Raw genomic sequence first — 144,179 nt, forward strand, 5'->3', positions numbered from 1 at the left:
CTTTCAGTTAGTATAGTAGTTGTCCATGGGACTGGCGACTGTAATTTTTCCCAAATCTCAAATATCTAATTAACGCCAGTTAATTGTTAACGCAACGACCGTTATTTATTAACTTTACCCCTTTTCAAAATTAATTTCCACCAGTTGCATTTGCATTTTTCCTTTCTTTTAGATGTAACCCTTCTTCCCTCTTTACCGACTGATTAACTCCGGCGACTATTGCTTTTCCCAGATTTCTATTAGTTTCAAGCGGTTTAATTTTTCACTGTCCTTAAGGTCGATAAGTGAGGGGGATATCTCCATATGTTAATTGTTTTCTGTCGTTCCCGGATTCCACGACGACAATGGTGCATTTTTGGTGAAAAATGTCACTTTCATCACTCTAGGAGAAAAAGTACGTGTTATCACAACATTCAGTACGATTGTGGCACCGCAAAAACCGTTTTCCAACGTTACATGCCGGAAAACACGATGAACGACATTGTGGTTGGTGCATTATTCTATGGGATCTGATGCGATGAACTTGGTATTCAATACACGGACTTTAGAGCAACACTGAAGATGTTCGAACATACAAAGTGGAAAAACGGCTAGGATTAGAACAAATGAGTATGTAGCAATGCAATCTCTTGAAGACAAGAAGACATAGGATGCTAGTCCTCAACTCTGAAGATTGTAAGTGATAAAGTTACGAAATCATTTGACAATGTAGCACTACTGATAAAATGGATGTTAAAACAAACTACTTTTTTTAAACAAAGCTGCTTTTACTTTACTCACCTCCAACACGCACGAATAGATGTAGTAAACGCCCACTGATAGTTACAGAGGGGGCGAGGTGGCGCGGCGTGGTTATGGAAGAGAGCGTGGAGACATTCGCTTTCCCATCTCCCCACAATGCGCGAAACCACTGGTTTAAAAATGTTACTGTCGTAAAGCCATGTCCGAACAGCAATTAGCCGTAACGTGGTGGCGGTGATAAACACTCGTGATTATCAAAGCTAATGTGGAAACACTCGTTTATCCATCCTCGCACAAGGTGGCGAAACTAAATTTCTAGAGCCATAAAGGCCTTTCCTGAACAGCAGTTAGTCGGACGAACTGTGACGGTTGAAACTCTTGCTCGTATAAATCACGAATGTAAGCGTTCCCCCTATCGTTAAACTTCTTCTGCGACCTACAGCGATTATCCGAAATACTCGTGCGGACACTGTGATAGTGCAAGTGCACATGCAAACAATCGTTCCTGCCTCTCATTAACATTCTCTCACAAACTACAACGGTCGTAACGACGTCTGAGAACGAACCGCCCGCTTCATCCACACATAGCGCCGATGGGTCTCAGGAACGCAGCGAGCGCCAGCATCCTTGTCTTTTACACAACTACAAAATCGTTTTGGCACTTACTTTTTAGATGTACAAACGAAAAATTACGATCTATGTTTTACAGGTAAAACGGTCGAATATTTTCTATCGCAGATGAGGTATTCCGTATTTTGTACCCATTCTGAAACACATACCTATACACTGAGGCGACAAAAGAAATGAGATAGCAATATGCACATATACGCTAATGGCCATTAAAATTACTACACCACGAAGATGACGTGCTACAGATGCGAAATTTAATCGGCAGGAAGAAGATGCTGTGATATGCAAATGATTAGCTTTTCAGAGCATTCAGACAAGGTTGGTGCCGCTGGCGACACCTACAACGTGCTGACATCAGGAAAGATTCCAACCGATTTCTCATACACAATCAGCAGTTGCCGGCGTTGCCTGGTGAAACGTTGCTGTGATGCCTCATGTAAGGATCAGAAATGCGAACCATCATGTTTCCGACTTTCCTAAAGGTCGGATTGTAGCCTATCGCGATTGCGTTTTATCGTATCGCGACAGTGCTGCTCGCGTTGGTCGAGATCCAATTACTGTTAGCAGAATATGGAATCGGTGGGGGCGGGAGGGTAATACGGAATTTAATGATAATGGATTTTTATTACAGCTATTCAATGTAATTCTGTAAGATTTTTGTAATTTAATGTTGCTGTGTTTGCTGCTTCACGATTTAATCCAGAGGTTAGGTTCGAATCCTCCCTCGGGCATGGGTTGCGTGTTGTCCTTAGTGTCAGTTAGTTTAAGTTAGATACAGTAGTGGGTAAACTTAGGGACCTATGATGTCAGCAGTTTGGTCCCATAAGACCTTACCATAAATTTCCAATTCCCAGATTTAGGATGAGTTCTCGTAGGTATTTAAACTAGTATAAAATTGTATACTTGAGATATTTTGCCCTACTTTGTAAACGTGGGTTGCCCATTTAAGTATCTCTAAGTATCGAGGAGAACCTTCCATGTATTGTTTTTTTCCAAAAGAAATTTTTATTATGCCAGAGCCAAGATAGCAACTGAGGGCCAGCAACCCATTTTACACCACAGAGGACGAGGTTGTCTATGTCCAAGGCGTACCAAAAGCACCCTGATAAATACCAACTATTTACATACAAGATAATGGAAACAGACATTCCGAGCACTACTTCCTGCAGGGGAAGCTCGAGCCACAGCCTACAGGAAGTATCACTACGCCATATTTAGGGACTAGAACCAGCCCCGAATTTCAGTTCACTCTGGATGCCGACTTCGTGCACGTCGACCGCTGAATTGGACTCTCACTAGTGTATGTGTGTGTTACCACGAACCTTTGTGGAGAATTAGAACTGAACTTTTGTTGGCCTCAATGAGGAGACTTTTACTGGCATCGTTATTGTTACCTTTCGTTTGCTGTTCAGTCATCAACCTTGTGAACTTACATAAATAAAAGTTTTTTTTGTGAAAAATTCTGAATTGTCAGTCACGACAATTTTCAGTCCACTTTTAGCCGGTATTTCATGGAGTCTTTTGAGGGAATTTATCACCTCTTCTCTTATGTTTGAAGCCTCGCTGGACTGTCTGCATAAGCTAAACTTTGTAAACGAGTTTTAGTTTCTTGGAGTCTGTTAATGGTTGTTCGTTCCTTTTCATAGTACAAGATTTAACTGTGCGGGGGATAGTCTGTCTCCCTGTCGGACTCATGTCCAAAGCTTCAAACATTACACCTTGCAATCTAACTTTTGGGATGGTGTCATTTAATATTTGTTTAATCAATGTATTGTCCTTCCATGCACTTTAAACTCTTCTGGTGTACATCTGTAATTTGATCAGTTTTTTAAGCCCTCAAAGATGATTGCTGTTCTTGTAAGACCGTCTTCAAACTGAAAATTTGCTCCACACAGGATCTCCTTTTCCTAAAACCTGCTTGATACTCGCCAATTGAAAGGTCCGTTTCTGCTTCAAGATTTTTAAGTAAGATTTTTGAAAGAATTTTTAAGTAATCACTAACAAGGACATCACTCTGTAGTTATCACTTTAGTTTGATCCATTTATTCTGTAATCGGTGGATTATTCCACATTGTCTTTCTTTAGGTATTGTTGCCTCCAACCAAATACCTGAGGGACTGCTTGAGGCTTTTACCGCCTATTCTCCACTTTCTGTTATTATCATATCTTCTCCTCGAGCTTAATTGTTTTTAAGTTCCCATATTTCTTCTATTGTTGGAGGCGCTGATTCTACGTTTGGCACAGATTTTCCAAGTGTAAATTCGGCTACAGGAGGTACAGAGTTTAAAAGATCACAAAATACTGGTGTAGGAATATAATGAATATCCTTGAGACGGAGAAGTTGCTGTCCATGCATGAGCACGGCTTTAGAAAGCATCGCTCCTACGAAACGCAACTCGCCCTTTTTTCACATGATACCATGGATGATGGGTATCAGACGGATGCCATATTCCTTGGCTTCCGGAAAGCGTTTGACTCGGTGACCCACTGCAGGTCTCCTAACTAAGGTACGAGCATACTGGATTGGTTCCCAAGTATGTGAGTGGCTCGAAGACTTCTTAAGTAATAGAACCCAGTACGTTGTCCTCGGTAGTGAGTGTTCATTGGAGGTGAGGGTATCATCTGGAGTGCCCCAGGGAAGTGTGGTAGGTCCGCTGTTGTTTTCTATCTACATAAATTACCTTTAGGACAGGGTGGATACCAATGTGCGGCCGTTTGCTGATGATACTGTGGTGTACCGTAAGGTGTCGTCGTTGAGTGACTGTAGGAGGATACAAGATGACTTGGACAGGATTTGTGATTGGTGTACAGAATGGCAGCTAACTCTAGATATAGATAAATGGAAGTTAATACAGATGAATAGGAAAAAGAATCCTGTAATGTTTGAATACTCCATAAGTATTGTAGCGCTTGACACAGTCACATCGATTAAATATTTGGGCGTAACATTGCAGAGCAATATGAAGTGGGACAAGCATGTAATGGCAGTTGTGGGGAAGGCGGATGGTCGTCTTCGGTTCATTGGTAGAATTTTGTGAAGATCATCTGTAAAGGAGAGCGCTTATAGAACGCTGGTGCGACCTATTCTTGAGTCTGCTCGAGCGTTTGGGATCACTACTAGGTCGGATTGAGGGAGGACATAGTAGTAATTCAGAGGCTGGCTGCTAGGTTTGTTACTGGTGGATTTGATCGCCACGCGAGTGCTACGGAAATGCTTCAGGAACTCGTCTCTAGAGGAAAGGAGGCGTTCTTTTCGTGAATCGCTACTGAAGAAATTTAGAGAATCAGCATATGAGGTTGACTGCAGTACAATTTTACTGCCGCCAACTTCAATTTCGCAGAAAGACCACAGAGATAAGATAAGAGAGATTAGGGCTCGTATAGAGGCATATAGGCAGTCATTTTTCCCTCTTTCTGTTTGGGAGTGGAACAGGGAGGGAAGATACTAGTTGTGGTAGGCGGTACACTCCGACACGCATCGTATGGTGGATTGAAGAGTATGTATGTAGATGTAGGAGTAACGTGTTTGAGTAGTAATCAGATTGTTCTGAGTACAGGGTTTGAACATCGTCACTGCTTAAATTTTCAACAAAAATCATCAGCAATGGCGGCCGAAGACTTCTCGCATGGGAAGTCGCCCTCGTTCTAAAAATGGTTCAAATGGCTCTGAGCACCTTGGGACTTAACATCTATGGTCATCAGTCCCCTAGAACTTAGAACTACTTAAACCTAACTAACCTAAGGACATCACACAACACCCAGCGATCACGAGGCAGAGAAAATCCCTGACCACTCTGGGAATCGAACCCGGGTCCCCGGGCGTGGGAAGCGAGAACGCTACCGCACGACCACGAGATGCGGGCACCCTCGTTCTGCCAGCGTCCTTATCAAAGAGGGCGGAGGAGCGGACAGAGTTTCAGGGCACGCCCTTGCCATAGGGTTGGGAAAATGCCCCTAAATGGTGGAAGAATCAGCAGCGACCAATAGTACGAGTTCGCACAAGCAATAAAAATCACTGTACTAAGGACTCATACAGTAATGTCTCTCTACAGGAGATCTGCCTGTAACTGAAAAAGAGTTAATAATAACACTTTTCCAATTACAGACAGAGAGACATTGACAAAAGATTCCTCCACCCTGATCGCCGGGAGGAGACTAACAAGGGGGAGGTGAGAGAAAGATTGAATTACCAGCGGAAGGGTAACGTCCCACCAATTGGAGCGTGGAATATCAGAAGTTTGAACATGACAGGTAAGGTAGAAAATCTGGGAAGGGAAATTCTGAAGGTTAAGTCTAGATATGGTGAGTCAGCGCGTTGATATAGAAAGAATACAAGGATTCTTGGCCAGACAAATATAGCGTAACATCAACAGAAGTGGAAAATGGAGCAAGGGGGAGCATGTTGAAGTTTCTTGTCCAAAAAATATATCTGTAAAGTATCAGTTAATTATTTTTCTGTCTAGTCTGGTTTTATCATAATGAAGTTTTACGAATCGACCTATTTTGTAAGAATGTTTCTGAACGGTGGTGAATTCATGCCACTTTTGTGTGGTTTTATGGAAGTTCCGATCTTCCTAGGCTTTAATTCTTTGCTCTGTGGCCTTATCACATATATTATTCCACCATCCATGTTTACGTTTCTCTGAGAGTATACCAGTACGTTGGGATGGTTGTAAGAGAGTATCTTTAAGTCCTGAGCAGGTGGAAAACTCTTGGTTGAGGATGTTTGCACAAAAGATAATCCAATGTTTTTTTAAGAATTTCTGGTTGTGTTCTTAGATTTTTATTTATTCTTGATTTCTGTCTACTTGCCTACCATTTAATTTTAATAAATATGTGGGTATCAGAATCGAAGAACACTTTTTTACTTTTAATTTCAAAATTTTTTTTAATTTTTTGTTTGAGATAGCCATTTTCTCTATTTTAAATTCTCCAAGATAAGGTGTTGGCGATTTTAAAATTTTCTCTTCTTAGGCAATGCCAGAAAATCTGTTGACATCAGTTTCATTTGCAGAATTTTTATTAGTCCTTTGATGAGCAGGGTAAAATCTTGCATTTGTTCTGAATTTCTTTTCCCCGCCAGTTTGTGTCTGCCCTCCAAATTTTAATATGGTCATTGGTTAATACAAAAGCCTTGTTCCATAATTTTATTGATAACATTCCGAATGTGAAGTAAGATTCAGTATTAGATTTATTATATTTCTTTTGATTGTAAATCCAGTTCCAAAATGCAGTGGTGTGTTGTGTTCCTAGATTCCTCGATCACCTTCGTAAATTCTGTGATTTCCTGAAGCAAATTGGCATTCTTTTCTATATCTCGGTCCTTATTGTGTCTGGATTTAGATGTTTCTCTAGTATATCTGTCAGTTGCTTTAATTTCCCCGGTTTTAGAGGTGTGTTTGGGTTTTAGTACCTATGAATGTTTTTCCCTTGGATGAAGAGATTTGGGAAGCTCATGTACTTTCCCGCATGGTGTTCTCGGTCCTCCGGAATCTGATAACCGAGAAATTTAGTAGAGTCTGGGGTAGCTACTTTCTTTGTAGACGCATCTATCACGTTTAAGATAACGTGAGGATCAATTTTTTCCACCTTATTATTACAGCTGTGTTACTGAGCTTTAGAGGTTGCCTCACGCTGTTTTCTCATACTTTTTTACGGCTTCTCTATATGCTAAGCTTCCTGTTTTATTAGGGCCTAGGACTGGCAGTAGAAAGATATGTTAGAGGGCCAGCAGCAGCGTAATGCGAAAGAGGTGATTCATCCATGCTGCAGCACATGATCCGTGTAATTTGTCAAGAAAATGTCTTGACTTAATTGAGAAAACGGTGAAGATGCAAAACCTGAATCTATAGTATTTGCAAGATTGTGTCCTGTCATTCCGGATTCCTGAGGCAAATTGTTGCCGACCGATAGATCGATAATGCTTCCCTGTTCACTAATTGTTTCACTGTCTACACCATTATTTGCAGCCCGCTCCATTTCCCTATGCACAATTACCAAATTACTAGTTTGAACATTAGTTAATTCATTACACGGTGGCATTAACACACTGCTTTCGTCTTCACTGTCATTTCTCAGTTTACTTTGGAGCCTAGTATTACGTTTTTCACAGGCCATTATTGTCACAATACTTCACACAACACAGAAAAGCACAATATGAAGAACACAACAAGAAAACACATCAACATAACTTTGAAAATATTATCTCGTTAATTGCAAGCGCAGCTGCGAAATACTTGGTGGAAATCTACATGCATGCCACAACTGTTTTACTGTACAAGAATGAAAAACTACAACTACAAAGGAAATTCTCTCTACAATTACGCGCTAGCAATATACAATAGCTACACTAATTACACAAACTACAAGAAAAAATCAGAAGATTCCAGTGAGGTATCCTCGGCTAAGGGTCGACATATGAAACGTCCCCTTTGAACAATTATACATGACTGTGCTTAAACTGACACACAATATTTTTAGCGCAACGGAATAAGACTTTCAATAATCCCTACAAAAGAATGGCCCTGACTAACATTAAACAATACCTTCACAAATCACTTACCTCACAAAAATCTTCGTTACTCAAGCTACTGCAATACAGCGAGCGCCACTACTTACAAACGGATCAGCGTTAGAGCTGAGAGCACAAAAAAAGATACTTCATTTTCAAAGAGGATGACAAAGTGTATTGCGCTACACTTCCTACCCACCCTCCATGCCAGCACTACTGCAGAAACTTGCTGGGAGCATGTGTCAAGAGGATTTGCATCTCACTCGGGCAGCTCATATTGATGACGCAAACTTAAGCTCGTAACGAGGTAAGGTGTCTTCCCATATGAATTTTAGATTCAGAGAAGACACTCCGTGAAACCTTGTTACCAAATATAGCCACATTCTGCAGTAAACTTACTGGTAACGATATAACGAATGTGCTACGTATTTGGGACGAGTCAATGATTCTAATCTAAGGGGGTATAGTGAAGTATGCGTCCCTTCATATGAATACTAATGTACACTAACTTGCAGACGTCTCCAGACAATTCCGGACTGTAAGCAATGAGTTGGATTCTGCCTTCTGCTGTAACGCACCAGGGCTTTCACGGGACGCGATGTTGAAAACGACACGTTTCACATCAGAACTACAGTGACAGAAAAGAACACAGCATCGAGAAGGAGCACTGGACATAAACGAAAATTTGTAGGCGTGTTTTTAAATCTGAAACATGGTGCCTATTCCAATTTTGTGGTGCTAGTTGCGCAGGTATTAGGATCCAAATCAGATTTGATTTATATACACGTTGTAATGGTTGTGAAAGTTAGTTACCATTGAGATTTGACATGGTGAGTAGATGTTAGTCAAAAATACCTTTAAAGCGACGAAGACGCCATTATTTGCAACTGAGTTTGAATAAGGACATGTAATGCTCCTACGAGAAGCTGGATGTTCCTTCTGTGATATTGCTGAATGACTTGGCAGGGATGTAGGCACTGAACATTATTAATGGCAGTGATGGTAACGAGAACGTACGGTAGCAAGAAGATCGTGATCCGGACGCACACTTGGCACTACCGGGAGGGAAGACCATCACGTTTGGTGTATGGATCTGGCGCATCATACAGCATCTGCAGCAGCAATTTGAGCAGCAGCTGGCACCACAATCACACAACGAACTGTTATAAATAGGTTACTTCGAGGACAAATCCGAGCCAGATGCCTTGTAGCATGCACTTCACTGACTCCAAACAACCGCCACTTGCAACTTCAGTAGTGTCAAACGAGAGCTCATAAGAGGACAGGATGGAGATCTGTTGTGTTTCGTGATGAAACCTCGTTCGGCCTTTGTGCCAGTGATGGCTGTGTGTTGGTTAGAAGGAGGCCAGTTGGGGGCTGTCTCAGTGCCGGGCACACTGGACTTACACCAAGAGTTATGGTTTGGTGTGTGATTTCGTTTGACGACAGGAGAACTCTTGTGGTTATCCCACACACCCTAAATACAAATTTCTACGTTTGTCTGATGATTCGACCTATTGAGCTACTATTCATAAGCAGCATTGGTTCAAAAATGGTTCAAATGGCTCTGCGCACTATGCGAGTTAACTTCTGAGGTCATCAGTCCCCTAGAACTTAGAACTAATTAAACCTAACTAACCTAAGGACATCACACACGTCCATGCCCGAAGCAGGATTCGAACCTGCGGCCATAGCGGTCGCTCGGCTCCAGACTGTAGTGCCTAGAACCTCACGATTGCTCTGGAGGGCATAAACAGCATTCCAGGGGATGTTTTCAACCAGGATAACGCTCGCCAATACCGATATTGTAACCCAACATGCTCTGCACGATGTCGACGTTTGCCTTGGTCTGGTCACTCACCAAATCTGTCTCCAGTCAAACACATAAGGAACATCATCGGACGACAACCCCAGCGTCGTACACAAACAGCATTCACCGTCCCTGAATTGATCAACCAAGTGCAACAAGCATGGACGGCCTTCCGGCACCTGCATAAAACAATACATGCACATTTCCATGCTCACATTCAACATTCGAGGTCGTTAGTAGAGGAATGAGAGGAGTACTGGCCGACAGTGCATTATTGTCAGATGTATCCAAGATGGCGGCGATGATGTCATCCAAGATGGCGACCTGTAGACTTGGATACAGTGCTTGACGTCATTCAAGATGGCGGCTGTGACGTCAGCTAAACATATGAGTACCATTATGCAAGATGTCGGTTTTTGATGGGAAAGTGCCACACCCCCTGGTAGGAAGTTAGAATTTTGGCGTGAAATTGAATTAAGTGCTTCTACAGATCACCTGGTAGTCCCCCGCCCCCCTTTCCGACTTAAGGCATGATGGCTCGTTATCCTCTCGGAAAATGCGCGTCAGAATATTAAATTTGGAGAGAACTTTGCGCGAAGAGTTTACGCCTACGTCTAGGGCAAGTTATTACGATTTTGCCACGACTAGGCACTGCTAATGAGGTCATTCAATTGGAATTGAGTTTTTGCATCGAAATAGTCGAAGTTTTCTTCCTCATTTTACACATGGTGGGTATTCCTCTGCTCATCATTTGTGATCGGTGGCACTACACTTCGCTGGACATCACAAAATAATGAGATGCGAGTGCGGTCGATAGTAAAAATTATACTCATTTTTCTGATAAAACTAAATGAAAATGGGCTTTCTCTACTTCCATGGAAAGAGAACACTTATTATCATCGTGTATGTTTTGTTTTTCGTTTGTTTTTAATAGTTGCTTTGTTACAGCAGTCCAGTTGATGTTAAACAGTCCAGTGCAGAACGGCGGGAGACTTCCTTACTAGACCATTCCTCCCCCTTGGTTATAGCTGGAACTTTCTCTGGAATTTCGTTGTTGTACCAAAGGGCTCCTGTCATTCAGAGAACTACTTTTAACAGATTGCAAGAAAGAGTTGTTGATATTAAACAAAAGTGATTTCAATTGCTGAACGAGAGGAATATTGGAGGTGCTGAGGACCTGTCTAGTCTGTGACAGCTCGTCACAGCAGGTGCGCCCCGTATCATTAGGGGCGGCTGTGTCAGTATACTTTAGACACCCAAGATGCATTTGGGCCAACCGTCCTTTTATCTCCTACGGTTTAGTTAACTATACCCGCTTTGGTGTTGGTAAATTTGTTAAAATTTGTTGAATTTCTTTACATTTATCATCTACCTACAGAATTAGTGGCTTAGTGTGGTGTTACTACCACAACAGACTGAGATATCAGTTCTTGTTGTGCTGTCGGTATGGAAGGAGCGTGTGTTTAATTAGCGAGATGTTGGTGTCAGGGAGGGTAAGTTTTAACAGCTGTATTTCATGCACTCATTCATCCGAGGAGTGCATCCACAGCTCACTGCATGAAGAATGGAAGTGAGCATTAATGAGTGAACATATAAAGAGGACGAATACAGTCCTGCAAATAAATGCTTTGCATCGAGATGCATTACACAACGCATGGAAATGTCTGTCCCTCTGGAACTGTCTGTCGACGTTATTCCAGTCGGTAGGTGATAACGTAGATGATAGCAGAACGATTAAGGACTCGAGAATTGACGCTGACACAGCCAAGGTTGTTATTCGCAGTACAGCACTATCTCCTAGAATTTGCGCTGTTCCAAAGATAAATAACGAAAGTTATCCTTCGGGGCCAATAGTGAATGGGATCAATTCTCCTGCTTACAATCTGGCAAAGTATCTAGCCTGCAAATTACGACGCGTAGTTGGCAAGACGGACTCTTACAAAGGGAATTCGACGCACGGAATGCACACTGGGACACGGAGTATATCACAAGCCTACACATACAGACAGGTATCTGTACGCCCAATCCATCCACCACCCAGCTCAGGAGAATTCGTTCATCCGTTCTTTGGCAATCTGTGTGCAGCGCCTAAGTGATGCTCAAAACACAACACCTAAGGTTAAATGGCTACGCACAACGTTTCTAGCCAATGGCTTTAGCCATAAATCGACCCACACAGCCTTGTCGACGAACACAAGTAGGAAAGATAAGCAAGAAATAAACTGTAGCCAACAGTGCGCTTACCAGACGTGAAAAATGTTACTGACGCATTAGGCAAACACCTTCGCCGAGTTGGAGCAGAGCCTGTCTTCTATAATGGTCGCAGGATCCAGGACGTGCTGGCTCAAATGGTTCAAATGGTTCTGAGCACTATGGGACTTAACATCTGAGGTCACCACTCCCCTACAACTTAGAACTACTTAAACCTAACTAACCTAAGAAGACACCACACATCCATGCCCAAGGCACGATTCGAAACTACGACCGTAGCGGTCTCGCGATTCCAGAATGAAGTGCCTAGAACCGTTTGGCCACATCGGCCGGCCAGGACGTGCTGGGCTCCACAAAGGACAAGGTGGATGCATTACACACTACAGTGTGTACAAGGTGTAATGTGAATGTGGAGAGGCATACATCGGCGAGATTGGCAGGCCAATAGCAACGCACGTTCGGGAACACAAGCGCTACATTCGTCTAAGGCAACACAACAAATCTGCAGTGGCAGAACGTCAGCAAGACTGAGGAAGATAAATAAAAGTGATCGAAACTTTGGTGTTGGCCAAGCAGCCGGTTATGACGAAACGCAAAATCAGAGTGGCCATCGAAAAACTTAAACACCCTATTAACATGAAAAGAGAAGATATACTCAGGCTTGCCCCATCTTGGCTGTCAGCAATCAGATCCCGACCGACCGCAGTGTCAACACGAGGCACGAGCACTGCCAGCGAGTAACTGCCGCCGCGCGGCCGCCGTCCAGCATTTGGTAAACAGCAGCCAACTTCTCATTCGACGGTAGCCACCAACCATGGCACATAACACAAGAGCCAATAAACAACAGAGGTTACGTTCTCCCTCCACCGCAATAACCTATTAAAATAAAGTGCCCTCTCCTTATTCCTTACGTAACCAATGAAACGAACTGTCATTTTTAAATTATGACGTAATGACATGCGCAGTGAACAGTAACAACGAAATATAAGGAAACTGAATAGCCAGAACTCATCAGTAGACCCACAAGAAGGCCTCTGCAAATGTGGCCGAAACGTTAGTTTTTTTCTCGCAGCAATAGTTCTATATATTATACGCAGTACCATACTCATAAAACTTTTATGTCATGTTTTATTTATATTACACACTATAATATTAGTTCTTGGAACATGGAATGAATTCGATTTGATTTGGAGAAAAGAAGATTCTTTCACATTTTGCATTTTTAGTGTCACCATTTCCTACTTCGACTGCAGTCACTAACGTTCTTCATGAACTTGTCCATGTAGTAAAAACATTACTTTATTTAAGCCTATAACATACACATGTTTAATGTCTCTGTTGGCTAGTCATTTCTGTTTTCAAAACTTGCATTGCTATTTTAAAATGCTGGCGCACCGAGTGTTCATAGCTACAATTCAGGTGGGAGCTTTGCTCACTGGAGATTAGGTATGCCCCAGGTTATCAACTCGTGTGCGTCATGACAGTGCATCCCTCGGTGTCTGCAGACAGCACACATCACACGGGATAAAACTGTCATAAAGTCTCTACTACACCAACAGCAGGCAACCCGATGTCCAGTACCTTACTGGTGTGTACCACATCCCACTTGCAGCGAGCTGTGGTAGTTTTTTTAGTTTGTCTTATAGTTCACAACAGCGTGCTTCGACATAGCATTACCTCAGACGCTATCATTACTTTAGTAGTATTCAGTTCAATATATATCATACCACTTTTCACAGTTGTATGAGCCTTGTTTCTTAGAAACTGAGCTCACATCATCATAGTCCAATGGCTTAACATTTCTTAATCTACAGCATTTTATTCTCCACAATACCCAGGTGTGCTTAACATAATATTCCTAATTAACATATACACATACAAAAAGGTTGCATGACCCCAGTTCTCAGAACTCCTGAAGATAGACATTGACTGTGGATATTGAATCACAGACACTGTCCCTTTGACTGTTCAGAGTTGTCACTAAACTCGCCCAAAGATGTAAACAAACATACATGAGCTGCGGATATTAAACGACCGATCAGTTCCAGTCATTCCACCAGGAAGGAGGTAAGTGGCTCACGTTGTCTGTACTTCAACCATGCCTATACGGCCAGTATCACGGTTCAACTGCGTCCGCATTTTACTTTGTGCCGGGAATGGATCTCAACAAGGGAAGTGGCCAGGTGACTCAGAGTAAACCTAACCGATGTTGTTCGGACATGGACGAGATACAGAGAGACAGGAACTGTCGATGATATGCCTCGCTCATTCCACCCAAGGGCTACTGCTGCTGTGGATGTCGGCTATCTACAGATTATGGCTCGGAGGAACCCTGACAGCGACGCCACCATCTTGAGTAATACAGCTTGTGCAGCCACAGGACGTCATGGTACGACTCAAACTATGCGCAGTAGGCTGCACGATGCGCAACTTCATTCTTGTGGTCTATGCGAGGTCCACCTTTGCAACCACAACACCATGTAGTGTGTTACAGATGGGCGCAACAACATGACGAACAGACCACCCAGGATTGGAATCACGTTCTCGTCACCAATGAGAGCCGCATATCCCTTCAACCAGACAATCGTCGGAGACGTGTTTGGAGGCAACCCGGTCAGGCTGGACGCCTTACACACACTGTCCAGTGAGTACGGCAAGCTGGAGGTTCCCTGCTGTTTTGCGGTGGAATTATGTTGGGCTGGAGGTCATGGAAGGCACCGTAATGTCTGTACGATATGTGAATGCCATCCTCCAACCGATAGTGCAACCATATCAGTAGAATATAAGCGAAGCATTCGTCTTCATGGACGACAATTCGCGCCCCCATGTTGCACATCTTGTGAATGACTTCCTTCAGGATAACAGAAAACACCGATACATTCATACATCGAACTAAATATGTCCCTGAAAAGAAAAACATTACAGTAAATAAAAGAATACACTGCAATGTTGCAGAGCAAGCACACACTCTTCAGCACACAGGCAGTGGTGACTGAAAGTTTTCCACGAGAAATTACACGGTTATGGAATCTTTAATGTTTTCCAGTACATTTCATGGGAGCGTGTCTCGATTAATAATTGTGTATTAGGGTTTCCTTTAATTGATTGGTCGACTGCTCTGTTTTGGTGAAAAGAGCTATGTAGTATACTTGTTCATGTCCATAGGCTGCCTGTCATTAACAATTAGATTGCTATTATCTTCACTACTGGCAATTTCAGTCATTGCATCGTTCATGGCTACAGGGTATAATGGGTGATGACTGTCTTAATTGCATTAGTGAGTCCACATGAATAGTAGCTACGATATGTTCTTGTGAATAGTTGTGGTGAGTTGTCTGTGTTCTTTGTCACACACAAGAAATACGGAATAAAACTACTTATGTTTACTACATGGATGCAATCACTCTTGTGTCACTTGCAGATCATATTCTCAACACACATTTCAAACTTTGAGGTCATCATTACACATCATATTCATTGCTCATTGATGGGGTGTCAGCTTGTGTGGCTAATACAATGCTGAATATCATTATCGATTAGTGTAGACCCAACATAGCATCACTAGTGTCTGATCTTGGGCATTGCCCTTTGACTTTGTCGTCAGCTGCCAACGTGGGCATTCCAAGAAGAATTGGCAGACTGTGGTCTGTTGTCGCAGAGGCGAAGGCCATTGACTGCTAGACAACTGTGGTACATGCCGGTGCCCATTGTTCCCTGTGATCCGCCGTATACATGTAGCTGCCACGCACCACCACAGCTGGGTGCCCTAGAAAGCAGTGCGGCAGCTGCTGACACGTCAGCTGCTGGCGATAAGCAACGCACCCCCCCCCCCCCCCCCCTCCCCAGGTGAAGCTCAGCCTCGGACATCTACTTTCCTTTGCACCCAGCAGTGTGCGAAGTCTGCGCCTCCTGGCATATGGCAACTCAATAGTTGTCCCATAATCTTGTTCACACTCTGTCCTTCACGCTGATGTTTTGTCCTCAGTGTTACATAGTTGGATTAGCCACACAGAAATAAACTTCACTAAATAACCATGACACTTAGTATGTGTTACCTATCAGTAAAAATATTTACTGATTAGCCATACATATTACAAACAGAATAAATAAACGTTACCTAGTATCCATTATTCTTAACATGATTCAAGAAAAATACTTCATAAAACTAGTTGGTATTTCCACCATTGCGCTTACTTGTTTCTTTGACCAATTAAATAAAAGGAACAAACTCAATTTGACTAGCATCTGTGAGCAGAGTGGTGCTAAAAAATGTCTCGGTAATTATTCTAATACTAGAAGTGGTTGATGAATGTGTTAAGTGCATATGTAAAAGTTGTCATGCTGCTAATGTGTAATGTGTGCAGATCCATCTACCCCAGAGATTTCTGACAATATATATATTGCAACCCCCCTTTCACCTTGGCAATTAACATACGTATTGGCTCACCACCACACTGGGTATTGCACAGCAATATACACATTTGCAGACTCCCTTCCTTAGTAAGGAATCCTTCTCGTTCTCGTAATTAATTTCGTCTCATTCGTTCCTAGAGTTCACAGTGTATAATAAATTCTGCAATTGATGGGCAGTTACTCTAAAACATTCAACACAGACATACACAGCACATGGTGGGGTAAGGCAACTGAGTACAAAACATTCTGCAATGATTCTCAGTTCAAAACAAAATCTCTTGTAAATCTATGATAAACTGTAACATTAACTTTCCCTCTCTTCAGGCTGCATTATTCCTCACTTATTTGTTTCTTCTGTAGGCTGTATCTCTCATCTTACATGACATTTATAACAACTGTCCGTGAACAGTATAACAAGAACAAGCAAAAAAATCCTGCACCTTCAGTTTATCGGACGCACATAGCTGCACATAAAATGACGTTTCTGAACCCTAGCTCTCCTTCTTAATGCCCCGGTGCACCTCGCTGTTTGGTATCTCTTTTTAAAAAATGCGACCGGAAAATTAACGAAGTTCAGTGCTTCGAAGCTGCGCCTCAGTTCTTCCGTACTACCGGAAAATATGGCACGTTGCACTTCAAAACTGGCTCCTAGTAAGAACTCCGACATGCTAACGGTGCAGACAGGGCAAATTGATCCAGTACCTCATGCGATGTTCTCATCTTCATCACCTTCCAGTTCTCAAGTGTAGTCAATCCAAGCAATAATTTATCGAAATCTGACGACAGCTGGTTCTGTCCCGGTAGCAGTGATAGCCGCATATTGGCTAGAAGAAGGCCAGGGACTGCAACTAATCTGTCTCATGCTAGACACACTGGACCGACAGCTGGAGTTATGGTCTGTACTGCGACTTTGTATGACACCAGGATCACTCTCGTGGCTATCCTACACACCTTAACTGCAAAACTGGAGATTCGAACTGTTGTGCTGCCATTTATGAACGTCATTGTGGTTGGTGTTTCCCAGCAGGATAGCTCTCGCTCCCATACCGCTGTTGTAGTCCAACATGCTCTACAGAGTGTCGACGTGTTGCCTTCGCCTTCTGAACCACCGGATCTGTTTCCAGTGGGACGTTATCGGACAACTCCAGTGTCATCCACAGATGGCGTTAACCATCCCTGTATTGACCGACCAAGTGCAACAGGCATGAAACTACATGTCAGAAACTGACATCCGGCACCTGTACAACATAATGCATGCACGTTTGCATGCTTGCAACCAATATTCTGGAGGTTACACCCGTTATTAATGTACCAGCATTATACATTTGCAGTGGCTTCTCTCGTGTTTACATGAACCTCGGATCTTGTACTGTTAATCACTTAAATTGTTGTCTAGATAGATGTATTCCCAAAATTTCATTACTCTATATTAATTATTTTTTGGTGTTGCGATTTTTTTCTGTAAGAGTATACATGTCTCCCTGTTTCCAGTGTTTATTGTATATGTCCGTCTCTTTACTAGAGTATCATAGCCAGTGATTCGTCCTCATAGTCAGTGCGCAGTTCTCTGCCTTCTTCCCTGTCTCTTTCAATCCTCAGAACAGCTGGACTCCCTACGTCTGCATAATCTCTCGTGTCCCAAGGTTTTATCATACGTTCTCCTTTCACACATTCGGACTCGTCTCCACTCGAATCGTCATCCGTAAATCTGTATCTATCCATTCCCTCGTCTGTAAATCCTTCGAATGTTTTACTACCCTCTTCCAAGGTATAGCATCGTAAGTATCTGTTATTTTAGTCCTCGTCTTTTTGTACTCCTACTTATCGGAACTGCTTATCGCCCAAGCTTCACTTATGGACAACTCTCACGGACAGCCACGCGCATTAGGGCGCCCATTCCGGGATTCGGGGAGGTACGCCGGCACCGGATCTAATCAGCATGGTCGATTAACGGCTATGAACCGGCTAGCTTGGATATAGTTTCTAGGCGGACTCCCTCATCCGACTGTGTGTATACCGGGCTGGTATCCATCCTACTTCATTTATACGTTTCCCAAATATTTCTGTTGTGGCAGGAAGGGCGTCCGACCATATTGTACCACTAATATAGCCAAACCCAGATTAACATACCAACAGCAAGAAGAATCCGGGGTAAAGGTCAAGGATACGAAATTAAAAAAAAAAAGCTTTGCTTCTGTACAATGTATCCTCCAGACAAATACGAGTACCTTCAGAAAAGACATCTCAGCATCTAAATATTTAGCTTATGTTAACATCACGTCTAATTCAACTTCATTACATTAACGTTGTTTTACTTTTGTTAACGTTTATCTTATAACTTCTTTTCTATCCGTTTCGTTCAACTACTCATCCATGCCCCCTGCAGTCTAACAGAATTACAATGTCATCGTCAAAATTTGCTGTTTTCTTGATCTCTCATTCTTTTACCAAATTTTTTCATGATTTCCTTCACAACTTGCTCAATGTACAGATTAAATAACATTGTGGATAGGCTACTAGTCTTGTAACTCCCATTTCAACTACTGCTTCTCTAGTATGTCGTTCGCCGCGAGTAGTGGCAGGAGGTTTTGTGGCGCCATGCCGCGGACTGCGCGGTCCCTCCCGCCGGAGGTTCGAGTCCTCCATCAGGCATGGGCATGTGTGTTATTCTCAGCACTGTGGTACATGCCGGTAAAGTTAGTTTAAGTAGTGTCGAAGTCTAGGAAGCGATGACCTAAACAGTTTGGTCCCTTAGGAATTCACACACACATGAACATTTTCACGTCTTTCGACATTTATATCTGCTGTATCGTTTCTGTAAAAGATTTAGAAGACTTTTCTTTTACTGTATTTTACCCAAGCTACCATCAAGGATTTGAAAGAATGTATTCTTGTCAATTTTTCAAAATCTTTCTCTATATGTACAATTGTTAAAAATATAACTTGTAATTCTACAATCTATATTCTAAGATATACAGTGGGGTTGGTATTGGCAGACGTGTTCCCTCATTTCTCCAGTCTTCTACGGCGTCGGCTTCTACCAGTTTTCTAATTCTTCCGTAAATTATTTCTGTCACGATTTTGCAACCATCGCTTATTATACTGATGGTTACCTATTACTCACACCTGTCGCCATCATTCTTCTTAGTAACTGGAATTTTTACATTCTTACTGAAGTCTGAAGGTATTTCGCATTTCTCATTTATCGTACTCACCAGGTAGACTAGTTTTATTATGGTAAGTTATCCCAAGGATCAGAACAATTCTAAGAGAATTTTGTCTACTTCAGTGGTCTTGTTTCGACATTTGTCTTTGAGAGCTGCATCAAATTCTTCTCGCAGTATCATATCATCTATTTTAACTTTATTGACTTTCTCTTTCTTTTCTATAATACTGTTTTGAAGTTCATTTCCTTTAAATAGAACATCCTCCCTCCTTTCAGCTTTCTCTTCTTTGTCCCACACTGGTTTCCCATCTAAGTTTTTAATATTGAAACAGGTGTTTCTCCTCCTAGAATGGTCTCTTTAATTTTTCTAACCACGGCGTCTATTTTCCTGATAGTCATACACGCGTCCACAGTTCTGCATTTCTCCCCTAGACGCTCCTGCTATGCAGTATGGCACTTTCTGACAGTCTCATTTTTAAACATCTACGCTCCTTTTTGCCTGCTTACTTTTCCGAATTTTTAAAATTCTCTCGTTTACTCAACGTAATTCAGTATAGCTTGTCTTATCCAAGGAGTTCTATGGCGCCTTCTGTTTTTGCACAATCCTTCCTCGTCTGCCTTTACACTTCCCTGTATTAAAGTTACTCATTTGTCTTTCCACGGTTTTAGTCAATCGTTATATAAACCTCCTTTTGAAAATATCGACAGTTTTCCAACTTCTGCTTCTTGTAATTAAATCTCATTAATTTCCTGCCTCTCTGTAATGTCATAGTTCTGATCTACAGTTCATAGCTAATTAAATGAGCACAGTCCACACCTTCCTGTGGAAATGTTTCTCAGTTTCAAATTTATTATGAAATCTATGACCCGCCATTATTTAAACTACCTGAAACCTTCCATGTTCTTGATTCTTAAGCAATGTGCTAGCAATGCTTGATTTGTGCTGTGTGTCTCGTTCTGCTATGCGATTTCTCGTTTCACTTCTTTCCCAAATGTGAGGTACCCTATTCTTTTTCTTAACATTCTTTTTCCCACTGTTGATTGACAGTTTCCCATCACAACCTATTTTTATAACCCTTAAATATTCAAAATTTATTTTAATTCAAAATACATCCTTTAATCTGTTCATAATCCGCGAAGCTAGCAGGCATTTTAACTTGTACTACTGTATTGGGTTTTTGGCTTAGCATCTGCCTTGGCTACCATAATGCAGGCTGCATGCTTTTTACAGTAGTTCGTCCGCATTCCTGTTTTCGTATTTATTATTAGAACTAGTCCTGCATCAAATTTTGAATGCAATATTTATTACTTTCATCTAACCCCAAGTGTTAAAAAATTTGCAAATCACACTTAACAGCATCATAAATCTATGATATAGATAGCTACATGGAATATATAACTACTAGTCTATGTATAAGTACAATGTACTTTCATAGTTATTGCTGGAATTTTTTTTAGCATGTACGTAAAGTCTATAAGAACTACAACAGAAATAAGGAAAATAACCATTTGTACAGCTAAAGGTTTGCCAAAAACCGTATAAAGTCTGTTTAATTTAGCAGTATTAATATTTTCTTTACATACAACACTAGTCTAAAATTAGGTCTAGCAATTACATACGTATCTTCATATCAACGTTCCAAGCTAATTACTAGCATCTCATGTCTTATTTTTCGCGCATTCTGAATAATTTTTCCAAAGCAATTTTATTCTTACCTTTTAAAAATTACTTTTTAATCATTTTCTGCAGACAGTTTTCCCAGGATTAATATTAGTATGCATAACTTATTTTGAATAAACAGAAAATAATACTTTTATGATGAGAAAAGAACGTACATAGTGTTTAGATCTGAATAGTAATAATTCTGTTTTACTTTTTATCTCAAAGACTAAAAGGGAGGATCTTTATCATTATTGACGCTTGTTTTTCATTCTTCTCTTGTTACTTATTCTCATGGTCTCCGGAAATAATATATATGTTAGTCTTCATGAATAATAAGTAACGATAAATGAAATTCATTGTATTGTGCTTCTTTATTTTAATGCAAATATTATGTTTTAATAGCTAATCACATGGATCAAGCGGTGCCTTTTTGTGATCAAAATTAGCGGGATTGGTCATGATCCATTCAGCTGGCACTGTGCCCGCCCCACTGAGATAATTACTATTTATATTTATTACATAGAACACGCTTGCTTTATCTTGACGAAGTCTTATAGTTTTATTCTTCACGGTCTTAGAATGTTAATCTAGCCAGTTAATTCCAAAGAAGATACTTCGTGTCCTCATCAGCGTAAGAGAAGATCTTTTATCGTAAAAGATATACTTCTCTCTCTCTCTCTCACCGATGGGACGGACTTTCTTTGTGATGTGGAACCACGATTCGCTAATAAATCACTCTGACTCTGAACATTGGGTAAACTTCTAGGGTCAGGTCGTATGTAACGGACGTTACGGTAAGTGCCCTCATCTGTTGAGCTTAATGGAATCATAATATCTCTTGAATTCAGCTTAGTATGACATTTTTTAAACGAAGAAAGGTATGATGACTAGCGTTTTACGTTCCTTTGGTGGCGATGCCATGAGACACATCTATGCGGTAATGTTGCTGGAGACGAAATCCAGGATCGGATTGTGAAATTATAGGGAAGGAAGTCTGCCATAACCTTTTCAAAGCAGCCATCCTGGATTTGCGTCAAATGAGTATCGGTAAACAACGGGAAACCTAAATCTGGATAATCGAACGGGGATTTGAATCGTTGTCCTCGGAATACTAGTCCACCGTCTGATTACTACTTCAGTTAGAACAGTATCTTTCTGTAATATCAATAGTGAGAAACACTCTTTTAGTCCTAAAGAATGGAATCAATTATTCAAAACGACAGTCACAATCGCATTATTTATTTTGCCGCCAACCGGTTTCGACCAGCGATGAGGTCATCTTCAGGACAATTTACACTGTAAAGTTATAATGTTAGTAACTAATCATGTATGTAATCTACAAGCAGTTGGTCAAAGTTACATTAATAAATTTTTATAGCCATTTGGTCGCTCGCTGGAGTCGTCACCCTGCCTGTGCACGGTTGGTAACTGTGCATGGTTGGCTCTCTTCTCAAGCTTAAATAATGGCCAACAACACATGGGCAGGCGGTAACGCCCTGCACAGTGACCAACGGTAGTTACATGCTTAAGCAAGAAATCGTAAATTTTAAAGTTTGTTAAAGAAAAAACTTTAAAATTACATGTTTCATTACTGATATTATAACTTTACAGTGTAAATTGCCCAGAAGATGACCCCATCGCGGGTTGAAACAGGTTGGCGGCACAATAAGTGATGCGATTGTGACTGTCATTTCGAATAATTGATTATAAGTAAATTAATCGCTGTTTATCTCGATACAACTATGCTGTCCAAAAATCTACAGAATGGACATCGGTTCCTCTAAAATTCAGGACTTGCTGTGCTGCTACGTGGTGGCGCTGTTTTCTCTGTCCATAATCACAGATCAGAATGTTTTCTGGATACTGAAGGCCTGCTTTTGAAATACACAGCTGAGCCATAACATTATGACCATTGATTAACGCAAGATTAAATACCGCTTCGTGACATTGCGGGTACGTGACGCGGTAAGTAAATCATGTAAACAAAGCAGGGAACGGGGAACCATTCTAGCGACGATACAGGCCTCAAATGGGAAAACCCACTGACGTAAAAGATTTGGACAAAGGACGTATTGTTATGGCTTGACGTCTGGGAACGAATACGTTGTGATCGGCGAAGTGTTTGAAGGACGGTGAACACGAGCAAGAGACAAAGAGTTTTATGTCCACGCCTCATCACAGGAGATCAGAGTCTTGCCCACTCTGTAGAGCGGTATATGTGGCATTATGAGGCAGATCTCAAGAAGGACTACAATGCTGGTTCACATACAAGTGTTTTAGAGGACACTGTTCACCGCACATTGTTGAACGTGAGACTCTGCAGCAGATGACCCATATGTGTCCCCGTGTCGACCCAACGACATTGTCAACTACGACTGCAGTGGCCAATTGATCATCGAGTTTGCTCCGAAAACCAGTGGAAACGTGTCAGCTGGTCACATGAATCACATACCTTGCTGTACCAGGATACGCCGACATCCAGTCGAATGGCTGCTCCAGCGTGCATCTCGCCGTGGACGCGGGTCGGTGAGGACCGTCTTACGTTATAAGGACACTTACCTGACCTTCCATAAAACCTGTAGTAGTAATCGAAGGCGCCATGAAAGCTCTTGACTAAGTGAATATTATAATGGACCACCAGAATCCTGTCACGCTTGATTTCTTCCCCTACGGCTAGCGAAATAAATGTCCTTGCTACAAGGCAAGAATCGTGCCGCACTGGCTTGGCGAGAATGATAGTGAGCTCAGGTTGATGTCTTGGCCCCAAAATTTCCCATATTCGAGCTTTATGCAATATACCTGGGACGCTATCGGGCACCAGCTCGGCGCTCTCAAACCATTAGTCTGCAGTTTACGGCAATTACGTGACCTGTGCTTTGACATCAGGGGTACATACGTCCAAAAACCTACCAAGAACTTTTCTAATCCATGCCACGTAGAATCGCTGCTGTATTGGATTTCAAAAGAACACTAAGACGCTATTAATATGTGGTAATGATGTTGTGGCTCACCTGTGTGTAGTCCATGTCAGAATCATGTGACTCGCTGCATCAAAATTCTCCAACGTTTCTGAAAACACACGACTAAATTTAATGCCCATCCATACATCTCATTTACATTAAGATATGTTACACTGAAGATCCAAAGAAATTGGTCCACCTGCCTAATATCGGGTAGGGCAATAGCGAGCATGCAGAAGTGCCGCTAAACGACGTGGCATGGACTCAAATAATGTCTGAAGCAGGGCTGCAGGAAATTGACACCATGAATCCTGTAGGGCTGTCCATAAATCTGTAAGAGTACGAGAGCATGGGAATCTCTTCTGAACAGCACGTTGCAAGGCATCAGAGATATGCCCAATAATGTTCATTTCTGGGGAGTTTGGTGGCCAGCGGAAGTGTTTAAATCCACTCTGTAGCAATTCTGCATGTGTGGGGTGTCGCACTGTCCTGCTGGAATGGCCCAAGTGCGTCGATTGCGCAATGGACACGAATGGATGCAGGTGATCAGCAGGATTCTTACGTACGTTTCACCTGTCATAGTCCTATCTAGACGCATCAGGGTACCATATAACTTCAACCGCACGCGCCCCGCACCATTACAGAGCCTCCACCAGCTTAAACGATCCTCTGCTAACATCCAGGGTCCCTGGATTCATGAGGTTGTCTCTATACCCTTAAACGTCGATCCGCTCCATACAATCTGTAACGAGACTCGTCCGACCAGGCAACATGTTTCTAGTCAATAACAGCCCAATGTCGGTGTTGAAGGGCCCAGACGAGGAGTAAAACTTTGTGTCGTGCAGTCGTCAAGGGTTCGAAAGCTCATATCGATAATGTTTTCTTGAATGATCCGCACGCTGACACTTGATGGCCCAACGCTGAAACTTGCAGCAATTTGCGGAAGGCTTGCATTTCTGTCACTTTGAACGATTCTCTTCAGTCGCCGCTGGTCCCATTCTTGCAGGACCTTTCTCCGGTCCCAGCGATGTCGGAGATTTGCTGTTCGGCCGGATTCCTGATATTCTCGGCACACTCGTGAAATGATCGTACGGGAAAATCCCCACTTCATCGCTAGATGCCGTGTCTCATCGCTCGTGTGCCGACTGTAACACCACGTTCAAACTCACCTGACTCTTCATAACCTGCCATTGTAGTAGCAGTAACCGATCTGAAAACTGCGCCAAACACTTGTTTCCTATAGGCGTTGCCGAACGCAGCGCCGTATTCTGCCTGTTAACATTACTTTATATGTCAATACGCACGCCTATAACACTTCCTTTGAGGCTTGTGGCGACACACGGGTCCGACGTATACTACCGGACCGCGGCCGATTTAAAGGCTACCACCTAGCAAGAGCGGTCTCTGGCGGTGACACCACACCTCAAACTGGTTTTCGACTGATACGCCATCATCAGGTACCTTAGCGAAATAAGTAATAGGTATTATAAAATATCACACCAGTGGTAGGGACGGGGCATCGAGTGACATTATACTGAGTGGACTATCCGAAAATTACCTCGAGCAATTAAACAGAGAACCGACTGGACCTACTGATAACAAACAGACCCGAACTTTTCGACTCTGTAAGTGCAGAACAGGGAATCAGTGATCATAAGGCCGTTGCAGCATCCGTGCATATGGAAGTAATTACGAATATAAAAAGAGGGAAGAAGGTGTATCTGTTCTACAATGGATCGAAGGATGACCTATGCCATATCACATCTATAATCTAGGTTTAAATTAAGTTTCTGTTTATCAAGAGTAATAGAAGGCAGATTTCAGACTACCTAACAGATCAAAACGAAAATTTCTGTTCCGACACTGACAATGTTGAGTGTTTATAGAAAAAGTTCAAGGCAATCGTAAAATACGTTTTAGACAGGTACGTGGCGAGTAAAACTGTGAGTGACGGGAAAATCCCACCGTGGTTCAACAACAAAGTTAGAAAACTATTGTGAAAGCAGAGAGAGGTTCACTCCAAGTTTAAACGCATCCAAAACCTTGTAAGGCGTCAGGCAAATCCAACACCTTCCATGAAAACCCTGACATGATAAGAAATCCAGTAGTATGTCACATAGCTCCGAATAAATCGTGACATTAAATTAACCAAAGTAACACGAGTAACGAGTGAGCAAATGGAACACCACAGACTAACACAAGAATGCCTAAATGCATGTCAAACCTAACCACCGTGAGACACACGCAGTTCCGAGGGGCGAAACGAGAACAGAAGCCGCGAGCAGAACCGTGTTAAGCTAGAAGAGCCTACGTTAAGGGCCAGGCACCCACGTCTCCCGCTAACCGTCAGGACCACCCCCCAACCCATGTAAAAAGATGGAGCCCTCCAGAAGAATAGTATAGATCTTACGATAACACTAAAAGGGCCACACCAGCTGCTAGTTTTAGCATGAGACTTTTTCGCGTCTCTGATACATTGCAAACTTCAAAAACATTGCCCCACCACGAAAAGTGTAACGTTTCTCATTGTATAGACAGAATTTTTGTAGGCAGAGCTTAAGGTTAACATTGAGACCTTATTGGTCAGATGAAAACACAGCCAGATATTCTTTTTTAAACCAACTTCGGTGAATTGTAATAAGGAGAAGTTAGAAAGAGAGTTGCTTCTGAGATGGTGAGGTGAGCGGAGCTGTGCTGCGCGCCGCCCCTGGACGAACACCGACAAGGTAATAAACGCATGCGATGTTGCATCATTTTTGAGTGCATAAGGCTTCACTCAGAACTGCAGAAGTCCCATCTGTTACATCCCCTTTTTACATAATACTAGTGTCGATCGTCAATTGAAGCTCATGGTATTCACATTTGCTACGTAAGTTAAAATCTGAAACGGGATGATTTTTCTGTTATATAATTATTAGAAGCCACTTCAGCCACTGTAATTTACGACAAGTTAGATAAGTAATTAAAGATAATTGAGGGTCACTGTAGACCATTTTGATAGTTTTCTCTTTTGTGAAACTTAATTTAAACCTAGATTATAGATGTGATATGGCATAGGTCATCCTTCGATCCATTGTAGAACTTGGAAACCCATTCAGGGAACATTCGTTCACATTTTTGTTGAACGCAGTTGGTTTTTATCATCCTGTATTAAAACATTTCCTTTTATCAATAGTGCAATTTATAAACAATGTTTTGTGAGTAGAATAAAATATCCAAAGGTAAACTTAACTGGTCTTTCAACGTTATATTACCAGCTAAGTAAAAATAGGAAAGCCTTGAACCCCTTCCACTAAATTTAGTTAGTATTAAGATTCTTTTACATGGAGTGCAGTGCAGCTGACGCTGAAATCATGAAGTATTTGATTATATCATCGCTAGTCTGACTGAACTCTTCTGAACTCTGCATGTCATGTATGGTCTGGCGTCTCCTTACCAGCAACAGGTCCCAGGTTCAAACTAGTCAGTTCCCTAAAAAACACTCTCAGAGTGTCGTTGCGCGAAAGTGGTAGGAAGACACGACATAGCACAAACAGAAACCACGCAGAATGTTAGAACCTCTCAGACAAACAGAAGCTAAACGATGTCAAAGTTAGCCTCCTTACGCTATTCGTGAAGCGTTCAGTGAATTCGAAAGTAAAATTCTATGTACCGACTTGACAGAAAATGCTAGGAAGTTCTGGTCTTACGTTAAATCAGTAAGTGGCTCGAAACAGCATATCCAGACCCTCCAGGGTGATGATGGCATTGAAACAGAGGATGACACGCGTAAAGCTGAAATACTAAACACGTTTTTCCAAAGCTGTTTCACGGAGGAAGACCGCACTGCAGTTCCTTCTCTAAATCCTTGCACAAACGAAAAAAATGGCTGACATCGAAATAAGTGTCCAAGGAATAGAAAAGCAACTGGAATCACTCAACAGAGGAAAGTCCACTGGACCTGACGGGCTACCATTTCGATTCTACACAGAGTACGCGAAAGGACTTGCCCCCCTTCTAACAGCCGTGTACCGCAAGTCTCTAGAGGAACGGAAGGTTCCAAATGATTGTAAAAGAGCACAGGTAGTCCCAGTCTTCAAGAAGGTTCGTCGAGCAGATGCGCAAAACTGTAGACCTATATCTCTGACGTAGATCTGTTGCAGAATTTTAGAATATGTTTTTTGCTCGCGTATCATGTCGTTTTTGAAACCCACAATTTACTCTGTAGGAGTCAACATGGATTCCTGAAACAGCGATCGTGTGAGACCCAACTCGCTTTATTTGTTCATGAGACCCAGAAAATATTAGATACGAGCTCCCATGTAGATGCTATTTTCCTTGACTTCCAGAAGGCGTTCGATACAGTTCCGCACTGTCGCCTGATAAACAAAGTAAGAGCCTACGGAATATCAGACCAGCTGTGTGGCTAGATTGAAGAGTTTTTACCAAACAGAACACAGCCTGTTCTTATCAATGGAGAGACGTCTACAGACGTTAAAGTAACCATTGGAGTGCGACAGGGGAGTGTTATGGGACCATTGTATTTCACAATATATATAAATGACCTAGTAGATAGTGTCGGAAGTTCCATGCGGCTTTTCGCGGATGATGCTGTACTATACAGAGAAGTTGCAGCAATAGAAAATAGTAGTGAAATGCAGGAAGATGTGCAGCGGATAGGCAATTGGTGCAGGGAGTGGCAACTGACCCTTAACATAGACAAATGTAATGTATTGAGAATACATAGAAAGAAGGATCCTTCATTGTATGATTATATGATAGCGGAACACATACTGGTAGCAGTTACTTCTGTAAAATATCTGGGAGTATGCGTGCGGAACGATTTGAAGTGGAATGATCATATAAAATTAATTGTTGATAAGGTGGGTACCAGGTTGAGATTCATTGGGAGAGTCCTTACAAAATGTAGTCCATCAACAAAGGAGGTGACTTACAAAACACTCGTTCGACCTATACTTGAGTATTGCACATCAGTGTGGGATCCGTACCAGACCGGGTTGACGGAGGAGATAGAGAAGATCCAAAGAAGAGCTGCGCGTTTCGTCACAGGGTTATTTGGTAACCGTGATAGCGTTACGGAGATGTTTAGCAAACTCAAGTGGCAGACTCTGAAAGAGAGGCGCTGTGCATCGCGGTGTAGCTTGCTCGCTAGGTTTCGAGACGGTGCGTTTTTGGATGAGGTATCAAATATATTGCTTCCCCTAGTTATATCTCCCGAGGAGAGATTCGAGCGCGCACGGAGGCTTTCAGACAGTCGTTCTTCCCGCGAACCATACGAGACTGGAACAGAAAAGGGAGGTAATGACAGTGGCACGTAAAGTGCCCTCCGCCACACACCGTTGGGTGGCTTGCGGAGTATAAATGTAGATGTAGATGTAGATGCTGTGTGTGTTTTCCCCATAATGTGTTATATCGAGTTGGTGATGAACACTCCAGATATTGAAGGAACCCAATTTAATGGCGCATTTCTTCTGTACATACATTACTGCAATAGCTATAGTAAACATTGTTCTTCGGAATCACAGAAAAATGATCTTAATATTTTCCCATCTTTATCATCCTCTGCTTTAATTTTTTTCATACATTCATAATTAAAAATAAGCATTTTAGTTCGTTACATTCTGAAATACTGCTGTAGCTGTAAGATTAGGTCATTATTTTAAGTTACAACTGCCACATATGTGCTTCAAAACGCCAGTGAAATATCGATGTTACATGTGTTTCACAGCAGGTCCCTCGAAACGTTCGTTCCAGATGTAAGTAATCTCGGTACCTCGAAGTGTTTTTTAGCTGCAGAAGTTCCACAAGACGTTGAAATCAAGTATTACAGATTAGGATTAAAAGTGGCGTGACGATTACGCGTAACGTATCAAAATCATGCGATTCATTCAACACATGACTTTACAAATGAATTGATGACAGTAGTATAAAAAAAGGCGAGGAGATAGATGCCACGAATCGTGTGGGGTTGTGACGAGAATAGAGGGTGTTTATAAATGAATATCGGGGTTTTAACGCTTTATAATATTTATTACATAAAACTTACAGTTATAAATGATACGTCAAATGAAAGAGCAACGAAGTTTTACCAAGAACCTTGTAAAATGTGAGCACCATTTGTCACATGGCACACATCAAGTCTATAGCCGAGTTCTACCCAAACCTTTGCTTTGCATGGCCTCCACGTTCACCCGACCTAACGCCATGCCATTTTTTTTCCTTTGGGGATTCATCAAGGATCGTGTGTACGTGCCTCCGCTACCAGCAGACCTCCCCGTGTGACAGCTGGTACTCACATAGAATATTTATAAGGTTCTTGGTAAAACTGTTAGAGTTGCTCTTTCATTTGACATATAATTTATAAATGTAAGTTTAATGCAATAAATATTATAAAGCGTTAAAACCCCGATATTCTTTATAAACACCCTGTATTACAAATATGTTGTTGCTCCGTTGCTTATTTGTGATCACTCAAGGAACACATGTAAGAAATAAAACTGAAAAATTTCAAAACTGCACAATTTGTGTCGAGTTCATCAGGTCAGTGGAAAAGCACTTCATGTCTGCTCAACAAACGTCAATGGGACTTCCAAAAAGAGAGTATGATAACAGCATGGAGAAAACAGTTTTTTTGGTGTAAATCTTTAGTCCAAACTATCAAAAATCTGCCATCACTCAAGTCGGTAAAAACACGTAACGCTCGTTCATTTTCACACCTCACCCTATGTACTGGCCGAGCAGCGACGAATTAATTTTATAATAACAGGCTTATAGAGCAAGCGGGCTTGCAATGACTTCAGGTACTTACTCCTTCCTACTAACCGATTCTAGTCCCCGACTTTCTTCATACAGGTCAGGGTAATGCCATACAGGTACATTTCTCGGTATTTCCTCCTCGCACCTTCCCCAGTTGTGGAAATGAAGATAGCCGAAATTGTTAATGTTCTCTCATCGCAACTATGGCTGTATGAAATAATTAATTGAAAGGGATTTAAGTTCAACAACCTTAAGTGTCCATATGTAGCATCCGTGACTGAAATAGGAATGAGCCAATGAATACTATTGCGAAATATGCCACACACGGATGTACTTAACTTATCGCGTGAACTCTGCCGCTGTACACTAATCGGTATGAAGCACATGATGATTGTTAGATTCGATTATCTGCCAAGATAACAGTTCGCAGAGAGACGTGTAATGCTCAAGGAAGTTTGTAGAAGCAAGGACGGGCGGCGTAGTACATGAATTGCCCTTCGCCTCTTTTATGTACGGCGAAAAAACCCGTGGAGAACTCTGGCGGGTACGTTCTGCCTATTCTCGCTGCTTCGCTTGATCATGTAGATTCGGTGACACGATGAATGTGGGATACTCTCAACGTTTTCGTCACCTTGCTATTTCGGATCAACAGAATTGTCGGCACATCATGTTTTGCATACGCATTTAACGCTCAATGAGACAGAGTTTTCTTGACTTGACAGCTCTTATGAACTGTAAGAGTTTGTTGTGTAAGTTCAAGCTCTCGATGACATTACTGTTAACAAAGTGTTCCAAGGAAGACAGAACATGCTCATTCAACGTGGTTATGTGAAGTGAGGTACTCATAGGAATTTAACTCCGCACACACAGTTATTTTTCTTATTCGAGGACTTCGCTCCGACTTGGAGACAAGTTATTAATCCTGTTACGACACTATGACGGTAGTCACCTTACCATTCTCCGTTTACATTTATTGTATCGTGACATCTGGTCTAGAGTACGTTAAATACGACTATTCTTCAAAATTATCCAGATTTACAAGATACGAAAAAAAAACATTTTATTGTGCTATGGCGACGTTAAAGGATGAGAGTACTATTTATTAAAATGGTCAAATGAGGTATGTGTGTAGAACACAGAAAGAAGTGTACAATGACAGTTAGCAGCAAATATTTTCATTAGTTACTCATTTTTGTTTCTTGCAGTGTTACTTTCTGTAAGCTCCCATGTAGGTTTTATCTGTTCCCGGTTAATGATCCCCCGATCGGGAAAGTGTGAATCACAGATCACTTCAATAAAAAAACTCACCTCTTATTTCTTGCATTTCAACTGGGAAACAATCAAATTTTTTAGTGCCTTCTGGCATCTGACGTCAGCGTCATGGGCCCAGTTCCCACGAATCCCACTGTCTTAAGGAGTCGGTTTAGTAGTCAAGAATAACGTTGCTACCCCAACGTTTTCGGTATCTCTAGAGCTCAGCCCAAGACCTGTGGAATCTTTGTGCACTTTGAATCGTGTGTAGGATACTTGGATGACATGCTAGCTTTTCAGCTCATATACTCGAGAAAAGATTTGCACTAGAATAACGCCGCTTCTCGGAGCTGTTCACATTGACCATTTTTAGAACTGAATTCACAGTAAGCTAAAAGTAATTATTTTTGTGGGATACAATGTAGAGTGCACATTGATGACAAAATGTGCTTCTATGATGATGCTTTTTAAGATATTACACAAAGGAAATATTTATATTTAGAAGCAGAGGATGGTCCGGAACGCAGTACTAGGACAATGTGAAATGATCTCTTCAAGACACAAAATGACAACAAAAATCAATAACGTTTGGTTTTGTTATCTACAGAGAAGTTACGCAACAATGCAAGTGAAGTGTGAACTTGATCTCTGAAATAGTCTTGATAATGTGATTTTCAAAGTAGAGCTGTTGTGTATGTTTCATCCAAATTAGTAAATTCGAATGCTGTGCCAGTACAACTTCCTTTGTTTTACAACGTTTACCATTCATTTAAAGTAGCATGGTCTCCTGTTCAAAACCGGTAGCTACACACCAACAGTCACCTGTTACGTCCTTTATGGCAAACTGTCCATCCTATATAATAATCAACAACAACCTCTTTTGAATTTCCTATCCAACTGAAACTGTAATCCAAGGATTAGTCCTGTCATTGGCCATTTATCTCCTGTACGCTATCGTAAACGTCTCCTGCTTTTTACTCCTTAAATCTTTTGTATACAAATTTTAAATGACTTATCGAACGACTGATAAATTTGGTAGCAGCCATTCTAAGTCTGGATTTTTTAGTTGAATTACTTGATAAACAAAACTAAAAAAACTTGATGTATAGGCAATATTTATAAGACAAGCCAGCACCAGCTTCCACTGCCATTGTCTCTACCTCACCATTTACAACCTTTCTCTTCAGTTAACCAGTACACTAAAGCAACTCAGCCTAATCCTCGATGACAATCTCGGGTGGAAATCGCACCTGCTAATCACTCAGCATAGAATCCACAATAGAATAAAAGTTGTTATGCTCGAACATGGGGACTGCAGGCCCCGTCCAACACAATTCACACGTGCAAAACTTTAATCAAAGCAAACCTTTAGTTACTGCCTCCAAACCCTCAAACGCCACTCACTCCAGCTTGCCCTCCGTATCAATCTACCCTCCCCCCCCCCCCTCCACACACACACACACACACACACACACACACACACACACACACACACACTCGGATCCTGTATGATCTTAATTTCCCCTCTCTCATCTGTTTGTTATTTTTCCACAAGCCTGACACCAGTCATACTATCGCCTCGTCCCTGTCAACCACTACATTATGCTATGCTTTAACGTTCTTAGCCCCCCAATCTCTCACCTATTGACTTGCTGTATCCTACCCTGTGGAAACCTTAACCGTCCTTCCCTATCTGACAAAGAAGTCAAGGCAGTGATCGACCCATCCTTCCACGTCAAAGAATATAGCGCTCTACATTGACTTTACTGCTTTTTCCAAAAGCTTGGTTAGATGTCCTCCCCAAACCTCCTATCGCACATCGTCCCTTCAGCAACCCCCCTCACGTACTGCTGTAACGCAGTCAAGTAAAGTTTAGTGTTCTGTATACATCTGTGAAAACTATTAACAATTTTCTGTATTGTAAAGTTCAACAAAGCTTTACTTAAAATCTTTAATATACACTTCAAGCAACTGTTTCTGTGCTTTTAAAAACGTGTAGATTTTTTAAATTTTTCTGGGCGCTGTGTTTGTATATCTTACAAATGCTCCCAGCATAAGAGTGGAAATGTATGATTGTCTGACCACTCTTACAATGACAGGCGAGTGACTGAAATAACAGCAAAGGGAAACAAGGCACTGAAAGCAGAGGCAGTTTGTACATGTGTAGCAGCACATGTTACGAGATCCGCGATCTAGCAGCTCCGTACTACAACGAAATTTTTTGCAGAAGAATTAACTGTAACCAGATTTGAATTCAAAATAGCAACACAGTTTAGGATTATGTACGCTTGATTGTGTAGTATTTTTGGAACACTGGAAGTAACAAATCGTTACAATAAAATTGTACTTCGAACTTTTGAAGAATACAAGGAACGTATTTAATTTTACTAAAGCACGCTTAACGTATTGCAGATTGGTACAAGAGACTTATGTGTCTCACTATAGTCAGCTGTCGACAGTTACCATTTTGTTGGCAAAGATTAATTGTTTTAAATATTTGGTGTACACAAAACGACGAATGCCATTGAGCTGATCGTTCGGACGACCAGAATACCGCCAAGGCTTGGCAGATATTTACTTGAAACAAGTTTAGTGTCAATTTTGAGCACTTAGGGTTGCTTTAGCTATCCTGTTTCACATTTTTCGCTAATTACGAAATTAGGGAAAGTTTACCTTTACTATATGTTTCGTTACCATGCTTGCGCTCATTTCCGTAAAGTTTTCATGCATGGTTTAATGCTCAACATATTCCGATATGCCAGTGTACTCTTTCTCTCCCATAAATATATCACTGTTCGGTCTACAGTTTATCTCATTAACGACAGTGTAGGTCAGAATCAGTGTTAAAATGTCGGTTGAACCACCCATTCAGAGCCAAAAAAAAAAAAAAAAAAAACACTTAAATTTACGCGTTTTGAAGGATGAGCCTTCATCAGAACTGTTATACAAAAATCTCTAAAAGCGACGAACGTAGCATAAATAAAAAAAAATAAAATATGTGGTTACTTTACTTGCAAGCGTGCCTTGTTAATGTGTACACCCTTCACCACAGCAACTGACAAAATAGGATAAAGTGGAGTGCCGTATGTTGTTTTGAGTCAGCGTCACAATAACATTGATTTTGTGCATGGTCCGTACATGTCTATGATAACCACACACAGAAGAAAAAGAAAACATGGCGGCCACTGAGTGACGCGCGTTTCTTCGGCTCGCGAGTTTTTCCGCTCATTGAAGGTGTTACAGAGATGTGCGGCAGTCCACAACGTGTGCATCCGACTAAACAAGTGTTACTTGCCGTGGTGTATTGTTCTCCGTTGATTACCACAAGTGATAAGTGATAAGTGAATGAAAAATGGGAAGAGCACGAGTAAGCGGCAGCAGGCGAGGCTACAGGGGCGCAGGCAGCGCGGGCGCCCGGTCTCCGGCGGCAGGTGAGGCCCCGCTTCCCGACATCGGGGAGCTCGTCCGGTCCCAGGTGAGTGCGGCGCTGCACAGCAAAGACACGCTAGGCGTAATCGTCCAGTCCATCACGGACTCTGTGACAGCCGCGGTCATGGAAAAACTGCAAGAGTCTGTCGGGCGCAACAGCACCGAAATCCAGTCTCTTAGAAAGTCCCTGGCCGCACAAGAGAAAAAACCCGCCGACCTAGAAGCTAAACTGTCTGCTGCCACCGATGAAATTGAGCAGTATCAGCGAAGGAACAGCTTGCGCTTGTTCGGGGTAGCTGAAAACGATCGCGAAAACACCGACGACCTGGCCATTAGCCTCGTGCGTGAGAAACTTGGCGTGCACATCGACGTGGCCGATATTGACAGAAGCCACCGTGTTGGACGCAGGATACCAGGTGCCATGAAACCAAGGCCCATAATAATTAAATTTGTGTTTTACCGGAAAAGAGCTGAAGTGTTTGCTCAGAAAAGAAAACTCGCCAAGAGTGGGGTTACCCTGAGGGAAGATCTGACGCGCGAAAGACTAAAAGTTTTGAACGCTGCAATCACACAGTTTGGCCTTCAAAATGTATGGACCCAGGATGGCAGGATCGTAATCAAGACGGAAGGAGGGAGGAAAACGGTGACAAACATGTTCGAACTGAAAGACTGAGCGAAATCTCGCGAGACACAAAGTCTCATATTGTAATCTGTCTAATATAAGTTAATTTTTTATTCTTTCTTTTCATTTTTTTAGCTTAAATACTGCTCCGTTATTTCTATAAGTACCATAAGTACTCTATTTAAAATCAGTCAATTGTTTCACAAAAATATTGTTTCTTTATTTGTCTATTATAAGTGCTCATGTATATTCATATTGTCAGTCAACTGGGAATTAACATTCTCCATTAACAGGAATCTCCTTACAACCGCCTTTCTATATCTGTTATTTTCATCTTCGCCACTACCACTACTACTACTACTACTATCTTTTTCGTAACTGCTACTGCCACTTTCCATCTTTCTTTTCACTCCCTTCTTGGATACTTCCAGCGTGTTTTTCACCTTTAGTCCACAGACGGTTGAGTCAGTCACGACCTTGGACACACCTGTAAATATGTCTTGCCCCGCGAAATCCAGCTTTTGTCCCTCTTCCGGCCAGCAGGTAAACGGAGCGCGCTCGGTCCTACAGGCGGCCACAATGGGACGGACCGGTTCCGGCGGCGGGCTCTTTGTGGCCCACGCGAACGCGCAGTCGCTAACGGCTCACTTCGACGAGTTCTGTGACCTGTTCTGCCAATCGCTGTTCCACATTATCCTCGTCTCTGAAACTTGGTTGAAACCAAACATTTCTTCCGACGCTATCCGAATCGCTGGTTACTCTCTCCTAAGGGCAGATCGTGAAACACGACGCGGGGGTGGTGTGGGTGCCTATGTTCGCTCTGATCTGACACCTACTGTGCTATGCACATCGGATGCAAAGGGCGAAGGAGAAGCAGAGTTCTTGTTTTTCGAAATAAATACATCAAATCAGAAACTGCTAATTGGAGTAATCTATAAACCTCCAAACGTCGGTGCCATGTCCTCCTTTCAGTCTGCCCTGTCCTCACTCGTGACACAGTATGAACACATAATCATTATGGGCGACACAAACATCGACTTACAGTTAAAATCTCCCTCTGCCGAAAAACTAAGGCGACTGTTCCACTCCAATGATATGAGTTTAACACCGCTGGACCCAACTCATCACACGCCGTACAGCCACACAATCATAGATATAATAGCAACAAAGCGACCAGATAAAATAATCCGCGCCAATCAGACATCCGCTCCGGGACTCTCTGCTCATCACGTGATATTCTTAAATTACTCAATGCATACTACCAAAGAAAAATCTCACCTGGTAACCTACAGAAACTTAAAAAATGTTGACCATGACGCTCTTCAAAAGGATTGCTCAGACATCCCTTGGCATGATATAAGCGATGAACCGACTTTAGACGAAAAAATTCGGCAATTATGTCGCAAAATTATTGCACTGTATGATAAACATGCTCCTCAACGCACTGTTAAGGTAAAGAGAGCTCCCGCTCCGTGGCTCACCACTGCATTACGCCAGTTAATGAATAAACGTGATGCTGCACATAGGGCCTTCAAGCGTAACCCAACTCCCGAGGCGTACGAAGCTGATAGGAAACTCCGAAACAGAACCAAGCAAAGCGTGAGGAATGCCAAAATCAGACATGCCCGCTCTGTCGTATGCGGCATATCAAAACCTGCTGCACTGTGGAAAAAGCTGCGCAGTTTCGGTATAGGGAAGCGAAGATCTGACGCTGTTTATCAAGCGTCTGCAGAAGAATTAAACGATTTCTTCTCAACAGCTGCAAACTGCCACGCAGCGACAAATTACCAGCCCCAAGATATCAATCTCTCGAGAGACAAGTTTTTCCTAAAACATGTCACTACCGGCACAGTACACAAGGCAATTATGAGAATCTCTTCCTAGGCAGTAGGAAATGATGGAGTGAGCATTGGCATGATTAAGAACGTCGTAGACACTATTATTCCAGTTATCACAGACATCTTCAACCTGTCTCTTGTCAGTAGTACATATCCTACTGAGTGGAAGCAAAGTTTAATTAAGCCTATACCCAAGACTGACAACCCTAAGTCGCCAGGTGACTACAGGCCGATCAGCATACTACCTGCAATTTCTAAAGCCCTAGAGTACATCGTCCATGAACAACTGACGGATTACCTCAAAACTCATAACATCCATGACGAATATCAGTCAGGCTTTCGAAAGCACCATAGTACAGCAACCGCATTAATCAAAGTAACTGATGACATTAAACATGCTATGGACAGACGTGAAGCTACTATCCTAACACTGCTTGACTTTAGCAAGGCTTTTGACACAGTTGACTTCGATATATTACTAATTAAAATGAAACAGCTGAATTTCTCAAACAGCGCAATACACTTGTTCGACAGCTACCTCAAAAACAGAAGTCAACAAGTCATTTGTGGGTCGGAAAAGTCATCATGGAAAAGCGTGCGCTCTGGAGTTCCCCAAGGCTCCGTCCTTGGTCCACTACTCTTCTCACTGTACATTAATGATATTTCTTCAGTGATTCACTCCTGCAACTACCATCTTTATGCCGACGACATCCAACTGTACATAAGTGCAAGCCCCAAAAACATTGCTGGCGCAGTAGCGAGTATGAACGCAGATCTTTGCTCTGTTTCTCGATGGGCACAGAACCTAGGTCTGAAACTAAACCCCAAGAAATCCCAGGTCATACTTATATCTCATCCAAAGTTAATCAGCCGTACTTTCGCGAAACAGTCCCTAAAATACTCCTCAATGGTACCCAACTACCATACCAAAAAACAGTAAAAGACCTTGGAATAATCTTGGATGAACACCTAAACTGGGAAGAACAAACAGTCACAGCTTGCCGGAAATAGCTCTCCTCCCTACATGCAATTCAAAAATTTAGAAAAATATGTCCAACCCATGTTAAACAAAAATTAGTCCAAACACTAGTCTTGCCAAATCTTTACTACTGCGATGTAGTTCAACACGGCACAAATAGTGAAAATTCTAGATGCCTCGAGCTAGTGATGAATGCTTGCGTTAGATACGTGTGCAATATTCGGTTGTATGATCATATCAGTCCTTCATACTCCCAGCTAGGTTGGATACGCCCACATACGGCACGCGATCTCCACACGATGTGCTTACTTCATCGATTTCTTAGCCACTGGTGCCCCCAATACTTATCTTCTCACATTAAACACCTATCATCATTCCACAATCGCAACACCAGATCGGATACGTCTATCATCTTGGCTGTACCTTTACATAACACAAAATCTTTCTCCTTGTCATTCTCCATCTCAGCCATACGACTATGGAACGCGCTCCCCTGTGATCTGCGTCTTATCCAGAACTACTCAACATTCAAGAGGGAACTCAAAACTTACATATTAGGGACGGTATAGCCACCATTCTTGTGCCCCTCCCATCTCTTTCTTTCTCCTCTCCATCACAGCTTCGAATTTTACCGTTCTATTTCTCTTCCTCTAACCTATCTACCTCTTATATATCTCTTTCACCCCATTCTATCGTCTTATGTCTCTGCTCGATGAGAATAACTCACAAGCTGCAAGAACATAACGAGAAAATTCCCAACTAACAATGGGACTGACATTCAGAAAAGAAAAGTATGTTTACTTTCATATACATAGTCATTATTATTATTATTATTATTACTATTATTATTATTATTATTGATTGTTATAATTATTTTTTATTGTTATAATTATCATTGTACTACTGTTATAATATCTATTTTTTCTTTAACATCAATACTGCATAATAGGCTATATGTCCTTAATGTTAAGTAGAAACTGTAACTCGTTCAATCCGAGTATGCCTGGTTAGGTGTAAGAGAGGGCCTGAAGGCCCTAATCTTGCCAGGTAAAATAAATGCATAAATAAATAAATAAATAATAAACGAGGAGGTAACTAGAATGAGAAGTTCGTGATTGCAAATACATAAGCAAAGAGATACGAAACAAACAATACTGACGCGTATACTTACCCGGATGCTCAGAGTTCAAAGCCTGTCAGGAACAGAATGCTAATGGTGCAACACTAATTAAAGTCACTAAAAACGGAGAAGGGTGTTAAAAAAGAACATCAAAGTTTTTGAAGAAGTTGTCTGTGGCACCTGTAAGCCCTTCGTCTATAGTGTTACGGTTTTTCACGCTATGTACAATAATCCCCAGTTGTTGCACATCCAGTTTCTTACATTTATCTAGTATCTGCAAACCTGCGAAATCCTCATTATTTCTCAACGTAGAGTTGTCTGTTTCATGAATATTCATGGTTATGGCCGACTTTTCGAAATTATTAAGCTGAAAAGTGTTCCTTGCAGCTCAATTTAAAGGATCTACCGTCTGGCCAATGTACATCGTTTTACAAGTGTTGCATGAATTTATGGATACCTGCTCTACCCTATTTATTAACTAACGTTTTAAACTGTCATTTAATTTAAATCGTAGTGTGTTGGTTTTAATTGTGTATTTCATTAACTTACCCCATAAGATGACTAACATTGTAAGCGTTTAAAATCTACGAAACACGACAATTTCAACTAAGGAACTTGACAGATCTTTATTAATATCCGTCTATGTTTAGTGAGTTTGTAGTTGCACCATTAGCATTCTGTTCTTGACGGGATTTTAATTTCGGGGCATGTGGGCAACTATATGCTTCATCTTCATTTAGAATCACGAAGTGTTCACTGTAGTTTAAGAAGACACGGTTGCATGGGAAGTAATCACATATTTTATTGTTCTTATTTTTATTTAATCATGGTAGCTTTTAGATATTTCTGTTTAACAATTCTGGTGATGAATGCTTGACCTTCGAAACGCGTAAATTCGAGTGTTTTTTACAGCGTAAATGGGGGGGGGGGCAGCCGACATTTTAGCTTTGATCTTGGTTTACGTTGTGCTTAATGGTGTAAGTTAGAAACCTTACACTGTGACATTCAGGGAAGAGAATGAGTACACTAGCATATCGGGATGGGATGAACACTACACCATGTATGAAAACTTTACAGTATTAGAGTAAGAATTTAAGAGCTTTGAAAGCTTTTATATCAAATAAGGCAGTAGGGATAGATTGCGCTCGATTGCTATTTCTAAAATCATTGGATGAAGCGACGGTCGTAGAATCTATGTTGCTGGAGACATACCATCAAACTTTCGGAAAAATATCGTCCACACAATTCCCAAGATATGAAGGGCAGGTAAGTCTGGAAACTGCTACACATTTAGCTCAACAGCTTATGCATCGTAGCTGCTAACCAGAATTATATACAAAATAATGGGAAAGGAAACTGTGGATCAGGCAGATGAAGACAAGTTTCGCATTAGGAAAGATAAATGCCCCAGAGGGGAAGTTCTGACTTTGATCCTGATAATGGAAACAAGACTGAAGAAAAATTAAAGCACTCTCATAGGATTTGTTGACCTAGAAAAAGCGTTCGGCAATGTAAAATGCTGCAAGACGTTCAAAATTCTGAGTGAAATAGAAGCAGAACTAAAGAGAAAGATGGGTAATATACAATATGTCCAAGAACCAAGACGGAACAATAAGACAGGAAGATCAAAAATGAAGCGCTCAGATTAAAGAGGGTGTAGTCTCTCTGCCCTGTTTTTCAGTCTATATACTGAAGAAGCAATAACGGAAATAAAAGTAAGTTTCAAGAGTGAAATTAAAAGCAAGGGTGGAACGATATAGATAATAAGATTTGCTATTGGCATTGCTATTTTCAGTGAAAGTGGAGACAAATTACAGGACAGTAAGTTACTATCAACAGTCTAATGAGTACAGAATATGAACTCAACGTAAACCGGAAAAAGACAAAAGTAATGAGAAGTAGCAGAATTGAGAATATCGAGAAACTTGACATCAAAACTGTTGATCACGAAGTAGACAAAGCTAAAGAATTCCGTTACCTTCTGACCCAAATAACCGACGATGGACGATGCAAGGAGGACATAACATGAAGACATAACATGAAGACTTGCCCTGGAAAAGAAGGCATTCCTGGCGAAGGGAAATATACAGGTATCAAACACAGACCTTAATGGTGGAAGTAATTTCTGAGAATATACGTTCGGAGCGCAGCACTGTGAGGTTGTGAATTATAGAGTGGGAAAACCGAAACAGAAGAGAATCAAAGTTTGAGATATGATGCTACAGAAATGTTTGATTAATAAAATAAGGAATGTGGAGGTTCTCCTCAGAATCGGCGAAGAAAGAATCATATCTAAAACACCGGCTGGGACAGGATGTTAGGGCATGTGTCAATGCACAATAGAATAACCTATATTGTACTAGAGGGAGCTGTAGAGGGTGAAAATTGTATGGGAAACAGAGAATGAAATACATTCGACAAATAATTGCTGAAGTAGGGTGGAAGTGCTACTCTGAGATGAAGAGGTTGATGCAGGAGATTTAGTGGGGGCCGCAACAGAAGACTGACGAGAAAAAAGAAAAGAAAAATGTGTATTGAGTAGTTCTCCAGCGCTAAGGTCCTCGCGAGATCTTACAGTGTCGCTGATTGCAACGAGGGCTACTCTCTTGCGTCCATTCGAATGTCGACTATAAAATTCCATCATCACCCTCACTAACGAGGTCGCTGTTCTTCGATACCAAGGAAGTCGTTGCCGTTGCCGCGTTCCGAGCAAGACTTTGTTGCTCCAATTACGGGGGTACTCGCTGCTCGCCGATAGCACCATTTTGCGTTTTCGCGAACGGAAAGAGATGCATCCGCTCGCTTCATCTGGACTTCAGACGCCGTCGCCCTTACACTACCTACTGCAACGGCGTTTCCGTTTTCTTTATTTGAACAAAAAAACTAGTTAAGAATTCGGCGCACAACCGCTGCTTCCGGCTGGTTGCAGTTATGCAAAATATGAATAGTGTAAAACATTTCATGTCCTTCTGTGTAAGGCTCATGCCCATTGTATTGTTGTGAGAAATCCAGTCAGTCAAACACCAGACATTTTCCGAGTCCGCAGCGCCAGCACAACGATAACGGATGCTTATCTAGAAGAAATGCAGGGATGAATACTAGACTTGGTTGTTGTCACTGTGCGGGCAGCTTTATACCACTCAGGGGACCATGGGATCGCTTCACGTGACATAACGTGGCGTAGGAGGACCGTCTCAGGCATGCTGCTGTGTACACAGTGCCTGCTGCGAGTATGTGGTGCTGTGCGTTGTGGAAACGAGCTCTCTTAATCGCTGGCTGCTAAACTACCCACACTCTGCGCCCACAGTCTATACGTGAGGCTCCAAGCAGAGTTCCTATTACCACATATCATCTGCCCCTCTTTACAGACCGACCCCAGAGCCATGACCAAAACCTTCGAATTTTGATATTACATATCATATTCTCCACCTATCTAGACAACGCTGAACAACCTTCAGAATTTTCTACTCTTCAATCCCGTTATCTTGTCTCGAGGTAAATATAAGCACCAGGATCAACAGCATCAAACGGAGAAGCAACCATAAACTCTTCTTCATCCAGATCAAGACCAAACCCACGGCCATCAGTAGGAGCAACAGCGCATCCACCGACAGCTTGCTAATCCCTCAACTAGCAACTTCTGTAAAAAGATTCATTTTTTTGTCAAGTCTCAAACACCTGTGATGTATATATGCAGACTGAAACGACGAATGAAAAATGGTACCAAAGCCGGGTTTCGGACTCAAGGTCCCTTGCTCACTACGCAGGTGTTCTAACAACTACACCAGTCTGACACAGTGCCTTTGCACAAACGCGTGGACCACCCTAGCATGCCTCCCTCCTCGAACCAAATTCCCATTCATACCTCCGCCCATTTGGTATTCACCCTAAACTCAAACAGCACTGAAGAGGCTCTCAATTTGCATTGGAATAGCACCTGAGCATCTAACGAAACGGGGGTCCTGCCTGAAACCTAGATACAAGTGCTTTAATCAAATGAAACTATATTGTTCCAGAGACCTTTTCAAGTCTCCAACATCTTTGATGTTTATAGAATTTAGATAGAGGAGGGAGTCGTGCTAATGTTCTCGCTGCAGTTGTACAGTCACTGAGCCAGGGTGCCATAGAGGTTAGAGTATCTGCCTAGTGAGCAGGTCACTGAGCCAGGGTGACATAGAAGTTAGTATATCTGCCTAGTGAGCAGGTCACCCGTTTGAATCCTGGCTTCGGTACAAATTTTAAGTAGTCGCTTCAGTCTGCATATACAAATCATAAGTGTTTGAGACTCGAAAAGGTCTCTGTAGCCACATAGTTCCATTTGATTAAAGTGTCTGTGTCTGAGTTTCAGGCAGGACACCGTGTAAGTAGGCTGTTTAGGTTTTTATATTGGTAACGCCACGTAGCGCTCTGTATGAAAATCACTGGCTGTGCTGTGTGCAGTTTGTGGCTGGGTGACATTGTTGTAATATTCGCTATTGTAGTGTTGGGCTGTTGGCTGTCAACAGCGCGTAGCGTTGCGCAGTTGGAGGTGAGCCGCCAGCAGTGGTGGATATGGGGAAGTGAGATGGCGGATTTTTGAGAGCGGATGATCTGGACGTGTGTCCATCAGAAACAGTACATTTGTAAGAAAGTCATAACTTTTGAACACTATTAAGTTAAATACATTGTTTGTTCTCTATCAAAATCTTTCATTTGCTAACTATGCCTATCAGTAGTTAGTGCGTTCAGTAGTTTGAATCTTTTAGTTAGCTGGCAGTAGTGGAGGCTCGCTGTATTGCAGTAGTTGGAGAAACGAAGCTTTTTGTGACGTAAGAATTCCTGAAAGTATAGGTCATTGTTAGTCAGGGCCATTCTTTTATAGGGATTATTAAAAGTCAGATTGCGTTGCGCTAAAAATATTGTGTGTCAGTTTAGTGTTGATCAGAATAGGTAAAGAGCGAAATGTCTGAGTACGTTCAGTTCTGCTCAGCTGTTTGAAAATCAAATAATGTAAGAGATTTATCAGCACAGTAATTCAATAATTTTTCTAAGGGGACGTTTCAACTGTTTCATTCGATGCAGAGATGTTATTTCAATACAGTTGGAGAGCCCGTACAGTGCTTTTAGAGTTTAGGGGGAATGCCAAGTGGTCTGAGTCGTGAATGGGAATTTGGACTGTGGAGGGAGGCATGCTAGGGTAGTCCAAGCGTTTTTGCACAGGCACTGTGTCAGACTGGTGTAGTTGTCAGCACACCAGCGTACTGAGCAGGGGACCCGAGTCCGAAACGCGGCTTTGGTACTAATTTTCTTTCGTCGTTTCAGTCTGCTCGCATACTATTGATAGTGATACATGCCCTCGATGAGGACATTCGAGAAACAGTCTGCATCTGGCAACGATATCATCTTAAACACTCACCTTTGGCGTCATCAACGCCACAAACAGACTCCACATGTGCTCGTTCCAACTCCCTGCAGTAGATAATTAGTGTTAATACACAACACTGAAACTTCAGTAAGGACAGGTGATACTTTTGGGAAAGCAAGAAAAACGTGTGTCAGAGCAATCATCTTGTCTCGCGATGGATAACACAATAAAAATATTTTAAGTATTTTCATAATTCTCTTTCTAGACCAGAGAGCAAAATAAGAAATGTAACACTGTCGTGAGTCATACTGCCCCCCCCCCCCCCTCCCCACCCAAAGAAAAAGTTATCGCAAGACGAATGACAACGAATTTCTTATCATAGCCAGTTCCTTGTGAATTAAGAAATCACACGGTGACTGATCGCATTCGAGACACATGCTAATCCGTGATGTAACGGCGTGATACAGCTTCCAAAGTTGTGTACGTGTCGCCTAAACAGATTATACGTTCAGCAGTCCTAGTACGGAATCTGCGTGTAGCAATAGATGAAACTGAAAGTAGAGAGCTACGAAATCTTTAACGCGGCGTGGAACGCTTATATAAAAGAGAGGTCGGATATCAAAAGAGGGGAGCGTTTCTTGTGATTGACAAAATACTATGTCTATGGAGATCGAAATTCAGTCTGATTGCGAAGTTATCCAGATACGAGTAAGCACTCTAGCGATCTCAACCTAATCACCCCGTATTTTTAAGGTCCACCTGATTCCACAGTAAAATTGTAAAATCATTCGAAGAAAGTCTTCCCTTAGGAGCGCGGAATCATCCCGAATGGAAAAAGGTGCAGGCAGCTACTGTGCATAAAAAGGGTAAGAGAACGGATCAGCAAAATTACAGAGAAATATCGTTAACGTCGGTTTACTGCAGAATTCTTCAGCAAGTTCTAGGTTAGAATACAATAAACTTCGTTGAGGTAAAAACGCTTCTATTCTCAAATCAAAAAGGATTTAAAAGCATCGCTCGTACGAAACTCAAGAGTGCCCTTTTCTTACACGGAATTCTGCGAAACACGAATGAAGGGACTATATGAAACTTCCGTATTTGAACTTCCAATATGTACAGTTTTTTTACGGTTTATGTAATCTGTGTGAAGTCTACAAATCTGACCTTCCAGATGCGACTTCTGTATATTAACTTCACACTTGATTTTTGTATTTGAACTTCTAATATGGAACATTTACAGATTCTTGCATCATCATTGAACTAATCACTGAATACGAAGTGTACCTATCCACTGCTACGAGTATACAGCAAACATTTTTTAACACAGTGCTCTGAATACGCCAGTAAGTTTGACCCAACAACTATAACTGATAGACATACAGGATAAACATGCACTACAGCTTAAGGTAATCTCAATCTGTGCAAAATGAATAAACACTCACCATTCCTTAAAGGCACTGAACAAAGTCTGATCATGGCTCAAAGAATGATATGACTTACCTGTGCAACAACGGAAACATAGCTCTACTCTGCAGTGCATGCCTACCTTGACTACACTCATCTGCAACAAAACGAGCTGAAAGAAATCATGCTGCTTTTGATATTACATAGCCGGCCGCTATGACCGAGCGGTTCTAGGCGCTTCAGTCCGGAACCGCGCGACTGCTACGGTCGCAGGTTCGAATCCTGCCTCGGGCATGGATGTACGTGAAGTCCTTAGGTTAGTTAGGTTTCAGTAGTTCTAAATTCTAGGGGACTGATGACCTCAGATGTTAAGTCCATAATGATCAGAGCCATTTGAACCATTTGATATTACATAAACAAATGTTGCTAGATGCAATTCGGGGAGGCCAAGCGTCAATAAACCATTCACAAATAATCGAGCCACGCAATCTACAATACATATCCAGCTAACCGTACACAAAAACTTTTGAACAGGCAGATGTGGTGTGTGGTATGAGTGTGATTTAGTTGTGTATTAATCATAAACGACTGACACGAACAGAACTAGAAAAGATCATCATATCTACATTGAAATTAATTGTTGTTTACAAGTACTCTAATTTGAATATAAAATATTCAGTACTTTAAAAAGAAAGGGGAAAGAGTGACGTAAAGCTTTCCTGAGTTCATGAGTATTAAGAAGTGGTTAAACTGACAATATTCTAATAGCCAAAACATAAGATTTAATAATGAAACATTTCAAGCTGAAAACGCTCCCGAAACACGGCGTTCCATTTCCTGCAATATTAGTGCACACTAGTGCATGTTCATATGTTAACTCAGTTGATAAGTTCCAAATTGCAGCTGCTGCATTCCGAAATAAAACCTCCACATCAGCAAGGCCAAGCCAACCGTCCAGATTCTACCAGTGTTCGACAAAAGAAGCCCTAGGCAGCACTATGTTGCGACCCAGTGAGCTGCGATCGCGTTATGACAGAAAGTCGAGCGCGGAGTGTTGGTGAGCGGCGTCGGTGAACCAGTGGTATCTTTACTAAAATCTATCTATCGTGCAAAGGGTGTAGAGTTATAAGTGTCTTCAGAGCTGCGGTCGGTGGCCGAGCGTAACCGGGCTTGCCGTGAAGAAGTGCTGATGCATTGTCAGCGAATCTTGATGTCGCTCTCGCAGGTCAGTGCCATCGCCGTGCGCTTGTTTGGCCACGGGAGGGAGCTGCCCAGGCGTTCTGTGACCCGGTGCGGCTTCGATCTCAGTGCTCTGGAAGGCAGCTCGTCGCGAACTCACGTAGAGAGTGCTGATTGTGGTCTAGGATGCCGGTTGTTGTGACGACTAGGCCCTGGCCACCCACCGTTTACCGAACAAGACGGCAGCAAATGCTCACGAGCCTGTCAGGGGGCTGCGAGGAGCAACAAGCCTGATAGGTGTGAAGGTGACAGCTTGCGGGATGATCTGCGGTGACCTCCAGTACGTGAAGGCTGGCCTCACACTAGTATTCTCTTCCCGGACGACCCATTAGGCACCACGGTCGTTGTGTGCATCAGGTTGACTACATCTCGGTGCTGAAGTCAGCAGGTAGCAGGTTGACCATTATCGATAATCGTGTCGTGGTTTCACTGAAACTCAATAGACAGTCGTTCTCTCTGACTCCAGTGACACAGAGAGAAAAGCAACACGACAGAATGTGTTCCTGAGCTTTGCTATTTAAGAGGCCAAGTCTGCACCCATGTTGCGGTGGCTCTGGATGTATGAGCGCATTTGCCCTGTTTTAACGAGCCCGTCTGTGCTGCTTGCCCGCATCTCGTGGTTGTGCGGTAGAGTTCTCGCTTCACCACGCCCGGGTTGTAGGGTTCGATTCCCGGCGGAGTCAGGGATTTTCTCTGCCTCGTGATGGCTGGGTGTTGTGTGCTGTCCTTAGGTTAGTTAGGTTTAAGTAGTTCTAAGTTCTAGGGGACTGATGACCATAGATGTTAAGTCCCATAGTGCTCAGAGCCATTTGAACCATTTTTTGCGCTGCTTGTGGTACTTTGGTAATTATTATCGGTCGCAAAGTTTGGTTCTTTCTGTCTACGTTTATTTTTGCTGTGATGTCTTACTTCACACTGCTTTATTATGTAGCATAATAATGTTTGCGTTTGTGTCTACCTTGTAATTTAGTATCTGTTTCGATAGCTTAAATAAACTTACTTTCGATAATCTAACCATTAAGGCTCATAAAAGCCATACAATCTGTGTAAAATTTCTTGGATCGTGACTGAGTAGCGACCACCTGATATTTCAAAGAATATCTTACGCGCCACGGCGCAGAATACAAATTGTTCATAAACTGTATCGACAGCGACATTTTCTAATTTTTTTAACAGCTTAAGAATTGTAATCCTCTTCTGTTACCACAGTCCTGATATTTTTTTTTAAAGACGGCGGACGCGTATGTGGCGTGGTCATCAGCCACTAATTAGTTATAATAAAATATTACTATTGTTCAGTGCTATGTAAGAATTTATGTGTGCAGCTGCGATGAAATGTCGAAAATGTTAAAGGACTTTATTTAAAGAAACAGCCAGCAAGATATAAAATTGAAATGTACGGAGCCTATTGTTAGCAGTACTGACTAAGGTTGTTGAATCGGTTATTGTGCTCTCAAATGCTGTTGTGCCTGCTTATTACTTAAAGTATTTTTATGCTATCAATCTCTTATTAATGGCAACAGGAATAACGGTGTTTTTATAGTTCTTATACAGCTAACAGGGACCGACTGCATGTCGGCAAACGTCGTAGTTAAGGCAGAAGACGCATTGCTATTTACTTTCTTTATGATTTAAATCCAATTTCTTTTACGTGTGGTGTAGTAAAGCTCTGTCTGGTCCCTTACGTTTCTCTGTTAGTAGTTGCTATGTCCCAAATCCGGTCGTGGTCGAACATGATCACGACACAAATAAATTAAGTGGCAATGCGAACTGTGTTTTTGATCTTGAGAACGCTATGCCTTCTACAAACGAAAGGGGTGACATACACTCCTGGAAATTGAAATAAGAACACCGTGAATTCATTGTCCCAGGAAGGGGAAACTTTATTGACACATTCCTGGGGTCAGATACATCACATTATCACACTGACAGAACCACAGGCACATAGACACAGGCAACAGAGCATGCACAATGTCGGCACTAGTACAGTGCATATCCACCTTTCGCAGCAATGCAGGCTGCTATTCTCCCATGGAGACGATCGTAGAGAGGCTGGATGTAGTCCTGTGGAACGGCTTGCCATGCCACTTCCACCTGGCGCCTCAGTTGGACCAGCGTTCGTGCTGGACGTGCAGACCGCGTGAGACGACGCTTCATCCAGTCCCAAACATGCCCAATGGGGGACAGATCCGGAGATCTTGCTGGCCAGGGTAGTTGACTTACACCTTCTAGAGCACGTTGGATGGCACGGGATACATGCGGACGTGCATTGTCCTGTTGGAACAGCAACTTCCCTTGCCGGTCTAGGAATGGTAGAACGATGGGTTCGATGACGGTTGGGATATACCGTGCACTATTCAGTGTCCCCTCGACGATCACCAGTGGTGTACGGCCAGTGTAGGAGATTGCTCCCCACACCATGATGCCGGGTGTTGGCCCTGTGTGCCTCGGTCGTATGCAGTCCTGATTGTGGCGCTCACCTGCACGGCGCCAAACACGCATACGATCATCATTGGCACCAAGGCAGAAGCGACTCTCATCGCTGAAGACGACACGTATCCATTCGTCCCTCCATTCACGCCTGTCGCGACACCACTGGAGGCGGGCTGCACGATGTTGGGGCGTGAGCGGAAGACGGCCTAACGGTGTGCGGGACCGTAGCCCAGCTTCATGGAGACGGTTGCGAATGGTCCTCGCCGATACCCCAGAAGCAACAGTGTCCCTAATTTGCTGGGAAGTGGCGGTGCGGTCCCCTACGGCATTGTGTAGGATCCTACGGTCTTGGCGTGCATCCGTGCGTCGCTGCGGTCCGGTCCCAGGTCTACGGGCACGTGCACCCTCCGCCGACCACTGGCGACAACATCGATGTACTGTGGAGACCTCACGCCCCACGTGTTGAGCAATTCGGCGGTACGTCCACCCGGCCTCCCGCATGCCCACTATACGCCCTCGCTCAAAGTCCGTCAACTGCACATATGATTCACGTCCACGCTGTCGCGGCATGCTACCAGTGTTAAAGACTGCGATAGAGCTCCGTATGCCACGGCAAACTGGCTGACACTGACGGCGGCGGTGCACAAATGCTGCGCAGCTTGTGCCATTCGACGACCAACACCGCGGTTCCTGGTGTGTCCGCTGTGCCGTACGTGTGATCATTGCTTGTACAGCCCTCTCGCAGTGTCCGGGGCAAGTATGGTGGGTCTGACACACCGGTGTCAATGTGTTCTTTTTTCCGTTTCCAGGAGTGTATAAACTATCACATACAGTACCTAAGTTTTTTGAAAAGTCTTTGCTCTTCCCGGTAAGAAGTGGTGCAAAACCCACAACCGATTTCTGAATCTTCACAAAAGAGTAATAATTTAATCAAAATATAAATATTTTTAAAAAAAACACGACCTCTTTCTGCGGTTGTGAGGCAACGTTCGCCTCCTGCCCTGCATTCTATTAAACGGCGGTACACCTTGTTGACATTCCGACTGGCACACCGGCCCAGTTCTAACCTTCTCCATTCCGAGAATTTTTCTAAAAACATAAATGTGTACAATAAAATTATTCCGCAATTCAACAGCGGACTGAATATGTGGCAACAACATGAACTTTGGTATTCAAAGAGGCTCCTCTACGCATGTACTCAGTAAAAATGCTCTCTGTGACAAATGTTACGAACAAAACCGCCACCTCTCATAATACAGAAACAGACCTCAGTACGCCTAAGAATGTCTTACTGAAAAACCCATCGTGATCCCTTTCAGTCTGGTTGCGAACTGTTCCGCTGTATCTCGGGACAAAAACATATTTTAATCAATCTTCTCACATTTCTTTGCTGACGAAAGCACGACCTCTGTAAATCAAGAGTCAGCAGTCTTTAGCGAAGGCTCCTGATTACGAAAAGCAGAAGTGTAACGAGAGAGTTTTTGAGTTAAGCTTTTACGAGAACCGTAACGATACCAGCCAATGACACCTTCACCACAACTCTATCCTTAACGTCACACTGTGAGCAAACTACTACATCAAATTTCTTAGCTCTCACTGTTTTAACAACAGTGAACGACAAATTTTAGAATAATCTTAATGTCTCATTTCAGTAATGTCATCCAGCTTTGTCGTAATTACGTCGTTAACTTTGAGTTAAAACTTTAGGAATGAGAGGCCGTGGTCTAAATATGAGTCATGCAACCCTACACTAAAAGCTGTGTCATAGTGATTATGCGCAAACCAGGCGAAGACAAATGTCTGAGCGTAAACTAGCGTGAGCTGACAATTCCGCCAGCCACTGATAGCAAGGTTCTTCTTCCCGATGATACAGCGATTGTGACGTCACCGAGTACGTCATCTGGCAAAGTTATTCGGTGCGACATAAGTGGCTGAAGGTGTGCACGCTGCAGCCAGTTGCTCCAGAGGCTGTTTCGACGCTTGCTTCCAGGCGTTTATTCGGTAAGTTATCAGAGATTTGATCGTTGCTTTGAGCTCCTCTGTGCTGTGTGCTTCCAGAGGCTACACAAACGTCACCCGTTTCACTAAATTTCTTAGACTCTACATTAATGTGTAGACGAGACAGGTTTGACACAGTTTCATTGAAAACGAGGTTCTCAGGAGTATATCCATGCCATCCACCTCTCCATCCATACAATCGCCCAGTGCTCAACTACAAAAGAAGTACTCAGCATTTCTAGACTGAAGGAAATTACTGGAGATATACCATTGCTCAGATAACACTACAAGACCACAAATTTTTCCAATACGAGTGGAAGCGCTGTCGATGTGCTCCGTTACTCTCCGTAGTTCGCCTCATTGTTATTTGTCATTTGTTCACACTCTGATTTATTACTAATTCTTGTCGACGCTAAAAAATATTTGCTGTCTTCCTTACGCTTAGGACATTACGTCAACGTTTCCAATAATAGTTTATTTAGTGCCGTAAGTGACATATGTATCTGATAGCGCTTTCCTCCGCTCCTCTTCCTTGCTTACTTACACATTAAAGAACTGCATACTACATGTCAAAGTGACGGTTCAAGTCGGGCATGGGTATGTGTGTTGTCCTTAGGGTAGTTAGGTTTAAGTAGTTCTAAGTCTAGGGGACTGATGACATCAGAAGTTAAGTCCCATATTGCTTAGAGCCTTTGAACCGAACGAAGATTGACTGCACAGTTCCGAACATTATCTTATCTCCTGAGTTAATGATTAGTCACCGCGCGATATGTACTTTTAACATTACGAAATTTGGTGGCGGAAATCACTACCACACATTACGGTCTATACAATAGTAACGCAAATGAAATATAATGTATCGCTTTTATTCTGTTTGGGACTGCCTGGAGTGGAAAGTTAATGTGACATATCATGGGGAAATGGCCCTGTCCTTTCTCTTCGTGTATTAGATGAAGTAACGAATGCGGTGCCACTATCGAAAGATATAATTCATACTACTGGAACAGGGGAACATTTCCTGGGGGCTCACTAACTGAATACTCAGCGATCTGTCTTTCTATATGGATGGTTCCTAGTTGGACTTCAGCAGTTATTTTCTATTTTTATTTTTTTTATTTCTGTATGAGACGTATTCACCTGCGAAGTTAATTTAACTTTAATAACACACTAAAGATGACAGTTTGTTAGATATAAGTAACAAGGATCAACTCCAGTGGCTAACAATACAAAAACTGACGAAACATATAAACTCATCAGCATCAACTTTTGTTGTAAGCCCACCAGAGAGGGATGCCTCTGCCTTCTGCAATAACAAAAATAATTCATTAATAAGGGCCTCGCGGGGTAGCCGAGCGGTCTCAGGCGTCTTGTAACGGTTCGCACAGCTCCCCCCGTCGGAGGTTCGAGTCATCCCTCGGGTAAGAGTGTGTGTGTTGTCCTTAGCGTAAGTTAGTTTAAGTTAGAATAAGTAGTGCATAAGCCTAGGGACCGATGACCCCAGCACTTTGGTCCCATAGTCATTACCACAAATTTCCAAAATTTCACTCACAATAAATAAGTTTCACCACTGTCTAGTAGAGATGGTAATTGTCACCAGCTTCCTGTGCAGCCTACTGACCACAAGCGGTAGCGCGTTCGAGGCTTTCCTACAATTTCGTTCTTTGCAGTTACAGCTCGCTCAAAGAAAGATAAAAAAGAAAAACTAGACAAACATTTGTTGTTATCCAGTGAAATTTGGCCTAACTTTCACCACATTCTTGGCACTGGGAGACGAGAGCTGGAGCACACGGGCAGCGCGATGCTGCAATCGTAACAGACTTTCTCATTGCTGAAATGTTGATTAAGGCTGAAGGCTTGTGACATGAAAATAAGAGCAGTTGTAGCTTAAACGACCATTTTAGATTCTGAGAACTAATTCAGTACTCGACTTACGACCTACATGTGAATTATTCTGACTGTTATCGTTGTTTAAGGGAACTCAGATGGATTTAGACACAATTCAAAGCCATACCAGGAAATCGGCTGTCGACAACAGAATTGCCAATATCTCCCATCACATTCCCAAGTCTCAGCTGCACTAACAGCAGGAAAGATAAATTTCTATAGTCGATATGTTTCGTGAGTGCATGCAAACGTCTAGCAGCGCAACTTGAAAGATCTTATACACTCCTGGAAATTGAAATAAGAACACCGTGAATTCATTGTCCCAGGAAGGGGAAACTTTATTGACACATTCCTGGGGTCAGATACATCACATGATCACACTGACAGAACCACAGGCACATAGACACAGGCAACAGAGCATGTACAATGTCGGCTCTAGTACAGTGTATATCCACCTTTCGCAGCAATGCAGGCTGCTATTCTCCCATGGAGACGATCGTAGAGATGCTGGATGTAGTCCTGTGGAACGGCTTGCCACGCCATTTCCACCTGGCGCCTCAGTTGGACCAGCGTTCGTGCTGGACGTCCAGACCGCGTGAGACGACGCTTCATCCAGTCCCAAACATGCTCAATGGGGGACAGATCCGGAGATCTTGCTGGCCAGGGTAGATGACTTACACCTTCTAGAGCACGTTGGGTGGCACGGGATACATGTGGACGTGCATTGTCCTGTTGGAACAGCAAGTTCCCTTGCCGGTCTAGGAATGGTAGAACGATGGGTTCGATGACGGTTTGGATGTACCGTGCACTATTCAGTGTCCCCTCGACGATCACCAGAGGTGTACGGCCAGTGTAGGAGATCGCTCCGCACACCATGATGCCGGGTGTTGGCCCTGTGTGCCTCGGTTGTATGCAGTCCTGATTGTGGCGCTCACCTGCACGGCGCCGAACACGCATACGACCATCATTGGCACCAAGGCAGAAGCGACTCTCATCGCTGAAGACGACACGTCTCCGTTCGTCCCTCCATTCACGCCTGTCGCGACACCACTGGAGGCGTGCTGCATGATGTTGGGGCGTGAGCGGAAGACGGCATAACGGTGTGCGGGACCGTAGCCCAGCTTCATGGAGACGGTTGCGAATGGTCCTCGATGATACCCCAGGAGCAACAGTGTCCCTAATTTGCTGGGAAGTGGCGGTGCGGTCCCCTACGGCACTGCGTAGGATCCTACGGTCTTGGCGTGCATCCGTGCGTCGCTGCAGTCCGGTCGCAGGTCGACGGGCACGTGCACCTTCCGCCGACCACTGGCGACAACATCGATGTACTGTGGAGACCTCACGCCCCACGTGTTGAGCAATTCGGCGGTACGTCCACCCGGCCTCCCGCATGCCCACTATACGCCCTCGCTCAAAGTCTGTCAACTGCACATACGGTTCACGTCCACGCTGTCGCGGCATGCTACCAGTGTTAAAGACTGCGATGGAGCTCCGTATGCCACGGCAAACTGGCTGACACTGACGGCGGCGGTGCACAAATGCTGCGCAGCTAGCGCCATTCGACGGCCAACACCGCGGTTCCTGGTGTGTCCGCTGTGCCGTGCGTGTGATCATTGCTTGTACAGCCCTCTCGCAGTGTCCGGAGCAAGTATGGTGGGTCTGACACACCGGTGTCAATGTGTTCTTTTTTCCATTTCCAGGAGTGTATATAAGATCCTCAAATGGTTCAAATGGCTCTGAGCACTATGGGACTTAACATCTATGGTCATCAGTCCCCTAGAACTTAGAACTACTTAAACCTAACTAACCTAAGGACAACACACAACACCCAGCCATCACGAGGCATAGAAAATCCCTGACCCCGCCGGGAATCGAACCCGGGAACCCGGAAGCGGGAAGCTAGAACGCTACCGCACGACCACGAGATGCGGGCTATAAGATCCTCGCTACGACGTTAATGGCAGTTGACAAATCAATGGTAAATGGCTGTTTTACCGTAAAATATAATGCTATGGAAAGCACTTTCTATAGGCAGTAATAAAAACAGATTACTTTCATTTATAAACGTGCAGCATATAGAAATATACGCAGTGAGACGTGCTTAGCTCTACTGACTTACATCGCCAAGATGTATGAGACAGGCCAAATACCCTCAGACTTCAAGAAGAATATAATAATTCCAATCCCAAAGAAAGCAGGTGCTGACAGATGTGAAAATTACCGAACTATCAGTTTAATAAGTCACAGCTGCAAAATACTAACGCGAATTCTTTACAGACGAATGGAAAAACTGGTAGATGCGGACCTCGGGGAGGATCAGTTTGGATTCCGTCGAAATGTTGGAACACGTGAGGCAATACTGACCTTACGACTTATCTTAGAAGAAAGATTAAGAAAAGGCAAACCTACGTTTCTAGCATTTGTAGACTTAGAGAAAGCTTTTGACAATGTTGACTGGAATACTCTTTTTCAAATTCTAAAGGTGGCAGGGGTAAAATACAGGGAGCGAAAGGCTATTTACAATTTGTACAGAAACCAGATGGCAGTCATAAGAGTCGAGGGGCATGAAAGGGAAGCAGTGGTTGGGAAAGGAGTGAGACAGGGTTGTAGCCTCTCCCCGATGTTATTCAATCTGTATATTGAGCAAGCAGTAAAGGAAACAAAAGAAAAATTTGGAGTAGGTATTAAAATTCATGGAGACGAAGTAAAAACTTTGAGGTTCGCCGATGACATTGTAATTCTGTCAGAGACTGCAAAGGACTTGGAAGAGCAGTTGAACGGAATGGACAGTGTCTTGAAAGGAGGATATAAGATGAACATCAACAAAAGCAAAACGAGGATAATGGAATGTAGTCCAATTAAATCGGGTGATGCTGAGGGAATTAGATTAGGAAATGAGACACTTAAAGTAGTAAAGGAGTTTTGCTATTTAGGAAGTAAAGTAACTGATGATGGTCGAAGTAGAGAGGATATAAAATGTAGACTGGCAATGGCAAGGAAAGCGTTTCTGAAGAAGAGAAATTTGTTAACATCGAATATAGATTTAAGTGTCAGGAAGTCATTTCTGAAAACATTTGTTTGGAGTGTAGCCATGTATGGAAGTGAAACATGGACGATAACTAGTTTGGACAAGAAGAGAATAGAAGCTTTCGAAATGTGGTGCTACAGAAGAATACTGAAGATAAGGTGGATAGATCACGTAACTAATGAGGAGGTATTGAATAAGATTGGGGAGAAGAGAAGTTTGTGGCACAACTTGGCTAGAAGAAGGGATCGGTTGGTAGGACATGTTTTGAGGCATCAAGGGATCACAAATTTAGCATTGGAGGGCAGTGTGGAGGGTAAAAATCGTAGAGGGAGACCGAGAGATGGGTACACTAAGCAGATTCAGAAGGATGTAGGTTGCAGTAGGTACTGGGAGATGAAGAAGCTTGCACAAGATAGAGTAGCATGGAGAGCTGCATCAAACCAGTCTCAGGACTGAAGACCACAACAACAACAACATCCAGCTCGAACAATATGAGCTGTGATAGAGAAGACGGGTATGGAGGAAAAGCGCTTCTAATTAAACATGAGATCCCAAATAAAAATTTTACATTAGGCAATACGCAGGTGTCTCCATTCTCTCAGATACTGGAAACTTCGACATAATTTCTGTATTCAGGGCACCACATAATGATATAACTAAAGTCCATCTGGGTACTCTCGTCAGTTCCGGCACTAATGCAAAATTAATAAAGGAGGATTTCAATGCACATCATCTTGCGCCGGACTAACGTCGAGAAGACAGATTTGGCAGATTAATCGCAGAGATCACTAATGAAAGTAACTCGATGATACTCCACAACTGGAGACCGACAATAATTAACTTTAGGACTTTGTTTTTATGAAACAGATCTGATGATGGTCATTAAAGTCCGAAACTGGTAATCTGTTAACAAAAAGTTTGTGACCATAGGCGCAAATTACAGGAAAATAATTAATAGTCCAAAACAACGGAGTAGTGCAGCCGAACTGTGTCTTGTATCTTCATCCATCTGCGAACCATCCTGATAGGTTGCTTACATATGAGTATAGAGTGTAGGAGGAGTGTCTTTATCACAGTCACATTCAATACCCTTATCACAGCCTCCGCAATTACGACACTCATTACCTCCATGTTTAACTCTCAAATAGTTCCGGCTTGGTAAGACGTATGGTATTAATGGCTTCACCTGGCATCTTACTCAGTGAATAGAAACATAGCCTGATTTTTTTTCTTTCTTTCTTCTGTTTTGGAGAGGGGGGCGGGGAGGACTTCACTGTTAGCAAACGTACTGGGATAGGCTTTTTGATGTCCTACTGTAATGGGTTTGTTGTAGTGTTTCACTTTTACTACAGGTACGCTTCACTGGTTATGTCTGAAGTTTCTTCTACAGACAAATAAAGTCCCCATCTTGGGTGATACCTTGTCACGCCGTCATGAAAGACCGGACATAGGCATGTATGTTAATACTCCCAAAACCTGAACTAAAGCGTTGCACCTTAAGCAAAGCAACTTTCTGCTTTTAGTACACTTTTGTTTTTTACGTATTTATTTACGCCTTTGCACTAACGATGTAATAGTTTACCCGAAGGCATTGGAGGTAAACGACCCGTATTCTTATCTTCGTTTCCAATAAAGAGTTGAAAAGGACCAATTTCAGATTCAGCGTACACATTAATTCACTGTACGTCCTGAGCCCCGCCCCTTACTGGGTCTGTAAGTGTTGCATGTGAGGACTGCGTAGTATCATTAGAATGGCATCCGCTTTCGTTTTCTTCGTCTACACGCTGCATTTTATTGGTACTGCTCCTTTTCTGCTTGTTGTCACTGTCGTTCATCTATCGCTTCTGTGAGTTGTTCTCTGGTCTTGCCGTCACGACATCTTCATCTTGCGCCGGGTGACTGTTACCACTATTCAGTTCACTATTTGCATCGTCGCCATAGCCACCGTCCATGGAGGCGATTAGTCTTTAACTTTGCAGAGAAGAGCTTAGATTTTACGTCTTCCACACACATGAAGTAAACAAGGAAATTGAACTGTTTTCGCTAGCGTGATACTGCTGTTACACGTCCGCACTCTACCAAGGCGTGCAGCGAACTTAGCCTTAGAAGAGGTGTTGGAAAACTCCCAGTGATGTCAGCCAAATCGCTATACCAGGTTAATATGTACTGGCGGGGGTAGATGACGACTACGTAGCAGGACCGGTCGTCCCTCAACTGCGCCTTACATGCCACACATAACTGCGAGAAAACTGCCTCTGTTCCTATTAACTTCGACAGTGCGGACAATCTTGTAGGGTTCCAGACCACTTCTGCGTTACTATGGTGCGCAACACGTTTCCAGCGGCAGTATGTTGGACAAAACTGGATCAAAAAAAAAAAATGTTCAAATGGCTCTGGGCACTATGGGATTTAACTTCCGAGGTCATCAGTCCCCTAGAACTTAGAACTACTTAAACCTAACTAACCTAAGGACATCACAAACACCCATGCCCGAGGCAGGATTCGAACATGCGACCGTAGCGGTCGCGCGGTTCCAGACTGCAGCCCCTAGAACCGCTCGGCCACACCATCCTCGTTCTACGGAATGCCTCCTAGGCTCTGAGCTTCTACTTGTGATGCACGTGAGATGTGTCGCACACGCAGAGGCCGTCCGAGACGTGCAGGCACTGAAATCACACATTAATGCTGGCTTTCAACCATTCGTCCTGCTCTAGGCTATGTGCGCCGTGTTGCCCACAGAAGTGTACTTTGCAGAGTACCGCACATTGTAACATGGGCTCTACCTTTGGAAGCCTATATTTGTGAACATGTATTTGATACATTTCCTTTGTTCCTCGCCGGCCGGTGTGGCCGAGCGGTTCTAGGCACTTCAGTCTGGAACCGCGCGACAGCTACGGTCGCAGGTTCGAATCCTGCCTCGGGCATGGGTGTTTGTGATGTCCTTAGGTTAGTTAGGTTTAAGTAGTTCTAAGTTCTAGGTGACTGATGACCTCAGATGTTATGTCCCATAGTGCTCAGACCCACTTGAACCTTTGTTCCTCATAGCCACAGCAGTTTTCTCTGTGGCTTGGATCCATTGATGAAACTTTTTTTTTTTTTAACGGGGGCAACCATAGTTATGACAGTTATACATGACTGAATGAATGACAGTTCACACCGTACAACGAATGTTTAAAAAAAACTGGAGTTAAAACTGTTAGAATATAAAACAATGAAAAGTCGCTCTAGACGTATTTATTTAAGTCGCTTAGAGACCCATACAATCTGTTCCGCAACTACTCTGGTGCATACGTGCACAGGAAATTTGTTAGATTAATGCTTTGATAACTTAAGGTATCTGAGATATCTTGTACTGAATGAACACACTTAACCAAGGAAAAAATGTTACGCATCTAGTTTTCCATGGTTAAGTATGTTCTTTCAATACCTAAAGATGTCTAAGATAACTTCAGTTCCCCATTATCAAAGCATCAATTTTAAAACATTTTTTACCGATATACGCCAGAAGATGCAACTTAAAAGTTGGGAAACCGGTTGTATGGGTCTTTAAGCGACTTAAATAAATACATCTGCAGAAGACTACTGGACTTTTCATTCAGTTTTTGTTTTAATAGTGCTAACACGTGTTGTTTCAACATATGTTGTCCTCTATGAATTGTCAATCAACTATTGTTAAAATCACGCTCCGTATGTAACATGAAAAGTACTGACCATATCATACTTGCATGGATTGCACCGTAAGTTACTTTTATATCTGCGAGTGACTACCCATAATAAACGCACTGGATTTTGGACAGTCGGGATGATCTCAATCCTTGACCACTGTGCCACTAAGCCTGATCCCGCCCGTCACGTCCTTTAAGAGCATCACTACATTGAGTATCACTACATCGCCTGCGAGCTTGGTAGCGGATTCATTTCACATCTGAGTGCTCGCGTGCTTCTCTTAACTTATGTGTCAAATAATGTAAATAATTTTACAGTTTTCTGAAGGTGCATATAGTTAAGCTAAATTACCATACGCCTTCTGTCGATATCATCACTCTTTACCTCTCCTGTGATCATTAATATGGTATTTTGTTGTCTTAGGCAAGTATGTAGCATTACACTGAAACTGTGCTGGTATTTGCAGGTATACAGTTGACATACCCACAATGACGAACTTCTCAACTCTATTCTTGCTGCTGACTATGGCAACCCGAATGGCAAACTCGGCCAGAATTCTGGGCATCATCCCGACGCCCTCCATCAGCCACCAGCTGCCCTTCCGACTGATAGCTCTCGAGCTCGTCAAGAGAGGCCACCACGTGACACTAATGACTACTGATCCCATAAGGGTAAGTACCTGGTTGACTAATAGGAAGAAAAGCATAGCTTAAGAAAACCGTAAGAGTAGCTTCTTGTTTTTGGCATGAAATTATGAAATTTTGCTGGTTACCTCAATTAATACCATAATATGTTCATCAAAATTTATGTTATTTACAAGATTTTTCTAAATTTGGCTTTACTGCAGGTAGCTTTCTCAGTGTAAATGCTGTTACCAATGAATTATGTAAAAACCTGAAAAAACACGAATTTCAGCCCCCACCGACTTGACACGCATGCTGTGCCCACTGACTGCTACTTCATCTTCCTTTTCTGGCCTTATTGGAAAACTGTGGAGACTTCTCGTAGAACATCACTGCCTTAGCTGTTTAATTTTATTTTTTATTTATTTGCCATGTCCCTTCGGATCGAGAAAAGTTGGTCCGAACGTCTCAATCACAGTTTACAGACGATGATTATTAAAATTATAGACAAAAGGAACTGAACAATTCATAAACCCCGACTAAGAAACAGATTACAAATAAAAGTTCTCAACTCCAGTACACAACAGTAGTAGGACACAAGAAAGCCTTTCAACTTAGATTTGGACTTGGGGTCATTTAAGTTTTTCAGATTCACAGGAAACCTATTGAAAATGGAAACTGCTGAATAGTGTACATCTCTCTGTAGAATGCCTACCGAAGAGTTACCAACTGCAAATCGTTCTTTCGTTTAGTGTCTGTAGAATGAATGTTGCGGTTTCTCCTGAATGGAGGTTTCTAATTCACTCGAATTTATTGTCGCAATATTGCATATGGAGTACGTGATATGACTACATTTACAGATCAATAGCACTACCATTTCTGAGGTTTATCGACCGATACTGAAACACCAATATTAGTATGTGGTGTAACTTCCACGGGCGGTAATGCAGGCACTGACTTTGGCATCCAGTCGATTGTACAAATTGGAATGCTGTCCTGGGATACGTTGTGCCACTCCTACCCGACATGTTCACGTAGTTCTGTAAGAGTTGTTGGTGAACGAAGCGCACGAGTTACTTCTCGTCCCATCATACCCTATGCGTGCTCGATTGCAGATGATCGGAGATTGTGCTGGCCAGGGAAGTTCTGCACGTCTTGAAGAGCACGTTGGGTTACACGAACAGTTTGAGCGTAAGCATTATCGTGTTGGAGCCACATATCACCTTCCTGTTGCAAGAATGACACGTACCGTGCACTGGTTAGCGTCTCTTCCAGAAACACAGTAAACGAGAGTCGTAGATTATCGCACCCCAGACCATAAAGCATCGGATGGGCCAGTGTGTCTCGGACGAATGCACTCTACGAGACAGAGCACACCAAACCTACAAAGTATGATTAAACGATCATCAGTTGCATGCAGACACAAACTGCTTTCATTGCTGAGGACCACGGCGCGCCATTCCATCTTCCAAGTGACCCTCTGACGGCACCAGTCACGCAGTACAAGTCGATGCTGTGGCGTGAGTAGAAGATGGGCTAGAGGTGTGTGTGCCCACAGTCCAGCTGATAACCAGTTCGTGCTGACACATTCGGATTGACAAGCCCTGTTATCTGTGCTGTGTTAGCTATACGAGATGCCACTGCTGCCCTTACAATACGACGATCCTGGCGGGCGTCTGTGCTGCGTGAACGTCCAGAACTCGTCTACGGATGTGGAAATGCTCACGTGACCACTGATACCAACATTGCTGCACGCAGCACGTCCAGCTTGTGTGGTAGTTCTCCCAAAGGTCCATCCCACCACGCAGAGGGCCACAATTTGACCACTTTCAAACTCACTCAGTTGCCTGTAGGAAGCATGAATGCGTCTCTGTAACATGGTTGCCTGCTTGTTTCACAACTACACCACACTGAGCCTTATGGCCGTGAGTAATCCCTATTAAAGGCTGGACACTAATGGAGTTCTGGTAGCTATGCCACTACAGTATATGTTGGCGGACGACGTTGAAACCATTATTGGTACATCTACCATCTCCCAGGTGGCAAATACCGTCGTCAGATCAAAAACGACGTCCTCTTTCGAGGTATACTAATTTTTTCCGGCTGTGTACATTAAAACCACCTGAAAGAAATCTTGCCGCTCAAGGATAATGCTACTACCTCCTGAGTTACTAAAATATTGAGAAGAAAATTAAAGTTCAGGGAGAAGAAATAAATATTTTGAGGTTTTCTGGTGAGTAATCCTGTCAGAGATAGCAAAGGACTGGAAGTACAGTTGAACACATTGGACAGTGTCTTGAAAGGAGGATATAAAATAAACATTAGCAAAAGCAAGGTAATGGTGTGCAGTCGAACTAAATCAGGCGACGTTGAGGAAATTATGTTAGGAAATGAGACACTAAAGGTAGTAGATGATTTTTTGCTATATGAGGAGTAAGGTAACAGATGATGGCCGAAGTAAAGAGGTTGTAAAATGTAGACTGGCAATGGCAAGAAATGGGTTTCACAAGAAGAGAAATTTGTTGACGTCGATTTAATTGTTAGGAAGTCTTTTCTGAAAGGATTTGTCTCAAGTGCAGTCTCCAATGGAAGACGATAAGCAGTTTAGATAAGCAAAGAATAGAAGCTTTTGAAATTGGTGCTACAGAAGAATGCTGACGATTAGATGGGTATATCACGTATCTAATGACGAGGTACTGAATATAAATAGGGAGGAAAGTATAGCTTTAATAAAAGAAGGAATTGGTTGATAGCACACATTCAGAGACATCGAGGTACTGTCAGTTTGGTGGGTAGTGTTGGTGGTAAAAATTGTAGAGGGAGACCAAAATTCAAGTACAATAAACGGATTCAAATGTATGTGGATTGCAGTAGTTATTCGGAAATGAGGAAGCTTGCACAGGACAGAGTAGCATAGAGAGTTCCAATGAATCAGTCTTCAGACTGAAGAACAGAACCACTTAAGGGGCTATCAACGATCCAGCTGCCATGCAAACATTTAGGCAACTAACATATATAAACATCCATTTAATTTTATACTTATTTAGCTTACTTTACCCGGGAATAGTTAAATGAACATTTAAATTAGAAAAATTTCTAATTTTGACTCACGATCTAGGCTCTCAGTACTAATAGTATCAATCCTTTGTTATAACGATTGTACTTGGCTGAATGACGTTTGTGTAAAGAAGAGAGGAAAAAGAGAAAAAGAATACACCTCTTCTACCATTATCAACCTTGTATTCTATAGGTAAACAGGCATCTGACTTAATACACTATAAGACAAAAACAAAGCGACAAACGACGAAGAAATTATCCGAAAGGGACAGGAATCGGTTGAAGTAATGTACACGAGCAGACAAGCAAATGATTACAATTTCAGGACAATTGGATGATCTGTTCAAGAGAAATAGCTTCACAATGTAAGTCAATAAGGCATTGAACCACCTCTGGCCATCAAGCAAGCAGTTTTTCGGCTTGGAGTTGTTGGATGTCCTCCTTAGGGATATCGTGCCAGATCTGTCCAACTGACACGCTGGATCGTCAAACTCCCGATATGTTTGGAGGACCATGGCCATAATCCTCCAAACGTTTCAATTGGCGAGAGATCACATGATCTTGCTGGCCAAGGCAGAGTTTGGTAAGCGCGAAGACAAGCAGTGGATACCGTCGCCGTGTGAGGGAAGGCTTTATCTACTGAAATCTAAGCCCAGGATGCCTTACCGTAAGGAGCAACAGAATCAGGAGTAGCATATCCTCGACGTACCTCTGTGGTGTAAAGGTGCCACGGATGGCAACCAAATGGCCCTCTGCCAGGCATTTAAATGTGATTTGCAGAGTATCCATGTAGATGTAGATGTAGGAAATAAAATGACAACCCCGCCCATCACTCTTGGTTGTCGGGCCGTATGGAAGATGAGAGGCAGGCTGGAACCGGGCCGCTGTCCGGAGCGTGTCCAGACACGCCATCGCCGGTAAACGGGGCTCAGATCGAAGCGGGACTCGTGACTTTAGACAATTCTACTCATTTCAATGAGATTCCAGATCAGAGCAGACGCAGATAGAGTACCTACATTTTAGAGCTTGTAGGTACTTAGGAAGCTTTTATTAATGTTAATCGCTATACACTCTAAGATATTCTGAAGGTAGCATGGATAAACTATGGGGAGTGAAACATTATCTACAACTTGCTACAGGAATCTGATTGTAGTGTATAAAGTTGTGAAAGGAAAGCAGTAGTCGGGAAGAGAGGTGAGGCAGGGTTGTAACATATTCCTGATGTTATTCAATCTGTACATTCATCAGGCTGACAAAGAAACCAAGAAGAAATTTCTAAAAGGGATAAAGGTTTAGTGACAGGGAATAAGAACTTTTAGCTTCGTTGATGACGCTGTAATTCCATCACAGATAGCGAAGGACATGAAAGGTCAGTTTAATGGCATGGGTATTGTCTTGAAAACAGATTTTAACGCACACAAATGAAAGAAAAATAAGGATCGTCAATTGCGCTCTAATTAAATCAGATGATGGTGAGGAAGTAAGAAAAGATAATGAAACACTGAATGTAACAGTCAAGTTTTGCTGCTGGAGGAGAAAAATAACTGACAAAGGGAGCAATAAAGAGAATGTCAAATTCACACTTCAACTAGTGATAAAAAAATTTCTAATGAAGATAAATGTTAACATCGAATATAAATTTAAGTGAACGTTCTAGAAGTAATTGCTTGGAGTGTAGCCTTATGCGTAACTGAAAGGTGTAAAATAAGCATTCTGATAGAATGCTGAAGATTAGATGTGTAGATCGGATAACTAAGTAAGAGTTACTGAATATAGTCGAGGAGAAAAGAAATTGACGGTACAACACAGAAAACAGCATGCGATGTCAAGAAATTGGTAATTTTGTAGTGGAGAGAAATGTTGGGGTAAAAACTGTAGCCGGCTGCGGTGGCCGAGCGGTTCTAGGCGCTACAGTCTGGAACAGCGCGAGCGCTACGGTCGCAGGTTCGAATCCTGCCTCGGACATGGACGTGTGTAATGTCCTTAGGCTAGTTAGGCTTAAGCAGTTCTAAGTTCTAGGGGACTGATGACCTCTGCAGTTAAGTCCCATAGTGCTCAGAGCCATATGAGCCATTTTTAAAAACTGTAGCAGGAGACCAAAACTTGGATACTGCAAGTACGTTCAAAAGAATGTAAGCTGCAATAGTTTAAGAGACTTCCTCAGGCTAGACTTGAGGAAAGAGGATTTTTTTTTTTTTTTTTTTTTTTTTTTTTGTCATCAGTCTACTGACTGGTTTGATGTGGCCCGCCACGAATTCCTTTCCTGTGCCAACGTCTTCATCTCAGAGTAGCACTTGCAACCTACGTCTTCAATTATTTGCTTGACGTATTCCAATATCTGTCTTCCTCTACAGTTTTTGCCCTCTTGTACCAAACCAATTTCCAGACCAAAGATCAAGTGACACTCAGTGATTTTGAAATACAGGGCTATTACAAATGATTGAAGCGATTTCATAAATTCACTGTAGCTCCATTCATTGACATCTGGTCACGACACACTACAGATACATAGAAAAACTCATAAAGGTTTGTTCGGCTGAAGCCGCACTTCAGGTTTCTGCTGCCAGAGCGCTCGAGAGCGCAGTGAGACAAAATGGCAACAGGAGCCGAGAAAGCGTATGTCGTGCTTGAAATGCACTCACATCAGTCAGTCATAACAGTGCAACGACACTTCAGGACGAAGTTCAACAAAGATCCACCAACTGCTAACTCCATTCGGCGATGGTATGCGCAATTTAAAGCTTCTGGATGCCTCTGTAAGGGGAAATCAATGGGTCGGCCTGCAGTGAGCGAAGAAACGGTTGAACGCGTGCGGACACGTTTCACGCGTAGCCCTCGGAAGTCGACGAATAAAGCAAGCAGGGAGCTAAACGTACCACAACCGACGGTTTGGAAAATCTTACGGAAAAGGCTCAAGCAGAAGCCTTACCGTTTACAATTGCTACAAGCCCTGACACCCGATGACAAAGTCAAACGCTTTGAATTTTCGGCGCGGTTGCAACAGCTCATGGAAGAGGATGCGTTCAGTGCGAAATTTGTTTTCAGTGATGAAGCAACATTTTTTCTCAATGGTGAAGTGAACAGACACAATGTGCGAATCTGGGCGTTAGAGAATCCTCACGCATTCGTGCAGCAAATTCGCAATTCACCAAAAGTTAACGTGTTTTGTGCAATCTCACGGTTTAAAGTTTACGGCCCCTTTTTCTTCTGCGAAAAAAACATTACAGGACACGTGTATCTGGACATGCTGGAAAATTGGCTCATTGATGGGGACATGCTGCACCGTGTGTGGGAGGAACTTGATTATCGGCTTGATGTCTGCCGAATCACTAAAGGGGCACATATCGAACATTTGTGAATGCCTAAAAATACTTTTTGAGTGTTTGCATGTGTGTGCAAAGCATTGTGAAAATATCTCAAATAATAAAGTTATTGTAGAGCTGTGAAATCGCTTCAATCATTTCTAATAACCCTGTATTGCCTTTGTAATATTACGTATATGCTTCCTGCATGTATTTTAAACCAAAGATAAGTATAATACAATGAGACACATTCCCAGATTACGTCTTTATGATTTGTCTTCTTTTTTCTGCCTTTTGTCCGTAGGAAAGTATCCAGAATTATAAAGAAGTAGACTTGTCAAAGTCATACGACTACATGAGGTCAGAATTTGACTTTGTGTCAATGTCAGACCAAAGTCCAATCGAAGTGATAGACCTATGGGCTCCTACGGTGGGAAAATTGTGTGAAATTCAGCTGGAGTCGCCGCAGGTGCAGCATTTCATCCAGTAAGTATGAGATTCCCACGGCATTTAATGTATGCCATTTTATAATACCACTATAAGGGTAGATTTCGAAAGACTGTCCATGTCTTAATTTTGTTTTGCAGATCGCAGCCGTCTTTCGACGTTGTTATCCTGGAGAGGTTAATGTTCCAATGTTACTATGGTCTGATTCACCAGATGGGATCCCCGCCAATGATAGGCTTTGTCTCTCTGGGCGCGCCCTCTCCTGTACTCTCCTCTTTTGGGAATCCCAACAACCCTGCCTATTCCCCTGATTTCATGGTGGGCTACACCGACCACATGTCCTTCTGGGAAAGACTGTATAGCACCTACGTAACAACACACTTTCAATACGTATTCAACTACGTAGTGGTTCCAATGCAAGAGAAGATTCAAACGAAATATTTCGGTCCTGGTCATCCGTCAGTGCACGAAACTGAAAGGAATTTCAGCCTCCTCCTTGTAAATAATCATTTTAGTATGAACTATCCTCGACCGTTGCTGCCTAATATCATTGAGCTGACGGGGCTGCATCTAGAGAAACAGCGGAAGCCACTTCCTCTGGTAAGTAGTCCATACCTTGTCCTTTAATCCATTAAAGGCAGTTATTTTACGTTTTATAATTTTGAGGTGGAAGATTTCACCACAGAGCAACATTCAGCGCTTATTTGTTCAACTTACACCGACAAACTCTGTTCAGGACAAGTACAGATTATACACTCATTACAGATTTAGAAAAATTTATTGTTCTGATGAGTGAAATCAGGTTTCTTTGCTATTTTAAGGTTCACAGATCTCTGAAATTAAGTATAAATTCATCAACTACCTCTCTTCTTAGATCATATCTATGGAATGTGTCTTACGAGAAAACATGAAAATAGATGAAGAAACATCAAATTCGTTAACAGCATTCCTTTTTGGTCTGACGCCCTTTTTGTCATTCAGTAAGCATCACTCGATGTACCATCAATCCAGTACTTTCTGTACCTTTCTTCCATCAGCGAGAAATCCTGGTGATGGCTGGTGTCTCTTATGCCTTTGACTGCTCTTTGGACATGTTAAAATGCGCTGCTGCTTCTGTCCCTGGGTGCTCTGGACGCCTTTACGCGCTCCTTTGATCCTTCCAACAGGTGCTCTCGACATGTACCGGGTGATCAAAAAGTCAGTATAAATTTGAAAACTGAATAAATCACGGAATAATGTTGATAGATAGGTACAAATTGACACACACGCTTGGAATGACATGGGGTTTTATTAGAACCAAAAAAATACAAAAGTTCAAAAAATGTTCGACAGATGGCGCTTCATCTAATCAGAATAGCAATAATTAGCATAACAAAGTAAGACAAAGCAAAGATGATGTTATTTACAGGAAATGCTCAATATGTCCACCATCATTTCTCAACAACGGCTGTAGTCGAGGAAACATGTTGTGAACAGCACTGTAAAGCATGTCCAGAGTTATGGTAAGGCATTGGCGTCGGATGTTGTCTTTCAGTATCCCTAGAGATGTCAGTCGATCACGGTACATTTGCGACTTCACGTAACCCCAAATCCAATAATCGCACGGACTGAGGTCTGGGGACCTGGGAGGCCAAGCATGACGAAAGTGGCGGCTGAGCACACGATCATCACCAAACGACACTCGAAAGCGATCTTTCACGCGTCTAGCAATACTTTTTTGTTGTTGTTGTTCTAATAAAACCCCATTCTCATTCCAAGCATGTGTGTCAATTATTACCTCTCTATCTACATTATTCCGTGGTTTATTAAGTTTTCAAATTTATACTGACTTTTTGATCACTCGGTATATGCGCACCCTCTTGCCGCCTTCTTTGTGCTCCCGGCATGTTAACTCTGTAAAGGTTTTGTGTCTTTGTGTGCTCTGGACACGTTAACGAGCGAAGCACTTAGCGGCCAGGTAACCGCACATCCGCATTGGCCACTCGACGGCCTTCCATCGTTCGGCCTGTGTGCGTCGGCTGCTCTTCCCTTATATGTGTTGCTCCTTTCATCTTCTTCTTTGACTGAGAAAATGGAACCCCATTGCGGTTCTACAGAGAAAGTAATCATGAAGACGGTGACACGTAATTACATCTGGTACTTGGCATCACAGGGTTAAAGAAATTGAAGCAGAGTATCACACACTTCCTTATAAAAACCAATGCATCATCTGATTTTAAGAAAACCATTTTGAGAAAGAAAATTGAGAATTTCACATCTTACAGTATATCTTATATGGATAAACAACTGGATTATTCGTCTTAGTTAGCGTGCTCCCTTCAAGGAAGTAAGGTATTGCACGATTTTTTAAGATTTTTGCAGAGGTGAAAACACATTGCGTAGACTTTGCGTGTGGTTCGTTTTACGTCATTTATTTCAGTGAATGATATGTTACTGAGATATCGAAATCGTATTTAAAGCTGAGAGCAGAACGATATATGCCAACGTTCTCAGGATATTGGTTATTCTGTATATCTACAGAACAGTTAACGCGAATTGCGGCGACGTGCTTCAGTGGTCATGCTGAGCACTGCGAAATACATATCATCTGATTTTAAGAAAACTGTTTGGCGAAAGAATTTCATTCTTTAGCATTTATGCAAATGATAGCACTCGAAGAGGTAAGTATATTGCCGTATCATTAATACTTGAAACATTTTTATCTATCAAGATATAGATGTAATTATAATTTTTTCGATAGAAAGATGTAGCTCTGCAACAGATTTTAATATATAGTCAGAAAAGTATATTGTGGCATTGGAAAAATTAATATTTACGATATTATAAGTGAGATGTTCAGCTTTAACCGATATCTGCTTGTTATGTCACAAGATGTAACCACTAAGTAACTAAATGTTTTAATTATTACAGTTTCCACTGAGATCTTTCCTTTATTCGTAACCTTTAGAATGCATTATTGCTCCATGTAATGATATCAACCTGCCAGTTAGTCTACCTAGCTACATTGTGGCATTGGTTTTTATAAGGAAGTGTGTGATACTCTGCTTCAATTTCTTTAACCCTGTGATGCCAAGTACCAGATGTAATTACGTGTCACCGTCTTCATGATTACTTTCTCTGTAGAACCGCAATGGGGTTCCATTTTCTCAGTCAAAGAAGAAGATGAAAGGAGCAACACATATAAGGGAAGGGCAGCCGACGCACACAGGCCGAACGATGGAAGGCCGTCGAGTGGCCAATGCGGATGTGCGGTTACCTGGCCGCTAAGTGCTTCGCTCGTTAACGTGTCCAGAGCACACAAAGACACAAAACCTTTACAGAGTTAACATGCCGGGAGCACAAAGAAGGCGGCAAGAGGGTGCGCATATACCGAGTGATCAAAAAGTCAGTATAAATTTGAAAACTTAATAAACCAGATGCAACCTTCAACAAACGATACTTAGAATCCTTCTTCCTGCGTTCACATACAACAATAAACACATGAAGAGAGTAGCTCTGATGGAAATGCTATACTTTGTGTTTCTTCATTTACATATCAGACGTCCAAACTGCGCTTTATCATTTAAAGTTGGTACTTTTGTAATACACAAGTATACTTTCCTCGTATGATCCTGACATACTACTAAAAACTCCAGAACAGACGTAATTCTTAGGTGTGAAACAATATTGACATACCTATGTGTTTGTTTATGCAATGATTCATTTCTAGTTGAGTTTTAACGTCGAAAAGATAAGTTGTAGGGGTACCTGTATTTTCGCTAGACTCTTGGCTATCTGGCTCGTTACTATCTGCCCACCCCCCCACCCCCCTACTAATCGACCGGCCTAACTAATATAATAATACTTCTGCCTGATACAATGAGGATTAATTCAATGTACGTAATGTAGTTTCCAAAACTTTGGGAGCCGGCAACCGCTACAATGGTATGTGGCCTTTCAAAATTTTCTAAGCGTGTTCTGTGCTTCTAGCACATCTGGAATCATAATTGTAGGGAAAATAATGTATTGTTAACATATAATAAGTTACCGGATGCAACCTTCAACAAACTATACTTAGAAGCCCTCTTCCTGCGTTCACATACAACAATAAACACACGAAGAGAGTAGCTCTGATGGAATGCTATACTTTGTGTTTCTTCATTCACATATCAGACGTCCAAACTGCGCTTTATCATTTAAAGTTGGTACTTTTGTAATACACAAGTATAAATACAACAAATACCATTTGTAAATTACCGTGTCAGTTGTTTGGATTGCTCAAGTCAGCCAATCGCAACACAAGTTCTGTGACATCATGGAAATATCACTACTTCATCACGTGAACTCATAAACGCAGCAGGTTGAGCACACAAAACCCTAAACATTTGGAGTAGCAGGTGGTTATAATTAAATTTTCTCTATTTAACACGTCATGACAGGAAAACTAATTACCGTATGTATACCAAACTTGGTAGCATGAATGTCAAGGACATGGGGAAGAGAAAAAATGCAGAATCACTTGAACTGAAACACTCAATGAGCTGCTATGGTACATCATACCATTACATATCGGTACCATTACTGCTACAAAAAGGGGCTCAATGTGGCGCCCATCAGTGTCCAGAACTGTCTGAATGCACAGGACTGCATTCTGCACAGCAGAACGAAGCATGTCTGTAGGTATGCTGGTTATCTCTCTTAATATGCTGCACTTCAGATCAGCACATCTGTGAATCCCCTGGTGAACACTGTCATTCAGGTATCCCCACAACCAGAACCCACATGGAGTGAGATCAGGAGATGAGATCAGGAGACCATGGCGATCAAGCTTTTGGATACGATCGGCTGACAATTCGATAGTTTCAAAACGTGTGTCGGAGAAGCAGGTGAACTTCAGGGCCGATGTGTAGTGGGGCCCCATCTTGTATGAAAACTGTTGAGTTCGATGTGTCTCTCTCCTATAGGGAGGGTGTGACATGCTGGCGAAGCAGTCACATTGCACATGGGCCAATTATGAACATATCCGTGAAGCCACACCATACGGTGACACGTTCATCATACAGAAGAACTTCATGCACAGTGACTGGAGGTGAAGATCCCCACTCTGTGTGTTCACCTCACTCGTCAGAGAAAAATTTGCTTCGTCTGTCCATAGGATGGTCCAGGTCCCTGGTCGACTTCAGTCCTTGCGAGGAAGTGGAGAGCGACGTCAACATGTCGTTGTGTGTCCTGTGGTGCAACCTGCTGTACTACATGGATCTTGAACAGATAACATTTGACATTGATTCGACGCACCGTCCATACAATGGTCCAACTGTCTTGACACAGCACACACATTGCCTGACGATTTGGAATTGCACGCCATAGCAACAGCGATTTCGTTAACCGCCTCTGATGCAACCGGTCGTCGGTCTCTTCCCAGAGCGATGCTCCGTTCTCCAGTTCATTCGAACTCCTTCATCGTGCTCCGCACAGCAGGTGGACAAAGACGATCCTCCTAATAAAAAATGTGATTCATATATAACCTTTCAGTAATTAACTGACTGTGAATCTTAACTGGTACATTTAGATGTCCTGCGTCATGGCCCTGAAAGATCATACTGAATAAATTGAAAATTCTTACCTCAATAACGTCGCCGGATAACGCATGTATATCTGCTCCTATAAGAAATTTTTCTGGCACAGCCCAGTGCAATGCTGGCCATAGATCTGTCATGTATAAAAAGAAACAACTGAGTTTTCTTTACAATAATCGGCATGACCATGGATTGGAGAAATTAGTAAATTCTTTAAATTGAGATGAATGATTGTGAAAGTTAATTTTTATAAGAAAGATTATTATTAAGAGATTATTTAAAAATATTTACATGGGACTTGATATAACAATTAATACATATGCACGAGGCTGCTTTTACCTTATACTATATCGCTCAGGCACCGCCATCTCTCCCCACGACCTGCTCAGCCAACTTGATACACCAGACTGCTAGCTACTACTTACTCCTTTTGCCACACAGTTCCTACTGCAGTCAACTCTGCTCTCTGATCTGAGATTCTCTTATAGCTTACATATTGCAGGCAGCGTGTGAGCAATCCATCAAAATTACATCTGCTCGAGTGTGCTAGCAGTAAATTCCTTAGTCATGGACGTCTTACATAACCCTCCAATGGGGGTGGAAAGGGGCAAACACTTGGCAGCTATGGTGAGCCAATTGGACTTGCCATGAGCAACAAATTTTTCTATACTCTATTTAGTTTACTATGTTTACACTCGAGGAGTATATACACACACACACATATATATATATATAACATTATTGATAAATAATATAAGTACAGAACATACACTCCTGGAAATTGAAATAAGAACACCGTGAATTCATTGTCCCAGGAAGGGGAAACTTTATTGACACATTCCTGGAGTCAAATACATCACACGATCACACTGACAGAACCACAGGCAAATAGACACAGGCAACAGAGCATGCACAATGTCGGCACTAGTACAGTGTATATCCACCTTACGCAGCAATGCAGGCTGCTATTCTCCCATGGAGACGATCGTAGAGATGCTGGATGTAGTCCTGTGGAACGGCTTGCCATGCCATTTCCACCTGGCGCCTCAGTTGGACCAGCGTTCGTGCTGGACGTGCAGACCGCGTCAGACGACGCTTCATCCAGTCCCAAACATGCTCAATGGGGGACAGATCCGGAGATCTTGCTGGCCAGGGTAGTTGACTTACACCTTCTAGAGCACGTTGGGTGGCACGGGATACATGCGGACGTTCATTGTCCTGTTGGAACAGCAAGTTCCCTTGCCGGTCTAGGAATGGTTGAACGATGGGTTCGATGACGGTTTGGATGTACCGTGCACTATTCAGTGTCCCCTCGACGATCACCAGAGGTGTACGGCCAGTGTAGGAGATCGCCCCCCACACCATGATGCCGGGTGTTGGCCCTGTGTGCCTCGGTCATATGCAGTCCTGATTGTGGCGCTCACCTGCACGGCGCCAAACACGCATACGACCATCATTGGCACCAAGGCAGAAGCGACTGTCATCGCTGAAGACGACACGTCTCCATTCGTCCCTCCATTCACGCCTGTCGCGACACCACTGGAGGCGGGCAGCACAATGTTGGGGCGTGAGCGGAAGACGGCCTAACGGTGTGCGGGACCGTAGCCCAGCTTCATGGAGACGGTTGCGAATGGTCCTCGATGATACCCCAGGAGCAACAGTGTCCCTAATTTGCTGGGAAGTGGCGGTGCGGTCCCCCACGGCACTGCGTAGGATCCTACGGTCTTGGTGTGCATCTGTGCGTCGCTGCGGTCCGGTCCCAGGTCGACGGGCACGTGCACCTTCCGCCGACCACTGGCGACAACATCGATGTACTGTGGAGACCTCACGCCCCACGTGTTGACCAATTCGGCGGTACGTCCACCTGGCCTCCCGCATGCCCACTATACGCCCTCGCTCAAAGTCCGTCATCTGCACATACGGTTCACGTCCACGCTGTCGCGGCATGCTACCAGTGTTAAAGACTGCGATGGAGCTCCGTATGCCACGGCAAACTGGCTGACACTGACGGCGGCGGTGCACAAATGCTGCGCAGCTAGCGCCATTCGACGGCCAACACCGCGGTTCCTGGTGTGTCCGCTGTGCCGTGCGTGTGATCATTGCTTGTACAGCCCTCTCGCAGTGTCTGGAGCAAGTATGGTGGGTCTGACACACCGGTGTCAATGTGTTCTTTTTTCCATTTCCAGGAGTGTATTAAGAGATGAAATAGGGTGCACACGCACTGAGAACAGAACGTATTAAGAAATGACAAAGTGTATACGCAACGAGTACAAAAAATAACAAATGACACAAAGTACACACACACACTGTATAAGTCTTTAGCATATTTAGTAGAACTGAAAATATTAACAAATGAAATGAAGTGCACACACACTGTATAAGTCTTTAGCATATTTAGTAGAACTGAAAATATTAACAAATGAAATGAAGTGCACACGCACTGTAAAAGTCTAGCAAATTTAGGAGAACTGATCATATTAACAAATGAAATGAAGTGCACATGCACGTTATAAGTCTTTACCATTTTTACATGAGCTAGGAAAGGAATGGGAAGGATAGCATTATGGTTGTAGCACAATAGGTTGCACGTAGCTGCACTGAAAGTCCATATTCTTCTACAGAAGCACAACACCAAGTGAGACAATCTGAAGTTCTCTTCCCAGAAGTATTTATCACTGTAACCAAGACAATGAAATGTTGTATTAATATCGTATATTGTCATTTTGGTAGTACATTAGGTACACCAAAAAGTAGGACGATAATAACATCTCCATCATTCAAGGTGGTGGACAGCTTGATAGGTCAACACCACGTTCTTGTAGAATCCATAGTCTTATATCAACGTAGAATTAGTGCAAAAACCAAATAGAGTGCTCCATGATCATGGGCATGGACAGGACATACGGATATTGCAGTAATTACTGGTAATTAGGTCAGAAGGTGAAGCACATTAATTCTTATGCTAGTCATCATTCAGAATTACACTAGTGTATCAATTGATTTGAATAATTATTGGCACTCATTGGCTAGTTACTAACATTTATGGAGTATTACAGAATATTATTCATAAGTCATCTCATTACAGTAATTATTGGCATAGCATTTATGCATAAGTCATCTCATTACAGTAATCATTGGCACTCATTGGCTATTTACAAAGCATTTATTATGCATTATTCAGAAGCCATCATTCAAAACAGGAGTTATTGGGTGTAGCATCAAGCTGCTAGTGTTTATGTATATGATATCATGTAATTGACATAAGACATATCTAAAATGTAAGACATTGGAACTAGTATTCAAGGTGTTTAGTTCAATAATACATACACATAATGGAATCAGTACATCACAGAAATTTGCATTATAGTTAGGACTAGAAATATATCTTAAACTGGTAGTATTATTTAGTTGTATACTGGCAATAATTTTTTTGGTGCTAGCAATGCATTGCATTGGAATCGATAATTAATTGCTCGGAAATGAAAATATGTGTTTTTGACTTATCGAAGGAAATAAGGATTATTAACGTCATTTGTCATGAGTCAGCTGTAGCAAGGTTATGAAACAAGTAGAGTATATGTGATCACATTCATAAATGACAGAAGCAACTGGGTAAACAAATGCAAGTACTTGAACAAGTTTAATAACTAACTCCTTATAGCATATTAATATCATGAAAAGCTCCTGGAAAAAATACAAAATGGATTAATGACCTGAAAGAAAATTGTATATTATGCTGAAAAGTAGTAAACTTTGAATTAACAGGTAATGAAATGTGGACTTAATATATATGTACTCTAGCTGTCTTTCCCAAAACAATCAGTCATTATACTACGTGACATAAGACATACTGTCAAAAGGAACTGCAACAAATACTTAAATAACTGCATAGCATCTCTTAACTAATAGAAAATATATAAACTTCATCGTTATCATCATCAGCAAAGAAAACCTTCATTATTCATATTACCATTACTTCATCATTATCATCATCTGCAAAGAAAAACTTCATTATTCACATTATCATATTCTACATACAAATATTCATCAACATTTATTATCATCTGCAAAAAAATAGACACTTCATTATTCATTATTCATATTTATATTACCATTCTCCTCATACAACTATTCATTAGGATTCATTACTTCATATATTATAGAGTTTCTTGCTTCTAGCATATTTCATCACTAAAATTAACATGTGTAGTTCTGTCTGGCATCCTGCATCCATCGCCTCGTATTCTGAAAGAAAAATAATTAGTTAAGACTGCTATTATACAGTGTGTATAGTATATTCTTGTTAATGCTTATTAATTCTGATCCATTTACTCTTCATGACAAGGTATTGCATTTTCTTTCTTTCATTCTGATGGTAAAATTTCCATTTCATAGTAAACCACTGTGGTTGTATAATTTATTTCTTTTACATGGTATTGCTTTCTGAAAATGATGAATAAGGATTAATATCTTGCATTTAAATCATATACCCATTAAATGAAAACTTGTTTCTAGTGATATAACTAATCATACAGCATAGTATGACAGAAAACGTATTAGGTCAAAACCATAGACAATTTTCGAGTGCAAAAAATGTACACACTGTTGTGGTTGGCAGGAAAGCCAACACCATGTTACTAGAGGAGGCCAGAAGGCACGCGATTTAGCTCACGCACGCTGGTCCGAGGTCTGGAACACGACAAGGAAATTAGAATTTAGAAACAACGGACATAGCTAGTGGAATACTTAACTTTAATCCATTAATGATGAACGTCGCTCTTGACGGTACATAGTTCACAATATCAATAGAAACTTATAATGGCGCCTTGCTAGGTCGTAGCAAATGATGTAGCTGAAGGCTATGCTAAACTATCTTCTCGGCAAATGAGAACGTAAGTAGGCAGTGAACCATCGGTAGCAAAGTCGGCTGTACAAGTGGGGCGAGTGCTAGGAAGTCTCTCTAGACCTGCCGTGTGGCGGCGCTTGATCTGCAATCACTGATAGTGGCGACATGCGGGTCCGACGTATACTACCGGACCGCGGTCGATTTAAAGGCTACCACCTAGCAAGTGTGGTGTCTGGCGGAGACACCACATTCCTCCCCCGCAAATCGGCGTACAGTTGTGGCATAAGGCTTCCGCCCGCCGTGGGGAGGACCCCATGTTGACGTATGTGATGAGGTGGAGAGCCTAACAACAGGCGAGGCTGTGCCACCCACACCCTGCCTTTCGGACCGCGGGGAGCTAGGAAACGCCTGAAAACCTGCTCCAGGGTGCGCGCCAACATGCGGTGTATGCACCCGTAGAGAGACAGGAGGGGCCGAAGGGTCGACCTCCATCGGGCTGGGACACCCGACGGGCGAAGACGTCATATGGTCCGGAGCGGGCAAGAGTTCCATGTCAGAGGACAACTGGTCACGGGAAGCGATCGGCGGCGCGTGGCCTAGGGAGGCGCCCGGTGGTTGCAGCAACGCGTCCACTGCGGCCATCGTGGCGGGAGAACAGGCGGCAGTGGCAGCGCGTCGCCATGTGGCAAAATGGAAGGCAGCGTCGGCAACACCTGGGGCTGAGGTGAGCCAGTAGATGGGTCCCCGGGGCGCTGACCAGACGGCACCGTCGCTGAAAGCGGCAGATCCCGTGCGACGACAGAGGCAGCTGATTGAGATGCTGACGCACTTCAACAGAGGCCCTCAAAACCAGATACATAGCGCTGCTGAGGCAGAGAAGAATGCGCCCTTCGAGCCAACGTCATGAACCTCGATAGTGCCGACAGTAGTCATCGTCGCCTGGAGCAAAATCAGGTGTCTGCCACAGCACAGGAACCTGATACGGCGGATGTAGCAAAGACATCAAGGTTCGATGATGACGACCGTGGAGCAACTCAGCCAGCGAGCGACCATCTCGGGGCTGAGAGCAATACGAGGACAAAAACAGCAAGTATGCATCCTCCCAAGAACGCGACTCTTTCAACTTCGACATCTGTGACTTGAAAGTCCTGACCAATCGTTCAGCGGCACCGTGTGACTGTGGCGAAAACGGCGCGGACGTCACATGTTGAATACCATTGGCCTTGCAGAATGACTGAAATTCTGCGGACATGAATTGTGGGCCATTGTCGGAAACAATAGTTTGTGGAAGACCTTCAATGCAAAAGATAGCGGACAACACGTGGATGGTGGCAGATGACGTCGTGGAAGACATCCGGACAACAAAAGGAAAATTACTGAATGAATCTACCACAACCAACCATCGAGAATTCCAGGATGGACCAGCAAAATCGATGTGTATACATTGCCACGGGGAAGTGGCTTTTGGCCAAACAAAGAATTGCCGCGGTGGTGCTGATTGTTGTTCGGCACACACCATGCAAGAAGAGCACATTTTCGTAATCGCGGCATCGATTCAGAACTAAGTACAGTGCTGACGAGCAAGTTGTTTCGTTCTCACTATACCCCAATGTCCTTGGAGGAGAAGCTGTAAGACAGAGGACTGTAACGAACGTGGTACCACGACCCTGGACTGATCATTATCAGAACACAACAGCAAAACACCACGTCGTACAAAAAGTCTCTCCCTGTGAGCAAAAAATCGGCGAACCAACGGGTCCCCGATCCGTGACTTTGACAAGGGCCATTGTGTAGCAACAAAACACAGAACAGGAGCAAGGACAGGGTCGGCAGCTGTGGCTGTAGCTACACGACGAAAATCAATCGGAAACGATTCGACCACATCATCAGTTTCCGGATCAATGAACATGCAAGCAAGTTTGGAGGAATCGAATGGCCTATCCTCAGTAACAGGCAAGCGGGACAACGCATCGGCGTTTCCGTGCTTAGCAGTGGACCGATACGAGATATCGTAGCGGTACTGCGAGAGGAAGATAGACCAGCGAATGAATTTCTGCGCTGTATGTGGAGGTACAGGCTTGGTCGGATGAAAAAGCGATGTCAAAGGTTTGTGGTCTGTGATTATGGTACAGTGACGACCATACAAGAAATCATGAAACTTTGTAACACCAAATACGAGAGCCAATGCTTCTTTCTCAATGTATGAATAATTTCTTTGAGCAGCCGAGAGCAATTTGGACGCAAAGGCAATGGGGCGATCGCGCGATCCATCTTTGTGCGCAAGCACAGCACCGATCCCGAAATCCGATGCATCCACCATCAACAAGAGGGGCTTCTGGGGATCGAATGGCGTAAGGCAAGTATTGGAAAGCAACGCCGATTTCAACTGGCGAAAGGCGCGTTCGCGTTCCGTCGTCCAGACGAACGGAACACCGTTATGGCGTAAGCGATGAAGCGGAACTGAAATGGAAGAGACTGGCGGCACATAGCGGTGGTAGTAATTTATTTTTCCCAGCACACTCTGTAGCTGCCTCAAATTCTGCGGCGACGGCAAGTCTTGTATGGCACGGAGGTGCGTTGGACTGGGATGTATGCCTTGGGCATTGAGTACATGTCCCAAGTATGGCAAGTCACGAGCAAAAAACACACATTTGTCCGTCCGCAAGCGAAGACCATTTTGTTGCAACACCTGGAATAATGTTCTGAGATTGGCCAAATGTTCTTCTTCCATCTTTCCGGAGATCACAATATCGTCCAGATAATTTGCTGCAGTAGGGACCGATTCACAAACAGCTTGTAGATATTGTTGAAACATTGCAGGGGCGGATGCACACCCGAATGGCAGTCGTTTCAATCGATACAAACCAAGATGCGTATTAACCACCAAAACGCGCTGGGATTCTTTGTCCACCGGTATTTGCAAGTACGCATCTGCGAGGTCCAACTTCGAAAAATATTTACCCGGGCACAGTTTGTTGAAAAGATCTTCCGAGCGGGGTAAAGGAAAAGTTGCAATCACTAGTTGTGGATTCACTGTTGCCTTCAAGTCCACACAAAGTCTCAATTTGCCGGAAGGTTTTGGCAAAATTACTAAGGGTGACGCCCAGAGAGAAGCCTGCTCACGATCAATTACACCTTGTGATTCCAAATCGTGTGATGTTTTTGCGAACTCATCACGCAATGCGTGGGGAACATTGTGCGCTCTGAAAAATTTCGGGTGCGCGTTTACTTTCATTTCCAAATGTGCTTCATAGTTCTTAGAGCAACCGAAGCCCGGTGCAAAAATGTCTGCAAATTCTTCACATAGACGAGAAACACTGTCTGAAGGCACCGTCTGGTTCACTGATAGGACCTGATTTACTATAGACAAGTTAAACAACAGAAATAAATCGAAACCAAACAAGTTCACTACAGAAGAAGAACGAAGGACGTAAAATGACACAAGTTTTGTTTGTCCTTTGTATGTTGCAAGAAGGCTGCACCGTCCTAACACAGGGATATCTTGACCTGAATAGCTAGGTAACTTAACATTTGCGGCACGCAACAGAGGTGTGCCCAGCATTTTGTAAGTGTCTTGATTGATCAGTGAAACTGCAGCTCCTGTATAGAGCTCGAATGGTATAACTGTGCCGTTAATGTCCAAGTCTACAAAAAGTTTATTGTCCTGCTGACGACAAGAGCGACTGTCTCGTGCAACGTGAACTGACACTGGTACATAATCACTTGCGACTTGACGGGAGTTCCGGCGATGTCGACGCACACTATTTTTGGGACGAACACAGTCACTGTTAGAGAGAGTGGCACTGGGCGGAGTGGAATGAACTACATGAATTACCATGGGCGAAGTTTCGCGAGCCTGAGTATCCTTGGTTCGATTCTGATTCCGGCATGAAGCAAAGGGCCGGGAACGGTTTTGAACTTCCAATATGAGCTTTTTCTGGCAAACACTCTGAACATGTCCTTTTTTATTACGATAAAAGCAAATAACTTGGCGTGACGGGCAATTCTCACGCGAATGTTTAGTAGCACACCACGGGCATGATTTGATGACTGCATTTGCTTGCCGCCGCGGCACACGTGGCTGAGAGCCTGGCCGCGAGGGCTGTTAACTGCTCCGTGCAGTTCGCCCGGCGGGCCGGTTAACCTGACACACTGCTGGCGAAGTTTCAAATGATTCCTGAGCAAAGTCAAGTGTGTCCTGCCGATCCAATATGTCCATCACTTGTTGAAGGGAGGGATCGACTAGTTTCAAAATGTGTTCCCTTATACGAACATCAGAAACGTTCTGTGAAATTGCATCACGTACCATAGTATCTGAATAAGGGAGTCCACATTAACACTCAAAAGCACAATCCCTAGTTAGGCCTTGCAAGGTTGCAACCTACTCCCGATTAGTCTGACCTGCCATACGTTTTGTACGAATGAAGGTATACCGTTTGACAACTACATTGACTGATTCTTTGAAATATGCATCTAATGCAGACAAAATTTCTTCGTAGGACAGAGTTGCTACGTCGCGTCGGGGAAATAATTTGACTATCACACGGTATGTTTGTACGCCGACCGAAGACAACAAAAATGGCTGCCGCTCGTTACCTTTAATTCTGTAGGCGGCGAGATGGAATCCAAATTGGCGTGACCACTCCGTCCAGCTTTCCAGTGCAGCATCAAAAGGTCGAAAAGTTGGTGCAACAGCGTGTTGTGGCTGCGGTAGTGGTGAAGCGGCTGCTGCCGCATCGTTTTGCATTGTACGTTGACCCTGGACGAGCTGTCCAAGGGCATCCAATAAGGGCTGCGTCTGCTGATTTTGTAAGCGATAAAATTCGGACAGTACATCTGGAGATTGTGGCGAAGCCATTACACAAGTAAATCAGGGCAATATCGATAAGAACGCGGTTGTGCCTAGTCGCCAATGTTGTGGTTGACAGGAGACCCAACACCGTGTTACTAGAGGAGGCCGAAAGGAACGCGATTTAGCTCACGCAGGCTGGCGTGAGGTCTGGAACAGGACAAGGAAATTAGAATTTAGAAACAACAGACGTAGCTCGTGGAATACTTAACTTTAAGCCATTAATGATGAACGTCGCTCTTGATGGTACATAGTTCACAATGTCAATAGAAACTGATAATGGCGCCTTGCTAGGTCGTAGCAAATGACGTAGCTGAAGGCTATGCTAAACTATCTTCTCGGCAAATGAGAACGTAAGTAGGCAGTGAACCATCGCTAGCAAAGTCGGCTGTACATCTTGGGCGAGTTCTAGGAAGTCTCTCTAGACCTGCCGTGTGGCGGCACTCGGTCTGCAATCACTGATAGTGGCGACACGCGGGTCCGACGTATACTACCGGACCGCGGCCGATTTAAAGGCTACCACCTAGCAAGTGTGGTGTCTGGCGGTGACATCACACACACAGTATCATAATGTAGTAGCAAAAAATGTAGACTAGTCAAGACGTTGGGATATCATAAGGCAAAAATGTCAAAGTCAACTTGTTTGTTATATCTTTAAGATTTCATAGTGCATACAGAGAAAAATTCTACTTTCTATGGGAAAACAATCATACATACACAAAAAAATGGAACATGTGCACGGTCTGATATATAACGACAAGAAAAGCGACCTGCTAACCTTACCTTGCCAGACACTTGCCAAGAAAAAATACGATCATCATTAGTAAGTAGTCACATAGTTATAATTGCATAAGTGATCATATAAACATCAGGAAAGGGCATTACAGTGCGTTAATCATAAAGTATGTTCATTCTATAAAGGCTTTAATAATGGAAATATGGTGATTGCCCTTGGTTTTTCTGGTTCTCAAAGTTTCGACGTGAACTACATTGAATGAGGAATGCTGCGAATTCTATATGGATCTGTGTATAGAAGCTCGAATTTACTGCGTCTACACTTTCCTCTGTTGGATAAATAATGTATGGGTACTAATATCTTCTGTCCAATGTGAAAGTCACGGCGTGTACAAACCTGTTTTTGCTGTCTTCTCCGGCGCTCTGCGGCACGTTTGAGGTTGTTGAGCGCAATGTCGATTATTTCATGGTGGCTAGTCGACGAGATGAAGGAAAAGATACTAATTCTGTAATTTTGTTGGGTGGTTCAACATTTTTCAATATGACAGTCGGAGATAGCATAGTAGACTCATTTGGTATGGAGTTAATTACACCCTGGAATGAGAGTATGTGTTTATCCCAATCAATATGTTTTTATGCAGTATATTCTACATAGTTTACCAATTTCTTTCATTAGTCGTTCAGAAGGGTTCGAAGAAGCGTGATACCTGGATATATAGATCGGAGAAATGTTTCTAGCTCGTAACATACGTGTCCATATAGCAGATCGAAATTGTGGTCCATTGTCGAAAATTACTTTCAATACATGCCCTACATGAAATAAAAAATGTTTTACAAATGCATTAGAAACACATTTAGCAGTAGCTTTGCGTAACGGAGTGATGGTAACAAATTTCGAAGTTAGTTCAACAGCGACAAAGATTCAACAAAAACCTCTATTAGATCTGGGAATAGGTCCAAAAATGTCTATAGCAGCCATGTGTCTCAATTTAACAGGTACAATGGGATGTAACTGAGGAATATGTGAAGTCGTATCTGATTTAGGTTTCTGGCAGATTTTACATGACGCTAAAACTCGTCGAATACGTTTCTCCATGTTGGCAAAATAACAGTTCTGTCTCAGTACAAGAAAACATTTTCTGGCTTCATAATGTGCGTAACTTAAATGAGTATACCAAATTAATTTGTTAACAAGTTCGTCAGGAATGCATAATAACCAGTTGTTGCCGTCAGGGTGAGAGCGGCGGAACAGAATGTTATTGCGTACCGTGTAATGGTTTCTAATGGTAACGTTATTCTTATCTTGCCAAAGGTGTTTAATTTCTTTCCATACGTTGTCTTTGCTCTGCTCTTGTGCTATGTCTCGTAATGACGATGAAATGAAATTTTCAAATGCGACATGTTGAATATACATGAGGCTAGAATTTGCTTGGTAGAAGTTGGTTGATAAAGAAAATGCCTAAATATGGTAAATGCCCATACAGCACGTAATGTTTCAAGTTCTGTAACAGAATAATTTAGTTCAGCAGGTGACAGAGTGCGACTTGCATAAGTGATGTTTTTAATTACTGTAGTACCGTCTTCTTCAATTTCCTGAAAAATGTGTACGCCTAGACTGGTGTCAGAACTGTCGGTGGCAATGGAAAAATTTCATGTAGGATCTGGGTGTGATAGAAGTGGTGCATTCAACAAGGTATGTTTCAGATTAACAAACTCAAACTGTGCTTGGCTATCCCAGGACCAAATAGCGTTTTTACTCGTCAATTGGCATAATCTGGGGGTGTCTAAAGCAGAGTAATGAATAAATTTACGGAAAAAGTTAATTGATCCCAAAAAGCTGCGTAGTTGTTTCTTCGTCGTTGGAACAGTATTGTCACGTAAAGCTTGAAGTTTTTCCGAGTCAGGCGCAATGCCTTCTGCTGAAATTACATGTCCAAGAAATTTTATAGAAGTTTTACCAAAGTGTGATTTGCTAAGATTAACTGCGAGTCCTTGTGCACGAAAAGTTTGCAACAGTTGTTCAAAAATCAGATTGTGTTCAGACCAGTCAGCTTCTGCAATAAGGATGTCGTCTACATACATTGCTGTCTTTACGTTCTGTCGGAAGTATAGTATTCAAACCGCGAATAAACGCTACTGAAGAAATTGTTAAATCGAACGGTCGTTTGCAAAATTGATAACAATCACAAAAGCAGAGAAATGCTGTGTACTAACTGTAGTTCGGACGGAGCTGAATTTGCCAAAATCCCGATTTTAAATCTAATGTGGAATTTTGAAAGTCAATAATTGCGTCATGTTGTACCAAAAAATTCGTACCTAAAATAACGTCTGTTGTCAATAAGGGAACAATCCAAAATTTTAAGTGGAACGTAAGACCTGCAATACAAAATGATAAGTGTGTGTAATTTTACATCTACTCCTTTACCAGATACTGCTCCTTCTACTTAAGCTTTGCCTAATGGTAACGTAGGATAGGTGTTCTCTTTTATAAATTGTTTGAAAGTTTCTTCATTTTTAACTGACATAGGTGATCCAGAATCGACTACTGCTGAAAATGTGGATGATCCAATCTTTACTTCAATGACAGGTTGGGAAATGGTTTTTTGAATAATTGGTTTTACATGTAAAAGTGTGTCTCGAATGTCGTCAAAAGTAATAACATTTTCGTGAACAAGATCATGTGTGTCTAAAGTATTGCTTACATTGCTGGAAGATGCAACCTGTACTGTGTCTAGTCAAATTCTTTCTGACGTGCTGTTATTGGCATGAGGATGCTGTGGCATTTCGACTATTTGTACTGTTCTGTTATTTCTTCCTGACGTATTAGGTTCGGGATGATAACGACTGTCTGGTTCGTTCATAATAATCTGTTGATGCGGATGACTCTACTGCTGCTAAGACCTACTGTTATTATACGTGCGCTGAAAACTGTCATGATAGTCATTGCTATACGGCGCATTGCGATATGAGTTTAAATGGTGTGTTTTCTGTACGTAGTGATTTCCTTGTTGCTGTGAGTTACTATTTGGTGGGGCCGACGCTATAAGTGTAGGCGGTGAAACATTAAAGCTTGGTTGACCTTGCACATTACATTGTTGGTTAGATATGCTAACAGGCTGGTTTTGTTGCTGTTGTGGGGGAAAAGCTCTATTGTTGCCAAAATGCGTTTGCTGTTGCTGATAATTATGAGGATACTGCTGATTAAAATTTTGTATGTTATTATAATTCTGGTGGTTGTCATTCCTGAAGCGTCTATCACCTTCGCTATTAAAATAGCTTGGCTGATTGTAATTACTGTATGATTGTTGGCCTTGGTTATGATGTGAAAAATTTTTGTTTATGAAAGAATAGTCTGATTGCTGAACTTCCAAAAGCTGTAACAGATATCTAAATGCCAGAAATATTTTCTTTCCGCTGTCCTGTTAAAAGTGATACTCTTAACGATCGTGGTAATTTAGAAATACATAATTGGATAAGTACTGATTCACTGTATGGCTCACGTAAGTATTGGTTTTGTTGTACCATGCGTAAAAAAAATGTGTGACAGTGGGAAAATTTGAGTTCTTATAATTGGGTAAGCTAATTAATTGATCCTTGATTCCGCAGTGTGTCGTCCTCGACTAATATGCTGACAGAAAAGCGTTCTGAAATTCTTCTACGGAGTAGCATTGTCTCGCCATCGGTCTCATACGAGTCGCCGGTTCGCCTTCCAAAAAACTGCAAATAAATTCAAGTTTGTGTGTCACGGGCCAAGTTGGTAGAAAAGCAAAGCTAAATTGTATCCAATCCAAGGGGTGAACCTGTGTTCTGTCATTCTTAAATACCTTAAATTTTCTCACGGATAGAAAGTGCTTGTAATCAAAATTATCGTCTCTAAATGTCTGAACAGGTTCAGGATTGTATGATAATCTGTTTGTCTGTGACTGTTCAGAATCTAAGTCACGTACTCTCTGTAAATTACCTAAATTACACTGGCTGTGTGACTGTGAAAAATATTCAGAATGTGGCGTATGCTGTGACGTCTTAAGAGGCTGAAACATTTTTCACTTCTGTCACTTCTTGCTGTAAAGATGACACTTTTCTACGCACTGCATTATTCGATGAACCCATCTCACTGATTGCTGTAAGTTTTGGAATTCGGGTGTTTGACTGAACGGAACTGGTGACATATCGTCTGATTTAGTGTCATTGTTACTTTGGATAACGTCAATACGACTGGCCAATTCATCATATTTTTCAGTCAGTGCTTTAACCTGATCATTGTTGTTAGTGTCACGAGCATTAATTGGTTTTTGCATTTTACGTGTGGTTTTATTTAATTTCTTAACGTCTGTTTTAATGGCAGCATCGGGATCCTGTATTAATTCCAATTGTTCAAGTCGGTTGGTCACTGTCTGAAAGTCTACTGTGTATTAATTTTCCAAAGTCTGAATATTAGTGTCTGTTTTTGTTTTTAGATCGGATATTACACCATGCAATTTAGTGTTCAACTGTTTGATAGTATTGATTTCGTCTGATACTGTAGCAATGTTGTTGTCTACGTATGTTTTTGCTTTCGTAAATAACTTACGCTTATCTTCCTGTCTCTGTGCAGTAATGGTTTCCATGACTTGTTTCTTTACTTTAGTTCTGTTCCTGTATGAATTTACGGTAACGCGTTTCACTGTTTTGTAAGTGGTGATTAAAACGTTCGTCAATTTGGCTATTCTGTTGGTCAAACTTCTTGTCTACTGTCGCATACAGTGTGCGTGAAAGTTCTGCTGACATTAATTTAAACTCATCGTGTAACTGTGTTGCGTTTTCTGAACATTGTTTAGCAACTGCACTAATTTCATCTCTAGGTAATTTTGTTGTGGCTGCATGTGTACTACATATTTCTTGTGCAACGGATCTTATTTCTTCACTACTACTCCTCGGGACGAGGTACTGGCGGAATTAAAGCTGTGAGGACGGGGCGTGAGTCGTGCTTGGGTAGCTCAGTCGGTAGAGCAGATGCCCACGAAAGGCAAAGGTCCCTAGTTCGAGTCTCGGTCCGGCACACAGTTTTAATCTGCCAGGAAGTTTCATATCAGCGCACACTCCGCTGTAGAGTGAAAATTTCATTCTAGAAACAACCCCAAGGCTGTGGCTAAGCAATGTCTCCGCAATATCCTTTCTTCCAGGAGTGCTAGTTCTGCAAGGTTCGCAAGAGAGCTTCTGTGAAGTTTGGAAGGTAGGAGACGAGGTACTGGCGGAATTAAAGCTGTGAGGACGGGGCTTGAGTCGTGCTTGGGTAGCTCAGTCGGTAGGGCAGATGCCCACAAAAGGGAAAGGTCCCTAGTTCGAGTCTCGGTCCGGCACACAGTTTTAATCTGCCAGGAAGTTTCATATCAGCGCACACCCCGCTTCATTCTTTCAGTAAGCTGTTCAATAGAGGTGTCAAGTTTTTCATTAATTTGTTTGAAAGACCTCTCGTGTTTTTCATTCAACTGTTTGAAACTTTCATTAAGTTGTTTGTTCGATTAAGTAAGTTGTTTGAAATTGTTGTCCTGCTCTTCATTCGACTCTGTGAGATTTTCATTAAGTTGTTTGGTTCTATTCATTAAGTTGTTTGAAACTGTTGTCTTGTTTTTCATTCGACTATCTGAGTTTTTCATTACGTTGTAGCAATACTGCCATAACTTGATCCATGCCAAAATTATCGATTCTATTTTCTGTGCTCTGTGATGGTGTATCTGCATGTGTCACGCTTTGTGTAACCATTTGGTCATTGAATTATTCACGAAAAGGTTTGCTAATTGGATGTAGACTGTGGGTCACTACATCGGAATCAAATAAACCTGACGTATTTTAACTACATTCTTCATTTTAGTTAGAAACATTTATCTGTTCACAGTGTAAATTTTGCAAATCAGGTGTGTCAAACTGGGCAGCGTTCATTGTAACGGAACGTGCCTCGTCATCAATTGTCGTTAAATTAAATGTGGACATGATTGAATTTGTTTGTTCATCATTTGAAATAAAACCATTACTAGTGATCAGCACGCACTGATTATCTATAATTGGAGGATTATCATTATGGCACTGAGTGTCGCTGGTATTATCAATCAAATTATTCAAGTTGGCTTTTTCACTCATTGTGCATCGCGATGTACTGATAGCAGTTTTTCGCGGCATTTCTACAGGTCAAAGGTAAGCACAAAATCAAACAAAGACAAAGCAATAATGGGACAAATACAATAACAACAAAAAAAAGGGTTCAAATGGCTCTGAGCACTATGGGACTCAACTGCTGTGGTCATTAGTCCCCTAGAACTTAGAACTACTTAAACCTAACTAACCTAAGGACATCACACACATCCATGCCCAAGACAGGATTCGAACCTGCGACCGTAGCAGTCGCACGGTTCCGGACTGCGCGCCTAGAACCGCGAAACCATCGCGACCGGCACAAAAACAACAAAGAGCAATAAATTGCCGATAATTTGTGAAAGAAAGAGTGACAAATTAGTAAATGCATTGCGCCAGATGCCAACTACATTTAACATAAGCAAACAAGAGCAGATATATAACTGACTACTCAGAAATTCACAAAAAATACGATCCTGGCCGGTTGTCGAGAAGTGTAACCTCACAACAGGAAAAAATAATAATTATATCATTCGCATTCAATGTAACCTTCCAATAGTTTATTATTCCATAACCTTGCAATAATAAAATGTGACTAACCTTCTAACAAAAAATGTTATTCATATGTAACCTTTCAATAATTAACTGGCTGTGAATCGAAACTGGTAAATTTAGACTTCAGCAGTGCTGCGTCAAGCCCCTGAAAGATCATACTGAATAAATTGAAAATTCTTACCTCAATAACGTCGCCAGATAATGCATATATATCTGCTCCTATGAGAAGTCTTTCCGGCACAGCACAGTGCTAAGCTGGCTGTAGATTTGTCATGTATGAAAAGAAACAACTGATTTTTCTTTACAGTAATCGGGATGACCATGGATTGGAGAAATTGGTAAATTCTTTAAATTGAAATGAATGATTGTCAAAGTTAATTTTTATAAGAAACATTATTATTAAGAAATTTTTAAAAACATTTACATGGGACTTGATATAACAATGGTACATATGCACAAGTCTGCTTTTACCTTATACTATATCGCCCTGGAACCGTCATCGCTCCCCACGACCGGCCAAGCCAACTCGATACATCAGACTGCTAACTACTACTTACTCCTACTGTCACACAGTTCCTACTGCAAGGAAACGTTAGCGACAGCCCCGGACATTTGCACAAGCCCCGCCCATTTACCCCCCTCTATACCTACCCCCCCCCCCCCCCCCCCCGCCACACCAACCAAGAGTGCATCAATATGATCTTCGGTAGTCCTCGTTGCTGTCGTGTTTTTGTTCATCGTTTTTTGTTTTACCGCGGTTTTTCATAGTAGCAGTGTTGTGCTGTTAGTAACTTCTTAGCAGTTTGTGTAATACTGTCAAAATGAAACATAGATATGCACTCTCAATAAAGTTATCATACACAAGGTATCTAATCTTGACTGTTGTGGCCAACTGATGTCAAAACTGATATCTAACAGACATTAAAGTATGATAAGATGTGTTGGAATGACACTGACGAAATTATGTACATATGTTTAACAATAGGCAGCTCTAAAGCTCTCAAACACTGAAGAAGAACTCAAAGTAATCTTGTGTCTGCTGTAAAAATTCACCCATTTTTACACAGGCAAATATTAATGAAGAATGTCACTGTATAAATGTCTGACTGCTTGCATTACGCATTTCTACATTATCCCACTCTTATATTCTTTAGTCTTAATGATGTAATCAGAAACAAACCAAGACATCGACTTTGCCTTGTTTATGCACAACATCGACTTTAGACAATCGAGATAATGGACAGCATCCTTGGCGATACTACCAATTAATATTTCCCAGCAGAATTTCTTACACTACGTGAGGTGACGGAAATTTGCACTCACTGCAGTTAACAAATATCAGATTTTTTGATATGGTGCAGATGAAAGCTCATGAAATAAAAAAGACAGCGTGGAAACCATTTTTATTTTTCTTTCTTATTGATGATTTTTCAACTCGCATATTAATGAACATATTTCTAATTCTTTTTACAATGGTACTGGAAAACAGTATTTCGTACTAACTCCTGATTTTCTCCCTTGTTATGACTGGCATATCTGTGATACGAACAACTTTGATGTTGGAAGATGCGGCAGACCATGGGCGGAGCTTAGGATATGGATTGGTGTGGAGGGGGGTGATTGGGCGGGAGTTGTGCACCGTCCGGGGTTGTCGCTACGTTACGTCTACTGCAGTCAACACTACTCTCTGGTCTGAGATTCTCTTATAGCTTACATATCGCAGGCAGCGCGTGATCAATCCATCGAAATTACATCTACTCAAGTGTGCTAGCAATAAATTTCTTAGTCATGGACCTCTTACAAGATGATACTATGCTCCTCAGGTACGTTAATTCATTCGCTATAAAAAGAAATTAGATCGGACGTAGTATATATTAAAGTTGTACTGACAGTAAACCTATTCTGTGGGTTTCTGAATGAGTTATAGAATATTAAGTTATGAATTTTATTATACATAATACATTTCAGGCGCTTAGACTCTTAAGTGCCTAAAGCACATCGATTGTGAGATTGTAGCATTTATTCATGCTCCTGGAATCCGCTGACCTTATGGTGAGTCAGGTTTACCGGTACTGTAGGCCCACATTATATATATGAAAATTCACAGAAAGCTGTGTCACTGGTTTCTCTGTTATTCACTTAAATGTGGACACGACCGCAGTGTGCCTTAGGCCCTTAGGGATCTCAGCGCCTCATTTATATTTTAGTCAACTAACCATCTTGGTAGACATTACTACTTGACTTTAATCAATTCCACAAACGGCAGTTTATGTTTGGAGTTAATTGTTTTCGTTGTTTCCTGTGGGGCAATTGGCTTTCGAGTGCAATGAAAACGCTGGATAGCCCTGATAGCTTCCCTTCTTGCTTTACACAATGCAGCTTTGAAGCTCTCATCGTTTCGCATATTTGCAACGAAATCTAAACCTTTAAATTTCAAACATCGAAATTCCTCTTTAAAAATTTAGGGAACAGGCGCTGCCTTTTCTCTGTGGACTCTTTTCCTGCATTTATGCATTCGTTTCAAAATCTTCACATCTGCTTCGTTAGGTAGGCTATAATGTTGCTGTTTAGCCATAATTATGTGCAAAAGCATCAAAACACGACCATTACGATATTCATAAGTACTGAAAACTCTTAACTGGCCACAACACTACAGTTCAAGTGACGAAGATGTTTAGAGCATTTATTTGATCACTTGATGAAACTCTGCAGTGGGTATTAACAAATGCTCTGTTAGTGCGGCAAACTGATTTTTGTGTGCTCCCCATTATTTAGTGAAAAGAATGGAATTAAAGATAATAGCTACAGTTTGAAAACTAGAACTAATACGAAAATTTTTAACATCAGCTTCGTATTAAGTAACAGCAAATGAGATTTAGTTTATTTCAGTTCACTGTTATTGTGAGTGTTTAACAGCGTTGTTAGTTCTGTTGGTATAGGTTTTATTTTAAGATAAACAGAAACCCACTATTTGACCTTGCCGTAATTTCAGAGGATTATTTTGTATTTGGAACGTTCCAATTTGACTCTGTATGCCGTTAACCAAGATATGTGTACGCAGTCTGAGAGAGAGAGGCGTCAATAAGACGATTACCAGACCAGTTTTCAGGTCTCGTGTATGGAATGTAATGGGAAGAATTGCTCTAGAAGCCAACTATAGTGCAAATTGAGTGAAACTTTCTTACGATCCCATGAAGAATTTCTGTTTTGAGGACGCTAACAACTACAATTACCAGCATCAGTAGTAAAGATAACTGGACAGAAGCCGCTCATTGAAGAGGCGGAAGTTTTGGTTGGTTGGTTCGTTGGTTGATTTGGGGGAAGGGACCAAACAGCAAGGACGTCGGTCCCATCTGGATAGGGAAGGATGGGGTAGGAAGTCCGCTGTGCCCTTTCAAGGGGTCCCTCCCGGCATTTGCCTGAAGCGATTTAGGGAGATCACGGGAAGCCTAAATCATGATGGCCTGACGCGGGTTTGAACCGCCGTCCTCCCGATTGCGAGTCCAGTGGGCAGAAGTTTTATTGGAATTCTAAAATTACAGCACACTACGAGATACTGCAAGAATTAATCATTTGATGAATTGGTACAGGATGTCAACAGATACAAGCTTATGCAGTAGAGTTCACAGAAATTTTGTGCCCCTGCTGTGGTCAAGCACATATTAAAACATTTCTAAAGAGCGTGTGTTTGATCGAGGATTCTGTGATTAGCCTGCAGTTTACGATTTGAATTGTTTTTGTTCACTGAAAGAGCTTTTACAGTCACAGTTCTGGGGATACATTGAACAACTGGTTAAGTAGACACGTTAGAGAGAACGAAGACAAGGAGATCGATTGATTGAGTGTATATCAGCCACATACACAGGCTTGTACAAGAGGCCTCCCAGTTCGTCGCATCTCACACTGTGTTCCTCAAAGCACAAAGTTAGCGTCATCTCACTTCCATCAAGAGCTTCAGTTACTTCTACATTCTGCCGGCCACCTTAGGGTATGTAGCAGAGGGCTCACTAGGTTCTTGTATAATTTCCCTCCTATCCTATTCCAACCGCGAATGATGCAAGGGTAGTGCGATTATCCCTAAAAATGGGTCAAATGGATCTGAGCACTATGGGACTTAACATCTAAGGTCATCAGTCCCCTAGAACTTAGAACTACTTAAAACTAACTAACCTAAGGACGTCACACACATCCATGCCCGATCCAGGACTCGAACCTGCGACCATAGTTACAGCGCAGTTCCAGATTGAAGCGCCTAGAACCGCTCGGCCACACCGGCGGGCCCTAAAAACTGTATGAACAAAGTTTTCTCTTCCTTTACCGTCACTGGCCCTTCTCAAGATAGATCTCAGATTGTGCGTCCTCGGAAATTTCAACTGTAAACTTCTTCATGTTGCACAACACTTCTATTGTAACGTCAGCATTTGCATTTGGGTGGGCATCTTCATGACGCCTCGGTGTTACAAAACGAAACAATGACGAAACGTGCTGCTTTTGATTTGATGTTCTCTATTTTTTCCACTAATACTACCTGGTAAGCAATCCATACTGGAACGAGGATATTTTTTAACGTATCTTGCTGGTGGGTGGATTGCATTTCTTTAGGATTCTTAGAATGAATCAGTCCGGTATCTGTCTTAAATCCTACAAAGTTTATTCCTCTGGATATTTTACAGTTGCAGCTCATTAGTATATGTACGAGTCCGCCAGCCTATAGTTCAAGTTTCTGCAGCTAGTTGGTGCCACAGTCGTAACGCAACAGCAGTTGATGGTGGCAAGACATTTGAAAAAAAAAAAAAAAAAGCTGGCCGGTGGGGAGATTGGTAGAAAATTCAAAATAGGCGAAAGCGCAACGTATAAAATAACGGGAAATTTAGACATTGGCAAGACAATTAATAATCAATGATGGCAGATGGTAGGGAATTCAAAAAAACACGGGAAATTAAAAAGAACCCGAATATCCTCCTGTCTCTTCATCCGATCACAGTGAAGTATTAAAATGCCTAGATGTATTATTTCCGTGACATTTACTTGAAACTGCGTAAATACACACTCCACAAAGTGTCACATCTCTCTCTTACTCTTCAATAATAACCTAGTACGTTTGCCACCATTAAAAGGAAAGAGCCGGTTACGATATAGCTCCATCTTGACTGTGCTCAAAAACCAACCAAAGTTTTATCAAAAAAATTACATTACAGTATTTCCACATCTAAAATAGGTCATCAAAACACACACACTTCAAACAATAGCTAAACTGCATAAAATATTGTCAACTATGTTTCCATTACTGATTACAAAAAAACACTAAAGGACTTGCTCGCCAGTGGACACCATGAATTTTCTTGGAAGTTACATAGCATTTGTTATCCAATATTAGAATGAGTACAAAACATATTCACCACAGTTAAAACAAACATTTGTTTATATAATGTAATTAATCGATTAGTACCATATAGCCATCAAACATGAGTTTTATTTTAAATGATATTCCACAAAACTTCAAAAATGGGAACTAAAATCAGCTGCTCATTTATGCAATCTGCTGCCTCTCTTTGCCAATCTATGGCTGCACTAATAAAATGTTCAAGGTCCGACTGTTGTGTTACAGTGTAAGACACAACAAAAGTGTAGATTAATTGCTTACCACATCTATGTTGCTTGTCAAATGCCACAGTATTCGAAAATGTCTACAAAAATGTATCAGTAGCGCAAAACATCGTTAAGTTTACATCGAGTAGCACACTGTACATGTCAAATATAACGTTGTTATTTTACACAGGTATTCGTCACATTGGTGCCTAAAACATCCCTATGGCTTTCAAACTAAGTGCCTCAGTGCTTTTTCATGCCTAAAAAACCAGACAGTTGACATTCCACGTTATGCTGAGAAGATTGACACTAACCTTACAAGGCTTATAACAACAGAAAACATGCTAGGCAAGTCCACTACAACATCGCTGTGAAGTCTAGAATGAACTGTGTCAGTGGTTTAACACAAATTTTAGGCCTAATACATTGATACTAATCTGGTCATGATAAAATAATAGCCAAACACACAGTCAAATAGACATTCTGAATAAAATTATTTAGGCCTACTATTGCTGCAATGTCCTCAAATTAACAACGATATCTACAGACGTACAGGGAATTCAGTGCTCTAATCACCTAAGGTGTTTCCTGTTACGCCACCAATTTAGGGTGAGGGAGAAAATAACACATCACCAGAAAAACATAATCAATGATACTGATCGGCAAGTAATAGATGCGACTGAACCTAGTTGCTAAAAATTGCCAGAATCAGAACCACGGTTCTCCAAAGCTGCAATCAGCTACACCAACATCAAATAAAATTACCACAACTCACACACAGCCACAAATACCATTTTCAGGAAGGAAGATATAAGGCGTTTTTTTAAATTACGATGTACCACTTAAAACTCCCACGTTAACTCACACACAAAATGACTAAAGATGATAACAGATACTTAAGATTTCAAAAGAAGATATCTGTATCATTTTATCCATTTCTTTTGCAGAACTAAGCAGCTGTAGGAAGTACTGCAACAGCCCAAAGTTTTTTTTAATGATTTTATTGTACCAATACTAGCTTCGGACCTGAGCCCACTGTCAGATGGCAGCGTTGACCTGTTCACAAGTCTTACATTTGTGTCCTAAAATTGTACAAAGTTTTTGTGCTCAGTAGTTTACAAAAGGTTTTACTTATAAGCATACTTATAAGTATAACACTATGTAATCACAAAAACTCTGTTATATTTTAGAATGCAAAAGGTAAAACGTTTTGTAAATTATGCATCACAAAAATTTTGTTATATTTTAGGACACAAATGTAAACGCTACCATCCAACTATGGGTTCAGGCCCGAAATTAGTAATGGTACAATAAAATCATTTAAAAAAAACTTGTGGCTGGTTGCAGTATTTCCTACAGTGTAATGAAAGATGTCTGTACATTTCAAAAGTAAGTTCTTTGATAAGATTATTTCTTATTTATTGAGTACAAAATACACATACACACGCATGCAGGTTGCTTATCGTAATACAAAAGTATAATTACGTATCTCTACGTAAATTCGAGCAAAATAAAAAGTATTATAATTATATAAGATTTCGCACACTTTACAAGTACAATCGACCTTCAAATGAAATATATCCACATCAAAATTGTCTGTTTTACATATTAAAATACATGTAGCTTGCATGTTTATCGTAATATGAAACGTTGCTATTCCACAGGTCTTAAGAAAAAGAAGCAGTGTATCGAATGGACTAAGGTCCATCGCTATTAAAGAAATTAGTCCTTAAGGTGCAGTTAATGTGAGAAAACTGGAAATGGTATTGATAGAGGCGTAAAAAAAATACGAAAAAACTTCAGCATTGACGACAACAGTTGCCACTAAGGGAAACTGTAGACTGTTGCTGAAAAAAGAGCCGATCATTAACAGTGTGCAGGCAATGTTATAAATTATTTAAAAACATAACGCAGAAAATAATTGGATACAATGGGATGGGGGTGACAACACATAGGATATCTAAATGTTCTGTAAATATTAATTTGGTGGTTGATGTCTGCTGCAGCCAGCGCTTCATGATGGTCATTTCACTACGGTGCACAGAGCATGAGTAAGGAGTCAGTCTGATGATTAGTGAGGAATGGAGGGGGTAACTATTTTTTAGGAGTCGTGGGGGAAAATCCTAATTTTTGGGTAATAAATCATTATAACTGGGTGATAAATAATGGAGATAAAAGCGACAGGTCATCAGTTAACTAGATAATTGGGTAATAAGTTATAACAGTGACATGAAACGTCATTAATAAAAGTGACTGGCGATAAGGAGGCTAGGCCAAGTGGCTGACTTGTAGAGAGCACTGGACGTCTTGTCATGAGGAAGACATTGGCCCAAGACATTGGAGACATGTCACACGGTTGTCTCAGAGTGAGGCGCAGTGACCTTGGAGATATGATGAACATTTACCTTTGATCTTAGAGTTAAGAAGTACAAGGGGCCCTTTATCCTCACACTCACATATGCTCACTACTACTGTCACCTGTGAAGCTATCTTTCAAAACACGGAAAGTTGAATCTAAAAAATATGCCTTATTGGCCATCAGAAAATGCGTATCTCCCTCCAAGGCTCTTGAAGAAGCAAGAGTAAAAATGTTACCGCAGTTAACTGGCGAATCATTCTCAGATATCACATTTTTTTACATTCCAGTTGGTGTGTCGGCCCGAGCACATGTAGCCAAGTGTGCTTAATATCAGTTTTGAATAACTTTTCTCCGTTGTCCCGCTCTTGCAAGCAGACTCTCTCAGCTGCGTTATACTGGTGCTCCTCATCAGCCTACAGCGACAGGTCCTTCCGCACAAGACATCGCTCGATTTCATGTTCAAAACAGATAAATTCGAAGCACACTTATTTCTCCAAAACTAAGAGTGAAATGCCACTGACTCTTTTACCTACGATACCAGCGGGAGGAATTATTAAAATTCCATTTCAAAAATCGAAGTTGATACTGATGTCTCTGTAGTTCATATAAACATCAGCAGAGACATTACGTCATTTATTGAGGAACTTTTCATGTGGCTTAAAAAGGACTTATCAAATCTTAAATGGTTCCCTAACTATTTCGTTTTACCGTTTGCTATGAACCATGGGCAAAGAATTTATTTCCTGGATAGAATGAAACGTTGTACATCGTAATGTTTAACGTGCTTATAGTAATATATTTTTTAACAGGATGTACAGAGCTTCCTCGATGGCGCAGAAAACGGTGTGATTTACTTCAGCCTCGGCAGCAACGTGAGGAGCAGTATGATGCCAGAGCATAAGAGGCGAGCGTTCCTCGAAGCTTTCACGCAGCTGCCTCAGCGGGTGCTCTGGAAGTGGGAGGTGGACAGCCTGCCTGGACAGCCGGAGAACGTCATGATAGCCAAGTGGCTGCCCCAGCAGGACGTCTTGGGTAAGCTTCTGTACAGTGCAACAGTTCTTTTTGGTACAGCATTGTAAAAGACACGTGTCCTACTTCCATTTTCGCTTTTCCAGCACATCCAAACATTCGTCTGTTCATTACTCAGGGAGGACTCCAGAGCATGAATGAAGCAAGTTACTTCGCAGTGCCTCTCGTTGGCATTCCTTTCATGGGGGACCAGCTGCACAATGTGGCTAAGATGGAACAGGCAGGTATAGGCTACCGTTTGCTGTTCAGAGATGTCACTGCCGATTCCGTTCTGAAAGCCATTCACACAGTTCTTGGCAACGAAAGGTAAGAGAACGTGTCAAAATTCTTAAGCGAAAAACTAATGTTTCATATACACTCACTAACCTTTATGTTACTGCAGAGGTAAACATTTTTATATGGACAGGTGCTCTTTGTATCTTACTGTGTTTAACTTTAAGGATCACATCATATTCTTGTGTTAACTGTTGTAGCTTCCTATCTCTTACGCACCATACATAAATGTGACGGTTTAATTGTTGTTTACCTCCTTCACAGTACATAACCGTTTCTGCAACCAAAATAATGGACTTAATGTGGGAAGCTATTAGCTAAGTTGCCCAAATAAAATTTCTGAATAGTGCTGTTAACAATGTAATAGCAATCTTGACGTGCTACAAAATAAGCTCCAAGCATCTGGATTTTGGATATAACGATCAGCTTACAATTTTTTTTCTTCATAATGAAAAGCTGGTGGTATTTCAGTAATCTTTTGCAAACTTAAGACCTAAGTTTTGTTTATCTCATTAACAATTAGATATCTACGTGTGTCAGAAACATGAGATCCGCATCCACACTACATCCGCACTTGCCTCACTCATATCCAATCCAGAAATCTCTAATTCGGTTTCCAGGTTAAACAGCATATCGAATGGACTAAGGCCTGTCACTATTAAAGAAGTTACTCCTTAACGTGCAGTTAATGTGGAAAAGCTTGAAATGCAATTGATAGATGTACAAAAAAGAAAAAAAAACTGCAGTATTGTCGACAACGGTTGCCACGAAGGGAAAGTATAGACTGTTACTAAAAGAAGAGTGATGGAGACGTTGTGTCGTTGAGAACTCACCAAACGTCGTGGATTCCGGCTTTCAACCCTCAGCCAATGCTTAAACTTTTAACAAAAATAACTAGCAATAGCGGCCGAATTCTCCCAGACCGATAACCAACCCTAGTCTGCCAACGGCCTTGTCAAAGAGGGTGGAGGCGCAGACAGAGTTTGCCGTCGGGATGCAAAACCTCCCAAAAGGCAGACAAATGAACCATGATTAATGGTATGAGGATGCAACAGACAATGGAAACCACTACACTGAAAGCACATAACATGCGTCCACAGGATATGGTGCGTGTAATGGAAAAAATCTCATGATGATCTCTCCATTTGCAAAAGATTTCGGATTAGATACCCAAGTCCGATCTCCGAGACAGAATTGCCAAGGGAAAAGTAACAATGAGAAAAAGATTTAATAACCAACGAAAAGATAACTTACTACGAGTTGGAATGATAGGACAGTTAGATGGAAATTAGGTAAGGATTTCTTGTCAGAGGAACTTAGTGCAACATCAACAGCAGTAGAAATTGATAAAACACAAGTGAGATTCGTGAGTGAGAAGGTAGGGCAGGGAATGAGTTACCATAACAGTTCAGTGATAGGACTGATCTCAATGCAATCGACAGGAAACCAAAGCCAACAACAGCCCCGGTATATGTACTGAGGTCACAAACAGATGATGAAGAAACAGAGAAATTGTGTGATGAACGAGTGATAAGTCTGTAAGAGGAGATGATAATCTGATAATCAAGACAGACAGGAAGGCAGCAGTGTGTGAAGGAACATAAGGAAGAGTCACGGGCGAATATGAACTTGATAGTAGGAACATAAGAGGAGAAAGGCAAATCAAATTTAAAATAAATTTTAGCTGGTAATAGCGATTACAATGTTCAACAATTGCAAGAGCAGGAGGAATACTTGGAAAAGTCTTAAAGATACGGGACTATATCAGCTGCATTCTGTCGTGGTCAGACACAGATTCCGAAATCAGACAACGAATTGTAAGACATACCCAGGAACAGATACAGAAAAGGATCACAGTTTAATAATTATAAAGTGTAGGCTTAATTTGAAAACACTCGTCAGGAATAAGACAAAAGGGATAGAAAACTTTCTTTTGCAATTTCTAAAATCATTAGGGGAAGTGGCAACTAACTGGCTGGTCAAGTTGGTGTGAAGAATGTAAGAAACTGGAGACACACCATCAGACATTCCGGAAAATATTATACAAACAATCCCGAAGATATCACGGTAGGAAAGAGGGAGAACTATCGCACGATCATCTTAATAGCTTAAACATCCAAGTTTCTGAGGACAATAATATGCAGAAAAATGTAAAAGAAGATTGAGGATCTGTTACATGAAAATCAGTTTCGCTTTCGAAAACTTAAGGGCACCAGAAAGCAGTCTTACGTTGTGACAGATAATGGAACCAAGACTTAAGAAAAATCAAGACAGATTCATAGGATTTGTGGATCTGAAAAACATTTGAAACGTAAAACAGTGCAAGATGCTCGAAATTCTGAGAAAAATGGGAGTAAACTATATGGAAAGACAGGTAATATGCACCATGCGCAAGAGCCAATTGGGAACAATAACAATGGAAGATCAAGAACGAAGTGCACGTATTAAAAAGGGTATAAGACAGGGATGTAGTCTTTCGCCCCGACTGTTCAATCTGTACATCGAAGAAGCAATGACGGAAATAAAAGAAAGGTTCAAGTGTTGGATTAAAAATCAAGGCGAAAGGGCCTCAGTGCTGAATTTGCTGATAACATTGCTGTCCTCAGTGAATGCGAACATGAATTACAAAATGTGTTGAATGGAATGAACAGCCTAATGAGTGTAGAATATGGGTTGAGAGTAATCCGAATAAAGACAATAGTAATGACGAGTAGCGAAATGAGATCAGCGATAAACTTAACATCACAACTGGGGACCATGAAGTAGATGACATGATGGAATTTTGTTACCTTTCAAACAAAATATTGCATCACGAACGAAGCGCAGAGGATATAAAACGCAGATTATCACAGACAAAGAGGACATTTATGGTCAAGAGCAGTATACCAAAATCAGACAATGGCCCTAATCTGAGGAAGCGTTTGTAGCAAGTCACTGTATGGTAGTTAACCACTGACTGTGTAAAAATCGGAAAAGAAGAGGGAAGAATTCGCGATGCGGTGCTAAAGAAGAATGTTGAAAAATTAAGTAATCTGATAGCTTAAGAAATGAGAAGATTCACCGAAGAATCGGTGGGGAAAGGAATGTATAGAAACCACTAAAAACACTAATGAGAAGGGACAGTATGGTATGACAGCTGTTAAGGCATCAGGGAACAACTTCCATGGTATTAGAGGGAAGTATAGAGAGCCTGAAATGCATTCAACAAATAATCGAGGACATTGCTTGCAAATGCTAATCTGAAATGATGAGTCTGGCACAAGTAGGGAATTCGCAGTGGGCCACATCAGTCTTACTAGAAAGCTGATGACAAACAGAAGCCCTATCTGGAAGTGAGGATACAAGTTCCTTTTTAAAAAAATTGCAGTAGATGGTATTGTCGTTTCCTCTTTTGTGTTTACGGATTGTCACCATTCAACACACGACAGTTGCGACACAAGTTTACTCAAGGCTAGTTCAGAATGACTATGCTGATCACAAATCCTGTCAGATTAGATGTTACAATGGAATAAGGAAATGATTTATGGACTGCAGTTTGATAGCATGTCGTAACTGTTCGACGTCTTGACACAATTGAGTAGGTGCAGCTATGAAACAATAAATTAAGTATGTACACTGCAACTTGAAGAACCAGTTGAAAATATTTCGGACAGTTAAAAAAATGCTGTTACTAAAGACTGAGTAATATTTACGTATAAGACCATGCCGTCTGGTAATTATATGTTACACACACATGAGTAAACACGAGTTGGGTTAGCAATGAACCGTAAAACTAAAAACAAAAAATCATTAACCTTGGTCATGAACAATGGAACACACTTCACGTGATAAACTAAGACAGTTGCCAATGATTAGCAGAATATAGGAACGTGTTTTAGGAAATTTGGAAATTTGTGGTAAGGTCTTGTGGGACCAAACTGATGAGGTCATCGGTCCCTAAGCTTACACACTACTTAATGTAACTTATACTAACTTACGCTAAGGGCGAGACATACACCCATTCCAGAGGGAGGACTCGAGCCTCCGACGGGGACAGCAGCGCTGACTGTGACAAGCCGCCGTAGACCGCGCGGCTACCAGCGCAGCCGGTTTTTTTTTTTTTTTTTTTTTTTTGCATTCAGTAGTTGTCCACAATTACATCTGCAGTATTTCTGACATGCTGGTGTTCAGTGCCACATTTTATTTAACATAATACCATTATGTGACTTTCAGTATTACTTGATTCTTCAAGAATATTATAACTTTCAGATCGACCCAGACCAATACTAAAAGTCACATAATGGTGTTATGTTAAATAAAATGTGGCATGGAACACCAACAAATAAAATAAAATGCAATTAAATCACACAACATGTTGTTCTGATGTCTTGGCATAATTAATCTCTTGACACCACAATGGTGACTTCAGTGGAAGTGAAATTCGATTAGTGTATGCTTGGACATCATCACACCTCATATGTTTTGATTATATGACATGCTGATATTCCCTGCCACGTTTTAATTGGTGCAGCATCACTATGTGACTTTCAGTACCGCAGCAAGCACGTACAACGAATAATGTTAAAGATCCGATGATGACAGTGTAGATCTGTCGAAACCGGTCACAGTAATAAAAAGAATTGTTAGCGATCATGTCTAAGTTAATTCTTCAAGAATAGTATAAATTTCACGTAAATGACAAGTACAAGGTAAAAGGTGCATTTGAAAAATTCGTTGAAATGCCCCAAATGTTAAAAACCGAGCTGGTTAGGATCATACGCCCCCATGTACGCATTCAGAGACATGTCGACAATGAGCCCCTGCCGCGCAAATCACGGAAGTGAAGCAGTGATGCACTCTGCGACCAAATTAACGGAGCCACTGTGAGAACTCGAAGCATTGCAAAATTAAGTGCAAAGTGAAGCAACTTGTTAACATGCAGTTTTGGTTGAATTTGGGGAACACAGCGATGGAGACTCTTGAGATACCAGTGCAAGTGACAGCTGTTAAAGCAGTCGGCAAAAGGTGTGTGTTTGAGTGCTTTGATCGCTTTAGAGACGCAATGGAAGTTGTTAAGGTTTACACCCACCTTATTCTCCAGATCTGCCGCCAGCACGCTTCTGGTTTCCCCACCTTAAATTAACCCTGAAAGACTTATGCTTTGCAGATGTTGCGAATATCCGACAAACTGTGACCACAGTGCTTCTAGCTATTTCACAAGGAATGTTTGCTGACAGTTCCAACAGCTTTACAACCGATCTCAGAAATGTGTTATAGCTAATGATGATTAGTTTGAAGACCAGTAAATGTATTTTCTTTCCTTCATTTTCTGAGACCATACACCGAAGTGTTCGGACGAACTTTATACTATCAACTCTGCTGTTCTAAAATAATATAGCAAAACACTTTAATGAAACAAAAGTTGTATTTTATTACTAACTTATACTGCAGACGTTAAAACCTACGCACTCACTCATTCAAATAGTCATAACCTATGTAGTATTATTAACTCAGGAGTTATAATGGCTCTGAGCACTATGAGACTTAACTGCTGTGGTTATCAGTCCCCCAGAACTTAGAACTACTTAAACCTAACTAACCTAAGGACATCACACACATCCATGCCCGAGGCAGGTTTCGAACCTGCGACCATAGCGGTCGCACGGTTCCAAACTGTAGCGCCTAGAACCGCTCGGCCAGTCCGGAGTTATACTTTACCATTTGTATGAAGAGGCGTCTTTTTGCTAATTCTAATTTCCTTTCAACGTTATATTCCTATATTTCATTGGAATCTGTTCCTCGCCTCATGATAATAAAAACTGCTTGAGAAATAATCAGATCTATTTTTCTTTGTGTCAGGATCATTATAGGTGTTTAAATATTTTTTATTTTCTTTCTTGCGTTGTAAAATATTAATTTATTCTGGTTCTTTGTGTGTAGGAACTTCGAAGCATTATTTGCTATTGATATGATTGGCATCCTCATTCCACAGCTACCAGGAGAACATGAAGCGATTCTCAGCGGTATTCCGCGAGCACCAGGAGAGGTCCCTGGACAGTGCTGTGTGGTGGATCGAGTACGTGATACGTCACAATGGCGCCCCCCACCTGCGCAGCGCAGCCCTCGACCTCAGCTGGTGGCAGCTGCTGCTGCTTGACGTCATCGCATTCGTGGTTGCAGTGGCGTCCATCGTAGTCTACCTGCTTTACAAGGCAGCCTGCTACTGCAGAAATTCAGCACGCGGTTTTCTGAAGCAGAAGACATTGTGATGGATATTGATGACGAAAGTTTCACATTTTGGACTGAAGAAATAATATTTATAGCATCTAGCTAAAACAAAACTGGACATGAAAAATCAGCTGGGAAAATTTATGACAACTAGTGCGTGTTAAATTGTCTTTACATGATACTCTCATGTGAAACAAATTATTTCCTGCTGTGCAGGTCTCCGAAATATATATTTATTATTTGTTAAGTAATTTAAATGACTTTGTTTTTTATAGCATAAACGTATTTCTTTCCATCCAGATTTTTTCAGCTGATGTTCACGTACATTGCACTAGTAAGAACGCAAGTGTGAGGACACGTTAATGAGTAATAATACCAGGTTTTTTTATGTGAAAATCAAGATTTTCAAATAAAATAAACGTTGTTAATTTTCTACATCTTTATTCTTCATGTCTACATATTTATTTCTCAACAGAATCACCTTGGCTACAAACACAGCGCTCTGCAGGTCCAGGTATTGGAATAGGCACGAGGTATTCCTGCCTGTCGTACGAGGCGACTAAAAGGAGTTTCACACATTTCGACCTTTATGTGATGGTCCCCTGTAGGGTTTGACCTCCATTCTTCAAACTTATCCTGAAGAGCGAGCCAATTGGGGAAGGGCACATTACAAGGTGCATCATGTCCATCGTGCATTGAGATCTTTAGCCCACTTCCTCATCCTCACATTGCAGTCCTGCCCATTCTCCATTCCTTGGGCGAGGACACCTTCCTGGGTGCGTTTTCCACGCTGCACTATGCAGTGTCGATTTCTGCGTCGACGATGACCATGGACTTCTTTGCACCTGGTATCCAGCACAGTAGCCAGTCCTTTGTGGTGGGGCCACTACATACCCTGTTGGTTGTAACCCCCTGACCACACAGGGATCACTTTGCTAAAGCCTGCGCCATTAACGCCCCACATATGCCAAGGGGTAGATGCCTATCCCTCTGGGGCATTTGGACTCCAATGGCCATCCTAGCAGGTGGCCTTTCCTGCAGCTGGGTGGCGCCCGAGGGGAGGGCCCTTGGTTGGAGTGGGTGGCATCAGAGCAGATGACACACGATGAAGTGAAGTCCACCATCTCCTGCTGGTGGTGAAACACCAGCAGTTTCTAAGAGATCATGAGGTCAATTCAATGCACAGAAGTATGATCCCAAATCATTCCCCACTCTGCCCACACCATGGGAGGAACATCAGGCTAAGGATGGCAGCGGATCTTATTCACCCCAGTACCTTGTATGTTGGAGAGATGATGGCGAATCTTTCATGATGATGAAGCCTCAGTTTTTTGTTGAGCATTTAGAGAACAAGTTCAGATAGGTGGAGGGCCTGTCCAAAATGAAATCTGGGTCAGTCTTGATCAAAACAGAATCCTCTGCCCAGTCACGGGAATTACTCACTTGTGACAAGGTGGGGGATGTGTCTGTAACCATCACTCCCCATAAGAGCTTAAATAAGGTCCAGGGTATCATGTTTCACAGAGACCTTCTGTTGCAATCTGACAATGAGCTGGGCACCAATTTAGAGTGGTGAGGTGTACATTTTGTCAGGTGCGTCCACCAGGGTCCAAAGGATAATCAGGTTGCCACCAGTGCCTTCATCTTGGCTTTTGAGGGTGATACATTGCCCGAGAAGGTCAAGGTGATGGTCTACAGGTGTGATGCAAAGCCCTATATCCCTCCCCAAATGCGGTGCTTTAAGTACTGGAAGTTCAGCCATATGTCTTCCTGCTGTACTTCCAGCATCACATGCCTAGATTGCGGACACCCATCACATCCCAATACTCCATGTGTCCGCCTCCCATCTGTGTCAATTTCAGAGAGCACCATTCGCCTTGCTCGCCTGACTGCAGGATTCTCCAGAAAGAAAGGAAAATCATGCAGTACAAGACCCTGGACCGACTGACCTACACTGAGGCTGAGAGAAAATTTGAACACCTGTATCCTGTGTGTATGACATCGTCTTACGCCGTCGCTACAACAGTTCTGGCACCATCAGGTCTGCCAACCCAGGTCACCTCTGAGAGCCAGAAGACTACACCTGCCCCTTGATGGTGGGGGCGCATTTCCATCCCCAACCATTGGAGACGTCCAACCTCACTTCTTAGACAGATAAGTGTAAGTCTTCTTTGGCTTCTCTCGCTAGGAAGAGGTCCCATGGGTCACTCCCTTCCCAGGTTTCTGCTAGTGGGAAAGATGACACCCACCAGTGGCAGAAGAGCCCAAAAGCAGCTGGTCACAGGGCTTCACACTCATCCTCAGTCCCAGAGACTGAATCAGTGAAGTCCTCTCAGCCAGGGAAACCCAAGGATCAGTGAGAGAAATCCAAAAAGAAGTTCCCCAAGACCAAGGGAATTACGGTGGCACCCACACCACCGCTACCTCCAAGCTCTGCGTGTACGTATGAGGTGGAGATTCTGGCGTTTGCTGAGGACCTAGATCTCGCTGGACCCTCAAGAAAAATGGGTATAGACCAGTCAGGCAAAAAATCTGTGGCATTAAGTGACCCTGAGGTGTAAACTGCCTTATTGAATGTTCCATGTCTTCCCAGTCTCACGATGACGTCATCCTCCAGTGAAGTTTTTTCCACTACCTGGCTGAGCTACAGCAACTGTCACCTGCTTTCTGCATTGTCCACCAGGAAACCTGGTTCCCGGCAATGCGGGCCCCAGCCCTTCGTGGCAATAAGGGATACTACAGGAACCGTAACGGCTGTAATCGAGTGTAATGTGGAGTTTGCATTTATGTCCTAAACTCTGTGACTGTAGCTGTCAGAATAAGGACGATGTCGGAAATAACTGTCTGCAATGTATATCTTCCTCTAGATGGTGCAGTACCCCTGAATGTATTAGCTGCACTAATTCTCAACCCCCTAAACCCCCTAAATGTTTCCTACTTCTCAGAGATTTTAATGCCCATAACCCCTTGTGGGGTGGTACCATGCTTACTGGCCGAGACAGAGATGTCAAAACTTTACTGTCGCAATTCGACCTGTGCCTCTTGAATACTGGGGCCGCCACACATTTCAGTGTGGCTCATGGTAGTTAGTCGACCATTGATTTATCAATTTGCAGCCCAGGACTTCTCCCATCTATCCACTGGAGAGCACATCTTCCTGTCACTGCCCCAGCGTCAGGTGCACGGACACCTGCCCAGATGGACGTTGAGAACAAGGTGGACTAGGGAACTTTCACCTATTGGTGTCACCACTTAATCTTCCCCACATGGTAACATTGATGTGATGGTTGAGCAGGTGACTAGTAAAATTGTTTCTGTGCCAGAAAACGCGATCCCTCACTCTTTGGGTGCCCGAGGCGTAAGGCAGTCCCTTGGTGGTCACCCGAAGATGCTGAAGCAATTAAGGAGCGTCGGCGAGCTCTACAGTGGCATAAGTGGCACCCTTCCCTGCAGCACCTTATAGCCTTTAAACGGCTCTGTGTCCATGTTTGCTATCTTATCAAACAATGGAAGAAGGAGTGTTGAGAGAGATACGTCTCCACCATTGGGTGCTATAAGTCACCTTCCCAAGTCTGGGCAAAGATCAAATATCTTTTCGGATACCAGGCCCCAACAGCTGTCCCCAGTGTTACTATAAATAGCAAGTTATGTACTGACACAAACGCGACTGCTGAGCACTTTGCTCAAGCCTCTGTGTTGGAGAATTACCCCCCCCCCCCCCCCCAGCCTTCCGCACACTCACACGGCGGCTGGAAGGGAACGTCCTCTCATGCACTACACGCTGCAGTGAATCCTATAATGCCTCATATATACAGAGTGGGAGCTCCTCAGTGCTCTTGCACATTGCCCACCACAGCTCCTGGACCTGATGGCATCCACAGCCAGCTGATTTAACATCTCTCATCTGGGTACAAGCGACATCTCCCCGTCATCGTCAACCGGCTCTGATGTGGTGGAATCTTTCCATCGCAATGGCGGGAGAGCACCATCATTCCAGTGCTCAGACCCAGTAAAAACCCGCTTGATGTGAATAGCTATCGGCCCATCAGCCTCACCAACGTTCTTTGTAAGCTGCTGGAACGTATGGTATGTTGGCGGTTGGGTTGGTCCTGAAGTCATGTGGCTTGCTGGCTCCATGTCAGGGCGGCTTCCACCAGGGTCGCTCTACCACTGATATTCTTATGTCCATCAAGTCTGCCATCTAAACAGCCTTTTCCAGATGGCAGCACCTCATTGCTGTCTTTTTTTACTTTCGTAAGGCATACGACACGATTTGGCGACATCATATCCTTGCCACATTGTATGAGTGGGATCTCCGGAGACCACTCCTGATTTTTATGCAAAACTTCCTTCCGCTCTGTACTTTCCGTGTCCAAGTTGGTGACTCCCATAGTTCCATCCATATCCAGGGATATGTATTGACTGTCTCTCAATTTTTAGTGGCCATTAATGGTCTAGCAGCAGCTGTCGGGCCCTCCGTCTCACCTTCTCTGTATGCAGGCGACTTCTGCATTTCATACTGCTGCTCCAATACTGTTGTTACTGAGTGGCGCCTCCATGGAGCCATCCAGAAGGCACAGTCATGGGATGTAGCCAATGGCTTCCAGTTTTCAGCCACAAAGTCGTGCATCATGGACTTCTGTCAGCGTCATACTGTTCATCCTGAATCCGCACTTTCCCTTAATGATGAGCCACTCACTGTAGTGGAGACATATAAATTCCTAGGACTGGTTTTCGACACTCCATTGACTTGGCTCCCTCATCTTTGTCAGCTTAAGCACCTCAGTTCCCTCTGTTGCCTGAGCAACACCAATTGCAGTGCAGATCGTTCTGCGCTGCTGCAGCTCTACAGAGCCCTTATCCAGTCTCGAATTGACTGTTGGAATGTGGTTTATGGTTCGGCAGCGCCTTCAGCATTGCATTTACTAGACCCAATGCACCACTGTGGGGTTCGATTAGCGACAGGAGGTTTTAGGACGAGTCCGGTGACCAGCATACTGGTGGAGGCTGGTGTCCCTCCACTGCAGATCAGAGGTGCGCAACTGTTCGCCAGTTACACGGCACACATTCATAGTTCCTCTGAGCATCCGAATTACTGTCTCCTTTTCCCGCCCGCGGCAGTCCATCTCCCACATCAGCGGCCCATATTGGGGCTAACAGTTGTGGTTTGCATGCGGTCCCTTCTCCCTGAACTGGAGTCCTTCCCTTTACCATCTCTACTTGTGGTCCGTTCACATACACCTCCACGGTGTTCGCCTCAGCCGCCGCTTTGTCTGGACCTTTTGCATCGCCCTAAGGACTCCGTTAACTCTGCCACTCTCTGCTGTCATTTCCTCTCGATTCTGGACGTGTTCTCGGGCTCTGAAGTGGTTTACACTGACGTCTCAATGGCTGATGGTCACGTAGGCTTCGCATGTATTCATGGAGGACATATTGAGCAGCACTACTTGCCAATTGGCTGCAGTGTTTTCACTGCAGAACTGACAGCCATATCTTGTGCTCTTGAGTACATCTGCTCATGCCCTGGCAAGTCATTTCTCCTGTGTATTGACTCATTGAGCAGCCTACAAGCTATCGACCACTACTACCCTCGCCACCCTCTGGTAGAGTCCATTCAGGAGTCCATCTATGCTCTGGAACAGTCCGGCCATTCGATGGTGTTTGTGTGGACCCCAGGACACGTTGGAATACCTGGCAACGAACTTGCCGACGGGCTGGCTAAACAGGCGACACTGAAACTGCTTCTGGAGATATGCATCTCTGAAGCTGACCTGCATTCTGTCCTACACTGCAGGGTTTTCTGGCTTTGGGAGATGGAATGGCGTAACAGCATGCACAACAAACTGCATGCCACTAAGGAGACTATGAATGTGTGGAAGTCTTCCATGCAGGCCTCTCACAGGGAATCAGTTGTCTTCTACTGGCTCCACATTGGCCATATGTGGCTAATGCATGGTTACCTGCTCCGTCGCGAGGACCCACCTCAGTGTCACTGAGGCTTCCAAATGACAGTTGTCCACCTCTTGCTGGACTGCCCACTTTTAGCCGTTCTGCAGCAGACTTTTAACTTTCCCAGCACCCTGCCTTCAGTATTGGGCGACAATGCCTCCACAGCAGCTTTAGTTTTATGTTTTATCCATGAGAGTGGGTTTTATACTTCTATGTAGGCTTTAGCGCAAGTCCCTCTGTGTCCTCCACCCTAGTGCTTTTAGGGTGGAAGTTTTAATGTGTTGCAGATTCGCTGGCTTCTCCTTTTTATACTCATGGTTGGCCAGGTACTGTAATCTGCTTTCATGTTTTACTCTCTTCTGGGTCTAGCGTTTCTTTGTTGTTTTCTGGTCCTCATTTGTTCCTTAGTGTTTGTTGCCTTCCCTTCGTTCTTCTGGCTTTTCTTTTCTTTCCGTTTTGTGTTATAGGTTTCGTCCGTTTTATTCTCACACTTGTGGCATTGTTTTATTAGGAACAAGGGACCGATGACCTCGCAGTTTGGTCCCTTCTCACGCCTTGAAACCAACCAACCTTGCTACAGACACATCTCTCCCAACGAGACACCAGTTTGTTAATACCTTCACTGCAGAATGTTTGACTTTGTCGTCAGAGAAACAACCTCACCTCTGTTTGCCGGAAATGTCTGAACAGAGTTACCTCACTTGCGCTGTTCCCACTTCTATGATAGTTTACTCCATGTGAAATATCGTGGGACATTGCAATAAAATATTGTTCGTGCTAATTGACCGAAAATATCTGTTCCTTTGCTTAATTCGAAAAATTTAGTCAGCATGGTTTTTGGTCGATCGAATGTTCTTTGCAGAACACTACCTTCTGTGAATCAAACACATTGCCATTGTCAGGATGGACAGCCAGATGCATGACAGATCAATCTCAAAATACACGAAATATATTCATTGCCGCTGATGTATCTGCTCAACTGGTAGCCTGTCATTTCGTCGTTTTCATTTAAATTTTGAACTGCAAATACTGTCATATTGCTGCACTTATCAACATATTTGACATGTGTTTCACAGATTTAACAGTACTGCAAAACTACACATCAAGGTGAGCTTTTGTAATTTTTGACAGTAGGTATGAACATGGTACTACCCACTGAGTGCCACTGTCAGTCTGTTTGATGAAAATTATATATATATATATAATGTAAAAATGAATGGATGAAAATGGGGAAGATATGGCTTTAAATATTTTTGTTATTTACTCTTTCAGTTCGAACTTTGTTGTAGAACCCCTTATTTACAAACTAACTGATTGATAACATTTATGACTTCGAAAATTATTTAAATTAAATTTTTTACATATTTCGGCCTTGGCACACATTTTCTAAATGCAGTGGTTTTTTTAAAATATTTACTGAATTCCTTCCCGGCGTTAGCTATGGAACACAAGACTGTCTCTGTTAGCATAAAATCGTTAGATATTACCAAGCCGACCTGAACGTTTAATTATCATTGACAAAACACACTTCACTAGACGTTTAAGTTATTTGCTTTAGAAATTGAAAGAACCAACAGATTAACAACTTCAACGTTAATTATCCGCCTATGAATGCACAAATGTAAAACCAGTAATAAATTCAGTCAGCCTCAGGATCGCTGTAAAAGAAAAATATTTCGTAATTCACTGCTAATTGTAGCTGCTCCCGATTTAAGGGTTTGGTTAATTTTATAGCGGAACAATTTTTTAAATGTGCCGCCGCTGCAAATCGTTCGGTTGCGGCACAGCCCAGCAACACCAACGATAATCGCTAAAAGTGCTGAAAATTCTTTAAAGACATATTATAGATGACATGAGCAAGCTAGTTTACATTAATGATGCACAATTTTGATAAATTATAATGTATTTAGACCATAACAATAATTAAAATTACACACCTTTATAATTTCTCCTCTATGGCGGCTAAAGATTGATACAGACAAAAGAAGTCTACTCATTCCCTCCCTGCCGCCGTTGGATAAGCAGCTGCCAGCAGAAAGTCGTATACTCCTAGCTCACTCATTTGTTACATAGTTTAATTCTCAATTTATTTGCGTGTTTTGGTACTTGCATTGTTTAATTCATAAATTTTGTGCGTATTATAGTATTTGAGAGTTGTAGCATCGCGTTTTAGTACCTGAATAGTGTAAATTCGCTTAGTCGTCTGTCTTCTGTTTTTGTTTTGAACAGCCAATGTCAGTTGGTCACAGCCAGTGTGCTACCTGCCGCCGCTGGATAAGCAGCTGCAGCAGCAAGTTGTATACTCTTAGCTCACTTATTTGTTACATAGTTTAATTCTTAATTTATTTGCGTATTTTTGGTACTTGTATTGTTTAATTCATAAATTTCAGGCGTATTATAGTATTTGAGACTTGTAGCATCGCGTTTTAGTACCTGAATAGTGTAAAATAGCGTAGTCTCCTTCCGCCACCAAGCAGTGCGCAAGTAGAAGCATTACTGCATTTACTAGGCAGTCTTGTATTTTAACCGTTTAAATTTTGTGTCGATTTGTATGTGCTCTCTGTAGATTAATTCAGACATTCTTTGCACAACAGTTTTTAGCATGGATAGGGACTACAACTGCTGTGTTCGGATGCAGGCTGAGTTGGCATCCTTTTGCTCTCAACTTCAGGCAGTGTTGGCTTCGGTCACATAGCTTGAGGCTGTTGCCAATGGGCATCACTGTGGGGGTCCGGATGGGGGTTTGTTGGGGACGTCCAGCTCGTCCCACGCATCCCCTGATCGGACTACGACTGTGGCTGCTGCCCGGGACACTGGCCACATTGAGGCTAATCCCTCACCCGTGGTAGAGTGGGAGGTCGTCTTGAGGTGTGGCAGGGGGCGAAAGACATTCCGGAGGTCTGAACGGACGGCCTCTCCAGTTTGTCTGACGAACCGGTTTCAGGCACTGTCTCCGGCTGATACTGATCTTCAGCCGGAGATGGCTGCTTGTCCTATTCCACAAGTTGCCCCTCAGTCTGCAAGATCTGGGCAGTCGCAGAGGGTGGGCTTACTGGTAGTTGGGAGCTCCAACGTCAGGCACATAATGGGGCCCCTTAGGGATATGGCAGCAAGAGAGGGGAAGAAAACCAATATGCGCTCCGTGTGCATACCGGGGGGAGTCATTCCAGATGTGGAAAGGGACCTTCCGGATGCCATGAAGGGTACAGTGTGCACCCATCTGCAGGTAGTCTCTCATGTCGGCACCAATGATGTGTGTCGCTATGGATAGGAGGAAATCTTCTCTGGCTTCCGGCGGCTATCTGATTTGGTGAAGACGGCCAGTCTCGCTAGCGGAATGAAAGCAGAGCTCACCATCTGCCGCATCGCCGACAGGACTGACTGCGGACCTTTGGTACAGAGCCGAGTTGAGGGTCTGAATCAGAAGCTGAGACGGTTCTGCGACCGTGTGGGCTGCAGATTCCTCGACTTGCGCCTTTGGGTGGTGGGGTTTCGGGTTCCGCCGGATAGGTCAGGAGTCCACTACACGCAGCAAGCGGCTACACGGATAGCAGGGGCTGTGTGGCGTGGACTGGGCGATTTTTTAGGTTAGATGGACTCAGGCAAGTACAGAAAGGGCAAAAGCCTCAAAGTGTGCGGTGCAAAGTCAGGACATGCGGGGACCAAGCAGCAATCGGTATTGTAATTGTAAACTGTCGAAGCTGCATTAGTAAAGCACCGGAACTTCAAGCACTGATAGAAAGCACCGAAGCTGAAATCGTTATAGGTACAGAAAGTTGGCTGAAGCCAGAGATAAATCCAGCCGAAATTTTTACAAAGGCACAGATGGTGTTTAGAAAGGATAGATTGCATGCAACCGGTGGTGGCGTGTTTGTCGCTGTTGGTAGTAGTCTATCCTGTAGTGAAGTAGAAGTGGATAGTTCCTGTAAAATACTATGGGTGGAGGTTACACTCAACAACTGAGCTAGGTTAATAATTGGCTCCTTTTACGAACCTCTCGACTCAGCAGCATTAGTGGCAGAACAACTGAGAGAAAATTTGGAATACATTTCACATAAATTTTCTCAGCATATTATAGTCTTAGGTAGAGATTTCAAATTACAAGATAGAGACTGGGACACTCAGATGTTTAGGATGGGTGGTACGGACAGAGCATCGAGTGACATTATACTGAGTGTACTATCGGAAAATTACCTCGAGCAATTAAACAGAGAACCGACTCGTGGAAATAACATTTTGGACCTACTGATAACAAACAGACCCGAACTTTTCGACTCTGAAAGTGCAGAACAGGTAATCAGTGATCATAAGGCCGTTGCAGCATCCCTGAATATTGAAGTTAATAGGAATATAAAAAAAGGGAAGAAGGTTTATCTGTTTAGCAAAAGTAATAGAAGACAGATTTCAGACTACCTTACAGATCAAAACGAAAATTTCTGTTCTGACACTGACAATGTTGAGTGTTTATGGAAAAAGATTAAGGCAATTGCAAAATGAGTTTTAGACAGATACGTGCCAAGTAAAACTGTGAGGGACGGGAAAAACCCACCGTGGTTCAACAACAAAGTTAGGAAACTACAGCGAAAGCAAAGACAGCTTCACTCCAAGTTTGAACGCAGCCAAAACCTCTCAGACAAACAGAACCTAAATGATGTCAAAGTTAGCGTAAGAAGGGCTATGTGTGAAGCGTTTAGTGAATTCGAAAGTAAAATTCTATGTACCGACTTGACAGAAAATTCTAGGAAGTTCTGGTCTTACATTAAATCAGTAAGTGGCTCGAAACAGCATATCCAGACACTCCGGGATGATGATGGGATTGAAACAGAGGATGACATGCATAAAGCTGAAATACTAAACATCTTTTTCCAAAGCTGTTTCACAGAGGAAGACCGCACTGCAGTTCTTCTCTAAATCCTCGCACAAACGAAAAAATGGATGACATCGTAATAAGTGTCCAAGGAATAGAAAAGCAACTGGAATCACTCAACAGAGGAAAGTCCACTGGACCTGATGGGATACCAATTCGATTCTACACAGAGTACGCGAAAGAACTTGCCCCCCTTCTAACAACCGTGTACCGCAAGTCTCTAGAGGAACGGAAGGTTCCAAATGATTGGAAAAGAGCACAGGTAGTCCCAGTCTTCAAGAAGGGTCGTCGAGCACATGTGCAAAACTATAGACCTATATCTCTGACATCGATCTGTTGTACAATTTTAGAACATGTTTTTTGCTCTAATATCATGTCGTTTTTGGAAACTCAGAATCTACTCTGTAGGAATCAACATGCATTCCGGAAACAGTGATCGTGTGAGACCCAACTCGCTTTATTTGTTCATGAGACGCAGAAAATATTAGATACAGGCTCCCAGGTAGATGCTATTTTCCTTGACTTCCGGAAGGCGTTCGATACAGTTCTGCACTGTCGCCTGATAAACAAAGTAAGCGCCTACGGAATATCAGACCAGCTGTGTGGCTGGATTGAAGAGTTTTTAGCAAACAGTACACAGCATGTTGTTATCAATGGAGAGACGTCTTCAGACGTTAAAGTAACCTCTGGCGTGCCACAGGGGAGTGTTATGGGACTATTGCTTTTCATAATATATATAAATGACTTACTAGATAGTGTCGGAAGTTCCATGAGGCTCTTCGCGGATGATGCTGTAGTATACAGAGAAGTTGCAGCATTAGAAAATTGTAGCGAAATACAGGAAGATCTGCAGCGGATAGGCACTTGGTGCAGGGAGTGGCAACTGACCCTTAACATAGACAAATGTAATGTATTGCGAATACATAGAAAGAAGGATCCTTTATTGTATGATTATATGATAGTGGAACAAACACTGGTAGCAGTTACTTCTGTAAAATATCTGTGAGTATGCATGCGGATCGATTTGAAGTGGAATGATCATATAAAATTAATTGTTTGTAAGGCAGGTACCAGGTTGAGATTCATTGGGAGAGTCCTTATAAAATGTAGCCCATCAACAAAGGAGGTGGCTTACAAAACACACGTTCGACCTATACTTGAGTATTGCTCATCAGTGTGGGATCCGTACCAGATCGGGTTGATGAAGGAGATGGAGAAGATACAAAGAAGAGCGGTGCGTTTCGTTACAGGGTTATTTGGTAACCGTGATAGCGTTACGGAGATGTTTAGCAAACTCAAGTGGCAGATTCTGCAAGTGAGGCTCTCTGCATCGCGGTGTAGCTTGCTCACCAGGTTTCGAGAGGGTGCGTTTCTGGATGAGGTATTGAATATGTTGCTTCCCCTACTTATACCTCCTGAGGAGATCACGAATGCAAAACTAGAGAGATTCGAGAGCGTACGGAGGCTTTCAGACAGTCGTTCTTCCTGTGAACTGGACTGGAACAGAAAAGGGAGGTAATGACAGTCGCACGTAAAGTGCCCTCCGCCACACACCGTTGGGTGGCTTGCGGAGTATAAATGTAGATTCATATAATGCTACGTCACAGATTCCTCTCTCTCTCAGCTCTCGAGGAAGACGACAAAGAATGCACGTTATGTAGTGCTATTTATAGTATTGCTGATAATAAATATCTCTTTGTAATCTTACAACATCATTTTCCTCTGTGGCTATATTTTACATTTTTTCATCGCAGATATTAAAATATTTAGTAATTACATTATGAGTACAGAAATATTACAATCATAAATACATCGAGAATATTATTACAGAAAATATTACAATACTAACCAACATCCTTTATACACAATTAAATAATATTTTTTGTTAAACAATTACAGTACATACGAATTGCTTCATAGCGGCGTACATAGTACAATTAAATGTCATTTCCTTTTATTAATAGTGTGTGTGCTGCCAGGGAACGTTACATCTGACTGCTACTGTTTGACATATACAGTGTAAATGAATGACCATCATTGTCTGTGTTCCTACGACGACGATATAATGGATATCTGTTGATGTTCGAATTAATGTCATTAATAAACTGTTTTGGGAAATGCTTACCTACATTTCCCATTGTCCATACATGGTGTGCTCGTGTTCAGATCACTGCACATAACACGGTGCATGTTTGTGGTTACAAAATGGAACAATTCTTCATTGGTTGACCTATCTGATGCTTCTGCTTAAATAACATTACCAAATTTCTTCTGGTCATATTTTGTCTGTTAACCATATCAAAACGTGTACATGCGGCAGACTTCATTTTTGCCACTCAATAGAATACAAAGAGCAACATTCTAGTCCAAAACGTGCAATCTGATTTTTAAAATAATCAATGGTTTCAGTTTTTGCTTGAACACATGTTCAGTAATGTCGTACTATTGTGTTGCTGATTGACCTTGCAATAACAAAGTTTGTATTTCTTCACATTTGGGATTACATGTTAACGTTATAAATAAATATGGTCGTCCATAAACGAGCACAAAATTCATAGTATCTTGTATGTATTCTTCCATATGATGTGGACTGGCAATATATGTCGACAGAAGTACGAACGCATTTCAGATTTTGTTGATATTTAAGTTTCTATGTATGTTACAGAAAATAGCATCTCTCAATCAAATATACTCCTGTGAACACAGCTTCGCTTGATTAAAGCAGATGTAATGTAATCGTTCGCTCTCGATTTTCACGTACATGTCCACGATGTACTGCTGGAATATCTACTGACATTTCAGAATCTGATTGTGTTGATTGGCTCGTATCACCATTCGGTATGAATAATACCACACTGTGCTAACAATTTTGTTGATTTCGACACCCAGAAAGTATGAATGATTAAAGAAATATAGAAAATAGCGTTGTATGAGACATTTCCGTTTCCAGTGAAAATTTATTCCTATTAATCGATTCTGCCATTTTATATTAATTAGAGATCCATCTTCTCCTTCCCAAAATAACAGTGGATGTTGTAGAGCACCAAACGAGTGACGTGTGTCTGCAGTCGTCTGTACTGTGTTATCTCTGCATTGGATTCTAATGTCTTGATGTTCAAACTGATCGTCAGATACAACAACAGTGACTTCCCCTATAGTCAGTGCATTGACTAGCTTGTTTGTCCTCAAGTTGGCTCTTTGTCTGCTTTGATGATGAGCACATCAGTGTCATTCTGCAAATGGCCTGACAATGTTTTGAATAATCGTACCAACTGTTTGTGATTGTTTGAAAGCCATGCCACAATTCCCATTCGTTGATGTGTTTGATGTGATTGTAATGGTATTTTGTGTCCACATATACTTTTTATGCAACATGAAGTAAATTTCTAGGACTTTTAGATCCTCATCATGCACTGCCATTGATGGTAAACTTGGCCTTCAATTTTTAATATCGAGTTAAAATGTTGACCATAATTGCTCTGAACAATGTTAATTGCTCAAATAGGCATCATTTGGAAGCCTGAATCTAATTTGTGAATTTTGAGCAAAAACACTACTGAAGGACAGTCGCTCCATCCATAAGCTCTTTCAACAATTTGGGTGGTAAATTCAAAGCTGGTAGTACGACTTCACCTAGTTCACAGCAGTTGCCACGTGCTTCTAATTTGAATGTTAATGCATGAAAATATTGGTAATCTTCGTACATTTCACCAGTAGCAATTCTGAATGCATCGAATATTCAGTGTGTGGTGGTACACAGTCAAATATAATACAATCGAATGTAGAATGTGTTATTGCACAATGTGCTTCCATGCACTGTTGTTTCTATGCTCCATGTGCATCAGTGGCATGTTAACGCACCTGCCTCTGTCCCAACACATCTGCTTGAAGGCGATTGTTGCATACCTATTGACTTTCGATTGCACATATGTTTGCCATCCCATCTCGTGCATCTGCATTGTGCACTGAGTGTTGGTCTGACACCCAAAGGTTTCTTACAGCCTGACTTTTCTGTGTATATTGAGCAATATTTGTATGTGCTCTTAGTTGCATATTTCCATACATTCACAATATATGAATATGAGAAATGCATAAAACATACATATGAAGAACGAATATTTCATTTATTTTACTTTACATTAATTTGTAGAATGTGATTACATGTTGTGTACATTCCACAAACCATTTAACTCTTCATAAACATTGCTTCATTATCGAAGTCACACAAATGAATAACATGTTTTACTTAGAAGGTTACATATTAAATCCACCAAACGAAAATGTGTAAAACTCAGTCAATGCACCTTTCAGATTTTCACTCAGTATTATTTCAAATACACTTTACTTGTTGTATGAGTGTCGAATTGATAAGTAATTCGCTCAATATTCCTGCAACTACAATACACAGATTATATCAGAACTCAGCAACCCAAAATCGAACTGTAAATATAATGCCAATCTATGACACAATGAGTTTGTTCATACATTTATGCATAAGTCAAATGCCACAGATTAATCAAATTGTCAGTTATGAATGAGCCACACATTATTTAAGTCCGTAGAATATACTTATACATTGTGTCCTTCACAAACATTGCATCATCATTGAAATGGGACAACTGAACACTGAATAAAATATTTATTTAGGAGGTTACATGGAAAGTGCTAAATGAACACATGTAAAAATCGTAATTCAAACAATGAAACTTTCACTTTTTCACAATATATTATTTCAAATAGATTTCCTTTGTTAAATCTGCTTCAAATTAATCGATAAATAATTCACTTAGTATGCATGCAATTACAATACATGTACTATACCAGAACCCAACAATCCGAAATTTCAGTGTCAAACAAGTGCCAAGCTAATATGCAATGACCTTTTTCATGTATTGAGGTGTAAGTCAAAACTGAGAGGTGCAAGGACACTAAAAATTTGTGATTATATGCTTTTTGTGTGAGGAATCCAAAACATATATAAAATTTTGGTCATAATATAAAAAATATTTATGGAGCTCGACAAGAACATCATCAACCAGAGCCAACTGTGGCTAAGAACCATTCAAATGATCCCATAAGTATTAAAAAAATTTCATCAAAATTGGTCAATCCATTTAGGAGGAGAAGAGTTATTAACACCTACATACTGGAATTTTATATCTAAAAGTGTCAAGAACGGTGATACTGTGCAGTTATTTGCACTATAATATTGAGCCACCAGTATGATCCTTAAAGATTAAAGTGCATCCATGAATAGTCTTTTATTGTTAAATGCAAATGTTCCACAATACTCACTTTGATGTGGGAGAATGCTCAGGAAGAGTGTATTCTGTATCAATCCATTACTGCCCTGAGACGCCGATTGTAGAATTTGGCACCATGATTGGTCTGAATTTTGCTTGGGCTGTGATTTGTTCCTGCCTGCAAAAATTGTTCAAATATATGTGCAACATGCTTACCACTCTTCACCTTCACAGGTAGGGCCCTGGGTGAATTTAGAGTATGTGTCTATAACTATTAAAAATATTTGGAACTTTTATTTGCTCATGAATATTGGTTCATATCTGTGAGATCTGTCTGCTATAAATTACCCAAATCATATATAATAACATGCCTACACACTAGTTTATGGAGCTCTTGGACAATAGTCTCCATGATTATTCAGAACTGCCCCTTTCTCGAAGCTCTAAAATGATTCGTGTGATTTCATTCCTCTGAACAGCATTCCCTGCACCAGATGATGATATGAGTAGCCATAAGTATTCTGTAGTGGCACCACTGTTTAGGAAACGGAAAGTTAGTTCTGTGCAATATTCTGAGCACAAGTTACAGCAAGGTGTTGGCCAGATTGCAGTGAGTTACCCATGCCAACAGTTGCGAAATAGAATAGAGGCCACAAGGCCGTCAAATTGCTGAAAGAGTATACATAGTAGTTTTGCATGTCGCAAATCACAGGCAGAAGAGGCCCACTGGCCAACTTAGCATGTTATGAGTACGTGATGTTAAGTGACATGTATGGCAAAACAGAGGTGCACATCCATGTATAAATAGGTGTGGGTTTCTAACGAGATTGATCCAAGTGTGGCAGCTCTCCTGGGCAGCAGGGCGTGCTGCATCAACAGTTAGATGCAGCAGCAGATGGGACGCCAGCGTTCCAGTCCACAGTGGGTCACTGGTTCCACCCTCTGAGTCTGACAGAGGGTCCATAGCCAGCCAGCGGCAGGTCACTCCATGGCTCGCTATCGTGGGCAGTAGTCCTGGCTTCCGACACATGCCAGCAGCATCCCGAGGCGAGGGCCGCAGATTCGGATGCCGGATTGCGCGAGCTTGTTGTCACCACAATCTGACGAGAAGTACGCAGCTAGCCACCTGTGGCTCACACTGAGCCAACTGCCAGCATCCTGACGACGCTGTAACTCCACTGGCATAGAAGCCCGGCTCGACACAGCATTGCACTGCACGGGCCACTGGGGTGCTTCTTCAGCATTGCGAGGCTCTGTGACGCAGATTGAGAGGAATGGGGTCACTGTAGTTGGAAACTATAAATCACTTGGAAAGCATGGGCAAGTCTTAATACAGTGTCTTCTACCTCTTCCAGCTACATTTGGTCATCCTGATACATTCAGTGGCAGAAATTGCCACTACAAATCTATGATTTCGTTAGTCATCATAGCACACATGCTCCAGAGGTCGATTGTTCATTCCCTTATGCCAGATGTCGATGCTTTCACTGCCTAATAATATTCATGTATTTAATGTAGTTGAGGCTATTTATTCGTCCATCTGGGGTGCTGTTTCATTTATGTGTGTGTCATAAATAATATTTCAGAGATATGAACATATACTGAAATACTCGTATGTTCATATCTCTATTGGGAATTACATGCTAGGATTGGAAGTTTTTAAAAATATCAGACCCACTAAACAAGATGTTTGTCCAAGTTCCTTCTCTCCAACATGCATTAAATATGTGGTTAAGCATTTAGGATGCTTTTCCAACATATGTGGTTTATCTATGTTGACTTCTTATGTCCTGTCTATTTTGTTACCACTGTGACAGTTAATGCAATCGTTAATAGTATATCCTTCTTCTTCTCCTTCTTCTTCTTCCTCCTCCTCCTCCTCCTCCTCCTCCTCCTCTTCTGCCGACATCTGTCATGTATGAGAGTCATTTAAGAATTTCAGTTACTAGTCTAAACACTTCAGAGAGAGAAAAATGGTCTTCTTCTGTCTTAATTTTAGCAATCATAGTTTAAAACGAATAGCCCCACACAATGACTTTGCATGTTCTTGACATGTATATAAAAGTTAATGTACAGTGTTTATTTCCAAATGCCTTAGAATTGCTATACCTTGTCAACCTTTGCATACACCATATTGATTACCCTCAGAATGATTCTAGTGCTTTCTTTCCATACATTTCTTTCATTATCATTTGTCTCCTCAGTAGTTTCAATTTCATGTGCCTTTCCTGTTACTGTTTTGAGGACATCTCTAAAAGCTTGCATTTCCACAGTGAAATGTTTAAGAGTATCAGTGATATATTCAGTAGAGCTTCCAAGATTTCAATTTTTGTGTTAACATGCAGATGTATATTTGGTCTGCACATCACACCCTCGGAGTGAGTGCATGGTATTCTCGCAAACTTACCCATTGAAAACAATAAATTGATGCAGCTACATAGTGGTACACTGTCTTTTAAACAAAAACTCCTGGAAGTTTCGTCTGTAAGTCCATCAATCAGTTTTCTTGTTTTGTCAATTACTAGAAGCCAATACTGTCCATGATTCCAACAGTCCTAACATATGGCTATAAACTTGTTGAATGTCATGCCAGTGCTACACATGCTACATAAATTGTTTTAAATTAATATTGACCAGTTTGAAAGCAATAATAAGGTTTGCATTATCGCTTACCAATTGCTGTAGAATCCTATCGATCTTCATATGGTGACCAAAACAGAAATATTTCCAGTTCCCATTCTTGGATTTCCAGTAAGACATTATCAGATAGGAATACATTGCTTGGATTTACTTTTTCAGGTGATGGAATATCGCTGCTTTCACTAAACATCTGGTACATTACTCTATCAATACCATGCTGATTATCTAGCAATAGCTGATACTGGGACTGAGATAATGTGTTCGAAAAAAAGGTATAAGTGCCCGAAGTTGCATTAACAGAGGTGGAACACCAGTCTTCCCACAGACAGGAGGACCTACAATTAAAGTATGTATGTTATTGGAGAGAAAGGTCCATTTTTTTCCTGTTCTTGTTATTAACATTATAGCAGGACAAGTTAGTTACTGTGAAATCCTTGTGACAAGGCTACTTCATCCACTGAGCGATGGTGACAATTAACGTTTTTTACATTAGCATTCAGTGGATTTTATAGAGTAAGGAATCACGTACTGATATTTCATTATTATTTTTCTTTATGAAATCTTACACATATAAGGATATATATATATATGCTTAAATATGCTCATAGTTTGGTGCTGGCATCTGGTATGGCAAGTTCATACATAATACCAGGTATTTACGCATAGCACACGTCATACTGCTGAGTGGTGATTTCTACAGGCAGATTAGGATTTTGACATGCCAACTCCATCAAACTGGTCCACATTTCCTCATAGAATCTGTACACATATAGTTTTAAGCTTAGCTGTCTTCAAAGAGCATAATGGATTGGATAGCTGACATATATCAAGTTCTTAGGTGTCTGCTCTTGTAGATGACTGCACTTTATACAAACCTAGAGCTATTCGTTTAGACTGCAAAGTTTTCGGTGTCAACTACAGCTATTGACATTCTCCAGCCACTTTCTTAATTTTTATTGAACATTATAGAGAAGTACAACATATTCTACCGGTTTGGTCATCCCTAAGACAAAGCCAAAACACATCGACGACATGACACCTCAACCACATTCCAGGCCACTTGTAGTGTGGTGGTATGGCTGTTGATATACATTCTGGGATGTGAGGTTGTGGTCCAAGAACTTTTCTGCTCCTTACGTTTCGTCCAGGACTGCGCTGGACTTCCTCAGAGGCGCTGCTCCGCTGAGTCTTGCCGACTGACTGGTCGGGTGTCTGAGAGCGACTTATATATTGTGAGAAAGAGGGGCGTGGTTCAGGTGACATGTGATGAACAGTGTTAATCCATAGCAAAGATAAGGTTGACTATCGATTACCACCTTGTCAAAGATAAAAATTGTTAGCAATTTTGTAGAGCCACTGTCCATATATCGCTAAGTTTAATAGCCTCCTCTTTCCTATTAAAATTATCGTGATGTTTATAGATTTCAATAGCTTCTCTATATAGCCGTGGATAGTAATTTAACGTTACAGATAAAACTTCGGTACTCTAAAAGTTCACTTGGTGGTTGCCTGGTTGAAGAGCATGTTCCGCTACAGCTGATTTTTCTATTTTTCCAAGTTGACAAAGACTTTTATGCTCTTTCAGTCGCGTATTTACACTTCTTTTGGTAGTACCAATATAAACTTTACCACAGGTACATGGAATTTTATACATACCATATGTCGACAGGGGAGGGCGTTTATCTTTCACAGATCATAGTAGTTGACTTAATTTCTTTGTTGGTTTAAAGACCGGTTTTATGTCATGTTTTCGTAAAATCTTACCGAACCGATCTGTTACTTTTTTAATAAAAGGGAGAACTACTGTATTTTTCTGTCGTTGTGGTTCATTCTTATCTGTTGGTTTTCTGTTCCTTGGACGCAAAATTCTATTTCTCTCTTTTCTTGAGTAGCTGTTTTTCTCAAAAGCCTGCTTCAGATGTTTCACTTCAGCATCCAAATGTTCAGGTGTACATATCTGTTCCGCTCAATCGACAAGACTTTTTATGACACCCCTTTTTTGTTGTGGATGATGATTAGAATTTTTATGTAAATATCTGTCAGTATGTGTTGCCTTCCGAAAAACTTTATATTCTAAGCTTCTATCGGACGGTCTCATAACTAAGACAGCCAAGAAAAATATTCTGTTATCCTTTTGTATTTCCATGGTAAACTGTATTTTTGGGTGAATTTTATTTAGATAATCAAAGAAATCGTCCAAGGCCTTTCTGCCATGGGACCAAGCCACAAATGTGTCATCTACATATTGATACCAATGAGATGGTTTGTTATTAGCTTTGTCTAGGGCTGATTGTTCAAATTTCTCCATGTAAAGATTGGCAATCACAGGGTCTAATGGATTACCCATTGCTACTCCATCAAGTTGTTCATAAAATTCATTATCCCACTGGAACTGACTTGATGTAAGACAATGTCTGAAAAGACCAGTCAAATCTTCTGGAAAAATATCCACTATGAAAATCATTACTTCGTTAACAGGAATCATTGTGAATAAGGACACAATGTCAAAACTTACAGGAATATCTTCCGGGGCCAGAGTTAGTCCCTCTAGTTTTTCAATAAAATGACACGAGTCTTTTATATATGAGTCACTTTTCCAATAAATGGTTGTAAACAAGTTCTTAAATATCTTGCTATTTCATAAGTGGGAGAATTGATGGCACTGACTATGGGTCTTAAAGGAAAATCTACTTTATGAATTTTAGGTACACCATACAATCGAGGACACATAGCTTCACTTTTCAACAAAGTTCTTTTATCTTCTTTTCGGATAGAGATAGACGACTTAATCAAATTATTTGTTTTTCTAAGTACACTGGCTGTAGGATCCCTCGCAAGTTTTTATACTGTCATGATGTTAAAAGGTTCAAAATTTTCCTTCGGTAATCTTCTGTATTCATAACAACAGTAGTTTTCCCTTTATCTGCAGGAAGAACCAATATTTCTTCATCTGCATTCAAATCCATAAAAGCCTTCCTCTCACCTTATGTTAAATCACTTTCTAGAGGTCTGCTGTGGCTTAAAACTCTAGTGGTTTCAATTCGAATTGCATTCGTGGTTGCCTTAGGGATATTTCGTATACCTGCTTCTATATTCGCGATAATATCTTCAGGTGGTAGTTTCACAGGTGTTATAGCGTAATTTCCTCCTTTTGCAAGGACGGAAATCTCGTCTTGAGATAAAACTTTCTTTGACTTGTTTATAACAGTACCAGCCGTATTACTTGTAGTTATTACATTGGCTTGTAACTTTCCGAACTTTTTCTTATGTCTACTAGTAGTCATTTCTATCTTCCAAGGAACAGATAAGAATGAACCACATTAACGTATTAGCATAGTTGGGAAGTTTTCCTACTATACGACAATTACAGCCCACGCCGGACACCGAAAGCTTTGCAGTCTAAACGAATGTTTCTGTCTATTTAGTCAGAAAAACGTTATCAGCAGTAGGTTACAGACATCAGACAGTTCTTCCAAAAATTTATAACGAATCTGTAGGCCAGGGAAGTTTTAAATTTCAGATTCAAAGTTCTTCAACCAAAGTCGAAGTTTGGCACTGCAGCTTGTTTAATTCTAGAAGTCCCAAAAGTGGACAAAATTATCTAAGTACATCAACTCGCAATGTGGCGAAATTTTCTCTGTACCACAATAGCTCTAGCACAACTTTTCCAAGTGTTAGAACGCAATGAAAATTTTCCATTGTCGAAAAGTGTGGCCACATTCTGCTTAGACTGATACACTAAGTTAGTCACACATAACCTGCAAACCAAGCATACCCTGCATTGCCAGAACAAGGGCTTCAACGTCCGGGCCTCATATTGGGTTCGCCCTCCTCCTCACCAATAAATGGGGGCTACATTCTCAAAACATACAAACTGAGATAAATCTTAACATGTAACACACACAGAAAAACTAAACTCACGCCATGCCCATGATTTAATAAGGCACCCGATGTTTATGAGAGGCGTTTAGAAAGGAAAGCAACACTTTTTTTTCTCGGACAATTTCTGTTGGGAAAAATGCGGAGTTGGTGTGCAACATCATGGAATATTCCCACTTTAACCCCTTTAGTTACATGAATTTCCCACAGGTCGTAGCGCTATATATAGCCTTCAATATGGTGTCGGTAACGAAAGTGCGTTCATACGGAGGAACGTCATTGAATTTCTTTTGGCGAAAAACCAGTGAATCACAGATTTTTGTAGGCGCCTGTAGAATATCTATGGAGACAAGCAGTGAACAAAAGCATGGTGAGTCGTTGGGTGTGGCGTCTTTCACCATCACAACAAGGTCATGTAAACCTGTCCAATCCCCCACGTTCCAGCTGGTCGTACACAGCTGTGACTCCTACAGTGTTGGAACGTACTGACACTCTCAATCGAGGTGATCAACACATCACAATCAAACACAGGGCTGCAGAAATGGACTTCTCTGTAGGTAGTGCTGACCACCACCTGGGGTCAGCAATGGTCTGTGAACTCTGGGTTCCTCGCTGCATGACGGGAGACCAAAAAAAGCAACCAAGGACCATCTGTGAGGAATTTCTTGCGTGTTACGAGGCTCACTGTCACAATTTTTTGTCGAACATCGTCACAGGAGGTGAAACATGGGTTTGCTTTGACAGATGCTGTTCCTTTTGCGTTCTAGTCTGTTACTAAGAGCCATACACAAATACCTGCCTGATTGACAAACCACATTACACACAAGAAAACTACACAATAAAATAAACAATTTGCACCCAAAAATTGACTTCATATTAGAACAGAAACAGATAACATACTAAATTTTCTGGATATCATCACACAAAAAACAAATAAAACTCATGACTTCACAATATTTAGGAAACCGACAACCACCAGCACCACCATTCCCACACTAAAGAACCACCCACTGGCACACAAGCAAGCAAGCTTCAGATTAAAGTTCCACAGATTAAACAGAACATTTATAAGCTAGTGGAACTACACACAGGAGCTAAGACAATAAAACAACTAGCGTTGGAAAAGGGTTATGATACCCACATGATAGAGAAACGAAACTGACAAATATGTAAATGGAAAAGGAATGAAGAGACCATATACACGCTAGACTTAACAGAACATAAAAGAACACAGCACATAGACATTGAGCACATGCAAGAAGCAGGGACTTTAAATAGGCTGGAGGACTGACAAAACAACGCAGCAAAAGTTCATAACACAGGAAATATCCAGAGATGAATTCAACAGATCAGGCGTTATCAACTCACATGCAGTACTTGGTGTACATAGGGCAAATGTACATGATATTCAGAACACCTCACAGCTCTAAAAAGTAGCAGCTCCAACAGCACCTCTGCTGATAACCTAATAGCCCTCGACTACCATCCATCCAAAATAGAAACAGATTTAGAAGTACTAACACCCAGCCACAACCTGTACCACAAACTGACAATAGAAGAAAACTTCCACATACAGAAAGCGATTCAGAACGAAAATGGGCTTAAATGAATATACTACACTAAGCAAAGGCACGATATTGAACACATTGAACATTAATAAGCATTAACTTTACGGAAAATACAACACATAGCTGACAAGCCAACAAACACACACACACACACACACACACACACACACACACACACACACAGAGAGAGAGAGAGAGAGAGAGAGAGAGAGAGAGAGAGAGAGAGAGAGAGAGAGAGAGAGAGAGAGAGAGAGACGGGGGGGAGGGGGAAGAGAAAGAGTGTGAAAGTGAGACAGATAGTAAACAAAATTCAAATTCAGCACCAAACTCACTTGAAATCAAGGGAGCGCCAACTGTGATGAGACACATAATAACAATATTTACTTCTGACAAAGTGAAAAGGATATGTTATGAACAAAATTGTGCAAAATGTGTATAGAGTTTGTGTGTGGTTCTCAATAACTCATGAGAACGCAAAAGAAGAAGGATCTGTCAAAGCAAAACGTAAAACAATTCAGAATTTTAATGATGATACTGTTTATAAATTTAAGACAATTGATGAATTTTGTAGGTGGATGATAGCTGATAATCATCAGAATTATATACTTATAGTTCATTATGCTAAAGACTACGATTTTCAATTGATTCTGAACCACTATCTACACATGAGCTAAATTGATGTTATTGGAGATAAAGTATTTAGAACTAAAAATTATAGATAGAAGCAATTTTATACAAGGAAAACTTAGTAAATTTCCTTAAACATTTGATTTGAAACAATTAAAGAAAGGTTACCTCTCACATACATTCAATACACAGGAAAATTAAAATTACATAGGACCATTTCCTGATACCAAATACAATTGTGCTGATACTATGACACTTAAAGATAGGCAAATATTTCTCAAATGGCAAAAAAAGTTAATGAAAATTCTGTATTCAATATTAAGAAAAAATTAGTGAAGACTGTAATTCTGATGTACATATATTAATAAGAGTTTATTTGGAACTAAGAAAACAACTGCTAAAAATAGCTAATGTGTATCCATTCTGTTATTTAACAATTGCTGGAGGTTTCATGGACATATGCACATCTAAATATATGACTGAATTAAAAATTGGTGTACTGGACAGACAACAAAAGGAAAATTATAGCAAAGGATCTATAGCTTGGTTGAAGAGTTTACACAATAATAATATGAAATGTGCTCTTAATGGTGTGGTTAAAGTAGATGGCCTTGATAAAGCAACCAAACTTTTTATCAATACCCTTGCCGTTTTTGGCATGATTGTAAAAAATGTTTTACATGTGAGAAAATTAACAACAAAAATAAGGAATCGATGGATGACTTGTATCAAAAGACATTGACAAGAAGTGCAGAAATATAGAATAGAAAATGCAATTTAGTGGAGATATGGGAATGTGATTGGGTTAACTAGCAGAGTACAAAAAACTTAAGAAATTAAAACAGTTACCCAAAGTTGTTAAACCACTGAATCAAGACATGCTTTTCATGGAGTTCATACAAATGCAATCAAATTAAGAGCTAAAACAGATACTGTTAACACAAAAATAAGATATATTGTGTGTAGTCTCTATCCAACTGTACAACATTATCATCACTATCCCGTAGACCCACTGAACAAAAATATACACGCCAAGATATTATTCTAAAACATGGTGTGTTCTTATAAAATGTAAAGTAGTGACATTTAGAGGGTTGTATTATCCTGTTTTACCTGTATGTATGAAGATCGATAAAAGTGAAAAACTATGTTTTATTGGAAATTCGACAACTGATGAAGTACATAATGCTACAGAAAAAGGAAATAAAATTTTAAACATCAAAGTGTGTGTGGCAGTCATCGACCACCGGAATAGAGCAGAGTGGTATCTCTGCGCACTGACACACTCTTAGGACGTGTGTCTTGGTACGGAACTCAATGGTGCACGCATTTTCAGTACACTTGATACCCGAAAAGCATACCATTAGATCCCCATGTACCAGTATGACATCCCTAAAACAGCAATTATCACCCCTTTCAGACTGTACGAATACTGTTACATGCTGTACAGCCTCAAAAAACAGACTTGGCAACGGTTTATCGACTCCATACTTTTCTCACTTCCATACTGTTATGCATATTTAGACGACATCCTCATTTCATCAACTACCCTTGAGAAACACGAACAGCACCTATCAACAGTTCTTAGTGTTCTCACCAAGAATGGAGCCCAAATCAACGTCGGTAAATCTCAGTTTGCAGTCGGCTAGTGTGACATTTTTGGGCTATACTGTTTCTGCGGAAGAGACCCGCCCCATGTCAGACAGAGTCGCATTTATATGCAACCTCCCCCTGCCCAAGATTTACCGCAACCTATGTCGTTTTTTAGGTATGATAAATTTTTTCCGGCGGCACATCCTACACGCCGCATCCCTACATGCTCCGTTGACCAATGCACTCATCAGCAAGAATACTTCAGGGCTCCGCAAGGTCCCGTGGGGTGATGACATGTGATGCATGTTCGATGCACTAAAAACGGCACTAGCGAACGCTGTCATGTTCGCACACCCGATATCTGATGCCCCAATATCAATCACAGCTGACGCAAGCAACGTTGCTATCGGTGCTGTGCTCCTGCAGCAGGTGGCAGGCTCCACACAATCACTACATTTCTTCTCGCAGAAGTTGTCAGCCTCCCAGCATAAGTGGTCCACTTCCGACCGAGAACTCTTTGCTGCTTACGAGGCAGTTCGGCATTTCCGAGAGGACATTGAGGGTAGGTCAGTGACCATATATACAGACCACCAACCGTTGGCGGACGCTGTGTTTAATCCCACAACTGACCCTCCCCCCGCTGTTTCAGACACATGGACCTAATATGTCAATTCACAACAGACGTCCGTTATATCAAGGGTGGGGACAACGTCGTTGCTGACTACATGTCACGGGTCGGTACGATCTCGTTTTCTTGGGACTTTGATAACCTATCTGCCCAGCAACAAGCGGATGACGACATTCAACAGTTACTGAATAGCAAGTCCACCTCGCTCTCAATTGAGCCCCGCCGAATTCCAGGTTCGGCCTTACCAGTCCTCTGTGATGTCTCCACAGGTACTGCCCGCCCCCCTATACCGGCTGCCTTGCGCCGTAAGTTATTTGCCACTATCCATGACCTAGCACATCCCAGTATTCGGGCTACCACACGCCTCATAATAGATCGATTTGTATGGACTGAGGTTAGAGCAGCCTGCAAAAACTGAACACGGGCATACATACCTTAGCCCTCCCCTGGGTACTACTAGGTGTCCGTTCAGCTTACAAAGGCGATTTGCAAGCCTCCCTTGCGGACCTGTTGTATGGGGAACCCCTCATCCTCCCAGCACAATTCGTCGAGGGTTCCGATCCTCCCCCACAGTCAGAACTTCCAACACTTATAGAACGCATCTGACACTTCGCAACGAATGTATGTCCCCCCGCCCACATGAGCACACATGGTCCCTCGTGTCTTTGTGCACAAAGACCTATACATTTGCGGTTACGTGATGCTGCGCAATGATACAGTACGACCCACACTACACGCGTACTATTCACGCCCACACAAAGTGATAAGCAGATCTTTGACATTCTGTGCAACGGTGAAATACAAACAGTGTCCATCTCACACCTTAAACCAGCTTGGCACCTCAACAACGAGGCAACTTCAGAATACAACTTCCACCCCGACCACACTCTCATGCCACCTTCCATCTCTAATACCTCAAACGCACGGAACCCCCTCTCTGGTACCCAGGACACGTGTGACGATGCATGTGATAATGCGTGTGACACCAGTGGTTCATGTCCTCCCCCCCCCCCCCCCCCCCCCCCCCCAGCTCAGAGGCTGCAGGAAAGGTCGCCTGTGAAGGTTTCACCCCTCCGTCCCCTCACCTTAGTGTTTCCGTCGACCGGCCGACACAGACTGATGACACCAGCGACGCCGTTTTCCATGTCGATGTGTCACCTTTTCCGGTTGAGGACCTGTCTCTCCATCTACGAGATGGGACACTGTTCGTCCTGCATGTTCAGCCCCACACACTGGACGCTTCAGCCACCCAGGTTACACTCCTATGCACGTTTGCAGTACCGATGGACGCGGAGGAGGCGGCAATCATCACTTCGATCGACGAGGACGGCCACCTCTGCGCCCGTCTTAGTGCAGTTGTGTTTACGTTTCGACCAGTGACGCTCGCGAGCCTTGTTTATGTGTGTATATGTGTAATTGTGCAGTTAGAATAAATAAGAGTTTTATACAAGTGGTGTTCAGGTTATTACGGCAGCTAAGCGACCTGACTCCCTTTGTGCTGCCCCCGGACTTTTTTGATATGACCACAGTATGCGCGTTTCTCATCTTTTCTCCTGCCACCGTTACGCACCGATGAACCACCACATGATTTGTGACCCGGAGCTCGACATAAGTTTCCCTACAATTTTATTCATGGACGAATTGCCGGTAATTCAGCCATCGACGGCTCCGACTATAGTGTTAAACCCGTGTGCACAACATAACCCCACTAGTACAGTCCACACACTGTGGCCCACACATGTTGCAGTGCTTCCAAACGCGTGGCAGTTTCCGAACTTCTTACCACAGGTGAAACAAGAACCTCCCTCACCACAGTGCTCACCAACATCCTGTATGAATATGTTACATACCAGCCCGACACATGACCAGGTACTTTCGCCCGAAGTGCATACCACTACTTTCCCAACATACCAACAGCTTGCCACAGTATTTGCAGCAGCCGCGACGCCCGCACCTAATGCGTTTGCTCCCGCGCCTTCTGTGTCGTGTGGTCAGAGACCTAATTGCGCTATAGTACAGATACTTGACCCTATACCAGTTTCCAGGGCTCCACTGCCCCCCTATTGCCATCTTCCCACAACACCACAGCAGCCACCTGTAGGGCAGTTTCCGAAGCTGTCACAACTACAGAAGGACACCACTACATCATGGTTTGTGTTAGTGGACAATAATCTGGACATTCACGGACATTCATTTGTTTAATTACCCACCTCGACGATGAACCAGACCTGGTCAGTGACCTATTGCTCTCGCCACCAAGCCAGCACAAATGTGCCATCACAAGAGCTAACATCATCGAGCACTTATCGCACACTCTAGCAGAAGCCATCCACTACATAATTCACAACATGCCAATAGGGGACCGTATGCCTTCACAATTTTGGCGCCATTTAAGGGGCCAGGTGGGCAAGGAGCAACTCCCCAACCTCGCACTCTGGGCATTGTGTTTTGTGAAATTACCGCCAGATCTCCAACTACACCTGTTGGCATACCAAAACGCCGCTCTGGAGGAAAAACTACGAGGGCGGACCAGGCATATTCCATTACCAAATATCGCCAGATCACGTCCTCCTGTTTTCTGACACTCCAAATGTTGGCGACGCTGCTGTCATGTCTACTACATTTCACCAGCCGGCTGGCAGAGGCCGGGTGCTTAGCTCACAGCAACAGCCCCTGGTGGCCATACTTGTTACAGTTCCTCAACCAGTTGCCCCACCCACTTCCACACGGGTGCAACCGAATATGCCACGTGAAGTTGCCAGCTCACCGGCGGAGGCACAACACCCAGTATACCCACTATGCTGGTATCATATCACGATCGGCGATGTTGCGCGTTCTTGTCGCGCTCCCTGCAACTACCCAAATGGGCAGCCCTAGTCAGAATAGGCACCACAGCTCGCACTGGCAGTTCAGTGCGCCAAAAACATTTTCGACTGAGCACCCCCACTGCCCACCATGCCGACAGACTGTACATCAACGATAGGATGAGCACACTCTACTTCCTCCTGGACACGGGCGCTGATGCTAGTGTCATTACTAAGTCGAGCACCCCATCTTCGACATTGACACCCGCTGTGCCACTGTGAGCAGCCAACAATTCCGCAATTGGCGTCCACGGTTCAGCCGAACTCCAACTAAATCTCTCGCTTGATTTACGCTGTATCTGGACATTTTGCATCGCAGATGTCGACTGCCCCATTATCAGTATGGATTTCGTGCATAACTTCAGGCTCTCGCCAGACCTCGAGGCAGCAGCCCTCCTGCATCACACTTCCAGCAACAGGATACCAGGGATTTTCGCCACCTTCTCCCGCCCCCTGTCACACACTGTGATACCTTGCCCACCATGACAGCCAAATGCGCCCATCTCACGACAGAGCTCTTCACCGCCCGGTTGCACCTGACAACCCAGCGCCTCGAGATCACCGACCTTCGCTCCGAAAACGCGCGCCTGCAACAGCTGAAAACTGCCACATCAGCAGAACTTTCATGCACAAGGAGGCAGCAGGGGACGCTTCCGCACTGCGGGGATACACCCACAAGAACTCCACCGAGGCGCAGATACCTCCGCAACAACGCATTTTCCCGCAGGTCAGTGACATTCCTACCTCTAATGTACTGCGTGTTACCCCACCTAGTCCTAGAGTGGTTCCCCAGTGTGTCCCGCAGGTGATAGGCACGATTACTAACGGTACCTGTCACCATTTGAACACCACGGAAGGCCCCCCCCCCCCCCCCCCCCCCCCCCTAGTACGCAACAAGGCTCGACCCGACGCCTTAATGCCACCAAATTACAGCATGCAAAAACCGCTGTACAGGAGCTGTTAGATTCAGGTATTGTCCGTCCATCCAACAGCAATTGGTCCTTGCCTATCCTTCTAGTGCCCAAGAATGATGGTTCTTTTCGTTTGTTTGGCGACTACCAAAAGTTGAACGCCAGAACGATTTTAGACAACTACCCTATACGAAACATACAAGATTTTGTAATGTGTAACTGTGCAGTCAGAACGAATATGAGTTTCAAACAAGTGGTGTTCAGGTTATTACGGCAGCTAAGTGACCTGATTCCCATATGTGGAATAATAGAAATAAAAGCAACATGTTTAAAAATTATGTGAAAGGCTTTATGAAAATAAAATTGGAAACAAGTAAATGTAAGTTTAAAACAAATAAGATATATATAAAATATGTAAAAGAAAAAATAGGTATTAACTTTACATCAAAAGAAAATAAAAGTAAACCCAGGAAAAGGTATGCCTGAATTCATTATGGGCAAATTTGGACAGCAGCAAAATATGAATAAATCTTAGTATGTGGAAGATTTACTACAATTTTTTAGATACTATTGGATGATTGATTAGATAATATAGATATAAATTTTGTTGTTCACAATATGGTCCAGCTGAAGTACAATTTCAAGGAAAATGACAACGTTAAAATAATTTTATAGCAGCGTTCACAATATCAAATGCAAGACTCACATTGTATGATATGTTAGATAAGCTAGGAAAAGCTGTTGTATATGTATTTTGATACAGACAGTATAGTATATATTGATACTGGTGAAATTCCCAATCCAATGTTTCAAGATTAACATAGGTTACCAGTTTCCAAGTTGTACTAGTGATGTTGACTTCACCCTCATGATGACAATATATTCATGAACACATCTATATTGGTTGAATGTCTATGGTCTTGTCCATTTCTCCACTCGCTCAAAAACTGTATGAGCACTACCTGCAGGTGATGATCCAAATCCAAATCTTCACTCGCCTTGGCCATACACGCTTGGAATTCTGTAAGAGAAATCCTGAGATTACTTCCATTGAATTACTCTATATTGCATCTGTGTTAATAGTAATGCTTCCATCTGACTTTGGCACAGAGAGGGGTAAATTATGCTGCCACAAAAGTCTTTGGGCACCTACCAAACAGCATCAAAAGCCTGACAGATAGCCAACTAACATTTAAAAATAAATTAAAAGAATTTCTAGATGACAACTCCTTCTACTCATTGGCTGAATTTTTAGATATAAACTAAGTAAAAAAAAAAACTTAATCATTAGTGTCATGCAATATTTTGTGTAATGTAATTTCTTGTACAGACATCTTTTATTAACCAGACACGTTCCACATCATTACGAAGTGTCGTATTCATGATCTATGGAACAAGTATTAATCTAATCTAATCTAATCTAATTAACACACACCTTTAACCATTGATTCTATTTGTCTTTAATACTGCATTTGGCAGTTCTACTTTGGCCACTTCATATGCTCCTCTGAAATGGAAATCTAACTTCTTTGATTTATGTTGTACTGTCTCATTGTGTAGTGACACTTGGTCACCTATCTGAAATGCTCTGTCTTATAATGAGCCTTGCTTGCTTCTTTGGCCTCTTTTCTCTCTCACTCTTCTATGTGCTTCATGCATTCTGGCTTTGAACTGATTTATGTAACTGTCATACGTGTACCCCACTGTGGCTCTCTTTCTGTAATGACCTTCGTACATTTGCTGTTCTCCCGAACATCAACTCAAATAAGATATACCCTGTGCTGGTGTGTGGTGTAGTGTTAAAAACAAAAATACTGTAAGGGATCCACATATCCTAGTTGCTGTGATCCTTGTTTATCAAATGTATCAAATATTCCATTATTGATTGATGTTTCCTTTCTAATGCTCCATTCATCTGGGAGTGGAAAGAAGTTGTAATTCTTAATAATTTACTCACTCTCTTAAACACTTTACTCAGAAAGTTCAATCCTTGTTGCATCAATACTACTGAAGGAATGCCATACAATAAAATAATCATCTCAATGAATTTTTCTGCTACTGTATCCACATCTTGCTTCTCTAGTGAAGTGGCTACTGGAAACTTACTCAGATCATCCTGGAAGGTTAGGATATATCTGTTGCCGTATGACATTACATCTAATGTGCTGATTATATCAATATTGCATTTGCCAAGAACAGTTGTGGCCATATCTGCAATTGTCAACAGCATTTTTGTTTTACACTGAGTATCTTATTGTGTTGCCATTTTTCATGTGTTCTGGTGTACACTTCGATGCCCCTGTACATTCCCTTCCGTGTGCTATATTCTTTTAAATGCTCCAGCAGTGTACCTCTTGATGACCACCCAATGGATTATCATGTATTTGTTTCATAATCACTGCTTTCTGCTCGGCACTCAATTACTACCACATTCTCATCTAATTCTTTGTTCTGTTATCGTTCTTTTTTGTTCTGGAATCTACCCTCTTTATGCTTCTTTGTCAATTTCTGCATTCACTTATTGCATCTGTATTGCTGTTAAATCTACCTGGCTTATATAATCTCGTATGAATTCTCAAGTTTTAGTCTCCATTTTAATAACTGTGAGGACAGGTCCTTCCAACTAAAAATCCAAGCTAAAGGCTCCTGATCTGCCACAATTGTGAATATTCTTCCATATACATATGGTCAAAATTGCTTTCTAGCCTAATCTAATGCCATACACACTAACTCCATGGCTGAATAATTCTTGTTCTCTTTATTTAGGGATCTCAACGCATTAACTATTGGTAGATCTCTTCCAATTTTTCCTTGTGACAGTACTGTCCCAATGGCCCCACCACTTGAGTCCATTGGTATAATGAAAGGTTATTCAAAACTCGGATGCTGCAATGTGGAGGAATAAATTAATGTCTCTCACAATTGTTCAAATGCATTCTGTTGTTGGCCTCCCCACTTATAACTTTCATTGACTTTAAGAGTTTGCGCAAGGGTGCTTCAATCTTGCTGAAGCCATTTATAAAAATATGATCGTATCCTACTAACTGGACACAGCATTCTACCTCAGTTCCAGTTCTTGGCACTGGAAATCTTTTCTACATTCTGCTCATCCAGCCCCACCCCACTGTGTTATAGTATGCCCAAAAACATCGCTTCCTTTCATAGAAATTTGCACTTGTATGGTTGCAACTTCAGTTGGTGTTCCCTTGGTCTAGCAAAATTTCTTGCAATTTCTCATTATGCTCTATCATGGAACTTTCACAGCAGATAACATCGTCTAAATATACTGAACATTTCGTACCTTGTAACCCTTTTAATGAAATGTCCATCACTCACTGAAATGTACTGGGTGTCCCTTTCAAACCAACCATCATTCTCTTGCATTTGTATTGCTGACAGTTGGCACTTGTAATCTTACCCTCCCACATATCAACAGCACATTTTCAGTCTATTCATAAAAATTGATTTGTTTCGAAAGCATCAAGAGGCATAAGATGTCCAAATAACTTTTTTACCTACCTTCATTTTCTCATTGTTGGCTGCACTTCATCACGTCTAGGGGTGGATTCTTCAGGCTGAAATTTTTTGACTTTATGGGTTTGAGATGATTAGATAAATTTTAAGTAAGTCTGTTGCATGACTTCTGTTTGCACTTTTTTTTACTATGTCGCATTCTTCTATATCACACTGACTTTATGATCTCAACTTCCATAAAACAGAAATTTACAATGTTATTTCCAAACACAAAAGCATGTCTAATTCCATGAGAGGAATGCCCACTACTCCTTCTGAAGTACTAACTACATTCAAAGGAGTTTACTAAACAAAAGTGTTAACAAACTTTCTTGACAAAAAAAGAATCTTCACCAATTTATATCATTATTTTGTAAATGAATCCAGAAATTAATTTAATAAATATCGTCAGATTTTGTAAATTAATAATAGGAATTTTAAGTGTGCCAGGTATTTTGTAATTTCAAATGTTTCTAAAAGAAGAGTAATTTTAAGTTTACATACAGAGTTAATACATATCAATTGTAATAAATTAATTTCTTTTTATACATTTTAGCCTGAATAATGCATCGTACACACAATCATACGAAATTCCTGAAGTTAAACAGCTGAGATAATTTTAACCTTTACAAGATCTGAAACTACCTTTTGGTATCGATTATTTCTGTTAAAAAGAGTTAATGCTATAGGATGGTGACACTTTACAATATCCCCCTTACAAAATTTGGAAACTGTGTTTACAATGTTTTGTGATAGACTATAAGATTTTCCAAACGGTGTATAAAATGATGCCAAAAATTAGAATACAGATGTGTAGAAGTATTCGATACATATTACAAAAAACATAAGAAAAATATCTACTCTACAATTCACAATCTATACATAAATAACAACATCACATTCCAATTTTCACATTTGTGGTACATTCTGTCCCAAGACAAATGCTACAAAGTCAAAACTACAATGTTACAACACTAAACTATAGAAATAAGTGCAGAGGCAATGTAAATTACTAGAATTACAAATTGCAAGCTTACATCTATTAAGTCACACCTTCAAAATCTTCAAAATAGAAGAGAAAAAATTCAAAGTGTGAGTGTACATCAAAAAAACTGATGGCAACATGTACAGTTTCTAGTGCTCATGACATGAATGGAAAATATAACACATTCATGAACAATGTCAGTACCATGTTTGAAAACTGTTTTCCTCTAAAAGTTACTCAAATTAAACATAAGTCTATACTAAAACCAAGGATTACACAAAGGAATAAAGATTTCCTCTAAGACAAAAATTAAAATCTATCTGTCGACCAAGAATATCTCCAATGCTTTTGATTCAGCTAAATACAAGGAATACTGTAAAATATTTTTAAAAAAGTAATTCAGCCATTTAAACAAATACACTACAAGAAGAAGATAGCATTGTCAGGGAGAAAATAAAAACAATATGGGACATAGTGAAAGAGGAGACTGGCAGAACCAGAAAGGAACAGGAGCAGATAGTACTAAGGGTAGATGACAAATTTGTAACCGATGGGCATAGTGTGGCAAATCTATTTAACAAGTACTTTATATCCATTACTGATAGAATGGGATTGTCAGGATCAGTAAATAATGCCCTTGAATATCTGAAACTAGCCTTTACAAATAGCTTGAGGTACATGAATATGTCACTCACTTCAGCAAAAGAAATAACTTCCATAATAAACTCTTTAAGGACAAAGCATTCTAGTTGTTATGATGAAATATCAACAAAATAAATTAAGGCATGTTCTTTTGAGTTTAGTACAATTCTGAGTTACTTGTGTAACCAGTCAATTATAACTGAGACATTTCCTGACTGGCTAAAATATGTAGATGTTAAGCCTCTATTAAAGAAAGAGGATAAAGAGATACCGCCAAACTAAAGACCAATTTCACTATTGCCAGCATTCTCTAAAATTTTAGAAAAAGTAATACACAGGCAGCTTCTCAACATATGACCACAAATAACATGTTATCAAGAACACAGTTTGGATTTTTGTAGGGTTCTGATATCAAGAGGGCTATTTCCACCTACAATGAAAATGTACTTAATTCATTAAATAACAAGTTACAAACAGCAGGTATTTTCTGTGATTTGTCAAAGGCATTCGATTGTTTGAACCACGACATCCTTTTAAATAAATTAGAATTCTATGGTGTCACGGGCAGTGCTGCAAAATGGTTCAAGTCATACCTCGCTAACAGGAAACAAAGGGTGTCACTGCAAGGGACCAGTGAATTAAGTGATCAGTCATCATCAGAATGGGAAGAAATTACATGTGGTGTCCCACAAGGATCCATCTTAGGGCCATTGCTTTTTCTTGTGTACATTAATAATCTCTCATAAGTTACACTGCCAGAAGCAGAGCTCGTTCTGTTTGCAGATGACACGAGTATTGCAATAAATAGTATGTCGAGTGTAGTTTTAGAAAGATCTGCTAATGACATTTTCATGGATATTAATAAATGGTTTAAAGCCAACTCACTGACATTAAACTTCGAAAAGACTCACTATATGCAATTCAGATCCTGTAAGAGGTTTCGTACCAGCATATATGCATAAAGTATGAAGAAGAGCAGATAGAAGAGGTTGACAGTCTTAAATTCCTGGGATTACAACTTGATAATAAATTCAATTGGAAGGAGCACACCACAGAACTGCAGAAACGTCTTAACAAATCTGTATTTGCAATTTGAGTGTTAGCAGACACAGGCAACATAAAAATGAAAAAGCTTGCATACTTTGCCTACTTTCATTCCATAATGTCATATGGTATAATATTTTGGGGTGTAATACGTATTATTTGTGGAGTAAATTCACAGACATCCTGTAGAAACCTCTTCAAAGAACAGGGTATACTAACAACTGCCTCTCAGTATATTTACTCCTTAATGAAATTTGTACTAAATAACATATCTCTTTTTCCAACCAACAGTTCAGTTCATAAATACAATACCAGGAACAAATATGATCTGCACAAGGACTTAAAAGCACTTACTTTAGTTCAAAAAGGGGTCCACTACTCAGGAACACTCATCTTCAATAATTTGCCAGCAAACATAAAAAATTTAGTCACAAATAAAGATCAGTTTAAAAGGGGGCTGAAAGACTTACTAGAGGCCAACTCCTTTTACTCCATTGACGAATTGATTAATAGAAACAAATGATCTATTGTATATATTCATACTATTAGTATTGTTATTTCGGCTTAAAAAAAAATTGACATGTTCCACATCCACGAGG

The 144,179-nt window shown here is 41.9% G+C and overlaps 1 protein-coding gene across 1 annotated transcript; it reads left to right on the top strand.

The window, feature by feature from the left end:
• Window positions 1–52,449: 52,449 nt before the first annotated feature.
• LOC126354603 (UDP-glycosyltransferase UGT5-like) lies at window positions 52,450–107,066 on the top strand. Its single transcript, XM_050004355.1, has 7 exons — window positions 52,450–52,521; window positions 61,560–61,764; window positions 68,380–68,561; window positions 68,663–69,122; window positions 99,928–100,150; window positions 100,234–100,453; window positions 106,392–107,066. The coding sequence occupies exons 2-7, from the start codon at window positions 61,582–61,584 to the stop codon at window positions 106,666–106,668; spliced, it is 1,545 nt and encodes a 514-aa protein (XP_049860312.1). The 5' UTR covers window positions 52,450–52,521; window positions 61,560–61,581; the 3' UTR covers window positions 106,669–107,066.
• Window positions 107,067–144,179: the final 37,113 nt, after the last annotated feature.

This window comes from Schistocerca gregaria, chromosome 3, assembly GCF_023897955.1.
Source record: "Schistocerca gregaria isolate iqSchGreg1 chromosome 3, iqSchGreg1.2, whole genome shotgun sequence".
Lineage (NCBI taxonomy): Eukaryota > Metazoa > Arthropoda > Insecta > Orthoptera > Acrididae > Schistocerca > Schistocerca gregaria.

Excerpts from the sequence above, each read along its gene's own strand:
- LOC126354603 (XM_050004355.1), top strand. The coding sequence starts at position 61,582 with ATGACGAACTTCTCAACTCTATTCTTGCTGCTGACTATGGCAACCCGA. Across the intron at positions 100,151-100,233 it reads GCCCCAGCAGGACGTCTTGG|CACATCCAAACATTCGTCTG; the intron begins GTAAGCTTCTGT and ends TCGCTTTTCCAG. Across the intron at positions 100,454-106,391 it reads ACAGTTCTTGGCAACGAAAG|CTACCAGGAGAACATGAAGC; the intron begins GTAAGAGAACGT and ends CTCATTCCACAG.